The sequence below is a fragment of the Dama dama genome, chromosome X (assembly GCF_033118175.1).
Source record: "Dama dama isolate Ldn47 chromosome X, ASM3311817v1, whole genome shotgun sequence".
In the NCBI taxonomy this organism is placed as follows: domain Eukaryota; kingdom Metazoa; phylum Chordata; class Mammalia; order Artiodactyla; family Cervidae; genus Dama; species Dama dama.
In genome coordinates, this window is record NC_083714.1 from 96,427,163 (window position 1) to 96,571,341 (window position 144,179).

Below are 144,179 nucleotides of genomic sequence, written 5' to 3' on the forward strand. Positions count from 1 at the left end.
TGAGTCATGAGGAGTTGTTATTTAATGAGTGCAGAGTTACAGTTATGCAAGATGAAGAATTCTGGAGATGAATGATGGTGGTACTTGCACAATATGAATGTATGTAATATCACTGTAATATACACTTTAAAATGCTTAAGGTAGTAAGTTTTATGTTACTTGTATCTTGCCATAATAAAAAATAATTTAGCTAAAATATTTAAAACATGAATTAAGTTTTCACTCTGATAAGTGATTTCATATTGAAATTTGGAAATTTGGGGTATTTTGTGATGGGTGTCAAAATCTTATTTAAATTTTTAAAAAATATCTTATTTAAATTCTATGTTTTAGCAAGTATCCTCTGACACTGCTTCAGCTATTGTAAGGTGGCATTGCCTTATTCCTGTTAGGTAAGAATGGAAGTGCAGGTTTTCCACTTCACTTTTGTTGATACCCAGAGTGCAAGAGGGACTTCTTACTATCACTGTGCAGGGTCAGGAGTTCAGGATCCTCCTTAGGCTTCTGCTGATATCACCCTGGCCAGTACAGGCAGAAGTGCCTTTTTAGTGTACCCCATGTGGTCTCTACTGACAGCCTTATTAAGGATAAGGGGTGGTGATAGTCCTGGCTCTCTACAGACCTTCTCTGACACCACCCTACTGGGGATGGAGGAGTGCTTCATTATTTCTGAGTAGGTGTAGAAGTCCAGACTCCACATTGTCTTCATTGACACTGCCAGGTACAAAGGTGGACTCCTTACCCTAGAGGTGGTGAAATTTCTGACTCTCCACTTACGTATTCTCTGACATCACCAGAGTCAGGAAGGAGAAGAACTCATTACAGTTGCACGTGGTCTTGACATCTGAGGTGAGGGGTGAATTAGTTGCCACCCAGAGAGGATGGAAGTCCTAGATCCTCACTCACCTTTCTCTGACACCATCCTGGCAGGGTCAGAGTTTAGAGTGCCTGTTTACACCCATGCAAGGGTAGAAATCTAGACTCTCCATTTGACCTTTACTGGGGGTGAGGATTGGGGCACACTGCAGTATGAACTCATATTTTCAAAAATGAATCTAAAATAGATTAAAATGTGGAGACAAACACATCTCCTATATCTGTCTTCTGAGATGGAATAGTAACAATGGTACCTCAATAGCAGTGAGCACACTTAGAACCCAGGTCTTGGTTTATAAACACCCACTGGAAAAAAAAAAAAAAAGGCAAGAGCTCCATGATGGAATGTATGATGGCTGAGGCCAGAGACATACAAAATGAGTCTGTGTTATGTTGCTGTGCCAAACATAAGAAATGCTCAAAAAAATTATGGGAATGCATCAAATAAACTCAAATGTCAACTAAACGGGGTCCCTACTGATCAAATGTGTAAATATTTGTATATATAAATAAATAATCTTAGTAAAGGATTATACCACATTGGCTAGGATATTAATCAATGAGTCAACACTAATATACATATACACACATACATACATACATTCTTTTTTTAAAAAAAATATTTATTTCTTTTAATTGGAGGCTAATTACTTTACAATATTGTGGTGATTTTTGCCACACATTGACATGAATCAGCCATGGGTGTCCCCCATCCTGAACCCCCTCCTACCTCCCTCCCCATCCCATCTGGATTGTCCCAGTGCACCGGCTTTGAGTGCCATGCATCAAACCATATGCAAGACAGCAAAAGCAACACAGATATAAAGAACAGACTTTTGGACTCTGTGGGAGAAGGAGAGGGTGGGATGATTTGAGAGAATAACATTGAAACATGTATATTAACATATGTGAAATAGATCACCAGCCTAAGTTTGATGCATACATACATTTTTATAACACATGAGAAGGGAAAGAAATTTCTTTATAGAAGAAAATTCAATAGTAGAAATTCAACTTTTAAAAAGTAGAAAAAGTGATGAAAGTAGAAAGTGATTTTTGGACAATAAACATGGTAATAATCAAATGAAGCAAGACTCATCAATGGATACTAAAATTAGTGGGTGAAAAAACTTACATCATGTATAAGGCTTATTAATACCCCAGAAGAGAGTCTAAGCTGCCCAGGCTGGTCCTTGAGGCTTTTCTTCAATATGACCCCAACCTACACTAGTTCCTCTGTTTGCCTTTGGATTGGGACCCTTACTCCAGTCTATCTATATCATTCACTTGCCCTTCTCCATAACAAAGCAAATGACTAAAATCAACTACTTCTGTGTGTGAAATTTTTTTTAGCTCAGTGCTCTGGCAGAGACAGAGAAAGTTGGGGCCTGACCCCGGGTTTAGAGTCTACCTGTCCTTCTATGTTCTCATCCTACTACTACCAGTCCCACCTCCACCTCCACCACAACAGCCAATTACTCATCTAGGGAACCTCCCCCAGGAGTCTGCAGGGCACACTTTATTTCAAAGATAAATGGACTCTTAGGTATTGTCCTGGAAGTGCACATGTTACTTCTATCAACTGACTAGAAATAGTCATATGTTCCCAACAAGATTTGCAAAGGTGGCTGAGAAACATAAGGCTAAGTGGTTTTGGTGTTTTTTATTTTTATTTTTTTATTTTTTGCCAAATACTGAATTTTCCTCATATAGTTCCTCTTTTTAATTAATTTTTATTGAAATACAGTTGACATACAATGTTGTGTTAGTTTATGCTGTACAGCAAAGTGACTCTAGAACTCCATTTCCATATAGGTCATTCAGTTCAGTTCAGTTCAGTTCAGTCGCTCAGTCATTACAGAACACCAAATAGAATTCCCTGTACTATGCAGTAGGTTCTTATTAATCATCTTTTATATATAGTAGTGTGTATATGTCAATCCCAATCTCCCAATTTATTCCCTTTTTCCCCCCCTTGATAACCATAAGTTTATTTTCTATATCTAAGACTCAATTTCTGTTTTGTAAATAAGTTCATTTGTACAATTTTTTTAAGATTCCATAAATAAGTGATATCATATATTTGTATTTCTCTGTCTGACTTACTTTACTTAGTATGGCAAACTCTAGGTTCATCTACATTGCTGTAAATGGTATTATTTCACTCTTTTTTATGGCTGAGTAATATTCCATTGTATATGTGTACCATATATTCTTTATCCATTCCTCTTTTAATGGGCATTTAGGTTACTTCCATTTCTGGGCTATTGTTAATAGTGCTGCAATGAACATTGAGACACATGTATCCTTTCAAAAATTTATTATTTCTCTGGGCATATGCCTGGGAGTGGGATTGCTGGACCATACAGTAACTCTATTTTTAGTTTTTTAAGGAATACACTTTGCCGACAAAGGTCCATATAGTCAAAGATGTGATTTTTGCAAAAGTCATGTATGGATGTGAGAGTTGGACCATAAAGAAGGCTGAGTGCCAAAGAATTGTTGCTTTCAAACTATGGTGCTGAAGAGTCCCTTGGACAGCAAGGGGATCAAGCCAGTCAATCCTAAAGGAAATCAACTTTGAATATTCATTGGAAGGTCTGATGCTGAAGCTGAAGCTCCATACTGTGGCCACCTGATGCAAAGAGCTGACTCATTGGAAAAGATCCTGATGCTGAGAAAGACTGAAGACAGAGGATGAGATGATTGGATTGCATCACTGACTCAATGGACATGAGTTTGAACAAACTCCAGGAAAAAGTGGAGGACAAGGAAGCCTGGCCTGGTGCAGTCCCTGGGATCCCAAAGAGTCAGACATGACAGTGACTGAATGTCCACACTGAGGAACAGAGGAATGTCCACACTGTTCTACATTGTGGCTATACCAATATACATTCCCACCAACATGTAGGAAGGTTCTCTTTTCTCCAAACTCTCTCTAGCACTTATTGATTGTAAATTTTTTAATAACAGCCATTCTGACCAGTGTAAGGTGATACTTCATTTTAGTTTTGATTTGCAATTCTCTAACAATGAGGATGTTGAGCATATTTTAATGTTCTTCTTGGCCATCTGTATGTCTTCTTTGAAGAAATGTCTATATAGAGCTTCTGTCCACTTTTTTGACTTGTATATATATATATATATATATATATATATATATATATATATATATATTGAGCTACATGAGCTGTTTGTATATTTTGGAGATCAACCCCTTGTTGATGGCTTCATTTTCTCTCATTCTGTGAGTTTTATTTTCATTTTTATTTTCTTTTTTTTCTTTTGATATTCAAAAGCTTTTAAGTTTAATTAGATCCTATTTGTTTACTTTCATTTGTATTTTCATTATTCTCAGAGGTGGATCAGAAAAGATCTTGCTGTGATTAATGTTAAGAATGTTTTGCCTACGGTTTCCTCTAAAAGTTTTATGATATCTGATCTTACATTCAGGTCTTTAATCTATTTTGTGTTTACTTTTGTGTGTGCTGTAAGAGAATGTTCTAATTTTATTCCTTTACATGTAGCTGCCCAGTTTTCCCAGCACCACTTATTGAAGAGACTGTTTTTGTTCCATTATGTGTTCTTGCCTCTTTGTCAGAGATTAGGTGACCAAAGGTGTGTGGGTTTATCTCTGGGCTTTCTATCCTATTCCATTGATCTATATTTTTTCTTTTTGTGCCAGTACCATACTGTCTAGATGACTAGCTTTGTAGTATAGTGTGAAGTTGGGAGCCTGATTCCTCCAGCTCTGTTTCTCTTTCTCAAGATTGCTTTGATTAATTGGGATCTTTTGTATTTCCGTACAAATTATTTTTCTTTTGTTCTAATTCTGTGAAAAAATGTCATTGGTAATTTGATAGGGATTGCATTGAATCTGTAGATTACTTTGGATAGTATAGTTATTTTCACAATATTAATTCTTCCAATCCAAGAACATGGTATATCTCTCCATCTGTTTGTGCCATCTTTGATTTCTCTCATTGTTATCTTATAGTTTTCTGAGTACAGGTCTTTGGCCTCCTTTAGGTAGGTTTATTCCTTGGTATTTTATTCTTTTTATATGATGATAAATGTGATTACTTCCTTAATTTCTATTTCTGATTTTTCATTGTTGCATATAAATGAAAGAAATTTGTGTACATTAATTTTGTATCCTGCAACATTGTCAAATTCATTGATGAGCTCTGGTGTTTTCTGGTAGGATCTTTAGAATTTTCTACATGTGGTATCCTGTCAGTGACAGTTTTATTTCTTCTTTTCCAGCCTGGATTCCTTTCATTTCTTTTTCTTCTCTGATTGCTGTGGCTAAGAGCCCCAAAACTATGTTGAATAAAACTGGTGAGAGTGATTCTCAATCTCATTCTACAAGGCCAACATCACCCTGATAACAAATCAGAAAAAGATGCCCCCAAAACCCAGAAAATTACAGGCCAACATCACTGATGAACATAGATGCAAAAATCCTCAACAAAATTCCAGCCAACAGAATCCAACAACACAATAAAAGGATCATCCACCATGATCAAGTGGGGTTTATCCTGAGGATGCAAGGATTCTTCAATATATGAAAATCAATCAATATGATACATCATATTAACAAATTTAAATATAAAAACCATATGATCACTTCAAAGATTCAGAGAAAGCTTTCGACAAAATTCAATACCCATTTATGATAAAAATCTCTCTATAAAGTAGGCATAGAAGGAATCTACCTCAACACAATAAAGGCCATACATGACAAATACCCAACAAACATTATTCTCAATGGAGAAAAACTGAAAGCATTTCCTCTAAGATCAGGAACAAGACAACGGTGCCCACTCTCACTACTATTCAACATAGTTTTGGAAGTCCTAGCCACAGCAATTAGAGAAGAAAAAAGAAATGAAATGAATTCAGATTGGAAAAGAAGTAAAACTCTCACTGTTTGCAGATGACATGGTACTATACATAGAAAACCCTAAAGATGCCACAGAAAATTACTAGAGCTAATCAATGAATATAGTAATGTCACAGAATATAAAATTAATACAGAGAAATCCCTCGCATTCCTATACACTAACAATGAAAAAAAATCAGAGAAATTAAGGAAACAACCCCATTCACCATTGCAACAGAGAAATTAAGGAAACAACGCCATTCACCATTGCAACAAAGAGAATAGATACCTAGGAATAAACCTACCTAAAGTGGCAAAAGACCTGTATACAGAAAACCATAAGAAACTGATGAAAGAAATCAAAGATGACACAAAGAAATGAAGAGATAATATTCTTGGACTGGAAGAATCAATACTGTGAAAATGACTACACTACACAGGGCAAAGGCTAACAGAGTTTTGCCAAGAGAACCCACTGGTAATAGCAAACACCTTCTTCCAACAAGATAAGAGATGACTCTATGCATGGATATCACCAAATGGTCAATATTGAAATCACACTGATTACATTCTTTGCAGCCGAAGATGGAGAAGCTCTTTATAGACAGCAAAAACAAGACCAGGGGCTGACTGTGGCTCAGATAATGACATCTTTGTTGCAAAATTAAGACTTAAATTGAAGAAAGTAGGGAAAAACACTAGGTGATTCAGGTACAATCAAAATCAAATCCCTTACGATTATACAGTGGAAGTGACAAATAGATTCAAGGGATTAGATCTGATAGAGTCATTTAAGAGCTATGGATGGAGGCTTGTAACATTGTACAAGAGGTGGTAATCAAAACCATCCCCAAGGAAAAAAAAAGTACAAGAAGGCAAATGGTTGTCTGAGGAAACCTTACAAAATAGCTGAGAAAAGAAGAGAAGCAAAAGGCAAAGAAAAAAGGAAAGATATACACTTCTGAATGCAGAGTTCCAAAGAATAGCAAGGAGAGATAAGAAAGCCTACTTAAGTGAACAATGCAGAAATAGAGGAAGACAATAGAATGGGAAAGACTAGAGATTGCTTTAAGAAAATTAAGAGATGCCAAGGGAACATTTCATGCAAAGATGGGCAAAATAAAGGACAGAAATAGTATGGACCTAACAGAAGCAGAAGATATTAAGAAGAGGTGACAAGAATACACAGAAGAACTGTACCAAAAAAGATCTTAATAACCCAGATAACCATGATGATCTGATCACTCACCTAGAGTCAGATATCCTGGAATGTGAAGTCAAGTGGGCCTTAGGAAGCATCACTATGAACAAACCTAGTGGAGGTGATAGGATTCCAGTTGAGCTATTTCAAATGCTAAAAGGTGATGCTGTCAAAGTGCTCTACTCAATACACCAGCACATTTAGAAAACTCAGCAGTGGCCACAGGACTCAAAAAGATCACTTTTCATTCCAGTCTCCAAGAAAAGCAATACCAAAGAACGTTCAAACTACCATACAATTGCACTGATTTCACATGCTAGCAAAGTAATGCTCAAAATTCTCCAAGCCAGTCTTCAACAATACATAAACTGTGAATTCCCAGACATTCAAGCTGGATTTAGAAAAGGCAGAGGAACCAGAGATCAAATTGCCAACAGCCATTGGATCATTGAAAAAGCAAGAGAATTTCAGAAAAAAAAAAATCTCCTTCTGCTTCATTGACTAAGCTGAAGCCTTTGACTGTATGGATCACAACAAACTGTGGAAAATTCTTAAAGAGATGGAAATACCAGACGACCTTACCTGCCTCCTGAAAAACCTGTATGCAGGTCAAGAAGCAACAGTTAGAATCAGACATGGAAGAATGGACTGGTTCCAAATCAGGAAAGGAGTACATCAATGCTGTATATTGTCACCTTGCTTATTTAACTTATATGCAGAGTATATCATGGAAAATACTGTGCTGGATGAAGCACAAGCTGGAATCAAGATTGCTGGGAGAAATGTCAAAAATCTCAGATATGCAAATGACATCAACCTTATGGCAGAAAGTGAAGAGGAACTCAAGAGCCTCCTGATGAATTTGAAAAGGAGAGTGAAAAAAACTGGCTTAAAACTCAACATTAAAAAACTAAGATCATGAATATAGTAAAGTTGCAGGATATAAAATTAACACACAGAAATCCCTTGCATTCCTATATACTAACAATGAAAAAACAGAAAGAGAAATTAAGGAAACAATACCATTCACCATTGCAACAAAAAGAATAAGATACTTAGGAGTATATCTACCTAAAGAAACAAAAGACCTATACATAGAAAACTATAAAACACTGATGAAAGAAATCAAAGAGGACACAAACAGATGGAGAAACATACCATGCTCATGGATTGGAAGAATCAATATTGTCAAAATGGCTATTCTACCCCAAAGCAATCTATAGATTCAATGCAATCCCTATCAAGCTACCAACGGTATTTTTCACAGAACTAGAACAAATAATTTCACAATTTGTATGGAAATACAAAAATCCTCGAATAGCCAAAGCAATCTTGAGAAAGAAGAATGGAACTGGAGGAATCAACCTGCCTGACTTCAGACTATACTACAAAGCCACAGTCATCAAGACAGTATGGTACTGGCACAAAGACAGAAATATAGATCAATGGAACGGAATAGAAAGCCCAGAGATAAATCCACGAACTTAATGACACCTTATCTTTGACAAAGGAGGCAAGGATATACAATGGAAAAAAGACAACCTCTTTAACAAGTGGTGCTGGGAAACCTGGTCAACCACTTGTAAAAGAATGAAACTAGAACACTTTCTAACACCATACACAAAAATAAACTCAAAATGGATTAAAGATCTAAATGTAAGACCAGAAACTATAAAATTCCTAGAGGAGAACATAGGCAAAACACTCTCTGACATAAACCACAGCAAGATCCTCTATGACCCACCTCCCAGAATATTGGAAATAAAAGCAAAAATAAACAAATGGGACCTAATGAAACTTAAAAGCTTTTGCACAACAAAGGAAACTATAAGCAAGCTGAAAAGACAGCCCTCAGATTGGGAGAAAATAATAGCAAATGAAGCAACAGACAAAGGATTAATCTCAAAAATATACAAGCAACTCCTGCAGCTCAATTCCAGAAAAATAAATGACCCAATCAAAAAATGGGCCAAACAACTAAACAGACATTTCTCCAAAGAAGACATACAGATGGCTAACAAACACATGAAAAGATGCTCAACATCACTCATTATCAGAGAATTGCAAATCAAAACCACAATGAGGTACCATTACACGCTAGTCAGGATGGCTGCTATCCAAAAGTCTACAAGCAATAAATGCTGGAGAGGATGTGGAGAAAAGGGAACCCTCTTACACTGTTGGTGGGAATGCAAACTAGTACAGCCGCTATGGAAAACAGTGTGGAGATTTCTTAAAAAACTGGAAATAGAACTGCCATATGACCCAGCAATCCCACTTCTGGGCATACACACTGAGGAAACCAGATCTGAAAGAGACACGTGCACCCCAATGTTCATCGCAGCACTGTTTATAATAGCCAGGACATGGAAGCAACCTAGATGCCCATCAGCCGATGAATGGATAAGGAAGCTGTGGTACATATACACCATGGAATATTACTCAGCCGTTAAAAAGAATTCATTTGAACCAGTCCTAATGAGATGGATGAAGCTGGAGCCCCTTATACAGAGTGAAGTAAGCCAGAAAGATAAAGAACATTACAGCATACTAACACATATATATGGAATTTAGAAAGATGGTAACGACAACCCTATATGCAAAACAGAAAAAGAGACACAGAAGTACAGAACAGACTTTTGAACTCTGTGGGAGAAGGTGAGGGTGGGATGTTTTGAAAGAACAGCATGTATATTATCTATGGTGAAACAGATCACCAGCCCAGGTGGGATGCATGAGACAAGTGCTCGGGCCTGGTGCACTGGGAAGACCCGGAGGGATCGGGTGAAGAGGGAGGTGGGAGGGGGGATCAGGATGGGGAATACGTGTAAATTAAAAAAAAAAAAAAAAAAAACTAAGATCATTGCATCTGATCCCATAACTTCATGGGAAATAGATGGGGAAACAATGGAAACCATGACAGACTTTATTTTCTTGGGCTCCAAAATCACTGCAGATTTTGGCTGCAGCCATGAAATTAAAAGATGCTTGTTCCTTAGAAGAAAAGCTTGATCAACATAGACAGCATATTAAAAAGCAGAGACATTACTTTGCCAACAAAGTTTCGCCTAGTCAAAGCTATGGTTTTTCCAGTAGTCATGTATGGATGTTAGAGTTGGACCATAAAGAAGCTGAGTGCTAAAGAATTGATGCTTTTGAACTGTGGTTTTGGAGAAGACTCTTGAGAATTCCTTGGACGGCAAGAAAATCAAACCAGTCAATCCTAAAGGAAATCAATCCTAAGTATTCATTGGACGGACGGATGCTGAAGCTCCAAAACTTTGGCCACATGATGCAAAGAGCCAACTCATTAGAAAAGACCCTGATGCTGGGAAAGATTGTAGGCAGGAGGCAAAGGGATGACATGAATGAGATTTTTGGATGGCATCACTGACTCAATGGACATGAGTTTGAGCAAGCTCCGGGAGATGGTAAAGGACAAGGAAGCCTGGTGTCCATGAGGTTGCAAAGAGTCAGACACAACTGAGCAACTGAACAACAACCCAAAGGAACCTGTGCTTCTCTAGTGACTCAGATGGTAAAGAATCTGCTTGTAATGGGGAAAACCCAAGTTCAATCCCTGGGTCGGGAAGATCCCCTGGTTAAGGGAATTCTTACCCACTCCAGTATTCTTGCTTTGAGAATTCCAATGACAGAGGAGCCTGGCAGGCTACAGTCTTTGAGTTCCAAAGAGTCGGACATGACTGAATGACTAACATACACACACACCCAAAGCAATCTACAGATTCAATGCAATCCCTACCAAAATACCAATAGGATTTTTCACAGAACTAGGGCAAAAAATTTAACAATTTGTATGGAAACACAAAAGACCTTGAATAGCCAAAGTAATCTTGAAAAAGAGAAACAGAACTGGAAGAATTAACCTTCAGGACTTCAGACTATACTACAAAGCTACAGTCATCAAAACAGTGTAGGACTGGCACAAAAACAGAAATATAGACCAATTGAACAAGATAGAAAGTCCAGAGATAAACCGATGCACCTATGGGAATCTTATCTTTGACAAAGTAGGCAAGAATATACAGTGGGAAAAGACAACCTCTTCAATAACTGGTACTGGGAAAATTGGACAGCTACATGTAAAGGAATGAAACTAGAACACTTCCTAACACCATACACGAAAAGAACTCAAATGGTTTAAAGATGTAAAGCCAGAAACTATAAAGTTCTTAGAGGAAAATCATAGACAGTACACTCTTTGACATAAATGACAGCAAGATACTCTTTGAGTAATCTCCTAGGGTAGTGGAAATAAAAATAAAGAAATGGGACCTAAAAACTTAAAAGCTTTTGCACAGCAAAGGAAACAGTAAACAAGATTAAAAGACAGCCTTCAGAATGGGAGAAAATAATTGCATCTGAAACAACTGACAAAGAATTAATCTCTAAAATATGTAAGCAGCTGATATAGGTCAATATCAGAAAAACAAACAGCCTAATCAAAAAATGGGCAGAAGGCCTAAACAGATCTTTCTCCAAAGCAGATATACAGATGGCTAATAAACACATGAAAAGGTGCTCAATATCACTAATTATTAGAGAAATGCTAATCAACACTGGTCAGAATGGCCATCATCAAAAAGTCTACAAACACTAAATGGTAGAGAGAATGTGGAGAAAAGAGAGCCTTCTTGCACTGTTGGTGGGAATGTAAATTGATACAGTCATTATGGAGAACAGTATGGAGACTCCTTACGAAACTAGGAATAAAACTCCCATATGACACAGCAATCTCACTACTGGGCATATACCCTGAGAAAACCATAATTGAAAAAGACACATGCACCCCAATGTTTATAGCAGCACTATTTTCAACAGCTAGGCCATGGAAGCAACCTAAATGTCCATTGACAAATGAATAGATAGAGAAACTGTGGTACATATTACAATGGAATGTTACTCAGCCACAAAAAAAAAGAATAAATTTGTGTCAGTTCTAGTGAGGTGGATGAACCTAGAGCCTTTTATACAGAATGAAGTGAGTAGAAAGAGAAAAATAAATATAGTACGTTAACACATATATATGGGATCTAAAAATATGGTATTGATGAACCTATTTGCCAGGAAGGAATTGACAGGCAGATATAGAGAAGGGACTTCTGGACACAGTGAGAGAAGGAGAGAGTGGGATGAATGGAGAAAGTAGCATCGACATATATACACTACCATGTGTGAAACAGAGAGATGGTGAGAAGTGGCTGTTTAACACGGGGAGCCCAAGCATAATCTCTGTCATGATCTACAGGGATAGGAATGGGGAGCAGAAGGAGGCTCAAGAGAGAGGTGATAAATGTATAATTATGGCTAATTTGCAGTGTCTTACAGGCTTCCCTGATAGCTCAGTTGCTAAAGAATCTGCCTGCAATGTGTGAGACCTGGATTTAATCCCTGGGTTGGGAAGATCCCGTGGAGAAGGGAAAGGCTACCCACTCCAGTATTCTGGCCTAGAGAATTCCAAGGACTGTATAGTCCATGAGGTTGCAAAAAGTTGGACATGACTGAGTGACTTTCACTTCACTTTCACAGCAGAAACTATCACATTATTATAAAGCAATTTTCTTCTGATCAAAAAATAAATTTTAAAAAAAGAAAAGAAAGCAAAGAAACAAATAATAAGTGGCAAAAGTGTACATCCTTGTCTGATTCCTGACCTTAGAGGAAGTACTTTCATTTTTTCACCATTGAGAATGATGTTTGCTGTGGGTTTGCCATAGATGGCCTTTCTCATATACTTTCATAGATGACTAAACTAAAACACAGAAAGGAGAAAACACTTGCCTCAAATCACACCATTGGTGGAAGCAGAATTAGAGGCTAGGGCTCTCTGACGGCAAAATCTAAGTTCTTTCTACAACATCTTACTATCTCTGCCCTCCTAAAGCTCACACTATCCCAGCCCTTTTCCATGCACTCACACATTTCACCATCTAAGATTTTTATTATAAGCATGGTATGCTGGTAATAGTTAACAACTGGTTCTCAAAATGAAACAAAAAAATATCCCTGATTGGTAGTCCTTGCCACTTTTCAGAGAGTACATAATCCCACCATAACCAATTTCAAGTTACCAGTTTCACTGAATGTAAAGACAGGATGAAGTACACACAGAGGAAAGCTGGCCCCAGCACATTATTGGTCATAAGCAATAGGAAGTTGACTTTATTAGAAAGATGCTAGAGACTCACAGAACTGGAGGAAGATTGGAAAAAGGAATCTGAGAACTGGATGGGGAGCACAAAGCAGAAAAACAGGAATAGTCTGATCAGGATGCTGCTCTGGGGATAAAAATCACATAAACCATTTTTTCACTCTTGTGTCAAGTTAAGCTTCAAGGTCCAAGGGAAAGACATGTGATTGAGCAGAGTACGTTGCATGCCTGCCCCTTTACAATAGCAGGACAGGGAGGGGAAGAATTTGGCTTATGACATTTCAATAGGATGAGGCACATATCTGAACATGTCATCCCACAAAGACTATGTATGTTTTCTATTAATGAAAAACAACTGACTACAATTTGAGTTGAAAATAACATCCATTTATTATCTCATAGTAATTGTAGGTCAGAAGTCCAGGCACAACTTGACTGGGTTCTCTGTTCAGGTAAGTCTGAAATCAAAGTATTAGTAGGCCCACATTCCTTTATGGTGCCTCGAGGGGAAGAATCCAATTCCATGTACATTCAGACTATTGGCAGAACTCCTGTCCTTGTAGTTGTTGGTCTGCGGTCCTTGTTTCTTTCCTGACTATCAGCTGAAGGCTTCATTTGTTCATAGAGGCCACCCATGTTCTTTGCCATATAGCCCCTCAATTTTCAAATCCAGGAATGGATAAATTCCATGCACTAAATCCTTCTCACTCTTCAAATATCTTTTAACAGGAAGAGTACAGGTTCCCCTAAGACCTCATCTGATTAGGGCAGGCCCACTCAGGATGATCTTCCCAATTTAAGATCAACTGATTAGGGACCTTGATTACATGCGGAAAATCTCTTCACATCAGTGTCTAGATAGGTGCTTTATTGAATAACTGGGAGAAGCTGTATGTATACCAGAGGTGGGGATCTTGTGATTCATCCTAGAATCCTAACTACCATAGTTTTGTCTGCTACAAAAATGGAAGAACTATAATATTCTAAAAGGAAATTGAGTGCCATTAGGAAGATGAATGGATACCAACAAGACAGATATTCCTTACATTCCATTTGTCCAATATCTATCTACACATACTTTTGCCATCTCATACTTTGGGAAAATGACAACATGAAACTATTCTTCATACAAGCAGAAATGTATTCACTCATCCCCAAAGGGAGCCAAACCTGAGGTATTACCAATCATAGTATCCAGGTCCAAGTTCAGGATCTTCAGATGGCATCAATTCTTCTTCTGGTTCAATACAAATATTGAATCAATATTCTGTAATAATATGGATAAATAAAAAATAAATCTACCACTAACTCATCATATATAAGTGTTAGTCACTCAGCCGTGCCCGACTCTTTGTGACCCCATGGACTGCAGCCCACTAGGCTCCTCTGTCCATGGAATTCCCCAGGTAAGAATACTGGAGTGAGTTAGCATTTCCTTCTCCAGGGGATCTTCCTGAACCGGGATTGAACCTGGATCTCCTGCATTGCAGAAAGATTCTTTATCATCTGAGTCACCAGGGAAACCCTCATCATATATAAAATAGTAGCTAAAAAGAGAATGATAAAGGGGCACGCTAAGAATATATACTTATATGTATATTGTTGTAAAGAATCAAATATGGTTAACTATTGCAGTCTTCATTTCTAAAACTGGTTGCAAGGTCAAAGTTGATATAAACTTTCTTTCTTTACTCTTTATGTCCTATTTCCTCTTATCCAGTGAGCATTTCAGTTGGATGGTTTCTAGATCTAGAAGAATAATTCAAACATTTATTTATGTGGAGTTGGAGAGATTGGTAGCCTTGTCTCTATGGGGCTGCTGTAGTTGTGTAATAACTTTAGCCATGTTGGGACATGATAAGTTACCCTAGAAGGTCTCCTAGTCTCCAGACACACTTCTTTCTGCCTCCATTATGTAGGATCAACCTTACTTCCCCTTGAAGATTGAAATCAGTCATCTTAGCACTTGACAACACCATTTGTCACTAATTTTATCCAGTAATTGGGGTGATAATATAGGTTAGCTAAATGATTTTATATAGAGGGAAAACAAATTTCTAATCTCTTTATGACTGAAGGTAGCTGTACAGCTTGGATCCAGGTGCCCACAGATGTTAGACTCCTACCCCTACTTCCCAGAAAATGGGAGTTAGGGGTGCTATCTGCCTTGACATTTTAAAGAGATGGGTTCTAGTCTTTGAGAAAGGCATTTCTGGGTTGTAAAGCTGACAAAAGTCCTATCTACTTTTTGAAATGATTTGTCTACATTTCAAAGAAATGTAAAGAACTTACTAACAACTTTAAGCTTTCTAAAGCACATGAAAAAAGAAAGGAGGGAAATCTTTTCCTTTACTTTCTACAGGGAACTCTAAACCTCTTATTTTACATAAAATCCTAACACTCTGAAAAGAAAAAGAAAAGAAATCAATCGTCTAGCCAATTCAAAAGACCCAATTTTTGCCTATTTGTCTACTGGCTCTGAGATTCCAAAATCACCAGGTGGCCATCTAAACTTCCAAATCTTTATGGAGACATTGTTGAATAATCTGATAGGACTATGCCTTCCTTAGATACTAAAAACTTCTAACCCAGTAGAGTCCAAAGTTTCAGGGAACAAAAACATTTTGTGAATAGGTCTTTAGGAGCAACTCTAACTTCCATTCTTCCATTCTTAGACATAGGAAATCTGGTCGTTGATTGCATTCATGCATGCTCAGTCCAGTCCGACTCTTTGCTACCCCATGGAGTGTAGCCCACCTGGCTCCTCTGTCCATGGGATTCTCCAGGCAAGAGTACTGGAGTGGGTTGCCATTGCCTTCTCTGACTGAGCCACTAGATGACCTCATATATATTTGTGGCTACTTCAAGACATATAGCATATATTGTAGGGCAGCACCTCTAACACACAAGGTGTTGTCTCTCAACTAGTGGCATAACTGTCTTCAATACAGTCATTATTCCATTGGATAAGGACAACTTTTTAATTTCTGAGTGATGGAGTGCATGACAAAAGCAGTGAATTCCACAGGTATAAACCAATCACCACACTCTGGATTTAAAATAATCCCTTGATCAGAAGCAATTCTTCATGAAATTTCACATGGATGAAATTTCTGTAATATGGATGAAATGTTCTGTAAAATCACAGATGGTGGTATTGACAGAAGTACTGCAGGCAGTGAAGGTAAGTCCATGTCTAGAATACTCACTTATTCCAGAGAAATTACAAAGCTAACTAACTCTTCCATGATATAATGAGTTCAAATTAATTAACGTATGCCCTCGGTACCTGACTGACTGGTCCCCTTGAGATTAGTATGTACTAGGAATTCAGTATAGTGTTGACAAGTTGGGTATCAGCCTTTGAGCAGGGAAATCATGTTCCTGAGACCATATATAACTGCAAAGAGTGCAGTGGCAAGAAGTGTGTGTAGATGTTGGATAAGAGACCTTGAGTAATATTTGTTAAAAATAAAAATAACTTTTAAATTTTTATTTTAAATAATTTAAGACTTACAAAAAAGTTGCAAGAATAATAAAAAGAATTACCATATATATTTAGCCTACCTCCTCCAATGTTAATATTTTACTATATTTGTATTATCCTCCCTCTATCTCTCACTCTCTACACACACACACACACACATGAAGACACAAATTTTAAAATATTTTGAGAGTAAGTTGCAGACATTCTCTTACAGAAAACAGTACAATAATCAAACCCAGACCAGTAACATTGATATTAATAGACCTTATTTGGATTTTGTCAGCTGTCCAAATTGCACCAGAATTTTGTGAGCAGAGAAGGGAAAGTATCGAATCTCTTCTGATGTGTGAATAGGGCAGATGGTACACTAAAGCCAGGACTAAGGTGAAATCCACAGAGATGAAGCCAAAAGGGCTTCCACAGGCATTGGGCCTCCTCTGCCAGCTCCAGGACCCAATGGCACCACCTTCCTCTTACTTCAGGCTCCCAAGAACTACCTTGTGGCCTTCCACACCTATGATCCTGCAGTAATAACACTGTTTTGTTTAGTCGTTAAGTCATGTCCTACTCATTTGACCCCATGAACTGCAGCAAACCAGGTTTCCCTGTCCTTTGCTATCTCCAGCAGTTTGCTCAAACTCATGTCACTGAGTCGGTGAGCCCAGCCAACCATCTCATCCTCTGTCACCCCCTTCTCTTCTTGCTCTCCATCTTTCCTGACATCAGGGGCTTTTTCTATGAGTCAGTTCTTCACATCATGTGGGCAAAGTATTAGACCTTCAGTCTCAGTATCAGTCCTTCCAATGAATACTCAGGGTGGATTTCCTTTAGAATTGACAGGTTTGACCTCCTTGCTATCCAAGGAACTGTCAAGAGTCTTCTCCAGTATCACAGTTTGAAAGCATCAATTTTTGGGTCCTCAGCCCTCTTTATTGTCCAACTCTCACATCTATGCATGACTACCAGAAAAACCATAGCTTTGACTATACAGGCCTTTGTTGGCAAAGTGATGTCTCTGCTTTTTAATACACTCTCTAGGTTTGCCATAGCTCTTTCTCCAAGGAGCAAACATCTTTTAATTTCTTGGCTGCAGTCATCATCCACAGTGATTTTAGAACCCAAGAATATAAAACTTGTCACTGTTTCCAATTACCTCCCTCCCCTTCTATTTGCCAAGTAGTGTTGGAACAAGATACCAAGACTTCGTTTTTTGAGGGGACTGGGTGCTACAATGCTCCTTTTTCACCCTCATTCTGAGTCTCTTTACTTCTTCTTTGCTGTCTGCCACTAGAGTGGTATCATGTGCATATCTCAGGTTCTTGAGATTTCTCCTGGCAGTCTTGATTCCAGGTTGTCATCCACCCAGCTTGGCATTTTGCACCATGTACTCTGCATATAACTCAAATAAGCAGGGTGAAAATATATAGCCTTGATATACTCCTGTCCCAACTTTGAACCAGTCTGTTGCTCCATGTCCTATTCTAACAGTTGCTTCATTGACCTGCATACAGGTTTCTCAGGCAGTAGGTAAGGGGGTCTGGTATTCCCATCTTTTTAAGAATTTTCCAGTTTGTTGTGATGAGAAATCTGTATGCATGTCAAGAAGCAACAGTAGGAACCAGACATGGAACAATGGACAAGTTTCAAATTGGGAAAGGAATACGTCAACACTGTATCCTGCTTATTTAGCTTATATGCAGAGTACCTCATGTGAAATGCTGGGCTGGATGAAGCACAAGCTGGAATCAAGATTGCAGAGGGAAATATCAAGAACCTCAGATATGCAGATGACACCACCCTTATGGCAGAAAGTGAAGAGGCACTAAAGAGCCTCTTGATGAAACTGAAAGAGGAAGTGAAAAAGTTGGCTTAAAACTCAACATTCAAAAAACTAAGATCATGGCATCCGGTGTCATTCAGTTCAATTCATTCAGTCGTGCCTTGACTCTTTGCGACCCCATGAACCGCAGCACGCAAGGCCTCACTATCCATCACCAACTGCCAGAGTATGCGCAAGCCTATGTCCATTGAGTTGGTGATGTCATCAAACCATCTCATCCTCTGTTTTCCCTTTCTCCTCCTCCCCTCAATCTTTCATAGCATCAGGGTCTTTTCAAATAAGTCAGCTCTTCCCATCAGGTGGCCAAAGTACTGGAGTTTCGGCTTCAACATCAGTTCTTCCAATGAACATTCAGGACTGATCTCCCTTAGGATGGACTGTTTGGATCTCCTTGCAGTCCAAGTGACTCTCAAGAGTCTTCTCCAACACCACAGTTCAAAAGCATCGATTCTTTGGTGCTCAAATTTCCTTATAGTCCAACTCTCACATCCATACATGATCACTGGAAAAACCACAGCCTTGACTAGACAGACCCTTGTTGACAAAGTAATGTCTCTGCCTTTTAATATGCTATGTAGGTTGGTCATAGCTTTCCTTTCAAGGAGTAAGCGTCTTTTAATTTCACGACTGCAATCACCATCTGCAGTGATTTTGGAGACCCCCAAAATAAAGTCAGCCACTGTTTCCACTGTTTCCCCATCTAGTTGCCATGAAGTGATTGGACTGGATGCCATGATCTTAGTTTTCTGAGTGTTGAGCTTTAAGCCAACTTCTTTACTCTCCTCTTTCACTTTCATCAAGAGGCTCTTTAGTTCTTCTTCACTTTCTGCCTTGAGGGTGGTGTCATCTACATATCTGAGGTTATTGATATTTCTCATGGCAATCTTGATTCCAGCTTGTGTTTCCTCCAGCCCAGCATTTCGCATGATGTACTCTGCATATAAGTTAAATAAGCAGGGTGACAATATACAAATAAGCAGGGTGACATACTCCTTTTCCTATTTGGAACCAGTCTATTGTTCCATATCCAGTTCTAACTGTTGCTTCCTGACCTGCATACAGGTTTCTCAAGAGGCAGATCAGGTGGTCTGGTATTCCCATCTCCTTCAGAATTTTCCACAGTTTATTGTGATCCACACAGTCAAAGGTTTGGCATAGTCAATAAGGCAGAAGTAGATGATTTTCTGGAACTCTCTTGCTTTTTCGATGATCCAGCAGATGTTGGCAATTTTATCTCTGGTTCCTCTGCCTTTTCTAAAACCAGCTTGAATATCTGGAAGTTCATGGTTCATGTATTGCCGAAGCCTGGTTTGCAGAATTTTGACCATTACTTTACTAGCATGTGAGATGAGTGCAATTGTGTGGTTGTTTGAGCATTCTTTGGCATTGTCTTTATTTGGGATTGGAATGAAAACTGACCCATTACTTCATGGAAAATAGATGGGGAAACAATGAAAACAGTGAAAGACTTTATTTTGGGGTGCTCCAAAATCACTGCAGATGGTGACTACAGCCATTAAATTAAAAGGTGCTTGCTCCTTGGAAGAAAAGCTATGACCAACCTAGACAGCATATTAAAAAGCAGAGACATTACCTTGTCAACAAAGGTCCATCTAGTCAAGGCTATGGTTTTTCTGGTAGTGATGTATGGAGATTTGGGCCATAAAGAAAGCTGAATGCTGAAGAATTGATGCTTTTGAACTGTGGTGTTGGAGAAGACTCTTGAGAGTCTCTTGGACTGCAAGGAGATCAATCCAGTCAATCCAAAGGGAAATCAGTCCTGGATATTCACTGGAAGGGCTGATGCTGAAGCTGAAGCTCTTGCACTTTGACCAACTCATGGGAAGGGCTGACTCATTGGAAAAGACCCTGATGCTGGGAAAGATTGAAGGGGAGAGGAGAAGGGGACAACAGAGGATGAGATGGTTGGATGGCATCACTGCCTCAATGGACATGAGTTTGAGCAAGCTCCAGGAGTTGGTGATGGGCAGGGAAGCCTGTTGTGCTGCAGTCCATGGGGTCACAAAGAGTTGGACATCACTGAGTGACTGAACTGAACTGACACAGTCACAGGCTTTAGCATAGTCAGTGAAGCAGAAGTTTTTTAGAATTCCCTTGCTTTTTATATGATCCAGGGGATGTTGGCAATTTGATCTCTGGTCTCTGCATTTTCTAAATCCAGCTTGTACATCTGAAAGTTTTCAGTTCAAATACTGCTGAAGCCTAGCTTGAAGGATTTTGAACATAATCTTGCAAGCATGTGAAATTAGTGCAATGTATGGTAGTTTGCACAATCTTTACATTGTCTTTCTTTGGGATTGGAATGAAAACTGACCTTTTCCAGTCCTGTGCCCACTGCTGAGTTTTCCAAATTTGCTGGCATATTGAGTGCAACACTTTAACAGTATCATCCTTTAGGATTTGAAATAGCTCAGCTGAGATTCCATCACCTCCACTAGTTTTGTTCATAGTGATGCTTCTTAGGGCCACTTGACTTCACACTCCAGGATGTCTGGTTCTAGGTGAGTGATCATAGCATAGTGGTTATCTGGGTCATTAAGATCTTTTTTCCATAGTTCTTCTGTGTATTCTTACCACCTCTTCTCAATCTCTTCTGCTTCTGTTAGATCCTTGTCATTTCTGTGCTTTATTGCGCCCATCTTTGCATGAAATGTTCCCTTAGTATCTCCAATGTTCCTGAAGAGATCTCTAGTCTTTCCCATTCTATTGTTTTCCTCTATGTCTTTGCATTATTCACTTAAGAAGGCTTTCTCATCTCTTCTTGCTAGTCTTTGGAACTCTGCATTTGGTTGGGTATATCTTTCCCTTTCTGCTTTGCCTTTCACTTCTCTTCTTTTCTCAGCTATTTGTAATACCTCCTTAGACAACCACTTTTCCTTCTTGTGTTTCTGTTTTCTTGGAGATGATTTTGGTCACTGCCTCCTGTACAATGTTAGGACCTCCATCCATAGTTATTCAGGCACTTTGTTTACCAGATCAATCCCTTGAATCTATTCATCACTTTCACTGTATAATCATAAGGGAAATGATTTAGGTCATACCTGCATGACCTAGTGGTTTTCCCTACTTTCTTCAGTTTGAGCCTGAGTTTTGCAATAAGGAGCTGATGCTCTTTGCCCCAGTTAGCTCCAAGTCTTGTTTTTGCTGACTGTATAGAGCTTCTCTATCTTTGGCTGCAAAGAACATAATCGGTGTGATTTCAGTATTCACCATTTGGTAATGTCCTTGTGTAGAGTCATTTCTTGGGTTGTGGGAACAGGGTGTTTGCTATGACCAGTGTGTTCTCTTGGCAAAACTCTGTTAGCCTTTGCCCTGCTTCATTTTGTACTCCAAGGCCAAACTTGCCTGTTTCTCCAGGTATCTATTGACTTCCTACTTTGCATTCCAGTCCCCTCTGATGAAAAGGACATCTTTTTTGAGTGTTAGTTCTAGAGAAGATCTTGCAGGTCTTGATAGAATTGTTCAACTTTGGCTTCTTCGCCATTAGTGGTTGTGGCAGTCTTGGATTACTCTGATGTTGAATGGTTTGCCTTGGAAACAAACCAAGATCATTCTGTCATTTTTGAGATTGCACCCAAGTACTACATTTCAAACTCTTTTGTTGACTTTGACAGCTACTCCATTTCTTCTAAGGCATTCTTGCCCCCACAAAATGGTCATCTGAATTAAATTCACCAATTCCTGTCCGTTTTAGTTCATTGATTCCTAAAATGTTGATGTTCACTCTTGCAAAAAAAAAATTGCTTGACCACTTCCAATTTACCTCGATACATGGACCTAACATTCCAGGTTCCTATACAATGAGAACCTGTTTACAGCACTGGACTTTACTTTCACCACCAGACACATTTATAACTGAGCCAATTTTCCTCTTTGGCCCAGCCTCTTCATTTTTTATGAAGTTGTTTCTTTGCTCTTCCCCAGTAGCATATTGGAGGCCTACTGACCTGGGGGGCTCATCTTCTAGTGTCGTTCTTTCTGTCTTTTCATTGAGTTAATGGGGTTCTGAAGGCAAGAATACTGAAGTGGTTTGCCATTTCCTTCTTCAGTGGACCATGTTTTTTGTCAGGCTCTGTCTAGCAGAGACATGCCCTTCAGCTGCTCCACATATCTGGATGACATGTATGGTGCCCTGGTTGTCTCACTGCTGGTCCTCACTGACCATGTAAACCTACACCAGCCACCAGGTGTTGGTCAGCATGCCACCTGGGGGCCTGGGCAGAGGCCCTGCTGGAGTCACTGGGAGGTCTGGAGAAGGCTGGAGTCAAGGTTGGAGGACATTCAGACCTTACTGCTGCTTCTGGCTGCCCCAGGGCCAACCTGCTGCCTGCATGGTCTGCCACCAGACAAGCTCTTTGCCTCTATATTACGGGTAGGAAAACTGACTCGAGACTGAATATCTTGACCAGTATTGCACTAAGAATAAGTGAAGGCTGGATTCAAATTCAGATCTCACACTAAAGCCAGTTATCTCTCTGCTGCACATTTAAACATATTTATTTTCCAAAGGAGAGTGTGGGAGGGGTAAGAGAAGAATGAAAAGTTCCCCAAGTGTCCTCAGAGGTGGAGAAAGTTCAGAGCCATCTGCACACTGCTGCTCTTCTTGCTGCAGTAATCACATAGTTCTCGAAATATAATTTACCTGGAATTAGTTGTCCAAAGGTAGTGACCCCAAGACTCTTCCAGCACTTCAGCACCTAACACAACTGGGAGGATCCACAGAGCTCCATCCTTATTACACAGATTAGGTTTCTGTCTCACAGACAAGAGCTGGGGATGGGGGAAGAGATAATCTCTTCTCATCTCTCATTTCCATTGACAACTGGGCAAGGGAGGCTCAAAGAACTCTAAGACTATTAGGGGGAGATCCTGCCTCTTAGGCCTGGTGTCATCCTCAGACATCACACAGCTGGTCTAAAGACAAGTTTTATAGCATTGCCAAAAAGCCCAACAGCTCCCCTCCCTAAAGGTCAGCTATAATCTGCACACAAATTGGAGCTGGAGGTGTGGGTGTTGATGGGGAGAGGGAATGACAGCTCAGGGGAGACCTGTGCTTACCCAGGTGGCTTATGGATGGACACGTTGTTCTTTTCTGAGGCTGCAAAGTAGAGTCCATCTACCTGAACGTGGATGCTGTATACACGCATCAGGATAAGCCTGGGGTAGGTGAGGGACTCTGTGGCCGAAGCTGGGATGTGGTGAAAGCACCCTCCCCTGCAGAAAGGCAGCCCCAGTCCAACAGAGCTTGGGTGTTTCCACCAACACGTAGAATAACCAGCACCCAAAAATGTAAGGACATCAATCCAGACCCAAGGTACCATAAGATGCAGGGCTAGAGTAACCCTGCCTGAAAGGCCTCTGGGTGAGGTTTCTGTTGTGGCAGTCCTAAAAGAGGTTGGAAAAGAATTTCCAGATATAGAATACTGCAGATAGGAGTTAGTTTATCAAGAACAAATAGCAGAGATAAAGTGAGCACTGCGAGCACAGCAGGCTGACAACTCCTGACAGACCAGGGACAGTTTTTGTGAGTTAATAGCCAATTTTTATAGCCTCAAGACAAAGAAAATTTCTACTGAAAGGTTGGCAGTAGGTGATCAGTTGGGGTGCTATAGGATGTTTACTGGAGTGGGTATCTTTGCCTACTTTGGAGTCAGGAAGTTTGTAGGTGAGGATCGGCAGCTTTTGGCAATGTTACAGAGGGGCTCAGTTAGCTTTGGAGGTGTCCTTGGTTCTGGGCTCTGCTTCTGTGGCCTTGGTACAAGGCTTCACACCTGTGGCCTTGGGCAAGACTCTACATTCTCCTCTCTTCTTATCAATGTGCCAAATCTTTGGCCCCTTAACACATGCACATGTCTACCTGCTTATCCTCATCTTAGATCAAGAGGACCCAGGTCATTGGGAAAGGGGCAGAGACCACTCTGGCTTCTTCCTTCTGGAGAGAGGCATTGTGGGGTCCTGCGTCCCAGTGCCCGCTCTCTGCCAGGGTGCATTTGCAGAGGGAGATGAGAGTCTGCGGAATGAAAAAGTGACTTGTTCCACTGCAGTCTGTGTACTAACTGGCTGCTATCCTTGTTGTAGCAACAACTGGAGGTTTATTTATCACATTCTAGATGAAACAAACTCAACAAGAAGGCTAGAGATACATGGCCCAAAGATTAACAGAAGCATTTTCTGTTAAGCTGCCATGGGGCCTAGAAAAGAGGCCAGTCAGGAGAGTCAGGACCAGACATTGGCCCGTGATGTAAGTGTTTCTCTGGGTATGAGGAAGATGCAAGAATTGGGGCTCATGAAAACCTTTACTTGAAAATATCTATCTGAAGGCCTGTCCTGCCAGTTTTTCCCAGAGCACAGGCTGCCTCATTCCTGAGTTATACCATGAACTCTTTTCAGGGAATGTTCAAAGTCAGCAGTTGCAGCAGCTCCTATTTTAATCTTTGCAGAGGTAGATAGCAAGTGCCAATTTCCAGTTGGCAGGACCTCTTCATGGTCATTAATTTGACCATGATCTGGGGGTATTTTATGACCATTTTGTCCTATAGTGCTGTGAACACTCATTCCCAGGGCTGGTGAAGATTTTTCTGAAAGGTCACTCAATATGTTGTTACTGGACTAGGCCATGAAAGTAGCAAAAGTCCTGGGTCATATCTGTCTAACTAGTAGTCTCATAGTCCAGAAAAGTATTCCCTCTTGTTGCTTCCCATATATAGAGTTACATTATTACAATCATTGATCTCATATGGAACTATATGTCATCATTTCATTAGAAACTCAGTCACACATTTAGTAATGTGAGAGACAACAATTCTGTAAAACAGGGAATATAGAAAACAATATAGTTAGCACTTATAGAAAGGTCATAAGTAAGAATTTAAGAACTTTCCTTAGGTGCAGCCTTGGAAACAAACAGAGATCATTCTATCATTTTTGAGATAGCACCCCAGTATTGCATTTCAGAATCTTTTGTTGACTATGAAGGCTACTCCATTTCTTCCAAGGGATTCTTGCCCACAGTAGTAGATATAATGGTCATCTGAATTAAATTCACCCATTCCAGTCCATTTTAGTTCACTGATTCCTAAAATGTTGATATTCACATCTCCTGTTTGACCACTTCTAATTTACCTTGAATCATGGACCTAGCATTCCAAGTTCCTATGCAATACTGTTCTTTACAGCATTGGATTTTACTTCCATCACCAGTCACATCCACAACTGGGAGCTATTTTTGCTTTGGCTCTGTCTCTTCATTCTTTCTGGAGTTATTTCTCCACTCTTCTCCTGTAGTATATTTGGCACCTACTGATCTGGGGAGTTTATCTTGCAGTGTCATATCTTTTTGCCTTTTCATACTGTTCATGGGGTTCTCAACGCAATACTGAAGTGGTTTGCCATTCCCTTCTCCAGTGGACAAAGTTTTGTCATAACTCCCCACCATGACCTGTCCGTCTTGGGTGGCTCTACATGGCATGGCTCATAGTTTCATTGAGTTAAACAAGGCTGTGGTCCATGTGATCAGTTTGATTAGTTTTCTGTGATTGTGGTTTTCATTCTGTCTGCCCTCTGACAGATAAGGATAAGTGGCTTATGGAAGCTTCCTGATGTGTGAGAGTGACTGTGGAGGAAACTGGGTCTTGTTTTCATGGGCAGGGCCATGCTCAGCAAATCTTTAATCCAATTTTCTGTTGATGAGCAGGGCTGTTGCTTGACCTGAGACCAAACTATGGTTGAGGTAATGAAGATAATGGCAACCTCCTTCAAAGGTCACATGCACACACTGCCACACTCAGTGCCCCTGACCCTGAAGCAGGCCACCGCCAACCCACACCTCCACCGGAGACTCCTGGACACTCACTGGCAAGTCTGGGTCAGTCTCTTGTGGGGTCACTGCTCCTTTCTGCTGGGTCCCGGTGTGTACAAGGTTTTGTTTGTGTCCTCCAAGAGTCTGTTTCCCCAGTCCTGTGTAAGTTCTGTAATCAAATCCAACTGGCCTCCAAAGTCAAATTACCTGGGGGTTCTCAGTCCGTTTGCCAGATCCCCAGGTTGGGAAATCTGCTGTGGGTCCTAGAACTTTCTTAACTGTATGAGAAGTTATTTGGTATAATAGTTCTGCGGTTTGTGGGTCATCTGCTCAGTGGCTCTATGGTGGTTTAATGGTGACCTCCTCCAAGAGGGCATATGGCACAAGCTGTGTGATACAGGTCTGCTGCACACAGAGTCCCTGCCCCTGTGGCAGGCCACTGATGACCCGTACCTCCACAGGAGACACTCAAACACTCAAACGCAGGTCTGGCTCAGTCTCTTTGGGGTCTCTGGGTCCTGGTGCACACAAGGTTTTGTTTGAGCCCTCAAGCATCTTTAGTGGGGATGGGGCTTCATTCAAAATGTGATTTTGGCCCCTCCAACAGTCTTTTTTTTTTTTTTTTGCTGAGCATCACTCAATGCCCAGAACAGCCTCTCATGAAGAATTATTCAGTTGAATATGCAAATAAGAGTGCTAAGGGTAAGAACATTTACCCTCCAACAGTCTTGCTGGGGCTTCTCCTTTGCTCTTAGACATGGGGTATTGTTTTTTGGTGGAATACAACGTTCTCCTATTGATGGTTGTACAGCAGTGAGTTGTAATTTTGGAGTTCAAACAGGAGAAGATGACCGCACATCCTACTACTCTGCCATCTTGATTATATTTACTACTGTGGGAAATAATCCCTTAGAGTATCCCTCATAGTCAACAAAAGAGTCCTAAAGGCAGTACTTTGGTGCATTCTCAAATATGAAGAATGATCTTTGTTTATTTCCAAAGCAAACCACTCAATAACAGAGTAATCCAAGTCTATGCCCTGACCAGTAACGCTGAAGAAGCTGAAGTGGAACGGTTCTATGAAGACCTACAAGATCTTCTAGAACTAACACCAAAAATGAAGTCCTTTTCATCATAGGGGACTAGAATGCAAAGTAGGAAGTCAAGAGATACATGGAGTAACAGGCAAGTTTGGTCTTGGAGTGCAAAACGAAGCAGGACAAAGGCTAATAGAGTTTTGCCAAGAGAATGCACTGGTCATAGGAAACACCCTCGTCCAACAACACAAGAGAAGACTCTACACATGGACATCACCAGATGGTCAACACCGAAATCAGATTGATTATATTCTTTGCAGCCAAAGATGGAGAAGCTCTATACAGTCAGCAAAAACAAGACCAGGAGCTGACTGTGGCTCACATCATGAACTCCTATTTGCCAAATGCAGACTTAAATTGAAGAAAGTGGGGAAGACCACTAGACCATTCAAGTATGACCTAAATCAAATCCCTTATGACTATACAGTGGAAGTGAGAAATAGATTTAAGGGACTAGATCTGACAGACAGAGAGCCTGATGAACTATGGACGGAGGTTCGTGATTGTACAGGAGACAGGGATCAAGAGCATCCCCAAGAAAAAGAAATGCAAAAAAGCAAAATGGCTGTCTGAGGAGGCCTTACAAATAGCTGTGAAAAGAAGAGAAGTGAAAAGAAAGGAGAAAAGCAAAGATAACCCATTTGAATGCAAAGCTCCAAAGAATAGAAAGGAGAGATCAAAAAAAAAAAAAAAAAGTCTTCTTCAGTGATCAATGAAAAGAAATAGAGGGAAAAAATAGAATGGGAAAGACTAGAGATCTCTTCAAGAATATTAGACATACCGAGGGAATACTTCATGTAAACATGGGCACAATAAAGGACAGAAATGGTACGGAGCTAACAGAAGCAGAAGATATTAAGAAGAGGTGGTAAGAATACACAGAAAAACTGTACAAAAAAGATCTTCATGACCCAGATAACCAAAATGGTGTGATCACTCACCTAGAGCCAGACATCCTGGAATGTGAAGTCAAGTGGGCCTTAGGAAGCATCACTACGAAGAAAGCTAGTGGAGGTGATGGAATTCCAGTTGAGCTATTTCAAATCCTAAAAGACAATGCTGTGAAAGTGCTGCAGTCAATATGTCAGCAAACTTGGAAAATTCAGCAGTGGCCACAGGACTGGAAAAAGTCAGTTTTAATTACAATCCCAAGGAAAGACAATGCCAAAGAATGGTCAAACTACCACACAATTGCACTCATCTCACATGCTAGCAAAGCAATGCTCAAAATTCTCCAAGCTAGGCTTCAATATTACGTGAACCATGAACTTCCAGACGTTCAAGTTGGATTTAGAAAGTGCAAAGACCAGAGATCAAATTGGCAACATCTGTTGGATAATAGAAAAATCAAGAGAATTCCAGAAAAACATCTACTTCTGCTTTGTTGACTATGCCAAAGCCTTTGACTATGTGGATCACAACAAACTGTGGAAAATTCTTTAAAAGATGGGAATACCAGACCACCTGATCTGCCTCCTGAGAAACCTGTATGCAGGTCAGGAAGCAACAGTTAGAACCAGATATGGAATAACAGACTGGTTCCAAATTGGGAAAGGAATATGTCAATGCTGTATATTGTCACCCTGCTTATTTAAATTATATGCATAGTATATCATGTGAAATGCTGGACTGGATGAAGCACAAGCTAGAATCAAGATTTCTGAGAGAAATATCAATAACCTCAGATATGCAGATGACACCACCCTTATGGGAGAAAGCAAAGAACTAAAGAGCCTCTTGATGGAAGTGAAAGAGGAGAGAGAAAAAGTTGGCTTAAAACTCAACATTCAGAAAACTAAGATCATGGCATCCAGTCCCATTACTTCATGGCAAATAGATCAGCAAACAGTGGAAACAGTGCCAGACTTTATTTTGGGGGGGCTCCAAAATCACTGCAGATGGTGACTGTAGCCATGAAGTTAAAAGACTCTTGCTCCTTGGAAGAAAAGCTATGAGCAACCTAGACAGCATATTAAAAAGAGACAGTACTTTGCCAACAAAGGTCCATCTAGTCAAAGCTATGCTTTTTCCAGTAGTCATGTATGGATGTGAGAGCTGGACTATAAAGAAAGCTGAGCACTGAAGAATCGATGCTTTTGAACTGTGGTGTTGGAGAAGACTCTTGAGAGTCCCTTGGACTGCAAGGAGAACCAACCAGTCAATTCTAAAGGAAATCAGTCCTGAATATTCATTTGAAGGACTGATGCTGAAGCTGAAACTCCAATAATTTGGCTACCTGATGCGAAGAACTGACTCATTGGAAAAGACCCTAATGCTGGGAAAGATTGAAGGCAGGAGGAGAAGGGGACGACAGAGGATGAAATGATTGGATGGCATCACTGACTCAATGGACATGAGTTTGAACAAGGTCCATGAGTTGGTGATAGACAGGGAAGCCTGGCATGCTGCAGTCCATGGGGGTCACAAATATCTGGACACGACTAAGCAACTGAACTGAACTGATTAGGTGCAGCCCAGTATATCCCAGATCATCTCATTTAGTTTGTTAAATGACTGTAGCCTGGTGTGACTCTCCTTGTTGTAGATCATGGAGCATCTGATCCTTATCCAAAGACTGATTATGAAGTTAGGCTTCAGAAACAAACTTTGAAGGTCCTCTTATTAATTCAGTTAAATCTTGTAACCGTATAACATAACAGCAAGGAACTAACTGGGAAGTGAGTCTTGATAAATGTAGACCTTAATTAACAAAACTAGAATTTAACATTTAGTGAAACATAATTTTTTGACATTACCCCCATTTTTATTAAACACAGCAAAGACCAATTTGTTTTTAAAATAAGTTGGGTCCATTGACTATAGATACCATAGACCTGACATCAGATTTTGCCTTAGTGTGTATTTCCTTCTTCTAGAGGTCCTCATAATAATTTGAGATTCCTGTACATGTCAGGATACAGTCTTTTATTTACCTGATAAGGCTGTTCAGAATGCACGTGTCTCCAATTTCTGGAGGACCTAGGCAGAGAGAAAGGAAAAAGGTTTTAAATTTATCCACATGTGTAAATTACAAAGTTGCTTTGAACCATAAATAGCTTGAGGAGAAGAGCTTCTTTATATCTGAAAACAAAGACTGGAGGCTAGTAATACTCAGACAAAAAGTTATGAAAGTTATATCCATATTTAGCAGTTTATTTAATTTCGTGTAATTAAGCTTTGTCCTGTTGTTCTTGCCTGATGATTGAGGATGAAAGTGACAGTGATAGTTTTAAGAAGTTTGAAAAGATTTTGTTAAGGCATGTATGATTTGTCAAAGTAAAGTGGGTACCTTGATCACTGGGGATTGTAGAACCTACACCTAAGTGGAAGACACACTTTTAACCATTTTTCTCCATTGTGAGAGCATCAACCCTGTAGCCAGGGTTTATCCCATCAAATACAAGTGAAGTTTGTCAGGGAGCCAGGAAAAGTCAAGTGGCCATCTTATATTTTCCATAGCCCTGACTGATTTATAGCCATTGTTTACCCATTTTAAATTTCTTGATTTAGGAGTAGATGAGGGGTTAATTTTTGTAGAAGCAGAATGAACTTTGTCTACGTGTGCCTCGGTTTCCATAGATCATTGTGAAATAATATTTACTTTATCATAGTAACACTAAGTTTTAAAAACAAATATAGATCTTAAAGGTGAAGAAATCTACATAGTCTTTTTTCAAAAGCTACATTCCAAGAAAACCCTGTTCTTTTAACAGGGAGAAGAAACCAAATTCCAGTTTGGTACCAGCTTACATTTACTGTGAAACCAAAGTTATTTGCTTAGCCAAAGTAACAGGAAAAGATTTCAAATGCAATTTAATTTCTTAAGAAACTTGTACCACAAACAAAGCTCTCTTCTCAGGGTCCAGTTCCCACAAACCTTTTTTCACTTTCTGTATTCATCACTTATTTGCCCATTCAGAGAACAACCACCTGTAAAATCAGACTTACTGCCTTTTCACTTAATAAAGTGTAATTCCATTCCCTGTTCAGTTCAGTTCAGTCACTCAGTCGTGTCTGACTCTTCGCGACCCCATGAACCACAGCATGCCAGGCCTCCCTGCCCATCACCAACTCCTGGAGTCCACACAAACCCATGTCCATTGAGTCGGTGATGCCATCCAGCCATCTTATCCTCTGTCGTCTCCTTCTCCTCCTGCCCTTAATCCTTCCCAGCATCAGGGTCTTTTCAAATGAGTCAGCTTTCCCATCAGGTGGCCAAAGTATTGGAGTTTCAGCTTCAACATCAATCCTTCCAATGAACACCCAGGACTGATCTCCTTTAGGATGGACTGCTTGGATCTCCTTGCAGTCCAAGGGACTCTCAAGAGTCTTCTCCAACACCACAGTTCAAAAACATCAATTCTTCAGTGCTCAGCTTTCTTTATAGTCCAAATCTCACATCCATACATGACTACTGGAAAAAACATAGCCTTGACTAGAAGGACTTTTGTTGACAAAGTAATGTCTCTGCTTTTTAATATGCTGTCTAGGTTGGTCATAACTTTCCTTCCAAGGAGTAAGTGTCTTTTAATTTCATGACTGCAATACCATCTGCAGTGATTTTGGAGACCCCCAAAATAAAGTCTGGCACTGTTTCCACTGTTTCCCCATCTAGTTGCCATGAAGTGATGGGACTGGATGCCATGATCTTAGTTTTCTGAATGTTAAGCTTTAAGCCAACTTTTTCACTCTCCTCTTTCAGGTTCATCAAGAGGCTCTTTAGTTGTTCTTCACTTTCTGCCTTAAGGGTGGTGTCATCTACATATCTGAGGTTATTGATATTTCTCATGGCAATCTTGATTCCAGCTTGTGCTTCCTCCGGCCCATCGTTTCTCATGATGTACTCTGCATATAATTTAAATAAGCAGGGTGACAATATACAGCCTTGGCGTATTCCTTTTCCTAGTTGGAACCAGTCTGTTGTTCCATGTCCAGTTCTAACTGTTGCTTCCTGACCTGCATACAGGTTTCTCAAGAGGCAGGTCAGATGGTCTGGTATGCCCATTCCTTTCAGAATTTTCCACAGTTTATTGTGATCCACAGAGTCAGAGGCTTTGGCATAGCATAGTCAAAAAAGCAAAAATAAATGTTTTTCTGGAACTCTTGCTTTTTCGATGATCCAGCAGATGTTGGCAATTTGATCTCTGTATCCTCTGCCTTTTTTAAAACCAGCTTGAACATCTGGAAGTTCAGGGTTCACATATTGCTGAAGCCTGGTTTGGAGAATTTTGAGCATTACTTTACTAGTGTGTGAGATGAGTGCAATTGTGGGGTAGTTTGACCGTTCTTTGGCATTGCCTTTCTTTGGGATTGGAATGAAAAGTGACCTTTTCCAGTCCTGTGGCCACTGCTGAGTTTTCCAAGTTTGCTGACATATTGACTGCAGCACTTTCACAGCACCGTATTTAAGGATTTGAAATAGCTCAACTGGAATTCCATCACCTCCACTAGCTTTCTTCGTAGTGATGCTTCCTAAAGCCCACTTGACTTCACATTCCAGGATGTCTGGCTCTAGGTAAGTGATAACACCACTGTGGTTATCTGGGTCATGAAGATCCTTTTTGTACAGTTCTTCTGTGTATTCTTGCCACCTCTTTTTAATGTCTTCTGCTTTTGTTAGCTCTGTACCATTTCTGTCCTTTATTGAGCCCATCTTTGCATGAAATGTTTCCTTGGTCCCTTTAATTTCCTTGAAGAGATCTCTAGTCTTTCCCATTCTATTTTCCTCTATTTCTTTGTATTGATCACTGAAGAAGACTTTTTTTTTTTAATCTCTCCTTGCTATTCTTTGGAGCTTTCCACTCAAATGGGTTATCTTTCCTTTTCTCCTTTGCTTTTCACTTCTCTTCTTTTCATCGCTATTTTTAAGGCCTCCTCAGACAGCCATTTTGCTTTTTTGCATTTCTTTTTCTTGGGGATGCTCTTGATCCCTGTCTCCTGTACAATGTCACGAACCTCTGTCCATAGTTCATCAGGCACTCTATCAGATCTAGTACCTTAAATCTATTTCTTACTTCCACTGTATAGTCATAAGGGATTTGATTTAGGTCATACCTGAATGGTCTAGTGGTTTTCCCCACTTTCTTCAATTTAAGTCTGAATTTGGCAAATAGGAGTTCATGATATGAGCCACAGTCAGCTCCTGGTCTTGTTTTTGCTGACTGTATAGAGCTTCTCCATCTTTGGATGCAAAGAATATAATCAATCTGATTTCGGTGTTGACCATCTGGTGATGTCCATGTGTAGAGTCTTCTCTTGTGTTGTTGGAAGAGGGTGTTTCCTATGACCAGTGCGTTCTCTTGGCAAAACTCTATTAGCCTTTGCCCCGCTTCATTCTGTTCTCCAAGACCAAATTTGCCTTTTACTCCAGGTGTTTCTTGACTTCCTACTTTTTCATTCAAGTCCCCTATAATGAAAAGGACATCTTTTTTGGGTGTTAGTTCTCGAAGGTCTTGTAGGTCTTCATAGAACCGTTCCACTTCAGCTTCTTCAGCGTTACTGGTCAGGGCATAGACTTGGATTACTCTGTTATTGAGTGGTTTGCCTTGGAAATAAACAGAGGTCATTCTGTCGTTTTTGAGATTGCATCCAAGTACTGAATTTCGGACCCTTTTGTTGACCGTGATGGCTACTCCATTTCTTCTAAGGGATTCCTGCCCACAGTAGTAGATATAATGGTCATCTGAGTAAAATTCACCCATTCCAGTCCATCTTAGTTCGCTGATTTCTAGAATGTTGATGTTCACTCTTGCCATCTCCTGTTTGACCACTTACAATTTGCCTTGATTCATGGACCTAACATTCCAGGTTCCCATGCAATATTGCTCTTTACAGCATCAGACCTTGCTTCTATCACCAGTCACATCCACAACTGAGTGTTGTTTTTGCTTTGGCTCCATCCGTTCATTCCCATTCCCTGTAACTTTTTAAAAAAACAAACATACATTTTACTTTACTTCAGCAACCATGAACTGTCCTTTATATCAGCATTCTGTAGATTGGTAAACATAAACCACCAAAGCTCTTATCTCATTTGCATTTTCTTTCTTAAAAGTTTCTTTACAGTGTCTATGTTAATTAGATTAATAAACATTAATATCAGGTATTAGTTTAATAGTAAATATTCTCCAGTTCATGTGAATCTGAAATTCATTTATTTTAATTTCTTTTGAATTTAGGGTCATTTGGTTTGTAAGCACTTACTTTTCTTTAGGCCAATTAAGTTAGAGCTCATCTGCAAATTAACCTCAGCAATATTACCCAAAGACAAAGACACACAGTGAGACATACCTATATATCAAGACAGAAAGAGATCTCACAGTTTTCAGCTTGAGATTTAAAGTCAGTTTGTCTTTTTTGTTGTTGTTGGCTTGAAGCTATACTAATTTGCCCAAGTGCTGAATTTTCAAGCAGAGTCGGTTGCATATCTGAAGGACATTGTAAGAGTTAACTTAAGGCTTTTACCCAGGCGTGTTTCTGTTATATTAGGATCAGAGCTCCAAAAAAGTATTTTAACAAGCCAGCTTTTTTAATTGCATATGTGAAAAGAACCAGTTTTGCAGTTTCAAAAAAAATTCATTTTAATCAGTTTTTTCTAGAGTCTAACAATATCCTGGCTATGTTGTCTTTTTCTTTTCTGTGGTCATGGTCTCATAGCTAAAAATTTTAAACCAGAGAGTGTTCAGATTGACTCTGATGACAGAGGCAGACTGACTGATAAGATGTTGTCCCAGCAAGTACTGTTTATCTGGGGAGGTGGGGTGTTAGTTTGATAAGAAGAATCTGAAGGAGTAAGGTAACTTGCAGGAGTAGGGGAAGTTTGGTTCTTTTCCCATTTTCTTCTCCTCCCCCCACCCTCCACTGCCCCAAGAGATAGGAGGAGTTAGAAGGGGATTCTGTAGAATGTTAGAAGAATTTTTCCCAGCCTTTTGATTATAGGAGAAAGTCCTGGGTTAAGAGATCTTATGGAAAGGGAGTGACAGAGGGAGTTGAGGAGATGGGGTGGTAACAGCAAGACATATGTGGCATGAGTCCCTCAAGTCCAGATTCTGACTAAATGCCATTAAGGTTTCAGCACAAGAAATGGCAAAAGAAATCAAGTTGGGGATCGTGTTATAATTTAATGTGCCATTAAGAGGCCATTCTTCTTGGTTCTCCAATTTGTACCAGATCCAAGTTTTTCAAGATTTTCAGGGTCAAATTTTTCCAGTTACTGAGAATATAGCCTAGAGGTGAGTCTAGGGAAGGTTCTCAAGATGTACCTGGGTCCATTCTTAGAATGGGAGTGCTGAGAGCTCGCCAGCCACAAAAGGCATCCCAACTTTCCCAGTGAATCCTCCACGTGTGACAAGGCACCACATGTGACTAATGGCACAAATGGACAACTGTCCCAACAACCGCATCTGACAGTGAGAAGTGACCCCGAGTGTCTGACAGAGAGTGGCACAAAACCATGCAGTTAGGCCCAAGCCTAGGCACAAACTGTGAAAATGCACCTTGTGGCTAAGGCCAGTAACAACAGAAAGGAGTCTCCTGGAACCAGCTGTGAATGCTTTTTGACGATTCCCTGAAATGTGGAAGGCACTCTTTGGGATGACTCAGAGGCTGCTTTTAGGCTCCTGTAAATTAATCTGGACAGATGGACAAAAAGTGAAAGTAGCAGAGAAGACAGGCTGAGGAATCTGCCTTGTAGCCCTGCTGGGAAGGAGGCGACCTGGGGAGTGGGCTCAGTTTTGCTTGAAGCAGTATGTGCCTGAGAGAGTGCACAAAGTAGACTTGCTGGGGGTAGATGCTCTGATAGCCTGGTCTGTTCTGTGATTTCCCCTTATCCTGTCATGGGAGTCTTCAAGCAGCCAGTGCCCTAATGGTTTTTAAGTGCCTGACCCACGCCCACACAATTTTAATTGGCCTGGTCCTCAGCTTAAAGGAGAAGGAGGAGAAAGAGAAAACGAGAGCCCTCATCCACTTGCAGAGAAGGCAATGGCAACCCACTCTAGTACTCTCGCCTGGAAAATCCCGTGGACGGAGGAGCCTGGTAGGCTGCAGCCCATGGGGTTGTGAAGAGTCAGACACGACTGAACGACTTCACTTTCACTTTTCACTTTCATGCACTGGAGAAGGAAATGGCAACCCACTCTAGTGTTTTTGCCTGGAGAATCCCAGGGACAGGGGAGCCTGGTGGGCTGCCATCTATGGGGTCGCATAGAGTCGGACATGACAAGAGACTTAGCAGCAGCATCCACTTGGGTGGCAGATACTGGGGCACAGTGGGCAGTGGAGCCTTTGGAACATGCCAGAGAGTAACCCTGGCCAGAGTTCCTCAATTGCTTCCACGGCCACTTGTCTGTTCACAGAGGGTTTGAGAAAAAAATAAGAGAGGAAAGGAGAGTGCGGTAGCGCTCCCTGAGAGTAGTCCCTGTACAGGCCACCAAATGTTAGGCCAGTCTGACCATGAGTTGGAAAAGAATTTCCGAATACAGAGTACCACAGATAGGAGTAAGTTTATCAAGAACAAAGATGAGAGATAAAGTGGGCACTGCAAGTGCAGCAGGCTGACAACTCCTGACAAGCCAGGGAGAGTCAACAGTTATCATGAGTTAATAGCCAATTTTTATAGCCTCAAGTCAAAGAAAAATCCTGCTGGAAGGTTGGCATTAGGTGATTGGTTGGGGTGCTAATAAGTGTTTACTGGAGTGGGCATCTTTGGATAAGTTGGAGTCAGGAAGCTTGTTAATGATGATCAGGGGCTTTTGGCAACATTACAAAGGGGTTCAGTTAGCTTTGGAAGTGTCCTTGGTTCTCGGCTCTGCTTCTATGGCCTTGGTAAAAGGGGACTGGGGCAGGATTCAACAGTTCCCCCAGGCTTGCCTAAGAAAATGGTCAGGACCCAGGCCTGGCTGAAAGAGGGAAGCCTGGCAGTGAGGACAAAAGTTAGGGAGGGGTGGGGGCTCCAGACTACTGGCTCCTTCCTACTAACACTGGATTCTTCCTCTCAGAATGTGGACATTACCCAGGAACCTGAAAGAAGCCTTGGACACTGTCCTTGCCCACTGCTGAGCCCTTCCCAGGAGGCTAAACTCTTTGCTCTTGCTTTCTTCAGCCCCAAGAGCTCCTACATCTGCCCTTGCCCATATGCTTAGGCACCACTAAGCCTTTGAGGAAGTTATGACCTCAACCTAACTTGATCCTCAGCAAGAGAACTCTGCTTCCAGCAAGACCTCAGCAATTCAAGCCACTCCCATTCAACAGCCAAAAGGCTGACTGGCTCTGTGTGGAACTTCACTTACTTTCTCAATTCTTGTTCCCTAAGCAATAAAGGGGGCTTCCCAGGTGGTGCTAGTGGTAAAGAACCCACCAGCCAATGCAGGAGATATGAGACCAGGGTTGAATCCCTGGTTGGGAAGACCCCCTGGAGGAGGGCATTGCAACCCACTCCAGTATTCTTGCCTGAAGAATTCCTTGGACAGAGGAGCCTGGCAGACTAGTCTGTAGGGTCGGAGTCAGACACAACTTAAGTGACTTAGCATGCACGCATAAACAATAATTTCCTTTTTCTCCCTGCAGGAGGGGAGGAGCCATTGTGAGGCCTCCTTCACTATGCATAAAATGTTGTCTCTGTGATGAGAGCCTGTTCCTGTGGGGGTGGGGAATTGCAAAGGCTTTCTAGAGGCATATTCCTGGGCAGCATTTCCAGAGATAGCAGTGGGGGTTGGGGTGGGGGTGGGGGTCAGTGGGCCCACTCCTTTACAGGCAATGTGATTAGGTATGAGACTTTTCTTCTCACACAGGAAACTTTGGCACCTGGTTCATCATGTTCTCTGCTCCTATTCTTGCCCCGATCATGGAGTTATTTCACTTTCCACATGGATAATATAACCAACATCCTTGAGTCCACAGAACATTATCTCCAGGAACAGCTATATTCCCTTCCCTTCAACCACCCACTCTCTGAATTATTATTACCTGGAGTTCTACCTCCTCTGTCTTCTTAAATGCAACTGTCTGACCACCTACACCCTCTCTCATTATTTCATCTTTCAATGTCACTCCAAAACACCTAGCAGCATATCACATGATTCACTTAAGTGATATTTAATACCATACCTATTTTTAGACCTCTTTAACATTCATGTTCATCAATCACTCTTTTGTTTCCCTATCCATTAGCTAGGGAACTGATCTGCCCTTCAGGCTAGTACTGAGGTCCCATCTCTCCCATACAAACATGGTGATTTCTCATTAAACACAGAAAAAACAGGGAACACATCTAACTTACTTTGCAGTTTCAACGTTTATTTCTGATACCAAAACTTGACAGCACACAAGGGAGGGGGTAAGCAATAGACAAGGAACAGCAAATAAATTTTTTCCTGCATGCCACTTTCAGTCAACAGGATGTGGCTCTCTAGATAGCTGCGTTTAGAAGGATTCTGAGGCTTCATCCTCACTCAGGGGAAAGACAATTGCAACGGATTAGCAGTATCTATAAACATAAAAAAGAAAAAAGATTAAAAATCAATGCATATACCAAGTAGTAAGGAATATAAATAACAAATACTGCTTCCCCATACTTCCTTCATCTCATCACCATGGGTTTCTTAGAACTCCCAGCTAGAGCACATAAATACATTCCCATGGACTCTATAACTCCCAGTGACCCTAAGTGCCCAATCCAAAGTGATATACCTACCCAAAATCTCACTCAACCCAGAAGAAACCGATGGCACCAAAGTTGGCAGCAAAGTTGGCACTGGCTGTACCACCAGGGCCAATAATGGGGCCGGCAAAGGTCTGAGGAAATCTGGAGCGAGCATTCTGGTGGTATCTGGCCCAGAAGGTAAATGGGATTCTGGACCAGGGATCTCCAAAATCTCCTTCCTCATCCCACGTCAGCAGCTCAAACTCAATGTCATCCCAGCTCCAGGGCCCAGATACGGCCTCATCTCCAATCCCCATGCGGGTTCTCGCCTCAGCCCGTGCCTCAGCCTCGGCTGCAGCAGCATCCAAAGCATCCAAGGCCTCATCTGCGGCCTCCATGAACTGTGCAGTCCAGTCACGAGGGTCTCTCTTCTGAACCTGAGATGAGGAGTAGAAAATAAAGCCCATGATAGTATTAGTTAATATTTATGAAGCACCCACTATACATTTAGCACCCTACTTTGTGCTACTGTTTACATAGTAACAACAAGAAATGCCACCAATAATGTGGCACCTACCATGTGCAATACCTAAGGAAGATCTCATTCCTGCTCTGGACTTTTCCCAGCCAGTCATACTTCATCCCTTAACCTATCAAGTCTAGAGCTGTTCCTCTATTACCTCTGCAATGAATCGCAGCACTTTCATCTTGCTAGTCTCATGGTAGGATCGGAGGCCCCAGAGGAACTCATACTCAGGAGGGTTGCTGTTGGGTACTCGTCTGTAGTCTAGGTACCTTAGAAAAAGGAGAAAGGCCTTTGTTTCTACCCAGCCAAAATGAGAGTCCATCAATGCATAATAATCCGAGATTCTGACACCTCAGATTTCAGGTAGCAACTCTCTCCAGTCTCATTCCTAAACACCGATTATTTACCCTCTAATAATCAGGCCTTCGAATTCTTGTGCTTCTATACCAAACTGTCACCTAGGACTGGAGGATGACTTATGTAGAGTCATAGAAAGGACAACACTTTTTCACCCCCTCTGCCACAGTTCTAACTCCAGGTTCTTACAATCTTGTTACTGAACCACAGATAGGCCCATTGCAAAGCCTCTGCTAAGCCCAGCCTTGGGAATATCTACTGGGGGTGTGGTGGACAAGCTCCACTTGCAAGATAACTATACTGCAGGAAAATTCAGCCACAAGGAATATACTCAGTAAATACTCCTGTGTATATATGTGTGCATATGCATAGGTATAGTTAATATAAGAAATAAGCAGCATGGGAAGGGCTTTCTGAGGCTGACCAGCACACAGAATACACAAGGACAAAGACAAAGCCGCTTAGGCATCACTTACTTTTGTTTTACAAATTCGTAAGTGAGAAGTTTCCTCAGATCTCCAAGGAGGGGATGTCTTACCCTGAAAGCAAAAAAAAAAAAAAAAACCAAAAAAACAAGAAGATCCATAATTAGAGACTATGACGTTGCCCAAAGGAAAGAAAAGAGTTTTCCAGCACAGAAGTCAGAGATAAGAGAAGAGGCAGAGATCAGGACTATTTCCCCATCCACCCAGGTCATATCCTTGGGCTCTGTACCTCCCCAAGCCAATTCCCTTAGACTACCAAGTTGATGCAATCCTGGAACCATCCTCTGTTGCCAAAGGATCATATAACAGGCAAGAGATGAGAGAGCCCAATCATACCCAGGACGCAGTCCCATCTTGCGTAGTGCCTCCCAGAGGACAGCTGCAATGGGAGGCAAGGGGAGACAAGGGATGGAAAATGAGCATGGAAATCAGGTGGTAGCCAACCCCCAGCTGTTGGCCCGGCCACTCACCTTCACTGGCACGGTTGCCATTCATGAAGATGACACCCAAAATCACTAAAAGGAGACCCAGTTTCGGTGTGTCTTTGGTCCTAAAGAAGTAAAAAATATATATATATATATATATATTTTCAGCAGTCATTTACACAGGCACCCCAGGCAGTTTACCCATCCAGCTTCCCTAGTATTCTCAGCTAGGAGACAACTCTACCCCAACTCTGCCCATGACCTGCTATGTGACCCTGAATCCTGAACCATGATCTACTTGAAACTCTCAGGAATAAACCACCAGAGAATGGCAATGTTTCCCTTCCTTTCCCATCTTACGTTCCCAGTATGCCAGCCAGGGACTCAGGGGTGCTGATGAGAATATACAGGTGTTCTTCCTTGTCAATTTCTTTCAGTTGAATTCCAAATTTCTACAGGGGCAAGAAAACAACTATGAAATTACAGAATCTAGCATAAGCATACCCATATTCACTCCCTGTGATCTGCACCAAACTCGCAATAGGAATCCCATGAATCTTTTAAATCAAGACTTTCTCATAATATCTATCAAAGCCCCTCCCCGCAAACCTTTCCCCATCATTCTGTCCTTCAGGGTTGCCTTCTCACCTTTTCCAGGACAAAGCACGCACGTTCAATGATTTCTGGATACACATCAGTGTATTCACGGATGATATCCCTCAGCATTTCTGCAGGTGAGAGGAGGGAGCATCTGAGCTGAGCAGGGGCCACAGAGCTGTGACATCTTTGCCACCCCTACCCAGCAGAGCACAGTAAGTGAAAAAAGAAGACTCAACCATGGAAGGAGAGGATTGAAGGGGAGGGAACATAGAAGCACAGAAATATCCACAGAGAATGGGGTGAGGGGAAGGGCAGATCTCTGGAAGAGGTTACTGGATGCCTACCTGAGCGCTTGATGGGCACCTTTGTGTAATCTTTAAGCATCAGGTACTTGACCAACTTATTTGCCTGAGAGAGAAAAAGGAAATCATTAAAGTTATAAGATACTGACAGAACACTTGGTTGAATTATAGATGGAAGTACAACAAAAAAAAGAAGCGAGGGTGGGTAGGGAGAAACAACTGGGGAGTTACAGTTCTTACTCTTTCCTGAAGAAGGGCCACATCTCGGGGCTGTGAGGCACCCAGGTTCTGTGAGGCACGCGAATTAGGAGAGGGGCGCAGGTTCGGTGAGGGGCGCAGGTTTTGCCAGTCTGGTGGAACTGGCCAATCAGTGGGGATCCAGTCAGGTGGGAGCGGCCAGTCAGTGGGGAGCGGCCAGTCAGGTGGCAGTGGCCAGTCAGGGGGTAGTGGCCAGTCGGGAGGGCCTTGCCAATCTGGAGGACCTTGCCAGCCTGGTGGAGTCTGCCATCCAGGTGGGGTCTGCCACCCAGGTGGATTCTGCCAGGCCAGTGGGTTTGGCCAGACAACCGGACCAGGCCAGACAATGGGGTTCGGCCAGATCACTGGGTTCTGCCAGATCACTGGGTTTGGCCAGATCACGGGGTTCTGCCAAGCAACTGGGTTTTGCCAGGCTGGTGGGGTCTGCCTAGCTGGGGGGCTCTGACGTGCTGGTGGGGTCTGCCTGGTTGGCTGATTTTGCCAGCCTGATGGATTCTGCCAGGCCAATGGGGTCTGCCAGAGCACATTGGGGGGTGCGCCAGGTGGGCTCTGAGTGGTAACTGGAACTGGTGCAGACCTCCAGGTCCCTGGAGCCAGTGGGGCCCGCCTCTGATCCCCACTGCTACTCTCTTCCACATTCAAGTTATTAATCTGCATCATCAAAGAAAAGGAAGGTCAGGGTTACCAAGTGTTTCTATATCCTTACCATATCTATTTCAGGAAGGCCCCCTAAAACCCTCACCTGTAGTGACAGCCTGACCTACTAGCCAATGGTCACCCTGAGTCCTGGGCTTGTCTTTCACTGTCTTCCAGGCAGGAGTTTCATCTCTGAACCAGGCCAGGAGCAACCCAAGGGTGGGGCCTGAGGCTTCTCCTCTTCCTATGTCCATCACTGGCTCTGCTTGAACCACCCTGGACAAATCACTCAAGTCACTTCACCTCTCTGGGACTTAGTTTCCTTCTCTATAAAACTGAAACTATGACCCCTAGCTGGTATGAGGTACCTTGAAGATTTATTGAGTGAGATAACCTGTGTGAATGTGCCTAGGCCAAGATCTAACACATGGCTACTTTTAAAACGAAACTGAATTACATACGGACTGTATATATTACGTGTCTCATCTCCCCATTAGTCTGTGGACTAACAAGAATCATCATATTTACCTTATCATCCCCTACAACGTAGGTGAATACAGACAATTATATATATTTAGTTTTGTCTTGTTTAGAACAAATGAACCACCTCAGAGAAGAAAGGAGAGAGCCCAAAGCAAAGTAGAACTAGCAGGGATCTCACCTTACGGGTCCTCTTGCCCCGAATTATAGTCCTGGACTCCAGATTCTGAGCCTGGGAACCATCTGCAGATGTCTGTGCAGCTGCACCATCAGATTCACAGATACCTGGGCTTGGGTCAGCCTCTATGTCAGCGTGGGAAGTGGCCATCTTGGCTTGGTTAACATTCTGGGTCTGGGTATCAGGAGTTGGGGCCGTAGTGGTGTCATTCCAAGCCTTGAAGGCTGTCTTGGGCTGAGTGTTGACCATCTCACTGGCGTTGAGAGACTGAGAGAAATTGTAGGCCGCATTTGGGACCACTTTAGTAGTGCTATTCTGGGCCTTAAAGGCCATCTCTGACTTGTTGGGAGTTAACTCACTGGTAGGGGCTGCCTGGGAAAAATCATAGGCAGTATTTGGGCCCTTTGGGGGGGCATTCTGGGACTTAAAGGGTGCTGTAGGCAGCATGTTGGAAGTCTCCTTGGCATTAAATGCCTGGGAGAAATCATAGGCAGCATTTGGGCCTTTTGTGGTGGCATTCTGGACCTTAAAGGCTGTCTTAGGCTTAGCGGCAGTTGCTAAAGCCTGCGTATCAGCCGTCTCACTGACTGCTGGGGGCTGTGAACTCTGAGGACTAGCATTCGGTGCACTGGCAGCTGCTGTGGCCTGGTTGGTAGGCGGAGCCTCCGAGATCTGGATGGCCTCCATCAGGGTCTGCATAAGCAAGGTGCTGTCTTCTACGGAGGCCTCAGCCTGCAAATAAGGGGTAAAAATTAAATCTCTGGGCTTCCAAAGTGGGGTTGGCAGGGTGAGGCGGGGGGCAGGATGTGTACAGGAGGTGAGGCTGGTTGGTGCAAAAAGAGAAGGTTGAGTAAGACATCTAGAGGCCTGAGTGGCGTGAAGGGGAAACAAAACATCTGATAGGGGTTGAGTGAAGCAGGGGCTAAACAAGGAGTGGGGCCAAATGAAGAGAGGGGACAAGTGTGGAGGGGGGCTGCTGATCTAGGAGTGAAGTTAGAGCAGAGCAATGCAGCCTGGAGTAGGAGCCGGAACAAGAGTGCCGCCTTGAGGAGTTGAGGAAAATAAGGGGGTCGCAGGGGGTGGGGAATGCAGGAGAAAGGGAAGGTGGAGGCAGGAGGTTGGGGGAGGGGGTGGCAAAGAGCTCCAGAAGCGTCAGGACTATGGGGGGCGGGGGGAAGGTTCCTTACTCAATCGGCATTCTCTGGGCAGATTGCCCTTACTATTAACAGGGTCTCCCCTTTATCTGAAGGGGAACTGATGGCTGAAAAGGGATGACACCACCCCCCGCCCCACACACACACCTTAAACCATGGGAATTTGAAAAATGACGGAATCTAGGCATCAAGAAGGCAACATCAGATCCAAGCGTCTGGACAGCCAAAGGCGCCCCGGGGGAACTGTCGGCTAGGGAAACGGTGGGGTGGGGAGTGGAAATCTCACCTGGAAGCCGAGGAGGCCCGCACCACAGTCCATTTTCTGAGACATGATTCTTGTCCCTCTGGCAAGAGCAGAGCCTGGGGGGTGTGGAGGAGGAGTTGGGCGTTATACTAGAGGGCAAACGGGAAGGAACGAATTTGGGGAAATGGTGGTGTTTGAGGTTTGATTGTGGGGGCGGATGAGGGGGCTGAATATGAGAGGAATGGGCCAGATTGGAGTGGGAAAAGTGAATGGGTGTCCGGATGGAGGTTCTGAATCCTGAGAAGCTACGAAGAGAAGCTTCAAATCGGGATTCAGATGAGAATTCTGAATCCAGGCAGATTGAGTTGGGATTCGCATTTGGGAAATTGAATGGAGTTTTTGAATAAGGAGAATCGTATAACAGTACAGACCGAAGTCGAGAAATCTGCGGAGGTTTTGAACGATGGGAGGGGTTTAGAGAGCGAACAGGGATTCTGAATAAGGGAGAATCGGGTGAGGGGTGTAAATCGGGGCTTGGGGAGTGGAAGAGGGATAAGAATCCGGGATAAAGGGATCGGGATGAAAAATAGGGGGCCCGCACCAGGGGGCAAGATGCCCTATCTGGGGGCTAAATCTCACCTTGCCTCAGGCCCCAACCCCAACCCCCTCGTAGCCTCCCTTCTTCACGACTCAGAGGATCGGGATTGCAGTTTTCGGCTCTCAGCAGCCGCACCCTCTCCTTGTCCAGGAGAAAATGCCAGCGCGGCAGCTAAGACGACCCCGCCTCTTCTCCTAATATACCACCCACCACCTCAGATAGTTGTACGCATGCGCAAGAACTGATCGACCAAATAAGAGTCCCGCCCGCTTCCCCAACAAAAGCTTCGCCCTGAAGGCTATGCTGAGCATGTGCAGTGGGAGGCAGTCCCGCCCCTTTGCCAACACACCATCCCATCACCAACCAGGTTGACAGTATGCTGCGGCCCCTCCCCCAAACAGATGCGCTGTGCCTCTAGATCCCACCCCTCGCCCCACGCATCGGCCCCCCTACCTTTTCCGCAATGCGTCTCTGTTCTTTCCCTCCCCTCTCGTGGCCCCTCCTGTCAGTCAGCATACATCAACCACCCGCTTGTCTAGCAGCATTTAGGTCACTATTAAAGAGGTCTCTGTGTAGGGTCTCAAATTGCAACAAGTGCCAGGCTCCTGCTAAAAATAATCTTATCCATTTAGGGACCTAGGAAAATGGCCAGAGAGGGATACATTAATGGAGGTAGAAAAAGTCTGTGCCTGCCACGTGACCCTACAAGATCTCCTCCCCACTCAACAGCTTCCAGACTCAAACATTAGCTACTTTCCTGCCCTTTGTGCAGCTCCAGCTGTTTATTTTGTGTGGGGAGGTGGGGAGGGATGGGCACAGCTTGTACTTCACAGCAGGATCTCTGCTGGGGCTTGTTTTCCTCTCACAGAAGCCCTGAGAAGTGGATATCAGCATCTCCATTTTACAGATTAAGATAATGAGGTACAGACACATTGCATGAGCTAGACAAGGACAGTCAGTAAACGGAAAATGAAAAATGTGGGCCTGGTTTTCCAGACCCTAAAACCCAATTTGCACCATTGCTGGCTCAGGGACTGAGGCACCCTCACTTCTTCAGTTTGAGCAAAGATTCACCCAACCTCCCCTGCTCTGTCAACATCTGTCCCAAACTTGAGCTCATGCTCTGCATCCTGGAGAACACAGGTGGGGCCCCAGCACCCCCTCCCCGCCCCTGCCTGCTCTATGTGGTCCACCCAGGTGAGCGAATTGCTCTTTGGGGTCCACTCTCTGATCCGACTGTCAAGCATCTTTTGCTCTGAGTGGCACAAATGTCCCTGAGGCCTTCTTGGTGCCCTCCAGAGCGGCCAGGACACTCAGGTACTTGTGTGTCTGAATCATGGCAAGCCTTGACTGAGAGTAAAATGTTTGCCCTGGTTCCTTCCGGGGCTGGGCCTCAGTTCCTGGGATGGAGTGTTGGGCCAGTTTGTCACTAGCTGTGTGAGCCCACTCAAGCCACTGGAATTATCTGAGTCTGGCTTCTCAACATGCAAAATGGGAAAGACAATTAGCACTTACTGGGGTCCTATGCAACGACACAAACTGTGCTTCAAGAATAGAGAGGCTCAAAAAGGCAGAAAATGTTATATAGATGTGAAATGACTCAAACTGAACTGATACTTTCCAAAAATCCAAGGTACATCTTTGTACCTTTCACATTTATTCTGGCATCAGCTCCTGCCAGGAGCCAACATACAAAAGGAAGCTAATGATGGGAAGTACTGCAGCATTTGGTCCCCAGGGGCCAACATCAATTCTGCCTGGCTGGGTAACTTTCCCCATCTGTTGCATAGCAACCTCCTCTGTCAGCTGCCTGTTTTTTCTCAGCACTTCCTCTGAAAAGTGTCTGCAGTGGGACGTGATCAGACTCAGGAAAGGAGGCCTAAAACACCATTTTATATGCTTTCTGTTCCCATATCTATTATCTCCAATCTTGACTTCTGAATTCTAAATCTGTAATCTGACAACCTACCCCACTCTTGGCAATTGTCTCTGTATTTTCACAATTAACAGGTCCCATATATCCTCCTCCTCACCAACACTGTGTTTGTCCTGTCATGCCCTTCTCTCTCCATTAGAATCCTTTTAGGGAGATGGATTTTTGTTTTATTCATTGCTGTATCCTTAGAACTTAAAATGATGCCTAGTGTATTTTATATGCTCAAAAAATACTTGTTTAATGAATGAATGAATACCACCATCCATTCTGTTGTTTATACAAGAAACCTCAGAGGCATTCTTGTTTCTTTCCCGTAATGAATTCACTTACTTTTCCTCATTACACAAATGTATATCTGTCATTAAAAATTCAAACATTACCTTAGTATTTCAGAAATTAAATAGCCATCACTCCAGATTTCACCACTTTGAGGTAACTGTTAAGGTTTTGTTGCTAATTTCTCATACAACACTTTATGTACATATATTCTTACATAAATGGGATTACATTATATATGCCATACTTTGAATTGCATTCTTTTATTAATACTTATTGCCTCCTACTTTCTTTTACCTCTACCCTCATCTGAGACATGCATTTTAAAAACCATTTTTTATATTCTATCATGTTCAAAAAGTCCTTTTTTATTGTTTTACAAAAATGAAGATCATATTATATATATTTTAATCTATCTTATTTATCTCAGTTAATGTTAATCCACTTCTGATTCATTCTTTTGCATTGCTGCATACTATTCCATGATAGGGATGGACCACAATATATTAAATCATTTCCTCATTGATGGTAATTCATTTTGGTTTCAGGTGTTTTGGTGTGTGGAGGGAGCACATACTGACAACATTGCAATAAAATACTTTTACATATATCCTTACGTTTAATGCTTAATATCTATTCCTGAGACATCAGATGCCCAGGAGTAAGATCAATACACTCTACAGTGTTTGGTATCATAAGCCTTTTCCAATTTTTTTCCCAACCTGATGTGTGTTTTATTGGTATCTCCTTGTGGTTTTAATTTACATTTCTGTTAAGTAATGGAATACATATTCATATGTCAATGGACCTACTGGATTTCTTTTGTAAAGTGCTTGTGCAAGTCTTTTGCCTATTTTTCTTGTGTTGTCTTTGTCTTAATTATCTTGGAGATTTCTTTGAACAGTCTTACAGATGCTAATTGAAATCCCGTAGGACTAGATATATTGCAAATATATTTTTCACATTTTGGTAAGGTAATACAGTGTGTATACTCATATTATGTAACAGTTCCAACTGCAAGAGCCACCTTAGCAGCTACAAAACTGTGACCTAGGATTTATCAGTGGTAGGGTCCTGAAAACCACCCTTGTGTTCAATGATTCACTAGAAGCACTCACAGAACTCAGGATAGGTGTTACATTCAAGGCTATAGTTTATTACAATGCAAGGATACCAATTTAAATCCACAAAGCTACAAGGTGCCTAACTCACATGTCCAGGAGAGAACAGGGGTGAGCTTCCATTTGTTCCCTTTCAGTGGAATTGTATGGCCAGTGCTTAATTCTCCCAGCAAGATGTGTGACAAACCTGATCCCTTGTGCCTGGGATTTACTGGAGTTTAGTCACGTAGGCATGGAACACCTGGGTGGCTAACCTTAGCTACTCAGTCGCCAGCCTGTGCCGAGGTCAAACTAATGCCACAAGGCTCAAGGCCCTACTATAAATCACACTCTTAACATAAACCATCTGTTGACCCAAAGCCCCGGCTGAACAAAAAGATTCTAATCAGGCATAATATGCCAAAGGTTTAGAGGTTATCTCCCAGGAGCTTTTCAAGAGCTGGATCTTTCTTTGGAATGTGCAGACATTTTTTTTGGAATGCTCAGGGTCTGAACACCTCAGACCTGCCGAGTCAAGTCTTCTATTGCACAAACAGTCATAATTCCAACCTAACATTTGAACCTAAAAGGAGGGATTCAAAGATGGAATTCAATGCCATATCCATGATGCTGGGAGCAGGAACTGCAAGAAAATCCAGTTTCTAGGTGCACCATTAGGTAGCAGGGCCAAGGCAGCACCCAAAATCCCGTGTTGAGTGGTGGTAGTAATGGTATCCAAACAGCTAAATTTTTATGGCATGATTTTTGAAATACAGCTGGGCCAGCTGCTTTTAGCAAATTACTTTATTTAATTCTATTATTTTAACATATTTAAGAATTTTTAAAAATTAAAATTAATTACAGATATGCAGAAAATTGCAAAGATAGTCGAGAGAGGCCTTTTGCACCCTTCAGCTGCTTCCCCCAGTGGGCACATCTATAATACAGTGGGCACATCTATAATACAGTATCAAAACCAGGAAACTGACATTGGTGTCACGTGTGTATCACTCTATGTTACTTTATCACATGTGGAGGTTTCCACAGTAATCACCATAACCATCAAGATACAGAACTATTCTGTCACCACAAAGATTTCCCTGTACTCTATCCCTTTATAGTCACACTTAACCCCATTTCCTCCACTATCCCTAACCCTTGGAAGACATTAACATGTTCTTTCTCCATTTCTATAATTTTACCGTTTTAGGGAGGTTATAAAATTGAAATCATACGTATCACATTTTGAGTGACTTCTTTGACTCAGCGTAATGCCTGTGAGATATATTCAAGTTGTGTGTCTTTTCCTTTTTATTAGTGAGTACTATTTGGTGGGGCTTCCCAGGTGGCACTAGTGGTAAAGAACCTGCCTGCCAATACAGAAGACATAAGAGATCCAGGTTTGATCCCTGGGCTGGGAAGACACCCTGGAGGAGGGCATGGCAACCCACACCAGTATTCTTGCCTGGAGAATCCTCATGGACAGAGGAGCCTAGAGAACTACAGTTCATAGGGTCGAAAAGAATCAGACACGACTGAAGCTACTTAGCATGCATACATGCACTATTCAATGGTATAGATGTGCTACAGTTGGTTTAACCATTCACCCACTTAAGTACATCTAGGTGGTTTCCAGTGTGGGCTATTAGAATAAAGCTGCTGTAAACATTTGTGTACAATTTCTTCTGTGAACATAAGTTCTTATTTCTCTGGGATAAATGCCCAAGAGGGCAATTGTTGGATTGTGTAATGAGAGCATGTTAGGTTTATAAGAATCTTGCCAAACTTTCCCAGTGACTGTATCATTTTACATTCCCAGCATCAATGTGTGAGTGGATCTATTTTCTCCAAATCCTTGCCAGCACCCATTGTATTTTTTTAGGCATTCTGATAGATGTGAAATAATAACTCATTGTGGTTATAACTTACATTTTCCTAATGGTTAATGATGTTGAATATTTTTAACATGCCTATTTTCCATTGATATATCCTTTTTGGTGCAATGTTTCTTCATGTCTTTTACCCAGTTTTCTAATTTAATTGCTTGTGGTTTTTTTTTTAAGTGTTGAGCCTTGAGAATTTATATATTTTATGTATAAGTCCCCTGTCAGATACATGGTTTGCAAACTGGTTTCTCCCAGTTTGTAACTTTTGTCTTCATCCTCTTTAAGAGAGTCACATGGCACATTTTTTAGAAAGTCCAGTTTATTGATTTTTTTCTCTTCTAAAGATCTGTGTCATTTCTAAGAACTCTTGAACAAGCCCTAAAGATCTGGAGATTTTATCCTGTATTATATTCCAGAAGTCTTGTGGTTTTAACTTTTGTATGGAAGTCTATCTTCCATTTGGATTTAAATTTTGAATGAGATGTGAGGTCTAGGTTGAGTTTTATTTGGGGGGATGGGAGAGGAGGAGCTATAAAAATCCATCTTATCATTCCAGCACAATTTGTTGAAAAGATAATCCTCCCATTGAGTAATTTTTGCACCTTTGTAAAAGCTCAGTTGACCATACTTGTGTAAGGCTATTTCTCAAGTTCTCTATCCTGTTCCATTGGTCTATGTGTCTACTCCTCCATCAATACCGCAATGGTTTTGATTACTGTGGCTATACAATAGTCCTGAAGTTGAACAGAATTTTGTTCTTTTTCAGAATTATTTTATCTGTTATTCTAGTTCTTCTGCTTTCCCATACTTTTTGGAATAATTTATATCTACAAAGTATCTTGGGTTCAATCCTTGGGTTGGAAAGATCCCCTGGAGAAGGAAATTTCAACTCGCTCCAGTATTCTTGCCTGTGAAATCCCATGCACAGAGGAGCCTGGTGGGCTACAGTCCATGGGGGTCACAAAGAGTAGGACATGACAGGGCACGCACACACAAAGCATCTTACTGTAATTTTGATAGCAACTGCATTCAACCTGTGGGCATTCTCTCCTTTTATTTTGATTCTCTTTCATTTCTTCATCAGAGTTTTTTTGTTATTCTGCCATTGTTGGGGGGAGTGTTCTATAAATATCGATTAGATCCTGTTGGTTGATGATGTTGGGTCTATCCAATTATGCTTTTTCCCAAACATGGGAAGTTTTCAGACATTTTTCAGCCCCTCCTCCTCTCTTTCTGTGACTATGATGACACCTATGTTAGATCTTTTGCAGTAGTCCAACAAATACTTGAAGCTCTGTTTATTTTTTGTTTTCAGTCTATTTTTCCCTGTCAGATATGATACTTTCTGTCATTCCACCTTAAGTTCACTAATTCATTTTTTTATTTATTCTACTTCTGAGTTCATTTATTATTAGTTAAGTTCATTTATTGGACTTTGGATTTTTCAGTTCCTAAATTTCTTTTTGATTGCTCCTTATACCTTCTATTTCTTTTGGAGATTTTCTACTTCTTTGCTAAGACTTTCTGTATTGTATGAACAGTTGCTCATTGAAACATCTTTATAATGGCTGTTTAAAAACCCTTGGAGATGATTCTAGTATCTGTATCATCTTGATGTTGGTGTGTATTGACTGTCTTCTCTCATTCAAGGTGTGATTATCATATTTCTTGATATGACAAGTGATTTTCAATTGTATCCAAGATATTTTGCATCTTATAAGGATCTGAATCTTATTTAATCTTCTGGCTTATCACATGTGAGCAGAAATTCATGTTCCCACTCAGCCTCCACTGACACCTGGGAGAGAGGGGCTCCTTGTTACTGAGGGATAAATGAGAGTTCCAGCTCCATATTAAGCTTGTAGGCATACTGCCCTGACTGGAAGAGACCTGGGCTCCTAATTACATAGCCAGAGAACTCACACCATGCCATTGTTTGGGATCTAAGCTCCCTAGAAAGCACACCATCTTATCTTCTACTTTCAGGGTGATTTCATGTTTAGATTATATAGAATGCACCCAGGGACAAACATGGAAGAGTACATCTACACCATTTATTCCTTCTTGCTGGAAGTCTAAGTCCCCAATTCAAGTATTTTTTTAAAAATTATAACTATTGAGATCTCTAATGCAAAACCATACTATAAAAATAATTTGATCACTTAATTTACATTAAAAATTACACTACATTTTCTGTAAAGGAAATCAGTCCTGAATATTCACTGGAAGGACTGATGTTGAAGCTGAAACTCCAATACTTTGGCCACCTGATGCGAATAACTGACTCATTTGAAAAGACCCTGATGCTGGGAAAGACTGAAGGCGGGAGGAGAAGGGGATGACAGAGGATGAAATGGCTGGATGGCATCACCAACTCAATGGACATGAGTTTGAGTAAACTCTGGGAGTTGGTGATGGACAGGGAGGCCTGGCATGCTGCAGTCCATGGGGTCACAAAGAGTCAGACATGACTGAGTGACTGAACTGAACTGAATTTACATTATATATTACAGTTATTTTGATGACTTGGTGAAACATCAAAAAAGATATTAAGTAATAATCTCAGTAAGTAATATCCCTTTCTTTTTCTTGAAATGATTTTACCATTTCACTATTTAGAATGTTTGTTGCTTTTTAATAAGTAGTTTTTAAACATCATATTTAGTAGTTTATTCCTCTTATTTTACTTATAGTTTTTCATGTTTCTTTCTGCCTTGTTCCCAAATCCTATTCCTGTTGATTGTACCATTTTAAGTACACCTTGGTTCCATTCTATTCTCTTACTTTTTATCACCTTGTTGTTAGAAGCATGAAGAGAGGGAGGAATGAAGACAGAGAAGTTGAAAAGAGAGGGTATAAGAGAAAGAAAAGGAAGGAAGGAAAAAAGAAAAAGGAAAACTAATAAAGAATTAATGACAATAGCAACTGCAAGTAAATGGAATTATTAAGATAATGAGAAATAAGAGAATGGAGAAACAATGGATACTAAGTTGAAATGGAAAAAGCAGGAAGAGAATAAGGAAGTAGAATGCAGAAGGGAGAAGGGACGTAGGATGGAAGAGTGTGTAAAAGAAATGGAAGGAGATAAAACAGGTTAGGGGTAAATGAAAAAGAAAGGAAAATAAACAAGAGGAAAGAAGAAAAAGAAGAAGAATGTAGAGAAAATAACTAGGGAGAAAAGAGAAGTGTCTGAAGTAAGAGGGAAAAGGTGGAGGAGGAGGAGTGATGTGGAATCACACTTCATTAATGGCAGCTTTCACTCTGCAGAAAGAAGAATGCTTAATATTAGAAGTTCTTTCTTTTTGCTCCTCAAATACCTAGTTCCCTTTATATTTGGTACTCATCAAAGTATCAGGGGTCATTTCTCACATGATGTCACTCTTGCCTGGAGGTAAGACCACTGTGGTTTTCAATCAATAAGAGCCACGTGGCCCATGTTTTGAATAGCATAAATTTGTCTGTGATACTCAGCATATATAGGGCTTCCCAGCTGGTGCTAGTAGTAAAGTAACCTCCTGCCAATGCAGGAGACATAGAGAGATATGGGTTTGATCCCTGGGTCAGGAAGATCCCCTGGAGGAGGGCATGGCAACAAAATCCAGTATTCTTGCCTGGAGAATGCGTTGGATAGAGGAGCCTGACAGGCTATATAGTCCATAGGATCACAAAGAATTGGACACAACTGAAGTGACTTAGCATGCACACACTCAGCATTTATCACATACTTTCTGCTGCTGGTTCTTCATCAGGTATGGATATCATCTGACAAATCAGGTATGCAAGAAATGCAAGTTTTTTCTCTGCAATTTAGCTTGAATTCTGTCAAGTTCCCAATCTACTGAGTGACTGAAACTCAACTCCAGCAATGTGAAGTTCTCCTCACCTCATTTATTGGGGTTGTGTCTAAATTATGGTATCTCAGTGTCAAAACATCAGGATGGGCAATATATGTTGGGTATCATATACACATGCCGGCATGATATGATGTCCTATTTGGTTTGCCATTGTTTGTCCAAGCAGGTAGCTGTTGAGTTGAGCCTCAGTTTCTACCACAAAGCCCTGATGGGGTCTCACTCTCTCTGAGGGTGTCATATTCCGCTCATATACATGGGAAATACCCTGCTACTCCTATCATATGCTCAGGATTTTTCATCTCTGTGAGGCTGTCTTTGATGAACATACTCTTCTTATACTTCCATGATATCCTGAGCTGAGAGAAACTATGTGAGGAGACCCAAAGCTCAGAATGCCTACAGACACCACACAACCATTTCTATTTTGTAGTCTTGTTCTCATCCTCTTCCTGGCCTTTCCCAGGAAGTGAGACACAAGGCCACACTGCTAGAGGATCTCACAAACCTATCTGGGGTTTCTTCCCATCGCTAGAATACAGGGTCTAGAGTTCTCCTTTTTTTTCCAGGAACCCACAATATCAACTGACTCTTTATTTGCATTTCTTCACAAAACAATGATTGTGAGGCTAGAGACAGTCCTGAAAATAAGTGCGAACAACAAAAAAGCTAAACAAACTAACAGTCAATGACTTTTCTTGTACTCAACAGAAAAATGAGGTTTCAGAGCAAATCACCATCCTGAAATACTGAAGAACAGGCAAATCAAGGGTCACAAATAAGATCTGCTTACCTAAGGCAGAAGACACTAGAGCCATAAACTTGTAGGAACTCGTAAATGAAAATGTGACAAACTCCGAGTGGCTGAATGTGGACTAAAACGAGAGTGAGAAACTCTTGGGAGTGGTAGTCCTGTTGGGGAAGCACACTTTCATGGGCTTTATTTCAGGAATCTCACCAGGTTCTCATAGTCAAGATCTGAGAAAGATCCCCCCGCTATGGCCCCAGCAGAAGCAGGGGAAGAGTCTTTGTGATTATACTTGTGAAATATGCACAGATCCTTCTCCGTAACAAAGTCCTACTTTTCAAGAGGAAAAACTACCAGAGCCTTGTTCCAGCCCCTCTCTACCTTTCTTGTCTCACCTAAGGTGTGTGTGTGGCAAAGAAGGGGTGGTAGGGGTGGGGGCAGGGGAGGACTAAACAAATAGAAATACTTATAAAGGCCATAGGCCAGAGTCACAGGCCCACTAAAACGCTGAAATATAATTGGAATATTACAAAACACTCCCTTTCCCCCATACCATACCATACCTTGGGCTTCACAGGTGGCTCAGTAGTAAAGAATCCACCTGCCAATGCAGGAGATTTAAAAGATGTGGGTTTGATCCCTGGGTTGGGAAGATCCCCTGGAGTAGGAAATGGCACCCCACTCCAGTATTCTTGCCTGGAAAATTCCATGGGCAGAGGACCCTGCCGGGCTACAGTTCATGGGACTGTAAAGAGTTGGACACAACTGTGCAAGAGAGCACCTACCACCATACCAACAGGGCTCAAGTATATTATAATGGATTATATCTGAATGAGCTGCAAGCAGAGACTTTATAAGGAGCCCAAAGTCAAGACAGGAGACAAAATCAAGGACACAAAAGGAATATGAAGCCTCTGCCACCTATTGCTAAACAAACAAAGCCCAACTCCTAGTAAGAGGAACATGAATCTTCACAATAGAGGCCCCCTTCTCTAAGTTACTATTACTTGTCCAGCTTTCAACAAAAATTACAAGGCACACCAAAAGGCAAGAAGAAAAAGTTTGAAGAGACAAAGCAAGCATCAGACTCAAATATGATAGAACTATTGGAATTACTAGGGAATTTAATACATTATAATTAATATGTCAAAGGAATATCAGTAACCTCAGATATGCAGATGATACCACCCTTATGGCAGAAAGTGAAGAAGAACTAAAGAGCCTCTTGATGAAAGTGAAAGAGGAAAGTGAAAATGTTGGCTTAAAACTCAACATTCAGAAAGCTAAGATCATGGCATCCGGTCCAATCATTTCATGGCAAATGGATGGGGAAACAATGTACACAGTGAGAAACTATTTTTGGGGGCTCCAAAAATCACTGCAGATAGTGACTGCAGCCATGAAATTAAAAGACGCTTGCTCCTTGGATGGAAAGCTATGATCAACCTAGACAGCATATTAAAAAGCAGAAACATTACTTGACCAACAAAGGTCCATCTAGTCAAAGCTATTGTTTTTCCAGTAGTCATGTATGGATGTGAAAGTTGGACTATAAAGTAAGCTGAGTGCCAAAGAATTGATGCTTTTAAACTATGGTGTTGCAGACGACTCTTGAGAGTCCCTTGGACTGCAAGGAGATCCAACCAGTCTATCCTAAAGGAAATCAGTCCTGAATATTCATTGGAAGTACTGATACTGAAGCTGAAACTCCAATACTTTGGCCACCTGATACGAAGAACTGACTCATTAGAAAAGACCCTGATGCTGGGAAAGACTGAAGGCAGGGGAAGGGGACGATAGAGGATGAGGTGGTTGGATGGCATCACTGACTCGATGGACATGAGTTTGAGTAATCTCCAGGAGTTGGTGATGGACAGGGAAGCCTGGCATGCTGCAGTCCATGGGTTTGCAAAGAGTCAGACACGACTGAGCAACTGAACTGAACTGATGGCTAGCGATGCTGAGTAATATCTGAACTCTGGGCAAAAGATCAGCCATGATCACTACATTCATAAGGTTTATTTCTGCTGATGAATTTTCTGGTGTTAGCAATATCTGAGGTCTGGTTAAAGGCTCTTCAATGCTATTTGCACATGTTTTCTCACCATCATGACCTTCTTGGTAACTTATGATCTCCGCAGTTGGACTGAAGCTATAATCATGTGACCCACATCATGGACTCTCTGTCTTATGTATGGATTTATCCTAATGTAAGACAGTGTCTGAGATTAGAGCACAGTTACTCTAACACTTACTATAGTCTTGGAAGCTCTCTGGTTGGGAGCCAATTCTGTATCTATTCCAAGGCTTAAACATCTATCCTTTGACAGGAGGTTAATCTGCCTCTTTAACCTGTCTTTACACTCAGAAGCTCCTTAAATTCAGAGTCATGAAGAGTGACCCTTGAAATGTGTGGTCACATTCCCTATGATCCAAAATCTTCCTCCAATCCTTGATTTCGAATAAAGTTCTTTTTCTTGATCAGGCTCTTTCTCTTTATCTGATAACACAAATTTTAAAGTACAGCCATCACTTATATCTGATACATAGCAGCAGCGAAGAAATCAACCAGCTTAAAGGAGAAGAGCAGAAGAATAATGAAGAAGAGCAAAAGGAAATGGAAACAAAAATGGAAAGAAAGTAAAGAATTCTTTAACAAGTCTCCTCCACATAGCTTCCTGGGAGGCAAGCTGGAGACTCGATTTACACTCCAACCTGACAAAAACACTTAAAAAGACAGGACCAAAAATGTGAAATATATATATTTTTTAAGACACTAGACAGCGGGAAGTGAAAAACAGTGATCCCTAAGAGATAAAGGAAAATGAGGTAAACCTTTACAATTTGGGGGAGTTTCCAGTTTGTGGTACAATGAGGGAGAATGCAGTCAAGCCTCAGAGGATTCTATTAGGTGACAAGGATAAGACCAGAAAAGACCAAGGTGGTTGGAGTTCAGAGAATACTAAAAAGGAGAAAGCTGCACTTAGGGAGCACTCAAAAAACCTTTAAAGGATTGCCATAAAATATTCAGGAGAGTACTGATTAGTGAATGCACTTAAAGAAATCATACAAGGCTAGGAGAAGAACCACCTGAAAGTATTAGAGGGAACAAGTGTCAGAAGCTCAAACAGGTCTGTGGATCATACCTGTTCCCACCATTCAGAGCAAAAAAACTCATAATTCCTGAGGCATGGGTTATTCAAACGGGTCTTGCTTCAGTACACTGGGATAATTCAGCAAACACTGTCGTGGTCCTGCCTAATCAATCTTAAAAGCATGGCTTGAAAAAGATTTAACTGCTTCGAAGTAACTGCTTCTTGTAATAAAGCTCAAGAAGATGTGTAATAATACAAAAATAGCACCCAAAGATAAACATTTATAGCAAAATTTTATCAAAAAGTGGAGTTCATTATGTCTGGCATCCAATTAAAAAAAAATCCAGGCATATGAAGAAACAAAAAACATGATCCATCATGAGGAGAAAAAAAAAATCAATCCAAACTGACGCAGAACTTATATAGATGCTATATTTAGCAGATAACATATATTTTTTCCATATGACCAAAAGGCTAGAGCAAACAATGGTCATGTTAAGTAGAGAAATGATATATAATTAATAAGATGCATATCACAGGTTTAGTGGTTAAAACCATAATAACTGAAATTTTAAAATATACTGGATGATTCATTTCAATGTATGGCAAAAACCACTACAATATTGTAAAGTAATTAGCCTCCAACTAATAAAAATAAATGGAAAAAAAAAACACTGGATGGAATTAACTAGAAAAAGATTAGTGAACTTGAAGACATAACAATAGCAAAATTCTAAATTAAAGTTAATTTTTTTTTAAAAAACAGTGCACAAATGCCCTTGTTTATCTTGTTTCCTCTTTTGGGAACACTTTTCCCCCATCCCAACGATCCATCATCTTTCATCCAGTTAACTCTGACTCTGCCTTCAGATCTCGGCTCAATCATCACTTCCTCTGTCTTTGACCTCCCTGAGTATATCAGCCTCTCTTTAAACCCATTCAGAGAACCATGTACTTCCCCTCCACAGGAGTATCAACTTCACAAAATTTTGGTTTGTGATTAATGTGTCTGCCTTCTTCACAAGATAGTAAAATTCAATGATGATAGAGAAAATATGTTTATTTTTGCCTACCACAACATTATCCCAAGCATCTCAAATTATGCCAATTATATAGTACCCTGAATCCTGCATCTCTCACATCTGATATTTTAGTCTATTAATTATACCTTCTCTTCTATATCTTCAACCTCTCTTTGTCTACCGGCTGTATCCTACCCAACATCTTTTCTTATTTAGATAAAACTTTTTTTATTATGGGTGATAATGTTCCCAATGCTAAACTTATATTTCCCAGACAACCTTGCAGATACTGTTGGTCATGTGTCACAGATCTGTCCACTGGACACTGGATGTAGGTGGAAATTGTTGGGTAGGATTTGGGGGAAAGCTTTGTATAAAGGAGAATAACTCTACTGACAAGATGTTTTGCCTTCTCCTCTTCCTCATCTTCCTACCTGGAACATACAGTTGCAGCAGTCATTGGGCAACTATGATGGGAACAACATGCTAAGTAAAGGTCATGGAACAACAAACAATAAAATATGTGGTAGCTAAGATATTGATGAAAATCATGGAAATCTTGGACTTTATACCATTGGATTTGTTTTGGGTAAGATAAAGCTATCCCCTATAAGCAACTTATTTTTCAGATCACTGTTACTCATACCCAAATGCAGTTTCAAATGTCTATCACAAAACATTAAATCTCTCTCTGACAAACATACACAGTCTTTAACATACTATCTCATTCATACATTATTCCTTCTATGACTTATATGATAATTACTGTAATTTATGATCTCCATATACTATCCCAATTCTCTAAACTCTCATACTAACACACAACTGTCATTACTACTCCCATTTCTGCACATACATTGTTCTGTCCTGTATTATCATACACACAAGAGTCCATACAGTATCACAATACCCACTGTCAAATACGACTACCTCTAATCAACTTACATTATCACACACACCATCTCCATCACTCACAGTCACATCTACCATTACTCAATCCCTACACTATCACACAGTGCCTATCCACACCTACTATCACACATACAGTCCACATCCCCACTATAAAACCTCCATCATCCTCCAAAACTCCTTTCCCACATGCTCATGTCATCTCCATATCATACACACTCACAATGAATATCCACATCACCTCCGTCCTCACACACATACTTGTGCCATTCCTCACTGACAGTCAGAAACTGCATTTTCCCAACATACACTTTATTCAACAACCCCACTCAGACACTCATGATTTCCATGCTCCAAATGATCATGTTATCATTCTCTGCTGTCAGGCATGCTCACTATCTGCCCCCACAAATTGGTAACACTTCTCACTGCCCCCAGCATCACATACAAGCATACAAATGCCCTAACCGTATCATTTCCACCATGTACCTATCTTCTACCATCACACTACATTTTCCCCATTCCATCCACTGTCTACATCCTCTTATTATTGCTTGAAATGCCCCATCCACATTTTCAAACACACAAAGGTCTCAATGTCTCATTAACTTCATGTCCTTTCTCACTGTTGTCTCTCCTACCCTACTCTTTCACACATCCATTCACATGCACAATTCTCATCTTCCACAATATGACATACACTGTGTCCCTAACTATCATTATCACATACATTCTGATCTTGTCCTGTCACTATCATTCACATTGCCCAACTTCATTTCCAGTGATTTCATACCATCCTCCACTATTCACATTGTCCCCACTGCCACCATGATCACACAAACCCTGGCACTGCACCACCACACTATCCCACTGTCACTCAATACTTTTCCCATTTCTGCATCAAATACATAGCTCAGATCATCCACAATTTTATACATGGTGCCAATCCACTGCAAACTTTCTCATTTCTTCTTTCTTCCCCTTCCTTTCTCTTCTCTCCTACCCCCATACCACAACTCTCCCAATATGAGGATATTACATGAAGGCAAATATAATAGGGAAATTTCTTACTTGAAGCCTCATTTCAGAGCTTTAGTAACCAGAAGAACATATCTTGCTCAAAAGTTAAAATATTTAGAGTTCCCACTTGATAGTTAGTTGCGAATGGATTTCTTTCAGTACATTTGCCTTTAAGAAGCATTTCTTCATGTTTTGTTACTGCATTTAGATGAAGTTTTGAAATGTTCCATTGACATGACTTTAATATGATACTATGCAATTATTTGCACTATACTTTAGTCTTCCCAAAATAGCCCAATAGCTTTTTTTGTGTGAACCTAAAAGCAAAATTGTGATATTTTTGGTACTGAAGAGGATAGACAGTTTCAAGTAAATGGCAATACTGAATATATCACTGAGCTATGTTAGATGGGACACTTAACCTTTACTTCTCATGTTTCCATGTGGAAGAACTTCAACTAGACTAACACTCCTGCTTTTCTGCCCATGGGAGAAGAAATGAGTTATATGTCTAGTGTGTTGAGGAGAAATATCTGGACCACTGGAAAAAACATAGCCTTGACTAGACACACCTTTGTTGGCAAAGTGATGTCTCTGCTTTTTAATATGCTGTCTAGGTTGATCATAACTTTCCTTCCAAGGAGTAAGCATCTTTCAATTTCATGGCTGCAGTCACCACCTGCAGTGATTTTGGAGCCCCAAAAAAATAAAGTCTGTCACTGTTTCTCCATCTATTTGCCACAAAGTGATGGGACTGGATGTCATGTACTGATCCCTTACAATTCCTACATGATGCAGACCACTGAAATCACATAAATTCTTTACTGGCTTTATCCATCTTTTAACATGAACAAGTTTCTAGGTGCAGTTTGTTTTTGATTAGCACTTAAGACAAATACTTGGCAGCAATTAAAGGTCTGTCTAGTCAAGAGAATGCAAGGAGATCCAACCAGTCCATCCTAAAGGAGATCAGTCCTGGGTGTTCATTGGAAGGATTGATGTTGAAGCTGAAACTCCAATACTTTGGCCACCTGATGCGAAGAGCTGACTCATTTGAAAAGACCCTGATGCTGGGAAGGATTAAGGGCAGGAGGAGAAGGGGACGACAGAGGATGAGATGGCTGGATGGCATCACCAACTCAATGGACATGGGTTTGTGTGGACTCCGGGAGTTGGTGATGGGCAGGGAGGCCTGGAGTGCTGCGTTCATGGGGTTGCAAAGAGTCGGACACGACTGAGCTACTGAACTGAACTGAACTGAAGATTAAATCTAAACATGAAACTTTACGTCCACCGCCACTAGACTTCCAATTGCCCTGGACTAGGGAGTTCAAATTCTTAAGGGATAGAGATACTATAGTACAGTAGGTGTTACTTAATTAATCAGGATGGTGGGAGCTAAGCACCAACTGGATCTATGTTCCTTGGCCACACTGATAAAGTCTTACTAGAGCATAACCAAAATAACTCTTTCCTGGGATAGGATGACAAACCTGTATGTGAGATATTAGCAAGTTAATATTCATCTAAATGTATGGAAGCCTTGTTAAAGTAAGACAGATTGTACATCAGTGAATCATTTCTTAAGGCGTAAAAAAACCTTTTAATAAACAACTAGAATTTACTCTGATAGGATGTTCTTGTTAACAAGTTCTCTGGAAATTCAGACCTAACAGTCATTTTGGCTATTTTTTCCCCTTTTGCTAGCTAGCTTTGTGTTAGCTTTCAAGCCCTTGCATACAAACTTAAATACTGTGCTTGTCTTCTATTACTGAAACAACACCATTTCAGAGTACAATTTGTGTCCAAGGTAAGTAGGGCCAAATGATGGAATTTTCAGTTTTTGCCCTAGGACAATTTGTGTTGTAAAGAACTGTTCTCTGGAAATAAAGCAGACTGGACTTTACATGTGATCTTTTTTGCATAGAAACATTTTTCATACTTGTACATAGCTGGGTGTTCTAGTGGTACTGACCTAAATATACCCTCTACAGCCTACATTGGCGCCAATAGTGATCATAAAAACAAATACACATATAAAACATGTCTCAGTAAACAAAGAAAAATAAAACAAAACTGCTGAACAAGATATGTGAAACCTAACTGAAGAGTAATAAGAATACCTAAGGAAAGTCAAGCACAGCACATATACCAAAACCTTTCTGAAGCCCAAAGCTTAAAAAAATTCCAATTATATAATAAAATGACAGTCATTGATGAGCCCTGAAATGAGTAAAATACTTAGGAATAAACATAACTATGAAAGTGAAAGACCTATACTCTAAACTATAAAGCACTATGGCTTTGAGATGGTGGAGTAGAAGGATGTGTGCTTATCTTCTGTGAAAGCACCAAAATCTCAACTAGCTGTTGAACTATCATTGATGAGAAGACAATGGAATCCACCAAAAAGATACCCCACGTCCAAAGACAAAGAAAAAGCCTCAACAAGATGGTTGGAGGGGCACAATCATGATATAATAAAATTCTGTACCTACCAGGTGGCAACCCACAAACTGGAGAATAATAATACCAAAGTAGTTCTCCCATTGTTGTGAAAGTTCTGAGCCCCAAGTCAGGCTTCCCAGACTGGAGATCCAGAAAAGGGGCTGGGAATTCCCAGGGAATCTGACTTTGAAGGCCAGTGGGATTTGATTACAGGACTTCCACAGGATTGGGAGAACAAAAGACTCCACTCTTAGAGGGCACAAACAAAATCTTGTATGCACTAAGACCCAAGGGAAAGGAGCAATGATCCCACAGGGGACTGAACCAGACTTACCTGCTAGTGTTGGAGGGTCTTCTGTGGAAGCATAGGTCAGTAGTGTCTCACTGTGGGGATGGGAAAACTGGCAGCAGCAGTCCTAGAAGGTGTCCCTTGGTGTAATCCCTCTTGGATGTCACCATGAACCCAACCATAGAGCCCTGGACCCAGGGCTGGGTCACCTCAAGCCAAACAACTAACAGGGAGGGAACACAATTCAATCCATAATCAAATAATTGGATTAAAGTTTTACTGAGCATGCCATCAGAGCAAGACCCAGTTTTTTCCACTGCCAGTCCCTCCCATTAAGAAGCTTACATAAGAATCTTAGCCTCATCCACCAGAAGGCAGACAGAAGAAGCAAGAACTATATTCCTGCAGCTGTTAGAATTAAAACCACATCAAAGAAAGCTAATCAGAATGAAAAAGCAGAGGGTTATGTCCCAGCTCAAGGGACAAAAGATAAAGTCCCAGAAAAACAACTAAAAAAGTGGAGAGAGGCAACCTTCCAGAAAAATGATTCAAAGTAATGATAGTGAAGATGATCCAGGATCTTGGAAAAAGAATGGAGAGAGTGCAAGAAACGTTTATCAAAGACCTAGAAGAACTAAAGAACAAGCAAACAGATGAGCAACACGCCAGAAGGAATCAACAGCAGAATAACTGAGGCAGAAGAATGGATAAGTGACCTGGAAGACGGAATGGTGGAAATCACAGCCTGGAAGACATAATGGTAGAAATCACTGCTGAAGAACAGAATACAGCAAAAAGAATGAAAGAAAATGAAGACAGCCTAAGAGACCTCTGGTACAACATTATTACACCAACAATACATTTTAGGGGTCCCAGAAGGAGAAGAAAGAAAGAAAGGACTCAAGAACATATTTGAAGAGATAATAGCTGAAAACTTGCCTAACATGGGAAGAAATGGTCAACGAAGTCCAGGAGGCACAGAGTCCCAGACAGGATAAATCCAAGGAGGAACACACCAAGACACGTAGTAATCAAACTAATGAAAAGTAAAGACAAAAATTAAACACTAAAAGCAACAAGGGAAAAACAACAAATAACCTACAAGGGAACTTCCATAAGGTTATCAGCTGATTTCTCAACAGAAACTATACAGAAGGGAATGGCATGATATATTTCAAGTGATGAAAGAGAAGAACCTACAACCAAGAATACTCTACCCAGCAAGACTCTCCTTCAGATTTGACAGAGAAATCAAAAGCTTTCCAGACAAGCAAAAGTTAAGAGAATTCAGCATCATCAAACCAGCTTTACAACAAATGCTAAAGGAACTTCTCTAGGCAGGCAACACAAGAGAAGGAAAAGACCAACAGGAAATAAACCCAAAATAATAAAGTGGTAATAGGATCATGCATATATAAAATTACCTTAAATGTGCATGGATTAAATGCATCAACCAAAAGACAAAGACAGGCTGAGTAGATGAAAACAGGCGCATGTATGTACTTCCACTCATCACATCACTTAACCCACCAAACTGTATATAATTATTTTATATTCATGCATGCTAAGTTGCTTCAGTCTTGACTCTGTGTGACCCTATGGACTGTAGCCTGCCAGGCTCCTCTGTCCACGGGATGTTAGTTTAATCATATCTCCATTATGACTTGCAATTATAATTATCTTTTATTTTTTGTCTGGCTATTGAATGTGAAAATTGATAAACATCTTTTACTATTGTAATTATGTAAGTATTATTTGCTAAATACCATTGTATCAAGATTGATCAACAGAAAATAATGTAATTCTATATCATTTAAACCACCATTTAATAGAAAAGCCCATAATCACTTTTTAAATTCCAGACGTATATCAAAATTATCTTGGAAATTTCTGAAAAACACAAATGCCCAGGTATTGCTTTTTTCTCCAAAGCTCCAAATGTGTTTTTAATGAGCAGCCATGTTTAAAAACAATTAGTCTATATGATGATCTTTTACTTCGAATTTTTAAACTTTTTCTATTTCTTATTCAGTGCTCCCATTTCACCTAGTTTATGTTTTCCAGTTTCTCCATCTTTGTTGTTGTTCTTTCTCAAGCCCTTCTTTAAAAAAATTATTTATTTTAATTGGAGTATAATTACTTTACAGTATTGAATATTGTAGTGGTTTTTGCCATACAATGACATGAATCAGCCCTGGGTTTACATGTGTTCCCCATCCTGAACCCCTCTCCCACCTCCCTCCCCATCCCATCCCTCAGGGTCATCCCAGTGCACCAGCCCTGAGGACCCTGTCTCATGCATCAAACCTGGACTGGTGATCTATTTCATATATGATAATATACATGTTTCAATGCTATTCTCCCAAATCATCCCACCCTCGCATTCTCCCACAGAGTCCAAAAGTCTGTTCTTTACATCTGTGTCTCTTTTGCTGTCTTGCTTACAGGGTCATCATGACCATCTTTCTAAATTCCATACATATGCGTTAATATACCGTGTTGGTGTTTTTCTTTCTGACTTACTTCACTCTGTACAATAGGCTCCAGTTTCATCCACCTCATCAGAACTGATTCAAATGCATTCTTTTTAATAGCTGAGTAATATCCTATTGTGTATATGTACCACAGCTTTCTTATGCATTCGTCTGCCTATGGACATCTAGGTTGCTTCCATGTCCTGGCTATTATAAATAGTGCTGCGATGAACATTGGGGTACATGTGTCTCTCTCAATTCTGGTTTCCTCGGTGTGTATTCCCAGCTGTAGGATTGCTGAGTCGTATGGCAGCTCTATTTCCAGTTTTCTAAGGAATCTCCACACTTTTCTCCATTGTGGCTGTACTAGTTTGCATTCCCACCAACAGTGTAAGAGGGTTCCCTTTTCTCCACACCCTCTCCAGCATTTATTGTTTGTAGACTTTTTGATTACAGCCATTCTGACTGGCATGTGATGGTATCTCATTGTGGTTTTGATTTGCATTTCTCTGATAATGAGTGATGTTGAGCATCTTTTCATGTGTTTGTTAGCCATCTATGTATGTCTTCTTTGAAGAAATGTCTGTTTAGTTGTTTGGCCCATTTTTTGATTGGGTCGTTTATTTTTCTGGGATTGAGCTACAGAAGCTGCTGCTCAAGCCCTTTTTAAGCATAGTAGAAAAGCTTTTGTATACACACACACACACACACACACACACACACACACACATATATATATATAGCATGTATAATATATATTTTAGAAAACTCATTAATTTTTGCCTAGCTAAAAAGTTTATGACATCTTGATTCCACTTGTTTGAATTAATATGAATAGAATGCTAAATCTGTAATTTATATTCACTCAAAACTTTGATATAGTACCATGTACTTTGGCATCTAGTATTACAGCTAAATGTCTAGAAAGTTTATTACCTTAGTGATTAAAAAAATTTGTTAATGAGGCTTGAAATTTCTAATTCAATTCTGAGAATATAAATAAATACTATATTGTTTTAAAAAAACAGAAAATTAACATGTGATACCATATTATTAACTAAAGTGCAGATTTTGTTCAAACTTCACAAAATTTTATGCTAGTGTCCACTATTTTCTTTCATACCTCATTCCAGATACCACATTGTATTTAGTTGCATTGAGCAACTTCAGCTGCCTGCAACAAATTCTGGTAAATTCTCTCTTCATTTTTATTCTGTTACAAGTATTTTCTAATTTCCCTTGTTATGGCTTCTTCACACCCATCATTTAAAAGTGGACAGTTAATTTCAAAATACATGAGGTTTTAAAAAAATCTCTGATATTAATTTCTCATTTCCTCTTTGCAATCACCCTCTGTGTGTTTTCAGTCTTCTAATTTTATTGAGGCTTTCAGTGGCTAAGTCAAAGATCTCTCTTGGTAAATGTCACATTGCACTTGAAAATATGTGGGCTATTTCCAAATATCTTTTGATATTGGTTTCTAAAATAATTCCACAGTGATAAAGGCACAGACTCTGTAGGACTTCAACACATTTAGACCATGCAACTTTTGCAGCTTGTTTTATGTCCCTGGATATGTTCCAGTGTCTCCTAACTTATAGTCTATGGGAACTTGAAAAGAATTTGTATTCTACTGTTGTGTGAAAATTGTATAAATATTAATTATGTAAAAAAATGAAAACTATGAAACACTGATGAAAGAAATTGGAGATGATACCAAAAAAGGGAAAGATATTCCCTGCTTTTGGATTAGAAGAATTAATCTGTTGAAATGGTTGTTCTATCCAAAGCAATTTATAGATTTAATGCAATTCCTATCAAAATACCCATGACATATTTCATACTACTGGAATAAATAATCCTAAATTTTACATGGAACCACAAAAGACCCCAAACTGTCAAACAAATCTTGAGAAAAAAAGAGTATTGCAAGTATCATCCTCTAAGACTTCAGACTATACTACAAATCTATAGTAATCAAAACAGTATGGTAGTGGCATGGATCAATGGAACAGATAGAAAGCCCAGACACAAACCCAAGCATCTATCTTCAATTATTCTATGACAAAAGAGACCAGAATATACACTGGAGAATAGATAGTCTCATCAACAAAAGTAGTAGTGGGAACACTAGACACCTACATGTAAAATAATGAGATCAGAACGTTTTCTCACACCATAGACAAAAGTAAACTCAAAATGGATTAAAAACCTAAAGGTAAGACCTGAAACCAAAAGACTCCTGGAAGAGAACATAGAACATTCTTTGATATAAATCATAAATAATGTTTTCTTGGATCTGTCTCCTAAAGAAAAAAGAAAAAGCAAAAATAAACAAATGGGACCTAATTAACTTAAAAGCTTTTGCACAGCAAAGGAAACCATAAATGAAACCAAAAGAAAACCTACAGAACCAGAGAAAATATTTGCAAATGACTCAACCAACAAGGGGTTAATATCCAAACTATAAAAAGCTCGTACAACTCAGTATCAAAAACAAACAACTCAACAAAAAACAGGCTGAAGACCTGAACAGGCATTCTTCTGACGAAGACATACAGGTGGCCAACAGGCACATGAAAATATGTTCAGCACTGCTAATCACCAGAGAAATGCAAATCAAAACTACAATGAGATATCACAATGAGGTCTATCACCTCACACCTGTCAGAACAGCTATCATGAAAAAGAATACAAGTAAAAAATGTAGGTGAGGATGTAGAGAAAAGGGAAGCTTCTCACACTGTTGGTGGAAATGTATATTGGTGCAGTCACTATGGAAAACACTATGGAAGCTCCTCAAAAAAACCTAAACCTAAGAACTACCATGTGATTCAGCAACTCTATTCCTGTGTACATATCCAAAGAAAATGGAAACATTCATTCAAAAAGGTACATGGACCTCAATGTTCATAGCAGCATTATTTATTTTTATTAATTTTTTCAATTTATTTTTATTGAAGTATAGTTAATTTACAATGTTAATTTCTGCTGTAAAAAAAGTGATTCAGTTATACAAATATAAACCTTCTTTTAAAAATATTTTCTTCCATTATGGTTTATCACAAGATATTGAACATAGTTCCCTGTGCTATACAGTAGGACCTTGTTGCTATTCATTCTATATATAATAGTTTTTATCCATAGCAGTATTATTTACAATTACCAAAATATAGAAGCAACCAAAGTGTCCATCAGCAAAGAAGTTTTATATATATATATACATACACACATATATATACACACACACATATATATATAAATATTCATATATATATATATATATACACACATATATTCAACAGAATACTACTCAGTCAAAGAAAAGCATGAAACCTTGCCATTTGCAGCAACATGGATAGACTTGGAGTATACTGTGCTAAGTGAAGTTAGAAAGACAAATACTCTATGATATCACTTATACATGGAATCTAAAAGATAAAACAAACTTGTGACTGTAGCAAAAAAGAAACAAACTCACAGATATAGAGAACAAACCAGTGATTACTGGTGGGGAGAGGGAAAGGGGAGGGGCAAGATAGAGGTAGGGATTTAAGAGGTTGAAACTAACCCTAAAGTGAATAAGCTACAAGGATATATTGTAAAACACAGGGAATATAGCAAAGGGTAACAGAGTTTTGTCAAGAGAATATGCTGGTCACAGCAAAGACTTTTCCAACAACACTTTTCCAACTTTTCCAAAAGATGACTCTATACATGGATGGTCAATACTGAAATCAGATTGATTATGTTCTTTTCAGTTGAAAATGGACAAGCTCTGTACAGTCAGCAAAAACAAGACCTGAAGTGACTGTGGCTCAGTTCATGAGTTCCTTATTATTCAGGCTTAAATTGAAGAATTTAGGGAATACCATTAGGCCATTCAGGTATGACCTAAATCAAATGCAGAAGAGATTAAGAAGAGGTGGCAAGAATACACAGAAGAACTATACAAGAAAAGTCTTAACGACCTGGATAACCACAATAGTGTGGTCACTCACCTAGAGCTGGACAGTAGACATCCTGGAGTGTGAAGTGGGCCTTAGGAAGCATTACTACAAACAAAGCTAGTCGAGTTGACAGCTGAGCTATTTCCTAAAAGATGATGCTGTTAAAAGTGCTACTCTCAATATGTCAATAAATTTGGAAAACTCAGCAGTGGCCACAGGACTGGAAAAAGTCAGTTTTCATTCCAATCCCAAAAAAGGACAATGCCAAAAAATGTTCAAACTACTGTACAATTGCACTCATTTCACATGTTAGCAAGTTATGCTCAAAATACTTCAAGATAGGCTTCAGCAGTACGTGAACCAAGAACTTCCAGATTTACAAGCTGGGTTTTGAAGAGGCAGAGGAAACAAAGATCAATTGCCAACATTTGTTGGATCACGGAGAAAGCAAAGGAGTTCCAGAAAAACAGAAAGCAAAGGAGTTCCAGAAAAACATTTACTTCTGCTTCATTGACTACTTGAAAGCCTTTGATGGTGTGGATCACAACAAACCGTGGAAAATTCTTAAACAGATAGGCGTACCAGACTACCTTTCCTGTCTCTTGAGAAACCTGTACGTGGGCCAAGCAGCAAAAGTTAGAACCGGACACGGAACAATGGACTGGTTCCAAATTGGGAAAGGAGTACGTCAAGGCTGTATACTGTCACCCTGCTTATTTAACTTCTATACAGAGTACATCATGGGAAATGCCAGGCTGGATGAATCACAAGGTGAACCACCACACGACTTGGTAGCCCCAGTCACAGATAGAGTGGAGCTGGAAATTACTGGTCCAAAACAGTCAGGGACAGAGGAGACTGAAGACAGGAGAGGGGAAATTTATTCTGAGAGAGAAACTCATACCGCCACAAGAGGGCACAACAAGAATGCAGTATTTCCCCTGGTTCCCCGCCATCTTTCCTGCTGCTCATCTTTTTTGCCCCCATCCTTCACCCTCACATGTGTGTATTTCTGAGATTCTGTCCTGCTCCCCCTTCTCACTCCACATATTCTCCTGGGGCAGTCTCACTCATGCCTTAATTAAAACCACCACCTCTGCACTTGATGACCTCCAAAACTATCTAACCCTACTTTCTTCACAGCAGCAGAATAAAATTGCTGGTTGCTTATGGAGTAATTCCTCTTGGACAGTCCAAAGGTGCTTCAGATTTCAACTGTTCAAAATCGAACTCATCATTTTCCCCCTCAAACCTGTTCCTCATTCTGAGTTCCCCAGCTCAGGGAATGGCTTTTAAATCTCAACCACCCAAGGCAGTAAGAAAACTGAGGATCATCCTAGATTCCTTCTTCTCATCAGCCTTCATATATCCTTCAGTCAGGCACCAAGTTCTTAATTCCTTATATACATGTATTCTAATTTCATTCCCACTGCCTTAACTCAGGCATCAACATCTCTCCTCTTTTGTAATAGCCTCTGAAATGGTTTCCCTGTACCCAGTTCTGTCTTCTTCAGAGTATCCATCGCAATCTCATCCACTGGATATTTCTAAATTGCAAATCCTATCCTGTTAATTCTTTGACTGAAATCCCCAAATATCTTCCCACTGTTCTTAGCATAGCATTCAAGGTTCTCTATGATCCAGCCACTATCTCCTTCTCATTAAATACCCTCTCACTCTCTATGTTCCAAGTATACTAATGATCTTGAACATATCATAAATATACTGTAAACACTGAATTATTTCATATAATGTGTCTTTGCTCATACCACCACTGCTTGAAATGACTCTATTTCTCAGATCCAACAGTTAAAACTGACAACACACCTTTCAAGATGTATGCATAAATTTTTTTCTGGAACCCTCTCCCACCCAGCAGAATTAACTATTTCTTCCTTTGTGTCTCTAATGTATTCTATATAGACTTTTTATCAAGCATCTGTGATGTGTTGCTGTGTAGATTTGTTTACATGTCTCTTTTTATTAATATCAGTTTCTCTATGACCAGGAACATATCTTTTTCTTATCTCTATCAAACTATGTATCAGAGTGCCTGGTATAGAGAAGAAACTTAAAATATTTCTTTAAAAAATCATCATCAGGATGTAGTATATGAGGCCAGCCTGATGCCAGTCTCCAATCTCTGGCAAATATCAGTAATCTACCAAACAACTGCCCCCTTGCACCTCAGAATCACTGTCAAGACAGCATAGTATGAAAATTTATTTCAATCAGTTGGAATAGGCACAAGACATTTATTTCTTATCTTGGAATGTAGGCTGTCACAATGGAGTGCCTAAGCAATAAGTGGAGTTGATCTAAGAGAACTAACATGGGAGAAGTAACATAAATAATGGCAGAGTATCTCCTAAATACTCTTTCAACAGTATGTTGTAGCAAAAATTGGCATTGGGAGGTCAATTCTGTCCATATGCATCCAGCACTGCCCACTGAAGAAACAGAAACATCTTGTCATCAGAAGAAACAAAACCCCATATATTGGTATTCTGATTTATACTTCAATTTTGTCTCAACTCATTCAGAAAATATTCCTCTCTGACTAAAGGACCAGAAATCTGACAAGCAAAGTGCTGCACCTGAGCTAACAGGCATATCACACCTGGAAAAACAATGGATCGACATATCTTCATTCCTTCTGCATCCAGGACCTCTGGGAAAAGTACAGAAAAGGGTAAAAGCTCTTTTCTTAAACAGAACAACAATTTATCGGAGCACTGTTTCCAAATCTTAAGACCATAACACATATATAAAATGATGACATGTATAGACACAGGGCTATATTGGACAAGACTTTTCATGGCCAGAAGTAACTGGCCTGGAACCTCCAGGTAAACTGGGCTACCTGTACAGTGTATTAGTTTCCTATCGTCAGTACAAATTACCACAAACTTAGTGGCTTAAAGCAGCATTACATTTATTCTTTTATAATTCTAGAAGTTGAAAGTCTAAAATGAGTTCACAAGGTTGCATTCCTTCTGGAAGTTCTAGGGGAGAATCCATTTTCTTGCTTTTTCCAGCTTCCAGAGAGTCTATACATTTCTTAGTTCATGACCCTTTTATTCATTATCAAAGACAGCAACTTAGTATCTTCTTTCCTCCCTGCAGCCCATGGGGTCGCGGAGTCAGACATGACTTAGCGACTGAAAAACAACAACAAAACTTTGCCAATTTCAGAGTCTACACCATGAGAAGTGGTTATGGAGAACATCTGAGAAGAGAATCAGGCTATTAATGAAATCTTTCAAAATTGGAGGTGATCCCTATTCAAACAAGTTATAGGATAAACTCTTTATAACCTTTACTCCATTTTTTGGAGCCCAATGTGCAGTTTCTAGGAGTATTTACCAGATCCCAAAATCGACTGAATGCTACAAAAACTCACTGCACTGAAGAATGAATTGTGATTTCTGGAATGAATCCCATAATGATAAATAAAGGCTAACACATCTCTGAAGATTTGCACATTGCCATTATAAACTGAGAAGAATTAAACTCTCTGGGATTCAAATCCTAGCTCTTCCAGTGATAGCTCTGTGACCTTGGGGAAATTCTTTCATCTCTTTTTCTCAGTTTCTTCATGTGCAAAAAAAGAATCAGAGTTCCTCTATTATGACTGCTGCAAGAATTAAATGATTAAACAAACTATGTAAAGTTCTTATAGTGCTTAGCACATGACTGTTGTTCAGTTGCTAAGTTATATCCAACTCTTTATGACCTCATGTCATAAAGCCTGGCAGCAAGCCAGGCTTCCCTGTACTTGACCATCTCCCAGAGTTTCTCAAACTCATGTCCATTGAGTCAGTGATACCATCCAACCATCTCATCCTCTGTTGCACCCTTTTCCTCCGCCTTCAATCTTTCCCAGCATCAGGGTCTTTTCCAAAGAGTTGGCTCTTCGCATAAGGTGGCCAAATTACTGGAGCTTCAGCTTCAGCATCAGTCCTTCCAATGAATATTCAGGGTTTATATCCTTTAGGATTGACTGGTTTGATCTCCCTGCAGTCCAAGGGATTCTCAAGAGTCTTCTCCAGCACCACAATTCGAAAGTATCAATTCTTTGGCGCTCAGTCTGCTTTACATGGTCCAACTCTCACACGTGGTAGGTACATAATTATATGCAATAAGTGGAAACTATTTTAATTAACTTTTATTATAAACCTTCTTTTCATTTCTACAAAAATTTGATTTTTCTCACAAAGACCTTTCCACAACATTACATTAATACGATTCCTGTGTTGTCTAATGCTGAGTAAAATTACACTTCAAACTGAAGGCCTTTCTACATTTACTGCAATGTGAACTCACTGATATCAAATAAGGCTAAATCCTGCTGAAAGCATACTTATAATTTTTATTTACACAGAGGGTCTTGCCTTTATGTATCATTTAATGATAGATAAGACAGCCTCTAATTTAAGCCTTCTTCATTCTAGTAGTTTCTTTTCACCATGAATTTGCCGATGATAAAGAAGGATCTCTTTCCATCTCCACTATGAATTTTCTGATGTTCTATAGGGCTGATATCAGCAAAATCTCTTTTCCACATTCATTACATGCATGAGGTTTCTTTGCACCATGAATTCTTCCATGCTTAGTAAGGTCTGAACTGGATCTGAAAAGCTTTCCACACAGGCATTACAAGCATGGAGGATTTTTTTTTTCCCATCGGATTTTCTCTTCTCTCTCTCATGTTTCAAAAGAAAATCTCTGAGCTTGTCCTAAAGTCTTTTCCAGTTAATACATTCACAGGGTTTCTTTTCACTATGCTTCTTCATATGCTGGAAAAAGCTTGATTATTCACTGCAATTTCTTTCACATTGGGAATGTTTCCCCATCCTATGAAATTTCTGGTGTTGAAAGAGAATTGAGCTCTGCCTGAAGGCCTTCCCACATTTTTACAGTCATATGAATGAATAAGTTCTCAGGAGTGAATCCTCAGATGTCAAATAAAACCAACCTCGATGACTAAAAGTTACTTTATATTCATTACCTTCATAGGATTTCTCTCTACTAGAGTATTCTGAGGCATCAACCATGAACACTAATAACAACATCAAAAAGCTTTCAGACACTAATCATAAACGTAGGATTTCTGTGCATCAAAATTTCTCAATGTCTCACACATTCTAAAAATTTTGCAGAGTGATAGTCCTAGGAACTGTAACTCTATGCTCTTTCTTCTAGACGTTTTCCTCATATAGCAGACATCTAGCTCAGCCTATTCTCAGCCATCGCACTCTCAGCCTTTCTCTTCAGTAGGATTATCTTTATAAGTGGCAGGCAGTGTTGTGCCTGCAACAGACCTCCCTGGAAAAGGGAACATGTTAGATTCTTTCCTACCAAGCTTTCTTGAAGCTTATGTCATCACATGCTAGTTTTCTCCACAAAAGAGACTCTGACCAATTGGTCTTGGATTCTGGATCCATACTATTCTCTGAAATTTGGCTTTTTCTGAAATTTCCCTCTTTCGAGTAGATCATACTCTTAGTTATAAATGATAGATCCTCAAACATAAATGGGTAAAAAATATGTGTAAACCAGTCACAAAAAGGAAATACAGATAATAAACACATGATATATTTCACCTTAATAGTCATCAATAACTAAATTGAAACAACCATGTGAAGTTAACTGTTCTTCTTTCACTCTCACCAAGCAGTTTATATGAGTGCATGTTTGACTGTTGTCTTTGCTGGTATGAATGTAAACTGGTCCCAATTTCTAGAAAACAACTTCCCAGTGTGTAATTATGAGTCAGAAAGTAGTTGTACCTTTTGAGCCACTCTTTAGAAAATCTATCCAACAGAATGGTCAGATATGCAAATAAAAATTCACGTACAAAATGACTCATTGAAGCATTAATATTAGTGAAAAAAATGGGAACACAAAATATCCAAAAACATGGAAACTGCAGTATATTCAACAAATTGCAGTATACTCTTCTGATGGGATATTATGCAGACATCAAAAATGTTGCCAAAAATTGTTACTGACAAGGGAGATTCTCATGAGATAATTTTTAAAGAAAGCAGGTTTTAGAGGACAAAGCATGAGCTGATTGCATCCCTTCAAAATTCTCATGTTGAAGTCCTAACTTCCAATACCTCAGAATGTGACTATCTGGATATAGGGCCTTTAAAGAGGTAATTTAGTTAAAATGAGGTCATTAGGGCAGGCCTTTATCCAATATGACTGGTGTCCTTACAAGAATAAGTTAGAACACAGAGACACATAGCAGGAAGAACATGTAAAGACATGACACAGAGGAAAAGATAGCTATCTACAAGTCAAGGATAGAGGACTGAGAAGAAACCAACCCTATCAATACCCTGTATTTCATTACGGCAGTACTGGCAAACTAATACAGCAGGATACAAAACTGTATATACTGAAAGAAAATATATCAATTAGTTAATAGGATTTATAGCTGGGTAATGAAATGAACAAGTTTATTTCCTTCCTTATAAAGTTTTATTAGTCTCCAAAACTCCTCATGATGAGCATATCTCTACCTTAATAATACAAAATATGTTAAAAAGGTAAAGATATCCATAAGCAAATAATTAAAAAAGAACAGACAGGAAAAATCATATAACTTTTACTTGATGAAGCTGCCAAAATGAAGTAGAAAGAAAATTGGTCAGAAAAGTAAGACCAAGGAACTTCTTGCCTTTGTCTCATTTTTAGGTGGCTGCTCAACTCAGGAAGGCTTGGAGAAGCAAAGTAATGTCAGGATGACTGGTTTGTTTGGAAGGTAGTGGCAGAGACAGTGAAGGAGATTCAACTGAGTAGAGAAATAAGATGACCTGAACAAAGGAGGTGCTAAGAGTGAAAAGCAAGGATTTGGAAGAAGGGAGACAGCAAGAGATTCATTTTCAGGGTACTGAAAAAGGGGAAGCAATAGAGAAGTAAGAAGTAACTGGGCATGCTAACAAAAAGGTAGCCACAAAGAAAATAAGAAAAGATTCTCCTTTGCCTGGTCTTGTGGCAACCACCAGATGGAGAGTTTGAGAGGGGTGCAGGGGTTCAGAATGTCACCCCAAAATATGCCATGTTGGCATACTGATTATTTTGAATTATTTTGAATTAAAGGTACATGAGAAACAGCTGGTACAAGAATACTCTGGACCTCCTTTGTCTCCCTGAAAGCAAGAGAAAAGTTTCTCAAGGGAAAGGTATCTTCCCTGTACCAGAAGGGAAGAAGGCGTCGTTATCACAAGAGACAGGTAATTTAGAGCTCAAGAAGGCTGGACAAAAAAACCTTATTAATTCTTCACTATTTACTACTTCTAGCCCCAAACCCTCTATGCCTTGTTGATACTTCATAAATTTATTGGGTTTTGTTTTGTCTAAAAGGTGTAACAGCTCTGCTCTGGTCACTTGAGTTTCACACTTTTGTAGGATTCCTGTATATACAAAATTAAATTAGCTTTTCTGATTTGAGAGAATAGCACTGAAACATGTACATCACCATATGTAAAACACATGACCAGTGCAAATTCGGTGCATGAAGCAGGGTGCTCAAAGCTGGTGCTCTGGGACAACCCAGAGGGACAGGGTGGGGGGAAGGTAGGAGGGGGATTCAGGATGGGGGAACACATGTGTATCTGTGGCTGATTCATATTGATATATGGCAAAAACATCACAATATGTGAAGTAATCATCCTCCAATTAAAATAAATTAATTAAAAAAATTAAACTAGTTTTTCTCCTGTTAATCTGTCACATGTCAATTATTAGATCAGTCAAAGAACCTAGAAAGGAAGAAGGAAAAAATCTCCCCCCCACAGTTGCAACAATAAACATAACAAAACCACAAGCACTTCACTGAAAGGCTGTACTTCACATGGAAAACCTTGAGAGATAGATATTAGTATTTCAAATGTATAGATGAAGAAACTGATGGTCAGAGAGGGGAACTGACTTCAGTATTTTAGAATTAGTAAGTATGGGAACTGACAGCCAATTCAAGTATGCCAGGCTCTTAACCTGTGTTTTCCCACCATGCCAAGGGGCCTGTGGGCATTCACCAATCAAAATTCCAAAACTACCCTAACACTATCTAATAAAGGTATAAGTTCACAAGCCCCTTCCTGCCTCAGTTTCCTTTCTGTGCTCACCTAAGAGGACTTCTTTCTGGGTTTCTTTGTCCTCAGCTCTTTCCTAGCTCCTTTCTCAGCTCTTTCCAAATTCAGCTGGGAATTTATTTTGGTCTTTTGATGTGGAAAATCCTGCAGTTGAAAAGTAAACAAAACTTCGTGGTTAGAACTGGGGTACTTCATGTCCCTAAATTCAGTTCTGAAAGGTATAGGGAGGGCGGTGGAAGGGGGTTTCTTACTCAGGAGGTTTCAGAGCCAGGCAAAGGTCTTACGAAAGAGGCATAGAAATGGCTGTGTTTCCAAGGGCCAGGGAGAGGGTACTGACCTTGATCGATTAAAAACCTGATAAAAAAAAAATGTCATTTACTCTTCATGGATTTGTTCCATAATCCACAAACAAAAAACATTGGAATCCAAAGGTTAGAGTGCACTGAACTGGTTAAGCACACAGTCTTCAGGGTTAAACAGAGCAAGGCTAAAATCCCAATGTTGTTTCTTCCTTGCTATTGGACCTTGGGCAAGTATCTTTACTTTTTTGAGCACTGGATGTGTGGAAACAGAATGTTGCCAGCCATTCCAGTAAACAACAAATGCTGCCCACCATCAAGTCAACAACCACTGGAGCCGCCCCCCGCCCCCTCCAGGTGGTTCATTCTGAAGGGAATTCACTAGAGAAAAACAGGAAGCATTCTATGCTGGGGATACTTGCTCTAGATAGTCATAAGATGCATATGTAAGAAATAAATTGATCCCAGACTCTTGCATCTTCCCAAACATAAACACTAAAATCATTAACTAGAGATGTATATCTTTGTGATCAGCATTAATATTTTGATGTTAGAGTACATTTTTTTCCTAGAAAAAAAAAAAAAAACCTCCTGTCTCCTCCCTCAGTAAGGTTCCCGAATCAAACTTAACTCCCAACTTTTAGGTTGCACATTTTAATTCAGCCAACAGATCTTTCCTTTCTAAAATGAAGAAAATAAAACCCAAAAGGTAATGAAACATCCTGAGCCTAAATCTTATCTCAAAAAAAGAAAGGTAGGAAAGAGTTCAAGGAAAATTTTCCAGTTCTGGTAATTGCCCCCCAGCTTGTTTGGACAAATTCTCATAATAAGACAACTGAAAAAAATCTTGGTAAAAAAGAAGTAACAACTACCTGAAAACAACAAAAACGGCAATAAAAATATGGCAACAGAGCAACACCATGAGAAAAGGGGAACCTAGAGAAGTAAATATAAGCAGAGGCAATTTCTGCCCTGAGGGCAATCCCCACAAATTTAACTTCTATTTCAGCTGTCTTGAAAGGCAAAGGAAACAGATTAAAGCCCACAACTACTCAGAGTAGGAAAACTATCAGGAGACCCTCCCTACAACCAGCTGGATAGATGAGAAGGAGGTCATCTTGCAGATCAAGTTGAACTACAGGACTTGCCCTGGGATCCATGAACCTTGAATTAGACAAAGAAGCAAATCAACAGGATCAGCTGATAACAGAAAAGATTTCAAACACTGGGATTAGTGAACACAAGCCATAAAATAAGTATTTTTCACAGATAAATAACAAACTTAAAGATATTTCCAAGCAACAGGAAATTACAACTAGTATATCATAATTAAACCTAATCAAACTTAAAAAAAAATACAATACCCCAAATGAAAAGCTCAAGGAATAGCTTCAGTCGGGAGACTAGGAAAATAATTTGTGAAAATTTAAGTCAGAGGAAATTAATAAGAGTCAAAAGGTGGAAAGAAGAACGTAAGTATAGGTGTGTGCACACTAAATCGCTTCACTCATGTCTGATTCTGTACAACTCTATGGACTGTGGCCTGCCAGGCTCCTTTGTCCATGTAACTTTCCAGCAAGAATACTGGAGTAGGTTGCTATTTCCCCCTCCAGGGGATCTTCCTGACCCAGGGATTGAACCTGCGTTTCTTACAACTCCTATATTATTGGCAGGAGGGTTCTTTACCACTAGTGCCAGAAGACTGTAAAAGACTCAAATTGCTCTTACTCACCAAGCAGGTATAAGAACTTTGCAAAAGTGATCACACTAAATCTTAACAACTACTTGATGACACAAAATAAATCTTAACAACTATTTTATGAGACACAAAATACAGAATTTCATTGATAATAAATAAAATCCTTTTCATATCTTTTCTCCATTTCTAAAAGCAAAATTGGGTTCCAGACCTGCTTTTTCTTTAAAATATAGCTAGTAAAAGTCCAGAACCTAATTTTACAAATGCAAATGTTCACAATCAACAAAAGGAAACTCAAAAAGAGATGTGGGCTCTGTACTCACTCCCCTACAGCCTTGGAGGGGTGGAAATCATTTTGCTTCACAATTATTTCAAATATTCTAAATTTGAAAGGTGTTAAATTGAGAATTTTAATAAGATGTCAATCTTGTGCTCTTTTACAATACGAAGACTTATGAATATTCATAACTTCTACCAACTAATTCTATTCTCTGTTAATACAAATCTTTCCTTAAAAGTATTAAAGAAAGGGATAAGACTTCTACAACTTTAGAAATTGATGTTTTGTTCTATGAAAATAACCCACAAAAGACATGTATAATTCTTACTTGGTAATTCATTAACCTGGTATGGTAGACAGAATAATGGCCTTCCCAAGATGTCCACATCCTGATCCTGTGAATTTGTCACCTTACATAGCAAATGGAACTTTGCATTTGTGATTAAGGATCTTGAGATGAAGAGATTATCCTGAATTATCCTGGTGGACTCAATGTAATTACAAGAGTCTTTATAAGGAAGCAGGAGGATCAGAGTCAGAGAAGGAACTATGAACATGAAAGTAGAAGGTCAGAGTCAGAGAGATGAAGATGATATACAGGTAGATCTGAAGATGGAGAAAAAGACTATGAACCAAGGGAATGCTGGCAGCCTCTAAGAAGCTGGAAAAAGCAAGGAAAAAGATTTCCGCTCAGAACCTTGGGCGGGAGCTCAACTCTGATAATACATTGATTTTAGGACTGCTGACCTCTAGAACTGCAAGACAGTAAATTTATGCTTATTAAATTTGTGTTTATTATCTATGCCACAATTTTTTTTACAGCAGCGATAGGTAACTAATACATCTGGTGATAAAGTTGAAATTGCCATCTCTCCATTTAAAAACAGATTAATACTTCTAAGATCATTCTGACAATTTGGGTATGGATCATTGGCACTTTCTTCTCTACCCATAGGCATCAGTAAACAAACATAAAGCCATGATTCTAGTGGACTCACTATGTAAGAAATACTTTGAGAGGATATATTTGTAATGATTTCTATTTCATCAGTGAGAAAAATGAAACATCTAAGGTCAGTACACAAAGAGCTAGGATTCAAATCCTTATCTACTGGCTACAAAGTCCAATATTTTTTCACTACATCTTGCTGCCTCTCAAACTACTTGGGACGTGATGAAGAGAGGGTAGAACATCTAAATGTATTCCTCGGACAAACCACAGCTGCAGAAAAAACTCCATGTTTGTGAGATACTCTATTTTCTTTAATTCCATGCTTATAATGAGCAACATGATGTTTTCTTAGTTTGACTTTCCAAGTACCCCAAATGACATGCCCTAGAGAGAGGACCTGAGTATTCTGGCTATCAGAAAGAAAATATTAGTGTAAGACGTGTGCTTTTCTCTCTGTATCTATCTTAGTCTCAGTAAATTAATTTGTATTTGTTTATCACCAAGTTTCTTTTTTTTTCACTTTAGCAAGACCAAATCCTGGATGTGCGTGTGTGCTGTCACTTCAGTCGTGTCTGACTCCACAACTCCATGGACTGTAGCCCGCCAGGCTCCTCTGTTCATGGGATTCTCCAGGCAAGAATACTGGAGTGGGTTGCCATGCCCTCCCTCCAGGGGATCTTCCTGACCCAAGGATGGAACCCAGGTCTCTTACATCTCCTGCATTGGCAGGTGGGTTCTTTACCACTAGCACCACCCAGATAGTAGTCACTTAACTGAAATACTACCACCTGGTGGCTCAGTGGTAAAGAATTTACCTGCAATGTGGGAGATGTGGTTTGATTCCTGGGTTGAGAAGATATCCTGGAGAAGGAAATGGCAACTCGCTCCAGTATTCTTGCCTGGGAAATCCCATGGTCAGAAGAGCCTGGCAGGCTACAGCCCATGGGGTCGCAGAGTCAGACACAACTTAGCAACTAAACAACAACAGGGTTTTTTTTTATTTAGTACTGGTAAAATTTCCAAATAAAGGTAATTTCCTTTCTTTGATGAATTTTGCAGTATTTACACATCAAACACAGCTCGTTAGAGCAGGAAGCCTCAGAGATGCTCAAGTGAAACTGTTTCACAAAAGAATTAATTTAAAAAAAAGAATTCTACTTTACTTTATCTACAATGACATCAACTTACAGAGGTATAAGGACTGAATGGGAAAAACAATTGCAGTTATTCACAAATTACATTAACAAACCAAAAACACTTTGTAATGATTGAAATGTATAATTCATGTATAAAACACACTTCTAAGTATGTTTTATATAAATGTTATGTAAAAACTCAATAAAATTTGCAAATCAACAATTGGGCCTGGAGAAAGGTTAGTAAGGTGAATGGATCTAAAAACCATACACTAGAAACAAGCATTTCCATACTCTAGTCACAACAAATTACAAAGTATAATTTAAAAATATTAACTACAGCAACAAAAACTATCAGTGCAAAGAAACAAAACAGGTATGAGACCCTTACAGAGAAAATTATAAAACTTTTTTCAAAGACATTAAAATACCTAGATAAAAGAGATAAACTACATTCTTTGTTATAAAGATGCCATTTCTGTATCTATAATCTATAACCAAAATGTAGTTCGAATCAAAATTTCGGTTTCTTAGAGACCATATTAACCTTATCTCAAAATTCACATGAAAAGGTAAACAGCAAAGAACATACTTATGAGGGAGAGGAATAAGGAAGGGGTCTTTCCCTATCAAATATCAGATACATTATATAACTACAGTAATTAACAGTGTAATACCAGTATAGAAGAGACAAATAGGCCAGTAGAACAGAACAGAAAATCTAAAAACAGATACATAAATATATACATACATAACAACTTGGTATATTATAGAGATAGCATTATAAATCTGTGGAGAAAGAACAGACAACACAGTAAACAGTCCTTGAACTACTGCTTAATCATTCAGAAAAAATTTAAGATCTCTACATAATACAATACATAAAAATGAATTCAAAGTGAGTCATAAATCTAATTCTGAAGATTACAAAAATTTTATAGGAAGATATACTAGAACACCTTTATGAGATCAAGATGAGGGCATATAGAGAAACTGATAATTTCATAGGGAAATGGAAGTGGCTGCTCTTCCATGAAGGCTGAGGTGATCAATCAGTTCAGTTCAGTTGCTTAGTCGTGTCCTCTTTGCAACCCCATGAACCACAGCACACCAGGCCTCCCTATCCATCACCAACTGCCAGAGTCTACCCAAACCTATGTCCATTGAGTCAGTGATGCCATCCAACCATCTTATCCTCTGTTGTCCCCTTCTCCTCCTGCCCTCAATCTTTTCAAATAAGTCAGCTCTTCGAATCAAGTGGCCAAAGTACTGGAGTTTCAGCTTCAACATCAGTCCTTCCAAGGAACACCCAGGACTGATCTCCTTTAGGATGGACTAGTTGGATCTCCTTGAAGTCCAAGGGACTCTCAAGAGTCTTCTCCAACACCACAGTTCAAAAGCATCAATTCTTTGGCGCTCAGCTTTCTTTATAGTCCAACTCTCACATCCATACATGACTACTGGAAAAACCATAGCCTTGACTAGACGGACCTTTGTTGACAAAGTAATGTCTCTGCTTTTTAAGGTGATCAATGTAACATAAATTAAACCATTTATGAAACTATTTCTATTTGCCCCGCTTTTCTAGTTCTTCTAGACTAGAGTGGCCTCCAACTCTTCATTTCTTCAGGTAGTTGCCAAGCTCAAGACTAGATGACCTACATGGTCTAGATGACCACCTGCTTTCTGGTCCCAACACCCAGAGGATTCTCATCCACTGCCAGGTTAACTGCTACTTCTATAGAAAATTAAGTTCTTCCCATGGGCCGTTCCAGGAGGTCTTCTCTGAGCCTTGCCCCAGGATGGGTTAGAGATACCCTCCTCTGTATTGCTACTGAAAGTATCACACCCTGGTCTCACCATCAGAATATTCCCTGTTGCAATGTCTGTGTCTATCTCACCCACCAGACTCAGTAGAAAATACATCTAATTCAACTACACCTGCTTATTTGGCAGCAAAGAGTCTATTTATATCACTACATTTTTACTTATTTTCTTTATTGATTAATTAACAGTTTCTAGCTAACTTTTCTAAGGTTTGCAATCAACTGATCTTCTCCACCGGTATCCGAGCACTTCTGACATTCTCAGACTATGTATGCTTTCCTCTCTCACCTACTATGACTTCCCCCTATGTTCACTCACATTTTTTGTCTACCAGGACCTTGGGAAAATATTTTTCTAATAACCAAGAAAACAAATAGAGGTAATGAAAAGTAGAAAGGCATGCTCATTGCCACCTGAAGTTACCTGTTGACTATTTTCCTTCCCACATAGAATCTCTCCTTTGTGACCTCCAGGATCCCCTCCTCCTTGAAAAATAAGTTCAAAACACCCTTCATCTCCAAGCCATAAATGGAGCCTGAGCCCGCTGGATCTCCCACATCCCTGGTCACAAAATTCCGAACTGGTAAACCACGCACACTGGTATGTGAAACCTCTGCATAACATACTACTCAAGCAATATCTGTCAGATGGACATTCTCAGGTGGCTTGCCCTGTGATATAGAGCAAAGCCCAATGTGTTGTACTGTAGGACTACACTATAGTGTACAACTGGTAATAAATAGGATGTTTTCTAGATAACAGAATAATAAAAGTTATTCTAGAATACCTTTTCCATGTGAGTATGTATGAAAATGCAGCCAGAGCATTAAACAGACTGACACAAATAGAAGCCAAAGGATGAAAGGACATCAAGTGGAGAACCACAATAAATATGCCACTGCTTTCAATATCTTGAAAATTCTAATTCTCAACATGCATAGAGAAAACAAATAATAACAATAGTAAAAAGTAAAGAAACAGTGAACTAAAATATGAAATAAGCACCTCCTAATTTTAAATATTCTCTCAGGATCTTCCCGACCCAGGGATTGAACCTGTGTCTCTTACATCTCCTACACTGTCAAGTGAGTTCTTTACCACTAGTGGAACCTGGGAAGCCCAATTTTAAATATGCTGTAATATTAGTGAAATAACTTATATATAGTCAGATCCAAGAAGTATATTAAATAGTAATTTTAATTAAGGTTTAGAACTACTTATTATTCTATTATTGGTTTTAAGATTAAAAAAATCAATAATACAGGTGCATAATATTTCACATCTTCATATAAAACATTTTGTCAATTTTCTGAAAGTTGATAAACTCAAACAATTTTTGACCACTATAAGTGTATCTCCACTAAATTCAGGTAATTAAAGGTGTGCCATAAACAAACAAGCATAAAAAATGAGACTCTGGACAGGAGGACCTGACCAGTGGAAAAGAATATATAGAGCCATGCAAAACTCAGTAGAACAAAGAAACTAGGGGGAAAAATAGGAGTATTAGTAGCAGTGGACCTACCCTCGGTGGGTGGGGGAACTGAAGCAGGGATCTGATCCCCACAGTGAAACAACTGTCTGAGTCAGAGGGAAAACATTTAAGGCTGAGAGTGAAACAGCTGATTTGTGGCAGCCTAAATGGAATGAGAATCAGACAGTCCTTGCCTCAGCCATACATATGCTGGGCAGGAATGCGGGTCTCCTGGAATTGGCAGCAGCTGGGAGCTGGAGTTTAGGGATTGTGGAGCAATCCCAGGGCGAGGGCTGCTGTTGACTGCAGCAAGACAGATCAAGGGGATGTGAGGGTGGAGATCATGGTGGGAAATGCCTGTGGAGGAAAGCCAGGCAGCCATTGAAGCAAGGTGATACTGCTGAGTCACGAGTAGCCTCTCTGTCTCCACACACCAGCATCAGCAGCTGAATAAGAGAGAGGCTGGCCGATCAAACGCTTGACACACTGAACTAGAGTAGGACCCCAGCCAGAGTGATCCTTTAAGTGACTGATGTGCTGAACTACAGAGTAGGACCCCAGTCAGGGGGGCCCCTCTATGTGCCTGATGTGCTGAACAACAAAGAAGGACCCCAGACAAGGGATCCCTTTAAGTGCCTGAACAGGTAGAACTACTGAGAAAGACTGGCCAAAGAGGCCTTCTGATTGCCAGCTACAAGAGGCTCGAAAAAAGACTCTGACAGGGCCATAACTCCTGCTGTGGAGACAATTTGTGTCCCTGAACACTTGGCTCCGCCAGAGTCCCTGCAAGCCAAGCAGCTGTACCACCCTCATGCTCAACTCTCACTGGGGCAGAGCTGCCACTGGCAAAAAAAAAAAAAAAAAAAAATCTTGTGTTTAGGTGCTCAGGGTCGCTTCGGTCTTGTCTGACTCTTTGTGACTCTGTAGACTGTGGCCTGCCAGGCTTCTCTATCAGAGAAGGGGTTCTCCAGGCAAGAATACTGGAGCGTTTTGGCAAACACTGGGTGTCATACTCTTCTTGAGCATGGTATTTCCTGCTGCCCTAGCTGCCAACGCCCCTGAGTACCTGGTGCTGCCAGAGCCCCTGTGACCCAAGCAGCTGCACCACTTCCACACCTGGCCCTGCAAGGGACAAACTCAAGCCCTTTAGGGCAGCCTCAGGAGCTAAACCCCAGTGGACAACCCACATGTAGAAATGGAAATAAAACTACAATTGAAACGCAGGGGCAGTGTGGCTAAGGAGGAAGACCCAAAAGTTTTCCACCAGCTATGCAAGCTGCAGATTAAATCCACATGATCAACTAAGCAGACTCTGTGTCTATGGAATATATAAAAGGCCATTGAGAGCTCCCACAAAAGAAAACGCACCAGCTCTGATAGCTGTGGACGTTGGAGGCAAGAACATACAGGAGTAGGACCAGATTAGAATCTGAACATTCTCGACAGCAGGTCCAGAGATCAGTACACAATTGGAGGGCATCCTAGGGAGGTAAAGTGGATGGTGATTCCCAGTGCAGGAAAGGACTCTGACAGTAAAGACTCAAAACAACATTTGTTATTCTTATTTTTTGACTTGTTCTGTAGATTCTTTTGGAATAAGCATACAGAGACAAACAAAACAGAACTACTGAAATTAAAAATACTCTAGAAGGAATCAATAGCAGAATATGTGAAGCAAAAGAACAAATCAGTGAGCTGGAAGATAAAATGGTGGAAATAACTTCTGAAGAGCAGAATAAAGTAAAAAGAATGAAAAGAGCTAAGGAAAGTCTCAGAGACCTCTGGAACCATATCAAATGCACCAACATATGAGTTATACAAGTCCCAGAAGAAGAGAAAAAGAAAAGAAAAAAATGAGAAAAAAATTTTTTTCATTTATTTTTATTAGTTGGAGGCTAATTACTTCACAACATTGCAGTGGGTTTTGTGAGAAAATTTTTGAAGAGATTATACTTGAAAATTGCCCCAATATGGAAAAGGAAAGAGTCAATCAAGTCCAAGAGGCACAAAGAGTCCCATACAGGATAAACCCAAGGAGAAACAGGCCAAGACACATACTAATCAAACTAACAAAGACTAAACACAAAGAAAGAGTATTAAAAACAGCAAGGGAGAAGCAACAAGTAACATACAAGAGAAACCCCATATGCTTAACAGCTGATTTTTCAGCAGAAACTCTGCAGGCCAGAAGAGAATGGCAGGATATATTTAAAGTATTGAAACGGAAAAATCTACGACCAAGATTACTGTACCCAGCAAGGATCTCATTCAAAATTGATGGAGAAATAAAAAGCTTTTCAGACAAGCAAAAGTTAAGACAATTCAGTACCACCAAACTGGCTTCACAACAAATGTTAAACGGACTTATATAGTCAAGAAATACAACAGAAGAAAAAAGATCTACAAAATCAACCCCAAACAATTAGAAAATGGCAACAGGAACATATACGTCAATAATTACTTTAAATGTAAATGGATTAAATGCTCTGACTAAAAGACACAGACTTGCTGAATGGATACAAAAACAAGACCCAATACATGCTGTCTACAAGAAACCCACTTCAGACCACAAGACACATATAGACTGAAAGTGAGAGGATGGAAAAGTAGATTTCATGCAAATGGGAAGCAAAAGAAAGCTGGAGCAGCAATCCTCATATCAGACAAAATAGGCCTTAAAATAAAGATTACAAGAATAAGGAAGGACACTACATAATGATCAAGGGATCAATCCAAGAGGAAGACATAACAATTGTAAATATCTATGCACCCAACATAAGAGCACCTCAATACCTAAGACAAACACTAAAAGACACAAAAGGAGAAATTGACAGTAACACAATAAAAATAGGACACTTTAACACCCCACTCACACCAATGGACAGATCATCAAAACAGAAAATTAATAAGGAAACAAAAGTCTTAAATGATACATTAGATGAGATGGATCTCATGGATATCTTCAGGACATTCCATCCAAATGCAGAAGAATACACCTTCTTCTCAAGGGCACATGGAACATTCTCTAGGAGAGACTACATCTTGGCTCACAAATCATAAGTGAAGTGAAGTGAAGTCGCTCAGTCATGTCCAACTCTTTGCAACCCCATGGACTGTAGCCTACCAGGATCCTCAGTCCATGGGATTTTCCAGGCAAGAATACTGGAGTGGGTTGCCATTTCCTTCTCCAGAGGATCTTCCTGACCCAGGGATCGAACCCAGGTCTCTGGCATTGTATGCAGACACTTTACCATCTGAGCTACCAGGGAAGCCCCAAATCAAAGCTCAGTAAGTTTAAGAAAACTGAAATTGTATCAAGCATTTTCTCCGACCACAGTGCTATGAAACTAGATATCAATTACAAGACAAAAACTGTAAGAAACCCAAACACGTGGAGATTAAACAACACATTTCTAAATAACCAATAGGTTACTGAAGAAATCGAAATGGAAATCAAAAAATTTCTAGAAACAAATGACAATGAATACATGACAACTCAAAACCAATGGGATGCAGCAAAAGCAGTTCTAACAGGGAAGTTTATAGCAATACAATCCTACCTCAAGAAACAAGAAACACATTGAATAGACAACCTAACTTTACACCTAAAGCAACTGGAAAAAGAATAAGAAAAAGCCCCAAAATTAGTAGAAGGAAAGAAATCATAAAGATCTGAGCAGAAATAAAAGAAAAAGAAATGAAAGAAAAAATAGTAAAAATTAATAAAACTAAAAGCTGGCTCTTTGAGAAAATTAACAAACCCTTAGCCAGACTCATCAAGAAAGAAAGAGAGAAAATCAAATCAACAAAATTAGAAATGAAAAAGCAACAATGCAGAAACACAAAGGACTAAAAGAGACTATTATGAACAACTATATGGCAATAAAATGGATAACCTGGAAGAAATAGAAATTATGAACAATCCAATAACAAGCACTGAAATTGAGGCTGTGATCCAAAATCTCCCAAAAATCAAAAGCCCAGGACCAGATGGCTTCACAGGAGAATTCTATCAAACATTTACAGAAGAGCTAATGCCTATCCTTCTAAAACTCTTTCAAAAAATGGCAGAGGAAAGATCACTTCCAAATTCATTCTACGAGGCCACCATCACCCTGATACCAAAACCAGACAAAGACAACACAGAAAAAGAAAACTAAAGGCCAATATCACTGATGAACATAGATGCAAAAATCCTGAACAAAATTTCAGCAAACAGAATTCAGCAACACATCAAAAAGCTCACACACCATGATCAAGTTGGGTTTATTCCAGGGATGCAAGGATTCTTCAATATATGGAAATCAATCAATGTGATACACCATATTAAAAAATTGAAAGATAAAAACCATATGATCATCTCAATAGATGCAGAAGAAGTCTTTGACAAAATTCAGCACCCATTTATGATTAAAACTCTTCAAAAATGAGCGTAGAAGGAACCTAACTCAACATAGTGAAGACCATATATGATAAGCCTACAGCAAACATTATTCTCAATAGTGAAAAACTGAAAGCATTCCCCCTAAGATCAGGAACAAGACAAGGGTGTCCACTTTCGCCACTATTATTCAACATAGTTTTGGAAGTCCTAGTTTCAGCAATCAGAGAAGAAAAGGAAATAAAAGGAATCCATATCAGAAAAGAAGTAAAGCTCTCACTGTTTGCAGATGACATCACTTGCATTTCTATATACTAACAATGAAAAATCAGAAACAGAAATTAAGGAATCAATCCCATTCACTACTGCAAAAAAAAAAAAAAGAATTAAATATCTAAGAATAAACTTACCTAAGGAGACAAAAGAACTGTACACAGAAAATTATAAGACACTAAAGAAAGAAATCAAAGAGGACATAAACAGATGGAGAGAGATTCCATGTTCCTTGGTAGGAAGAATCAATATTGTGAAAATGACTATACTACCAAAAGCAATCTACAGATTTAATGCAATCCCTATCAAATTACCAGTGGCATTTTTCATAGAACTAGAATAAAAAATTTCACAGTTCATATGGAAACACAAAAGATCCCGAATAGCCAAAGCAGTCTTGAGAAAGAAGAATGGAGCCATAAGAATCAAGCTTCCTGACTTCAGGTTATACTACAAAGCTACAGTCATCAAGATAGTATGGCACTGGCACAAATACAGAAATATAGACCAATGGAATAAGATAGAAAGCCCAGAAATAAACCCATACACCTATGGGCACCTTATTTCTGAAAATGGAGGCAAGACTATGCAATGGGGCAAAGACAGTCTCTTCAATAAATGGTGCTGGGAAAAAATGTACAGCTACATGTAAAAGAATGAAATTAGAACACTTCCTAACACCATACACAAAGATAAACTCAAAATGGATTAAAGACCTACATGTAAGATCAGAAACTATAAAACTCTTAGAGGAAAACATAGGCACACCACTCAATGAAATAAATCAAAGCAAGATCCTCTATGACCCACCTCCTAGAGTAATGAAAATAAAAACAAAAGTAAAGAAGTGGGACCTGATTAAACTTAAAAGCATTTACACAGCAAAGGAAACTATAAGCAAGGTGAAAAGACAACCCTCAGAGTGGGAGAAAATATTAGCAAATGAAACAACTGACAAAGGATTCATTTCCAAAATATACAAGCAGCTCATACAACTCAATACCAGGAAAACAAACAACCCAATTAAAAACTGGGGCAAAGACCTAAACACACAATTCTCCAAAGAAGACATACAGATGGCTAACAAAGACATGAAAAAATGCTCAACATCCCTCATAATTAGAGAAATGCAAATCAAAACTACAATGAGATATCACCTCACACCAGTCAGAATGGCCCTCATCAAAAAGTCTACAAACAATAAATGCTGGAAAGGGTGTGGAGAAAAGGGAACACTCTTGCACTCTTGGTGGGAATGTAAACTGATAACAGCCACTATGCAAGACAGTATGGAGATTCCTTTAAAAACTAGGAAGAAAACGACCATATAACCCAGGATCCCACTCCTAGGCATATACCCTGAGGAAACCAAAATTGAAAGACATATGTATCCAATTGTTCATTGCAGCACTATTTACAATAGCTAGAAAATGGAAGCAACCTAGATATACATTGACAGATGAATGGATAAAGAAGTTGTGGTATATATACACAATGGAATATTACTCAGCCATAAAAAATGCATTTTAGTCAGTTCTAATGAGGTGGATGAACCTAGAATCTATTATACAGAGTGAAGTGAGTCAGAAAGAGAAATATACATACCGTACTCTAACACATATATATGGAATCTAAAAAAATGGAACTGAAGAATTTACTTACAGGGCAACAATGGAGAAACAGACAAAGAGAATTGACTTATGGACATGGGGAGAGGGGAGAAGAGGGTGAGATGTATGGAAAGAGTAACATGGAAACTTACATTACCATATGTAAAATAGATAGCCAACAGGGATTTGCTGTATGGCTCAGGAAACTCAAACAGGGGCTCTGTATCAACCTAGAGGGCTGGGATGGGGAGGGTGATGGGAGGGAGCTCCAAAAGGGAAGGGATATATGTATACCTATGGCTGATTCATGTTGAGGTTTGACAGAAGACAGCAAAATTCTGTAAAGCAATTATCCTTCAATAAAAAATAAATTAATTAAAAATGTAATAAGTTTTAAAAATAAATAAAAATTTAAAAGCAACTTTCTAGACCCCGAGACAATTTATAATACAATGCCTTCCCCAGTATTAGAAATGTAAAGTATTTTAAAGCTGAATATGCATCCTCCAGAGAGTTTGGTTTCTGTTGAGCATGACTGTATGAAAAGATCAAGCCCCAAATAAATAAGAGAAAAAACGGAAAAAAAAAAAAAAAAAAATGAGACTCTGGTAAGCAGACATTATAAGCAATCCAAATGCTTACCCAGCCAGCTTCACTTCACACTGGCCACAGAAATAAACCAACCAAGGTTCTCAACAGTTGAGACTTTGGGAAAGAAACAAACAAGCCATGGCCCTCCCTAAGGAAAAGATTCCCTAAGGGATAGACTATGGGAAAGAAAGGAAAAAGCCAGCTCCCTCCTTGAAGTTGCTAAAGATGGTTATTAAAGGATCCTCCAAAGACACAGGGTCATCTAAGTCTTTATATCCTGCTATCCACAGATGCTAATTATCTCTGATCACTTCCTGGTTTCAGTTCTTGAGCCCTGAGTATGAGGAAGAGTTAACTGAGTTACAGTCCACACACAGAACCTCTGGCTAATTGCTAAGATCACTGTTTGAACCATCCAAGAAAGAGGAGCATTGTAGGATGGTAACCCAGGTTATCTTCATTCTCAAATGGCCTCAAAGGCTGAGCAACCACACTGAATTCTAGGGCCCAATTCTTGGGCCTTGAAATTCTGGGAAAGGTAGGACCAAACCAAGGTTCTCTACTGAAGCAGTTAAGGGCAACTGTTCCAGAAGGTGAGACTGTAATCAAGTCCCCCATATTCACAGCAAATCACGAGTCCTTGGCTATCTCTGATCACCTCCAAGCCATAGTATTCTGGCCTCAAAACTAGGGGAGAAAAGAACCAAAGTATGAATCCTCATATACTTTTAGTGGGAGTCAAAACTGGTGCAATCCTTTTGAAAATAAATTTTCCATTATCTTTTAATTATCTGTTAAAGTTATCTTTTAAAGTTAAAAAGCAATGACATCACTTTGCCGACAAAGGTCCATATAGTCAAAATTATGGTTTTTCTAGTAGTCATGTACAGATGTGAGAGTTGGACCATAAAGAAGGCTGAGCACAGAAGAAGTGATGCTTTTGAACTGTGGTATTGGAGAAGACTCTTGAGAGTCCCTCGGACAGCAAGGAGATCAAACCAGTCAATCCTAAAGGAAATCAACCCTGAATATTCATTGGAAGGACTGATGCTGAAGCTGAATTTCCAATACTTTGGCCACCTGATGCAAAGAGCCAACTCATTGGAAAAGACCCTGATGCTGGGAAAGACTGAGGGTAGGAGGAGAAGGGGGAAAAAGATGAGATGGTTAGATAGTATCACCAACTCAATGGACATGAGTTTGAGCAAACTCTGGGAGATAATGAAGGACAGGGAAGCCTGGCTTGCTGCAGTCCATGGGGTTACAAGGAGTCAGACATGACTGAGCAACTGAAGAACAACAACAAAGTAAAGTTGAAAATATGCATAAACTATTACTAGCAAATCCCTCTCCCAGATATGTATCTCAAGCACATGTGGAACAGGAGCAGCACTGTTCACAACAGCCAAAACCTGAAAGCAATCCCAATGTTCATAAGTAGTAGAATGTACAAGTAGGTGTGCATGTGCACATGTGTCTATATACACATATGAAAAAATGATTACCATAAAAGGCAAGTCAGGATAAATGGTTACCTCTGGGAGAGAACCATTACCTCTGGGAGAGAATTGAGGCTTCTAGATAACTTGCAATGTTCTATATTTGGTGTTGGAAGGTTCTTTTATGGGTGTTTACTTTATAATTATTCATTTCAGTGTACTTTTACACTTTATGCAACTTTTGGTATTTTTATTATATTACACAATTTGAAAAACATTAAAAAAAAGAATCCAGGGCCTTCATATGGAACTCCTTTAAAGCATCCCCTAAGAGTATGTGTTCTCAAACTTCTGAGATAAGGGATGATATAAAAAGCATCCACCCCTGTGTGAAAGCTATAAGCACTGGTTATCCACATTCATTTATAATAGGATTCCTGAAACGGGAAGCCCGGGCAGGCTAGGGTCCTACCAGCAGTGCCATTTCCCTGAAAGTTGCTAAGGGTAGTTGTTCAAGTCCCTCCAAGCACAGGATATCAGTGAACAGAATGCTATCTTAGCTTTCCTTCAAGATTTTACCACCAGTTCTTTCCTAGTCCTGGTTTTTGGCCAAAAGAAAAAAAGTTTGTGAAGCAAAGACAAAGTTGAAACAAAGCCAGGACCATCCAAGGGATCTGGTGCAAAGCTGTTTCCATTCCCTAACTCCTCCTCCCTTCTGTAAAAATCTCCATTCCTATCAAAGGATAGGAATGTCCTATCCTTTGTCCAATCAATGTCCAATCCATGTCATATCCAATGTCCAATCAATGTCATACCATGTGCTTCTCAGCCACACTCACCCCTTCTTCTACAAAATAGACCATCTTTCTCACCTTCCTCTCCACTCTTAAACCCTGTATCTTTTCCCATCTTTGATGATCCCTTGGCTAGCTTGTTCATTCCCCAGTTTCACAGTTCCTTGACCTCCTCCACTCCAATTTACCCACCCACAGAACCTTCTCATCATTCAGAACTACTTTTCCTCTGAAATCTTAAACTCCAATATCCTACTATGACCACAATTTCTTATTTGCTGTTCCACCTTTTAAACATCCACTCTTTGAGCTTTGAAGTCGCCATACAGCTTCACCGACAGCCACCCACCTATCTACCCAGCTTCTCTACAGAATCCTACTGAGAATACACTCTTTCCTGATGAGGCTAGACCCCATGGTCTATAACCTAAACAAATCTCATCAGTAACCTCAACAACCCACTTAGCCCTTCAAACTTCCCACCACCCAAAATCATCATCATACATTCACAAGTCTAAAATCAAATCCAATGTCTGCCTTCCTTGCTCCCACTTCTTGGCAACTGAATACACCTGGAAAAAAGGACAAGACTAAAATCACTTTATTTCCAGCTCAGATATGTATTTATTACTTACTGCCCAACAATCTTCTCTCATTCCCCAGAGAAGGGTGCAACCTTACTCCTCCTCCCCCTGGCCCCTGTTCATTCCCTCTCACACTCCAGAAAGCCCTTACTACCTTATCACAGAGAATGTATCAGCGCAAGAAAGCAACACTCTGTCTCTTGCCTCTCCACAACCTCACAAACAAGCCTTTCTGACCCTCTAACTCTGATATTAGAAGTGATGCCCCTTCTCTTTCTTATGGCCAGTTCATCCACATATTCACTATACCACATCTTTTCCACACCTGTTTCTCCAGTTAGCCCATTTCTCTCCTCTATTTTCAACAACCTCTTTGACTTTATTAGCTCATCCACTACAGAACATATAAACATGCTCAAATTTCTCATCCTAAAAATATACATATACCACTTGTTATCTATTCTAGTTTTCACAGACAATAGTCTATATTCATTTCATCAACGCCTTTGCTAACTACATTACTGGTCCTCTGTGCCTTCACCAATACAGATCCATACACACTCACTGCCCTGGCTTCCCCTAAATCCTTAACCTAACAGAACCATCTCAAGTCTGTATCTTATATATCCATGTAGATGAATTTCACATTATATACTTTTAAAAGTTTAAGATAGTAGTTTTAAAAGAGAAGTGCAATACACATTCTTTAGTATACAACAATACCTGGCACAGAGAAACATATAAAAGGAGATAAGCATCTTCAATCATCATTTCACTCTCCCAGAGATAACTGTTAGAGTGACATACTAACCTCTGGGAGAAGCTGAAAAAAAAATGACCTCACTCCCTCCCTCTCCATACCCTTAAATCCCAAAGAGAGGAGGAAGAGGAATTCTCAAGATTACTCAAGGATACACAACTGGGCCTCAGTGCCAACTGGTGGAGCTTTGAAGAGGAAAAGCACAATAAGCCAAAGTTTTGGTGTGGCCTGTTAAATAAAAAATCATTCTGACACTTGTTAAAATGGTAAGAAAGACTTTATTAAAGACTACTGTGATAGATGTCAAGACTACTGCAATACAGGGGAGAGATTGGACTCAACTATGAATACAGTTAAAGACAGCTGGGGATCTACAGGCATGGAGCTATAGAAAATTACTAAATGGAGACATCAAGACTAAGTAGATCCTTGCTAAATTGACTTGGAATTCTCGCTGAAGGCAGACCAAGAGTGCTAAAATATCAAGCAAGGGTGGGGGGGATTCTTGCTAAACTGACTTGGCAGGATTCTTTCTAAAACTGAGCTAAGTAGGCGAAGACAATGCCCAGGGATAAAGTTTAGTTGAAAAAAGGGCTCAAAGGAGCATGACTAAAGTTAGGTCAAGGAGAATCTTTATTGTGGTTTCCCACCCCTCCGCCTTCCTTGGGAAATGTTTCTCCACTGAAATATTCTAAAGTCTAGATCCATGGCAATGAGAGAGTCCCTGGATATACATGCACATACAGAATTATAAACATATAACACTACATCCATGTGTGTATGCCCAGATCTATTTTATATATATATTATTCTATATACATGTGTGGTGTGTGGGACAGTCATGTGTGTGTATGCATATACATTATATATTAAACATTTTATATATACCTGTTGTATATAGTTCTATATGTAATATGTATAATTTATTGTGTGTATATATAATCTATAGTATATATATTATAACCTATTGTAATGTACACACACTTCTCCCACATACTACACACATACCTGAGGTGCACTGTAACATGACATTCTTTCTCTTCTGTTTCTCCTCTTTACTACTCTCCTACTGCCCCATTCCTCCCCACCCAGCCAGTGCATCATCAGTACATCACAGGGGTGATTATATATCTCATCTGCTTAAGACAATTTCATTACTTCTCCTTCATAGCCTTCAGAGTGAAATCTCAGTTCTCTGATCTGACTTTTGGGATTCTCAGCATCTTGGACCCCATCCATGTCTCCAATTTTGTCTCTCCTCCCCTACATAAAACTTATGTTTCAGTTATGACCAACTGTACACATACCTTTCCTTGAATACATCAAGATCCCTCTGCCTCTTTCAGTTTCCTCTGACTGAAACCCTTCATAGCTCCTCTACCTTCATACTTCTTCAGCTCATCCAGTATCAAGCATCATCTCCTCTTTCCAAGGCATTTTCAGATGCCCATTCTGTGCTGCCACAGACTGTCAATCCCACTTGCCTATGCCCACCAGAGTACTGATCATACTCTTTAGTCACTGCTTGTTTATTCATATTACCACTATAATGAAACTTCATCAAGGACAGGAAACTAGTCAGATTTACCTTCACATCTCCTATACCAAACATAACACCATATATATCGTTGTAAGGGAATTTTTGCTGAATGAATGAAAGACTACATAAATAAAGTCATTCAAATGTATTCAAAATAGAGAGGAAAAGAGCACAACAAAAGGTCAGGTAGCATGACAAAAAAAAAATCTCCTGAGCATTCACATATTGTTTTCTTTTTTTTTTTTCACATCTTGTTTTCTAAGTACCAATCCTTACTGAAAGAATACACAATTCCTTGCAAAATGACTGATTCCAGCACTGGGGCAGACAGTGTACATGATGAGCCTAAAATGTATCAGAGAGCAGTGAAGTCAAGATCTAATGAAATCTTGTCAAATGATACAGGAAACAAATGAAAACTACTTCTGATTTCTAAAATGGCACAATTTGAGCATCAAAAAAAACACAAAAAATCACAATACTACAAATAATAGATGCTAGATAGGGTATGGAGAAAAGGGAACCCTCCTACACGATTGGGTGGGAATGTAAACTAGTACAGGAACTATGGAACAGTATGGAGATTTCTTTAAAAGCTATTAATAAAAATAGACTACCCTAAGATTGAGCAATCCCATTCCTGGTCATAGATCTAAAAGACAAAAACTAATTTGAAAAAAATATATGCATCCCAATGTTCATATCAGCACTATTTACAACAGCCAAGACATAGAAGCAACCCAAGTGCCCATCAACAGACTACTGGCTAAAGAGATATGGTATTTATATACAATGGAATAATACTCAGCCATAAAAAATAACGAAGTATTGCCTTTGCAGCAATATGGACTGACCTAGAGAATATTGTGCTTAGTTAAATAAGACAGAGAAAGACAAATACTATCACATATCACTTATATGTGGAATCTAAAAACTAATGCAAATGAACCTATTTACAAAACAGAAACAGACTTACAGATATAGAAAACAAAGGGGGAGTTACCAAAGGGGGAGTATGGGTTTAATGGGGATTATTCAAGACGGTGGAGTTGAAGGACGAAGAACTCCAAAACTTCAACTCATTGCTGAACAACCATTGACAGGAGAATATTGGATCCCACCAAAAAAGATACCCCATGTCCAAGGGCAAAGGAAAAGCCCCAACAAGGCAGTGGGGAGGCAAAATCACGTTTAGAATCACACCCCACATCCGCCAGAGATGCTCAGAGGGATCAAACAAAACCTGTGTGCACCAGGACCCAGAGGCCCCACAGAGACTGAGCCAGACCTGCCTTAGAGTGTTTGAATGTCTCCTGAGGAGGAACGGGTCAGCAGTGGCCTGCCACGGGGCAATAAGCCTCTTATCTTCATTCATCAGAGGGCAGAGAGAATTAAAACCACAATCACAGCAAAGTAAACAAACTGATCACATGGACCACAGCCTTGTCTAACTCAGTGAAACTATGAGCCATGTTGTGTAGGGCCACCCAAGACAGACGGGTCATGGTGGAGAGTTCTGACAAAACATGGTCCACTGAAGAAGGCAATGGCAAACTACTTCAGTATTCCTGCCTTGAGAATCCCATGAACAGTATGAAAAGGCAAAAATATAGGACACTGAAAGATGAACCCCCCAGGTCGGCAGGTGCCCAATATGCTATTGGCGAAGAGTAGAGAAGTAACTCCAGAATGAAGACATGGAGCAAAAGCACAAACAAAGGCCAGGTGTAGAGTTGATTGATGATGGAAATAAAAGTCCAATGTTATAAGAACAATATTGCATAGGAACCTGGAATGTTAGGTCCATGAATCAAGGTAAATGGGAAGTGGTCAAACAGGAGATGGCAACAGTGAACAGCGACATTTTAGGAATCACTGAACTAAAATGGACTGGAATGGGCGAATTTAATTCAGGAGACCATTGTATCTACTACCGTGGGCAAGAATTGCTTAAAAGAAATGGATTAGCCATCATATTCAACAAAGGAGTCCAAAATGCAGTATTTGGGTACAATGTCAAAAATGACAGAGTGATCTCTGTTCGTTTCCAAGGCAAAACATTCAATACCACAGTAATGCAAGTCTATGCCCCAACCACTAATGCCAAATAAGCTGAACAGTTTTATGATGAGCTACATGACCTTCTAGAACTAACACCAAAAAAAAAAGATGTCCTTTTCATCATAGGACTGGAATGCAAAACCAGGAAGTCAAGAGATACCTAGAGTAACAGGCAAGTTTGGCCTTGGAGTACAAAATGAAGCAGGGCAAAGACTAACAGATGTGCAGATGGCACCACCCTTATGGCAGAAAGCAAAGAACTGAAGAAACTCTTGATGAAAGTGAAAGAGGAGAGTGAAAAAGTTGGCTTAAAACTCAACATTCAGAAAACCAAGTTCATGGCATCTGGACTCATTAATTCACTGCAAATAGATGGGGAAACAATGGAAACAGTGAGACACTTTATTTTGGGGGACTCGAAAATCACTGCAGATGCAAACTACACTGCAGACTGCAGCACTGAAATTAAGACACTCGCTGCTTGGAAGAAAAGCTATGACCAACCTAGACAACATATTAAAAAGCAGAGACATTACTTTGCCAACAAAGGTCTGTCTAGTCAAAGCCATGGTTTTTCCAGTAGTCATGTGAGAGTTGGACTATAAAGAAAGCTGAGCACCGAAGAACTGATGCTTTTGAGCTGGGGTGTTAGAGAAGACTCTTGAGAGTCCCTTGGACTGCAAGGAGATCCAACCAGTCCATCCTAAAGGAAATCAGTGCTAAGTATTCATTGGAAGGACTGATGCTGAAGCTACAATATTTTGGCCACCTGATGTGAAGAACTGACTTATTAGAAAAGATCCTGATGCTGGGAAAGATTGAAGGGGACAGGAGAAGGGGATGACAGAGGATGAGATAGTTGGATGGCATCATCAACTTGATGGTCATGAGTTTGAGTAAGCTCCGGGAGTTGGTGATGGACAGGGAGGCCTGGTGTGCTGCAGTCCACGGGGTTGCAGAGAGTCAGACACAACTGAGTGACTGAACTGAACTGAAAGGCTAACAGAATTTTGCCAATGGACGCAGTGGTCATAGCAAACACCCACACCCAACAACACAAGACTCAACTCTACACATGGACATCACCAGATGGTCAATAATGAAATCAGACTGATTATATTATTTGCAACTGAAGATGGAGAAGATGTATACAGTCAGCAAAAACAAGACCTGGCGCTGATTGTGGCTCAGATCATGAACTCCTTATTGGAAAATTCAGACTTAAATTGAAAAAAGTAGGGAAAACCACTAGACCATTCAGGTATGACCTACATCAAATCCATTACGATTATACAGTGGAAATGACAAATAGATTCAAGGCATTAGATCTCATAGACAGAGTGCCTGAAGAACCATGGATAGAGGTTCATGACATTGTACATGAGGCAGTGATCAAGACCATCCCCAAGAAAAAGAAATGCAAAAAGGCAAAATGGTTGTCTGAGGAGGCCTTACAAATAGCTGAGAAAAGAAGAGAAGAGAAAGGCAAAGGAGAAAAGGAAAGTTATACCCATCTGAATACAGAGTTACAAAGAATAGCAAGAAGAGATAAGAAAGTCTTCTTAAGTGATCAATGCAAAGAAATAGAGCAAAGCAATAGAATGTGAAAGACTAGAGATCACTTCAAGAAAATTAGAGATACCAAGGGAAAATTTCATGCAAAGATGGGCACAATTAAGGACAGAAATGGTATGGAGCTAACAGAAGCAGAAGATATTAAGAAGAGGTGGTCAGAATACACAGAAGAACTATGCATAAAAGATATTCATGACCCTGATAACCACGATGGTGTGATCACTCACCTAGAGCCAGACATCCTCGAGTGTGAAGTCAAGTAGGCCTTAGGAAGTATCACTATGAACCAAGCTAGTGGAGGTGATGGAATTCCAGTTGAGTTATTTCAAGTCCTAAAGAAAGATCCTGTTAAAGTGCTGCACTCAAAATACCAACAAATTTGGAAAACTCAACAGTGGCCACAGGACTGAAAAAGGTCAGTTTTCATTCCAATCCCAAAGAAAGGCAATGCCAAAGAATGTTTAAACTTCCGCACAACTACACTCATCTTACATGCTAGCAAAGCAAAGTTCAAAATTCTCCAATCTAGGCTTCAACAATATGTGAACTGTGAAATTCCAGATGTTCAAGCTGGATTTAGAAAAGGCAGAGGAACCAGAGATCAAATTGCCAACATCTGTAGGATCATCGAAAAAGCAAGAGCGTTCCAGAAAAACATCTACTTCTGCTTTATTGACTACGCCAAAGCCTTTGACTGGATGGATCACAACAAACTCTGGAAAATTCCCAAAGAGATGGGAATATCAGACCACCTGACTTGCCTCCTCACAGATCTGTATGCAGGTCAAGAAGCAACAGTTAGAACTGGACATGGAACAACAGACTGGTTCCAAACTGGGAAAGGAAGTAAATCAAGGCTGTATATTTCACTCTGCTTATTTAGTTTATATGCAGAGTACATCATGCAATATGCCGGGCTGGATGATGCACAAGCTGGAATCAAGATTGCCGGGAGAAATATCAATTACCTCAGATATGCAGATGACACCACCCTTATGGCAGAAAGCAAAGAAGAACTGAGGACTCTCTTGATTAAAGTGAAAGAGGAGAGTGAAAAACTTGGCTTAAAACTCAACATTCAGAAAACTAAGATCATGGCATCCGGTCCCATCACTTCATGGCAAATAGATGGGGAAACAATGGAAACAATGACAGACTTTATTTCTGGGGACTCCAAAACCACTGCAGATGGTGATTGCAGCCATGAAGTTAAAAGACCCTTACTCCTTGGAAGGAAAGTTATGACCAACCTAGACAGCATATTAAAAAGCAGAGACATTTCCTTGCCAAGAAAGGTCCGTCTAGTCAAAACTATGGTTTTTCCAGTAGTCACGTATGGATGTGAGAGCTGGACCATAAAGAAGGCTGAGTGCCAAAAATTGATGCTTTTGAACTGTGGTGTTGGAGAAGACTCTTGAGAGTCCCTTGGACTGCAAGGAGATCAAACCAGTGAATCCTAAAGGAAATCAGTCCAGAATATTCATTGGAAGGACTGATGCTGAAGCTGAAGCTCCAATACTTTATTCACCTGATGGGAAGAACTGACTCACTGGAAAAGACCCTGATGCTGCGAAAGACTGAAGGCAGGAGAAGAAGGGGATGACAGAGGATGAGATGTTTGGATGGCATCACCAATTCGAGAGACATGAGTTGCAGCAGGCTCCGGGAGTTGGTGATGTACCAGGAAGCCTGGCGTGCTGCAGTCCATGGCGTCACAAAGTGTCATACATGAATGAGTGACTGAACCGAACTGAATTGATGGGTTTAATAGATACACACTACTATACATATAAAATAGATAAGTAACAAGGATTTACTGTAGAGCATAGGATACTATATTCAATATCTTATAATAACCTCTAATGGGAAATAATCAGAATATATATATGTCTGTAACTGAATCACTTTGTTGTAGACCTGAAACTAAGAAAGCATTGTAAACCAACTATACCTCAGTGAAAAATTTTAATCACCATGGATACACATTAAATACATAAAAATCCATGAATTCTTAATGATATTAAACAATAAAGGTCTCTAGGAAATCAATTCTGAAAACTGATATATGGGGGGAAAAAGCATTTACCCTTTCTGTTTTAAATACAGTTAATTTATAATGTCATGTTAGTTTCAAGTGTATGGTAAAGTGACTCAGTTATACACACATATGTGTATGTATATATAGTTTTTCACATTCTTTTCTATTATAAGTTATTATGAGATATTGAGCACAGTTCCCGGTACTATAAAATAGGGTCTTGCTGTTTATCTGTTTTATAAATAATAGTGTATATTTTAACTCCAAACTTCTAATTTATCTCTCCCTCCCCTAATCCTACTATCCCATTTGGTAAATGCCAGTTTGTTTCCCATGTCTGTGAGTCTTTTTCTGTTCATAAATCCTGAGTTTCAAAACATAAATTAGAACAAAAAACGTAGCTGGCAAGGAAAAGGTCTCCTTTATAAAATAATCCCAGCTAATAAATGCAGAATAACTGGTAGAATTCTACCACTACTTTACAGCCACTATTGAAATACTGAATTTAGACAGTTATCTCCAATGGCTGTGAAAATCAACAGGAGAAAGGTTCAGAGGAAACGCTACAATGGAGGGATCAGGCTGAGATCACCTGAAAACACAAATAAACCCCAGCATCAGTTAAAAAGATAAAACCACCCATGAGGTAATGCAATAAAAAGTACATTACACTGCCTGAGATGATTCTTACCTTTAAAAAGTAATTAAATCGAAGCTAATCAAGCCTGTAGCTCTAAATTCCAGTGAAGAGGAAATATAGGAAGGAGAATACAATAAAAACCATGTCAAAGAAGCAATCATCTAAATCCATTTGTCAATCAGACAAATGACTTAGTTTCTCCAATAAATCAACAGTCTTTAAAATTGGCAGGGCATGGGGGTGGGGGCTTTAGAGGATTTACAGGAAAAGAGGCTCAAGAGAAAAACAGCCAGTAGCAATAAATGGTCTTTCTTTGGATACAGATTTAACAAAGCTACTGTAAATAGACATTTTTCCAACACTCATGGAAATCTGAATATGAACTGAGTATTAGATGATATAAAGAATTACTGTTAATCTTATTAAGTATAATGGCCTGAAGTGAAGTTGCTCAGTCGTGTCCGACTCTTTGCAACCCCGTGGATTGTAGGCTACTAGGCTCTTTCATCCGCGGGATTTTCAAGGCAAGAATGCTGGAGTGGGTTACCATTTCCTTCTCCAGGGGATCTTCTCAACCCAGGGATCGAACCCAGGTCTCATGCATTGTAGGCAGATGCTTTACCGTCTGAGCCACCAGGGAAATGTTCATAATGGCCAAGTGGTTCCTTATTTAACACACCTATGACTTAGGGATCCATTATGAGTTATTTATCTCTGCAATGACACAATGGCTGAGTGCCATTTTCTCAAATGTCCCAGTGAGAAGAATGGGTGAGGAGGAAAAAATCAAACGAAATTGATTAAATGGTATTAATTGTTGAAGCTTGGGAAAGGATTTATGCATGGTTATGTGTGTGTGTGTGTGTTTACTACTTTCTTCTTTAAAACTATTTGAAAATTTCAGGAATAAAAGGAAAAAAACAGAAGCCAATGTGAAGGAGTTTCATATAGCTACTTCCAAACTGGACAGTTTGAGCAACAGAAGTAATGACTTGAAAAGTACTAGATATATAACAAGTTTAATAAAATATAGAAAATAACAATAAAATCTTAAGAAATATAAAAACACATTAGGTTGGATAACAGTTTTAAATAAAAGACTTGTTTGAAAAAAATCTGAAAATGCAGTAGGTAGGTATATGATATTAGGGAATTACTGTTAAGTTTTCTTAGTAAGATAATGGCAATTAAATTATTTACAAAATGCTCCTAATATTAGGAGATGAACACTGAGATATTTATGGGGAAAGTATCAAATTGATCTATTAAAGTGGTATCTGAATCAAAATGTCAAGAAGGATTTTTGTGAAAACTGACAAGCTGATTCTAAAATGTGTGCATGCTCTGGTGTGTCCAACTCTTGGTGACCCTAGAGACCACAGCCCTCCAGTCTCCCCTGTCCATGGGATTCTCCAGGCATGAATACTGAAGTGGGTTGCTATGCCCTCCTCCAGTGGATGTTCCTGATGGATCAAACCCACATCTCTTAAGTCTTCTGCATTGGCAGGTGGGTTCTTTACCACTAGTGCCGCGTGGGAAGCCCTCTAAAAAAATGTATATGGGTGAAAATGAGTATAATACCCATAGCAATCTATAGATTCAGTGCAATCCCTATCAAGCTACCAATGGTATTTCTCACAGAAGTAGAACAAATAATTTCACAATTTGTATGGAAATACAAAAAACCTTGAATAGCCAAAGCAATCTTGAGAAAGAAGAATGGAACTGGAGGAATCAACCTGCCTGAATTCAGACTATACTACAAAGCTACAGTCATCAACACAGTATGGTACTGGCACAAAGACAGAATTATAGATCAATGGAACAAAATAGAAAGCCCAGACACGAATCCACGAACCTATGGGCACCTTATCTTTGACAAAGGAGGCAAAAATACACAATGGAGAAAAGACAATCTCTTTAACAAGTGGTGCTGGGAAAACTGGTCAACCACCTGTAAAAGAATGAAACAGAACACTTTCTAACACCATACACAAAAATAAACTCAAAATGGATTAAAGGTCTCAATGTAAGACCTAAACTATAAAACTCCTAGAGGAAAACATAGGCAAAACATTCTCTGACATAAATCACAGCAGGATCCTCTATGACCCACCTCCTAGAGTAATAGAAATAAAAGCAAAAATAAACAAATGGGACCTAATTAAACTTAAAATCTTTTGCACAATGAAGGAAACTATAAGCAAGGTGAAAAGACAGCCTTCAGAATGGGAGAAAAGAATAGCAAATGAAGCAGTTGACAAACAATTAATCTCAAAAATATACAAGCAGCTCATGCAGCTCAATACCAGAAAAATAAACGACCCATTCAAAAAATGGGCCAAAGAACTAATCAGATATTTCTCCAAAGAAAACACACAGATGGCTAACAAACACATGAAAAGATGCTCAACTTTACTATATTCATTGATTAGCTCTAGTAATTTTCTGGTAGAGTCTTTAGGGTTTTCTATGTAGAGGATCATGTCATCTGCAAACAGCAAGAGTTTCACTTCTTCTTTTCCTATCTGGATTCCTTTTATTTCTTTTTCTGTTCTGACTGCTGTGGCCAAAACTTCCAAAACTAAGTTGAATAGTAGTGGTGAGAGTGGGCACCCTTGTCTTGTTCCTGATTTTAGGGGAAATGCTTTCAATTTTTCACCATTGAGGGTAATGCTTGCTGTGCATTTGTCATATATAGCTTTTATTATGTTGAGGTATGTTCCTTCTATTCCTGCAAACTAAACAGACATTTCTCCAAAGAAGACATACAGATGGCTAACAAACACATGAAAAGATGCTCAACATCACTCATTATCAGAGAATTGCAAATCAAAACCACAATGAGGTACCATTACATGCCAGTCAGGATGGCTGCTATCCAAAAGTCTACAAGCAATAAATGCTGGAGAGGGTGTGGAGAAAAGGGAACCCTCTTACACTGCTGGTGGGAATGCAAACTAGTACAGCCGCTATGGAGAACAGTGTGGAGATTTCTTAAAAAACTGGAAATAGAACGGCCATATGACCCAGCAATCCCACTTCTGGGCATACACACCAAGGAAACCAGATCTGAAAGAGACATGTGCACCCCAATGTTCATCGCAGCACTGTTTATAATAGCCAGGACATGGAAGCAACCTACATGCCCATCAGCAGATGAATGGATAAGGAAGCTGTGGTACATATACACCATGGACTATTACTCAGCCATTAAAAAGAATTAATTTGAACCAGTTCTAATGAGATGGATGAAACTGGAGCCCATTATACAGAGTGAAGTAAGCCAGAAAGATAAAGAATATTACAGCATACTAACACATATATATGGAATTTAGAAAGATGGTAATGATAACCCTATATGCAAAACAGAAAAAGAGACACAGATGTACAGAACAGAATTTTGGACTCTGTGGGAGAAGGCGAGGGTGGGATGTTTCGAGAGAACAGCATCAAAACATGTATATTATCAAGGGTGAAACAGATCACCAGCCCAGGTTGGATGCATGAGACAAGTGCTCGGGCCTGGTGCGCTGGGAAGACCCAGAGGGATCCAGTAGAGAGGGAGGTGGGAGGGGGGATCGGGATGGGGAACACATGTAAATCCATGGCTGATTCATGTCAATGTACGACAAAAACCACTACAATATTGTACAGTAATTAGCCTCCAACTAATAAAAATAAATGGAAAAAAAAAAGATGCTCAACATCACTCATTATCAGGGAAATGCAAATCAAAACCACACTGAGGTACCATCTCATGCCGGTCAGAATGGCTGCTATGAAAAAGTCTACAAACAATGCTGGAGAGGGTGTGGAGAAAAGGGAACCCTCTTACACTGCTGGTGGGAATGCAAACTAGTACAGCCATTATGGAGAACAGTGTGGAGATTCCTTTAAAAACTGGAAATAGAACTGCCATTTGACCTAGCAATCCCACTGCTGGGCATACACACCAAGGAAACCAGAATTGAAGGAGACACGTGTACCCCACTGTTCATGACAGCACTGTTTACTATAGATAGGACATGGAAGCAACCTAGAAGTCCATCGGCAGACGAACGGATAAGAAAGCTGTGGTACATATACACAATGGGCTATTACTCAGTTATTAAAAAGAATGCATTTGAATCAGTTCTAATGAGGTGGATGAAACTGGAGCCTATTATACAGAATGAAGTAAGTCAGAAAGAAAAACACCAATATAGTATATTAATGCATATATATGGAATTTAGAAAGATGGCAACAATGACCCTGTATGTGAGACAGCAAAAGAGACACAGATATAAAGAACAGACTTTTGGACTCGGTGGGAGAAGGTGAGAGTGGGATGATTTTAGAGAATAGCATTGAAACATGTATATTACCATATGTGAAACAGATCACCAGTCCAAGTTCGATGCATGAAGCAGGGCACTCAAAGACAGTGCACTGGGACAACCCAGAGGGCTCTGATGGGGAGGGAGGTGGGAGGGGGTTCGGGATGAAGGACACATGTACACCTGTGGCTGATTCATGTCAATGTATGGCAAAAACCACTACCATATTGCAGAGTAATTAGCCTCCAATTAAAATAATACATTAATTAATTTTTTAAATGTATATGGGAATTCAAAAGGCCAAGAATAACCAAAGCATTATTAAAGAAAAAAGAGCAAAATTGTAGGACTTACTGACCATATATAAGATACATTATAAAGTTACATTAATTATGACAGTGGTACTCATACAAGAATAGAAAAACCAAGATGAAAAGAATCCAGAAACAAACCCACATATATAACCTAATCATCTGATTTATGAAAAAGATGATGACACTAGAGGGAAAGGATGATCTTTCCAATAAATGGTATTGAATTGCTGGATGTCTGTTTCAAAACAACAACAAAACAATGGGCCTTTATCCATATCTCATACTGGCAACATACAATAAAATCAGTATCAAATGAATTGGAAATATAAATGAGATTAAACAATAACATCACATAGAAAAATATCTCCATGACTTTGAGAAAGGCAAAGATTTCTTAACCAGGACAAACAAGCACTACCCATATAGAGGAAAAATTATGAACACAACAATATTAAAATTGAGATACAAGCATATCTTGTTTTACTGTGCTTCACAAATACTGCATTTTTTACAAATAAAAGGTCTGTGGCAACCCTGTGTGATGATGGCTAACACTGGTGCACTGGGAAGACCCAGAGGGATTGGGTAGAGAGGGAGGTGGGAGGGGGGATCGGGATGGGGAATACATGTAAATCCATGGCTGATTCATGTCAATGTATGACAAGACCCACTGCGGTATTGTAAAGTGATTAGCCTCCAACTAATAAAAATAAATGAAAAAAAATAGAAATAAAGTAATTTTTAATTAAGTTATATTCTTTGTTTTTTAGACAGTGTTACTGCACACTTGGGAGTTTCCCAGGTGGCCAATGCAGGAGACACAGGTTTGGGTTGGGAAGATCCCTGGAGAAAGAAACAGCAACCCACTCCAGTAGCTTTGCCTGAAATCTGGCGGATTACAGTCCATGGGGTCGCAAAGAGTTGGACAAGACTTAACGACTGAGCACGCATGCATTGCACACTTACTTGACTACAGCATAGAGCAAAATTAACTTTTAAATGCACTTGAAACCAAAAAATTTGTATGACTTGTTTCATTGTGATATTCACTTTACTGCAATGGTAGAAGCAAACCTGCAATATCTCCAAAATATGGCTGTATTCAGTTCATCAAAAGACACCATTAAGAGTTTGAAAGTGCAAGCAATTGAAATTTGCAATAAACAGATCTAACAAAGTATTCACATCCTTACTAAAGAAAGATCTTCTACAGAACAAAAGGATAGTCCAGGAGAAAAAGTGGTCAAAAGACTTGAACAGGCACCTTGAAAAAAAGATATCCAGGCCAACAAACAGGAAAAGATGCACATTTATCAGCAGAGATATGCAAACTAAAACCACAAGATACCATTAATAGCCACTAGAATGGTTACATATTTTTTCCTTAAAAAGACAACACAGTAAGTGTTGGTAATATTCTAGAACACTGGAACTCTTAAAATTTTCTATTAGGAGTTTCTTTAGTACAACTGCTTTGGAAAACTGGTTGGCAACACTTACTAAAGCTAATTTTATCCATAACCTATGAACTCATCAACTCTATTCTTAGGTATATGTTCAACAGAAATCTGTATACATATCACCAAAAGACATGTTCTAGAATGTTTACAGTACTATTTGCAGACCAAAGATGTAAACAACCAAAATGCCTATCAGTTGTGGCATATTCACACAATGGAATACAGAGCTATAAGAATGAAGGAATTACTACTACACTCGATAACTTGGATCAGTATCAAAAACAAAATCTTAAGCCAAAGTCAACCACACACAAAAACATACTATACTATATTTTTATAAAGTCCCAAAACGGGAAAATTATTATACAGTGATAGAAGCCAAGATGTGGTTAATTTGGGGTTTAGATTGTAACTGGTAGGGAAATATATTCAAGGGATTTCAGATACTGATAATTTTTTTTAATGAAGTATGCTGTTGTTTAGTCATTAAGTCATGTCCCACTCTTTTGCAATCTCCTCTATCCATCCATAGAATTTTCCAGGCAAGAATACTGAAGCGAGGTGCCATTCCCTTCTCCAGGGGATCTTCCAGGACCAAGCATCGAATCTGCGTTTCCTGCACTGGCAGGCAGATTCTTTAACAATGAGCCACCAGGGAAGCCCAACATGAATTTACAGTTGATTTACAATATTATATTAGTTTCAGGTGTATAGCATGGTGACTCAGTGTTTTTACAGATTATATTCCATTAAAAATTATTATAAGATAATGGCTATAAATCCATGTGCTATACAATATATCCTTATTGCTTATCTATTTTATACATAGTAGTTTGTATCTCTTAATCCCATACTACTATTTGCCCCTCTCTCTGCTGGTAACCACTAGTTTGTTTTCTGTATCACCAAGTCTGTTCCTGTTTTGCTATATATATTCATTTGTATTATTTTTTAGATTCCAAATATAAGTGATACCATAAAGTATTTGTATTTCTGTTTCACTAAGCATAATATTCTCTAGGTCCATACAACACTGCTACAAATGGCAGAATTTCCTTCTTTTTTATGGCTGAGTAATTGTGAGGCTTCCTTGCTGGCTCAGTGGTAAAGAATCTGCCTGCCAATGTAGGAGATGCGAGTTGGATCCCTGGGTCAGGAAGATCCCCTTGAGAAGGAAATAGCAACCTACTCCAGTATTCTTGCTGGGAAATTCCACAGACTGAGGAGCCTGGCGAGCTACAGTACAGGGGGTAGCAAAAGAGTCGGACATGACTTAGCGACTAACCAGCAATATTCCATTGTACATATACACCATATCTTTATCCATTCATCTGCTGATGGACACTTGGGTCGTTTCCATATCCTGGCCATTGTAAATAGTGCTGCTAAGAACATTGGAGTGCACACATCTTTTCAAATTAGTGTTTTCACTTTTTCCAGATATATGCCATGAGTGGAATTGCTGGATCATGTGGTAGGTTACACAGTGGTGACAATGCTTTCAGCTGTACCCTTATGAATTCATACCCCAATAAAAATTAAAAAGGAAAAAAAGAAAGTTTGAAAATGGGAAAAAAATCAGGTAAAATGTCATCACACTTTTCAGCTCTTAACATTTATAACTAGGAAGTAAATCAAGTATCTGATATAATCAGACTTGTGAAAGAAAGCTTACAAAATCAAATTTTTATATCCAGACTATGTCTAATAAAATATTGTGCATTTTCTACGTCTCATTAATAAACAGAGACAGAGAGAGAGAAAGAGATGATCAGGCCAGGACTGAGTATCTGACAGACTTGAACTCCTTAACTCCACTACCATTTAGCAAATTACTATCAACCTGAGTCTGGGTTTTATCATCAAGAAAATGACAATGATGATACTGACTTTAAACAGCAGTTCTGAATATTAACTAGGGAGCCAACTACATTAAAAAGGTTGTATATAAAAGACAGGCACTAAATTCATTTCAATTTACCACACCAAACATTTATGGACAACATTATGAACACGCAGTGAAAAGAGTAGTGAGAGAGGAAAGCAAATATGCTGTAGGATAGCATACAATGCACCACAAATAAACACATTGAGGAAGAGGTGAGGATACAGGCAGATGTGTCTTCCCAAGGGGCTGGTAACTGACAATTCACCTAAATGGTAACAAGAAGCTAGCCAGGAAAAAGACAATATGGGGAACTTACATGGACAGATTAGATCATTCCAGTAGGCAGAGTGGTGCATTAATGCTATGCAGGCTAGTGACCACAGGCAGAGGAGAGAAGAGGGAATGTTGGAAGCAAAGTGACCAACAAATGCAAAGCCACTGGCATAAATATATCCCAGCTTCCCACTCATATCTGTATAGTCTGTGCCCTCTTTTCCTTTACATTTCTGCTCAAATGTCACAATACCAGGGAGGTCTTCCTGCCTTTCCTATTTAACACAGTACAACCCTCTCTATCACAACCTATTATATATTTATTATATATTCACTCATTGTCTCTCAACTATACTTAATCATCCCCTATTTTGGCAAGTCTAACACATTACAGAAGAGGGAATAAGTTGCTTGTTCAAGGAGACTGCTAGTTAAATTCCTCTTTATAACCTGAAATACCCCCTCACCCTCATTATAAATTTAATTATCTCTCTCTTGGAATTGAAATAATAAATTGTGATAATTAATGGTCTTGCAAGACAGATTATACATGATAAATGGTGCAAAAACATAATTTCACATTGCAACAAATGAAAAAGACAAAATTCATATTGCACCAAATAGATAATACATGCATAGCTCCAAAAAAAAATCTTTGTCTGAAAAATGTCAACTTGTTCTTCAATGTTGCTACATTAAATAGACAATACATGTATAACTCCTAAAAAAAATCTTTGTCTGAAAAATCTGTCAACTTGCTCTTCAATGTTGCTACTGAACACCAGGTAAAGATTTACATAATAAATCCAATTCATATGAATTAATAAATTTGTGATTGGATGTCATGTCTGTCAACCATTTCTGCCCTGTGAGAAATTCTAAAGGAGATGGGAAAGTTTCCACCCTCTAAAGCTGACACCAAGTTATAAGCAAAAATCACTATGTTTGTCATTCAAAATTTGGAGATTCAGTTGTATACCAAATTTTTTTTATGTCATGGGATGAAACCAGTGCAATATCTGATATGTGATTTCATTTAGGGTAATAAATAAATACAAGTACATAATCTGCACAAGTTCCTACGTCTCTGAGAGCTCTAAAAAACTTCTGCCCCTTTGCTTATTTTTAAAAACAACAAAAACAGCCTGGCCCTTGAAATTGAAGTCACACCTGATTTTATAAAGTATTAATAAATAATTCACTGTCCTCTGCAGAAGTAGGGCCAAAGAGAATCATAAGTCTTCAGAGGGAGTAAAATACTGGGGTCGAAAGGGGAAAAAGGGAAGAATGTAGGCTCAGACTGGGGGAAAGAAAGAAAGAGAAGTCTCTCAGTCGTTTCCAACTCTTTGCGACCCCATGGACTGTAGCCTACCAGGTTCCTCCGTCCATGGCATATTCCAGGCAAGAGTACAGGAGTGGGTTGCCATTTCCTTCTCCAGGGGATCTTCCCGACCTAGGGATCGAACCTAGGTCTCCCGCATTGCAGGTAGACGCTTTACCGTCTAAGCCACCAGGGAAGCCACAGTCGGGGAAGAGGGTAACAAAAGTTCTGAAGCTAAGAGGAGGGCGGGGTGGAAGGTGGGAGTAAGAGGTAGGAAAGAAATCGATGGTACAGGGAATGATCCAAATTCAGAAAGACCGGGAAGAAGATTCGAGATAAAGAGGTGAAGTGAAGAATAATCAGGGATAAAAGGACCATGAGAGTCAGAAGGAGGAGGGGATATCGGCCAGCCATCTCTCGAGGAGTGAGAGAGTGGAGCTAGAGATCAGAACCACAAGCGTCAGAAACATCCTTCAATGCACCCTGGAGATGAATTCTTTCCACCTCGAGGAGAAACAAAGAGGAAAGCGTTCCTGAAGTGTTTGGGGACTCACTTGTGGAAATTATCAGTCCCTTTCCTTTCACTCACCTTGGTGAAGAACGCCGCGACAAGATGAAGGCGTGACCGGAAGTGCCAATTTCTTTTGTTTGGCGGAAGCTTTTGCCCAGGACGCCACACCCTCACCCCCGCCCCCCACTCCCCGCCCCCACCTCCGCCTTCACTCCAGACAACTTCCTGTGCCTCTCTAGCAAGCTTTTGAAATACTGTATCTCAATGGCTCTCTCACCAGATGTGCACCTGGATAGTGACGTAGAATGTCTGGAAGAAGGATCAGTAACTTTTTACAAATCCTACTAGCCCTAGTCATCCCAGGAACTGCAGCATCTCTGCCAAACTCTGTGTATCCTATTTGTCACCTCGCCTTGCTGATTCAGACTTTCAAGTACTGTTACTTCCTTAACTTTCGGATGTCTACAGTAACATATTTACCATACTGATTAACTGCTTTCTGGAATTAAAAAATAAGTTCATTTTAATTACTAGTATAAAAATTTCAAGATCTTTAAAAAGTCTTAAATCAGAATCATTTCTGTCTTGGAATGGTATCCAGAGAGTAACATTCCATACTCAAATTTGCAAATGAAAGTGAACTCATTTAGAAAGCATTCTTGTGTACTTGTATACCCCCACCCAAACGAAGACATGATAATTGACAAAAAGTTTCAATAATAAGAATAAGCCTTACTTTGGTTAAAAGTTCAATATTGAGTTACCTATTGCTATTACCTCCAGAAAACTCCTCTAGGGCCAAAATCTGTACCCCAGTTCTTCTCTTTTGTGGTTATTTTCAGCCAGTTCGCTAGTGTACCAAATACCATGCTAGACCCAGAGACATGGCACTAGAAGCCCACAGTGTAGGGGATAAGGTAACATTTAAACACATAAGAGTCTAGCATAAAATAGGTGATTATAGATGCTTGTGGAGTGAATAAATGACCAAAATGTGGTCAGGGCAATGACAAGGGCTAGCACAAGGTCTTTACTTTTGCTAGTATTTGTACAGTTCATTTCAGCATTTGACTCATGTTTTGTCATTCAACCAACAGATTTTGAACAACCACTCGGTGTAAGGTTCTGTTCCTGATATTATCCATATGAAGAAGATTAAGATATAATCCTGGATTTCAAGACCCTCCAACCAGTGAGGGAAATGAACACATAAACAACTAGTAGCACTATAATGTGACAATAATAATAGGTGAAGAGAAGACAGTGTTGAAACTATGGCTACTCCATCAACTGGTGAATAATTAAAATCTAAAATACTCCTTATATCCTAGAGGGTGCTCAATGAAGGCTTGTTTAATGTTGAATAAATGATGGAATGGGTGAATGGAAAGGAAGAAAGATAGTAGATTTGAAGTACAGTGTGAAAGAAGCAGTGATGAGAGATGAAGGCTGAATGTAAGAGACCAGACAAGGAAGAACCTTGCATGCCATTTTATGGAGTTTGAGCTTAATTATGAGGAAAACAGAAAATCAAAGACAATTTTAAGCAAGAAAAAATGTAGTAATGTTTCAAATCAAAATATAGAAAATGGGTTGTACCAGTGCAACCTTGTTGAAAATTGGGAAAGGAGTACATCAAGGCTGTATATTGTCACCCTGTTTATTTAATTTATATGAAGAGTACATCATGGGAAATGCAAGGCTGGATTAGCTCAAGCTCGAATCACCATTGCCTGGAGAGATATCAATAACCTCAGATAGGCAGATCACACCACCCTAATGGCAGAAAGTGAAGAGGAACTAAAAAGCCTCTTGATGAAGGTGAAAGAGGAGTGTGAAAAAGCTGGCTTAAAACTTTACATTCAAAAAGCTAAGATCATGGCATCTGGTCCCATAACTTCATGGCAAATAGATGGGGAGAAAAATGGAAACACTGACAGACTTTATTTTCTTGCGCTCCAGAATCACTGCAGATGGTGACTGCAGCCATGAAATTAAGACAGTTGCTCCTTGGAAGAAAAGCTATAACTTACCTAGACAGCATGTTAAAAGCAAAGACATCACTTTGCTGACAAAAACATCTGTCTGGTTTTTCCAGTAGTCATATATGGATGGGAGAGTTGAACCATAAAGAAGGTTGAGCACTGAAGAATTGATACTTTCAAGCTTTGGTGCTGGAGAAGACTTTTAAGAGTCCCTTGGACAGCAAAGAGATCAAACCAGTCAATCCTAAGGGACAACCCCAAATATTCATTGGAAGGACTGATGTTGAGGCTGAAGCTCCAATAATTCAGCCACGTGATGCAAAGAGCCGACTCTTTGTTTGGAATTGAGCTGGAAAGAAAAAAAAAACAATGGATTATTATAAATCCAGAGGCAGTGAAACCTGAGCATTTTCCTTGGTGACCTCCACAATCAAAATTTTGATTATTTCATGCAAAAAAAAATATTTACTTAATATGCACCAGGCCCTGATGATAGAACTGTGACTAAAATGGGCAAAGTTTCTGCTCTAACAGAAGTTTCATTCTTGTGTCATGAATAGTAAAATATTTTAGAAAATACATGCTAAAAGGTGACAAGTACTGTATAGAAATAAACCAAGTAAGTGGAATAGTGGGGCTTCCCAGGTGGCTCAGTAGTAAAGAACCCTGCCTGCCAATGCAGGAGATGAGGGTTTGATTCCTGGGTTGGGAAGATCCCCTGAAGAAGGAAATGGCAACCTTCTCCAATATTTTTTCCTGGGAAATCCCATGGACAGAGGAGCCTGGAAGGCTACAGTTCATGGGGGTCACAAAAGAGACAGACACTCAACAACAATAAAGTGAGATAGAAATGTACTATCGGGGTTACATTACATAGTGAAGAGGGAGAAGGTTGCCATTATAGAAGAACTCACTGAACATTTATAGACTTCATCCACTTCTCATTTATCAGGATCACTTAGCTCAGACCTTCCATGTTTCTCCCCCAAATGCTAACCATGATATACAAAAGTCTTGACAAAAAAAAAAAAGAAGTCTTGACAGTCTAACTCTGACTCTCTCTCACTCCATCTCTCATCACACAGCATCTCCCTAAATCCAAGTCTCATGCAGCTGCTTATAATTTGGAAAGTGCACGAAGATCTCAGTTCTCTGTGCTTTCACACTCTGCTAACTCATATTCATCTTTCAAAGGTCAGCTCAAAACCTTGCTGATGCTTTGTTTCACTCCTTAAACAGAACCAGACAACTGCTCCCCTTCTCTGCTTCTGCCATGTATACTATTCTTAGTACTTTCATTCACTCAACAAACATCTGATGGTCAACTTTCGTGTGATTGCCACTGTTCCAGGCAGTAGAGATAAAAGCATAAATAAAGGAGTGGGGCAAAGTCCTTTCACTGTTGTAATTTACATTTTAGTGAGGAGTGCAAGCAATAAACAACATAAGTATGAACTTTATAAAGCAGTAGTTCTCAACTCAGGATGCCCACTAAAATAACTAGGAGAGCTTTCATCTTTCTTCTTTTTTAAATGCCAATCCCTGATCCCCATCCCGGCTAATGTTAATCTGAAGCTTAGGAGTGAGGTCAGGCATTTATGTATATTTTTAAAGCTCCTTAAAGTGTTTCTGATGGACAGAGAAGATAGAAAACTACCGCACTTCAGGATATGGAAAATGATACCAGAAGGACAGTCTAAAAAGCTAAAAGGAATTAAGAGTAAATAACATGATAAACATGTATGTCAATTTAAAAAACATGGTGTGTATTAAAAACATAATCATACTGAGTGGTGGGTTGAAAAAATGGTGGTTCAAAGATTCTAAACAAAAATATACAACTCAGGAAGGGATAGAGATCGGAATAAAATTGCTTGGTAGAGAAGTTAATATATTTTTGAAGTTCAGACATTGTTAAGTTAAACAATTAAGAAATATTCAGAAGTTACCACTGAAATAACAGCACAGTGAGAGTAAAAAGTACAATAAGGAAAAATGCATAAATTTAAATTTGTAGAGGAATAAAATGGAATAGTTAATTCAGTTGCTCAGTCTTTGAGACCCCATGGACTGCAGCATGCCAGGCTTCCCTGTCCTTTACCGTCTCCCAGAGCTTGCTCAAACTCATGTCTGTTGAGTGGGGGATGCCACCCAACCATTTTGTCCTCTGTCACCCCCTTCTTCTCCTGCCTTCAATCTTTCCCAGTATCGGGGTCTTTTCTAATGAGTCAGCTCTTTGCATCAGGTGGCCAAAGTTTTGGAGCTTCAGCATCAGTCCTTCCAATTAATATTTAGGATTGATGGACTGGTTTGATCTCCTTGCAGTCCAAGAGACTCTTTGTCTTCACCAACACCACAGCTCAAAAACATCAATTCTTTGATGCTCAGCCTTCTTTATGGTCCAACTCTCACATCCATACATGACCACTGGAAAAAACCATAGCTTTAACTATCCAGACCTTTATGGGCAAAGTAATGTTTCTGCCTTTTAATACTCTGTCTAGATTTATCATAGCTTTTCTTCCACGGAGTAAGCGTCTTTTAATTTCATGGCTGCAGTCACCATCTGCAGTGATTTTGGAGCCCCAAAAAATAAAGTCTCTTACTGTTTCCATTGTTTCCCCATCTATTTACCATGAAGTGATGGGAACAGATGCCATGATCTTAGCTTTTTGAACGTTGAGTTTTAAGCCAACTTTTTCACTCTCCTCTTTCACCTTCATCAAGAGGCTCTTTAGTTCCTCTTCACTCTCTGCCATAAGAGTGGTGTCATCTGTGTATCTGAGGTTATTGATATTTCTCCCGGCAATCTTGATTCCAGCTTGTGCTTCATCCAGCCTGGCATTTCGCATGATGTACTCTGCATAAAAGTTAAATAAGCAGAGTGACAATATACAGCCTTGACATACTCCTTTCCCAATTTGGAACCAGTCTGTTGTTCCATGTCTGGTTCTAACTGTTGCTTCTTGACCTATATACAGATTTCTCAGGAGGCAGCTAAGGTGGTCTAGTAGTTCCATTTCTTAAAGAATTTTCCACAGTTTGTTGTGATCCACACAGTCAAAGGCTTTAGCCTAGTCCATGAAGCAGAAGTAGATGTTTTTCTGGAATTCTCTTGTTTTTTCGATGCTCCCACGGATGTTGGCAATTTGATTTCTGGTTACTCTGCCTTTTCTAAATCCAGCTTGAACATCTGGAAGTTCTCAGTTCACGTACTGTTGAAGCCTAGCTTGGAGAATTTTAAGCATTACTTTGTTAGTGTGTGAAATGAGTGCAATTGTGTGATAGTTTGAAACATTTTTGGCATTACCTTTCTTTTGGATTGGAATGAAAACTGACCTTTTCCAATCCCGTGGCCACTGCTGAGTTTTCCAAATTTGCTGTCAAATTGAGTGCAACACTTTAACAGCATCATCTTTGAGGATTTGAAATAGCTCATCCGGAATTCCATCACCTCCACTAGCTTTGTTCGTAGTGATGCTTCCTAAGGCCCACTTGACTTCACACTCCAGGATGTCTGGCTGTAGGTGAGTGATCACACCATCGTGGTTATCTGGGTCATTAAGATCTTTTTTGCATAGTTCTTCTGTGTATTCTTGCCACCTTTTCTTAATATCTTCTGCTTCTGTTAGGTCCATACTGTTTTGGTCCTTTATTGTGCCATCTTTGCATGAAATGTTCCCTTGCTGTCTCTAAGTTTCTTGAGATCTCTAGTCTTCCCCATTCTATTGTTTAGAATGAGAACTATATTAGATGCACTATTTTCTATATATCACATATTTTAATAAAGATAAAGAATAATTTTAAATTGCCATAAAAGAGACAAAATGATATATGATTTAAAAAAAAAACTCTCCATCTATTTATTTATTTAAATTTGACTGCACTAGGTCTTCATTGCTGTGCATGGGCTTTCTCTAGTTGTACACAGTGGGCTTCTCATTGTGGTGGCTCCTCTTGTTGTGGAGCATGGGCTTCAGTAGATGCAACACATGGGCTCAGTAGTTGTGGCTTGTGGGTTCTAGTCTTCCAGACTCATGGTTGTGGCAATTGGGCTTTGTTGCCCTGTGGCATGTGGCATCTTCCCAGACCAGGAATCTAACTCATGTCCCCTGTATCAATAGGCTGTTTCTTTACCACTGAACCACCAGGGAAGTCCAACTCTCCATCTTATACCTGGCCCTTAGCTACCTAGTGAATTTCTTAATTATTCTTCCAAAGATATGTTATACATATGCAAATAAACACACACACACGCACACACACACATATATATTTACGTTTTTACCAAACAACACATGTGATACAATGTATTTTGCACCATGATTGTTTCACTTAACTATATTTCATGGGCATTAATTTTACCTTGGTACATAGACAATTGTCATTTTAAAAAATTACATATAGTAGGCTGAGTCCCTTCATTGTTCTGCTGAAACCATCACACCATTGTTTGTTATTCAGCTATACTCCAAAACAAAATTAAAAGGTTTTTTTAATTACATATAGTAAATTACTTTTTATGGTATGTACAGCATAGATCATGTAACCAAATCACAGTCAGGATACAAAATATTCCCGTAACTCCCAAAATTTCCTATGATACCCTAAGTCACACAACCTTCCCACTCCTAATGTTCTCTTTCAATCTAGTTTATTCTTTTCTAAAATATCATCAAAATGGAAGTATAGAATATGTAACCTTTTGAGACAGGCTTTTTTTTTTTACTTCAGATAACACCTTTGAGATTCATCCAAGTGGATGCATATATCAACCATTCGTTAGTCTCTATTTATGAAGGTCATTTCATCATATGGATGTATTGCTAATTGTTTACCTATTCACCAACTGAAAAATATTTGGGTAGTTTCCACTTTTGAAGATGATGAATTAAGCAGCTATAACAGTCATATCAGTCTTTTGGGTGAACATAAATTTTAATTTCTCAAAAAAAATGCCTAGGAATAGGATTGCTTATAAATGGTCATGATGTATAGATGTTTATAAGAAACTGCCAAAATGTTTTCCAAAGTGATTACAATATTTTGTGTTCCCACCAGCAATGTGTGAGAGTTATAATTGCTCTACATCTTTGCCAGCACTTGGTATTGTTTATACTACTTTTATGTTAGCCATTCTAACAGATATGTAGTAGAATCTCTTAGTGATTTTAGTATGCATATCATTTGTTAAAAGGACAATTATTTCTCCATTGAATCTGCATCTTCGCTTTAAAAATCAATTCATTGTATTTGTATTGGTTTATTTCTGAATGCTCTATTCTTTTTCACTGATCTGTGTGTTACTCCTTCACCAGTATCATACTGTCCTGATAACTATGCATGTGTGCTTAGTCACTTAGTTGTGTCCAACTCTTTTCAACCCCATGGACTGTGGCCTGCCAGGCTCCTTTGTCCATGGGATTTTCCAGGCAAGAATACTGGAGTGGATTGCCATTTCCTCCTCCAGGGGATCTTCCTGACCAAGGGATCAAACCCAAGTTTCCTGCATCTTCTGCATTGGTGGGCAGATTCTTTAACACTGAGCCACCTGGGAAGTCCCCCTAATAACTGTAGTTTTAAAGTAAATCTTAATGGTTGATTCATGTCAATGTATGGCAAAAACCACTACAATATTGTAAAGTAATTAGCCTCCAACTAATAAAAATAAATGAAAAAAAATAAAGTAAATCTTAATTTCAAGTAGTGTGATTTCTCCAAATATATTTTTCATTTTCAAAATTGGTTTGATGATTCCAATTGCTTTGACTTTCCCTATAAATTATGGAATCAGCTTTTCTATAACTACCAATAATCCTGTTGTGATTTTGATTGAAGTTATGTTAAATCTATAGATTAACTTGGGATAATTGTTATCTTATTAATAGGACTCTACAAATCTATGAGCACTAGATCATCTCCATTTCTTTATATCTTCTTAGTTTCCTTTAATCAGTGTCCTATAGTTTTCAACTTTCAGATCCAGATTCGGTTTATTTTGTTGTTGTTGTTAAATTCACACCTAACTGTTTTCCTTTTTGAGTTATCATAAATTGTATTGTTTCTTCAATTTTGCTTAAATGTTGGAGCTAGTACAATTTTTAAAAATTTCACTATTTTGTGCTGACCTATATCCTGAGTTTTTGTTAAACTCACTTGATACTTCTAGGGGTTTTGGTTTTGTAGATTCCTGGCAACTTTTCTAGAAAATATGTTTTCTGAAAATAAGGAATCTTTTTATTCCCCTTTCCAATTGATGTAAATTTTATTTCTTTTTCATGCATAATTGCACTGTTTAGGACTTACAATACAATATTGAATAGAAGTGGTGAGAATAGCCTCTTTGCAGAAATTAGGGAGAAAGCATTCAGCTTTTCACTATTAAGTATAAAAGCTGGAGTGGCTACAATAATATTAGAAAAAATAGACTTTAAAACAAAAATGTTTACTATGCATAAAGAAAAACATTTAAAATGAAAAAAGAGTATTTCTGTAAGATATTAAATTTGTAAATATATATGCACCCCAAAGCAGAGCATTAAATGAAAGAAGGAGAAAGTTGTAGAATTGAAGAGAGTTATGGAGAAAGACAGGGAAGCCTGGCATGCTGCAGTCCATGGGATCACAAAGAGTCATACGTGACTGAGTGACTGAACTGAACTGATGGAGAATTCAACAGTAATAACTGAACTGATGGAGAATTCAACACTCTACTTTCAGGATATTCAGAACAATAAAGCAGAAGATCAACAAGGAATTAGAAGACTTGAACAACACTATAAAGAACATAAATTTAATAAACATCTATAGAACACTCCACTTAAAAAGACAGAATAGATATTCTTGACAAGTACACACAGAACATTCTCCAGGTTAGACAATTATGCTAGGCCATAAAACAACAAATTGAAAATCAAGAGAACAACAACAAAAAATCAATTCTCTGAAAAGACCAACAAAATTCATAACTCTTTAGCTAGAAGGACCAAGAGAATAAAGGCAGAAAACTCAAATTACTAAAGTAAGGAATGAGAGAGTAGGTGTTACTACTGACAGTAAAGAAACAAGAAAGTATATGAGAATGCTATGAGCAGCTGTTGCCAATAAATTATAATACTTAGATGAAATGGAAAATTCCTAGAAAGAATCAAACTATTGAAACTAATTCAAGAAGTGAAGAATCAAAATAAACCTATAACAACTATAGAGATTGAATTTTTAATTTAAAAAGCTTCCTACAAGAAAAAGTACACATTCAGATTCACTGACAAATTCTACCAAACTTTTAAATGATTAATTAGAATCAATAATAATTCTTTTCAAACTGTTACAGAAAATAGAAAAAGAGAAATATTTCCCAAATTCTACAAGGCCAATATTTTCCTACTAACAAAAGCAGACAAAGGAATGACAAGAAAAGAAAACTACAGGTTTTTACACAAAAATCTTCAAAAAATATATACTACTACCAAACCAAACCTACCAGCATATATAAGGGATCATATTATGACCAATTAGAATATATCCTATAAATGTAAAATTGGTACAAAATCATAAAATCTATTAAAGTAAGTCACCATATCAATAGGATAAAAGACAAAAACCATGACTTATTTGAATAGACACAGAAAGAGCATTTGACAAAATCCAATCCTCCTTCAAGATTTTTTTTTTAAAAAGGCCAAACTAGAAATTGAGCAGAACTTCCTCAATCATATAAAGGTCTTCTGTGAGAAACGCACAGCTATTATCATACTTAATAATTAAAGAATGCATGCTTTCTCCCTAAGGTAAACAATAAGGCAATGATAGACATGTCCACATTTTTTAAACACTGTACTAGATCATTGTGCTAGAGGTTCTAGAGAGGGCAGTTAGGCAACAAGATTAAAAAAGCAAATCTTGATTGAAAAGAATAGGTAAAACTATCTCTATTTGCAGAAGACATGATCTTATTTAGGGAAAATCCTAAGAAACCCTATTAAATCCAAAAGAAACCCTATTAAAACTAATAAATGAGTTTAATAAATTTGTAAAGTACAAGACCAATATACAAAACTCAAATTATATTTTTATACATTAGCATTAAACAATCCAAAAATGAAATCAAGGAAGTGATTCCAGTTACCATAGAATTAGAAAACATAATTGGGAGTAAATTTAATAAAAGAAGTTTAAAAAATATACTCTTAGGCTAGAAAACATTATTAAAAGTAATTCAAGAAGACCTATATAAAGGGAAAGAAATCACATGTTCATGAATCAGAAGACTTGGTATTGTTTAGATGGAAATGCTCTCCAAATTAATCTACACATTCAATGCAATCCCTTATCAAATCCTACATTTTTTTGGTAGAAATTGGCAAGTTAACCATAAAATTCATAGAACTGATAATGGCTAAAACAATCTTTATTGTCAAAATTGAAGGACACAGACTGCCTGATTTTAAGATTTTCTACAAAGCTAAAGCAATCAAGACATTGTGGTATTGGCATAAAAATAGACACATAGATAAATGGAATAAAACGAAGAGTCCAGAAATAAACTCTTGCAATTGGTCTATAGATTTTCATCATTAGGTCTATTAATTTTCATCATCAATAGACCAAGAGTACAAGACAGTTTATAGTGATAGAATAGTTCTTTCAGTGGTCCTCAGAAACTGAATATCCACATAAAAAAGAATGAATTTGGACCCCTATCTCATGCTAAACACAAAAATTAACAGAAGAAAAATAAGAGGACGAGGAGGAGAAAGAGGAGGAGGGGGGAAGGAGGAGGAGTGGGAGGAGGGAGTGGGGAGGATGAGATTAGGCCTTAGAGGCTTCTGAGGTAATTCTTATGATAAACAAGGTGAGAAAACTTGAGGGGCAAAAGAAACCTCCCTGGGTTCTCTCAAAGGAATTTGGCAAAGACTGAAGTTTCTGAAGACTAGGTGGGAGCAGAATCAAAGAAATATTCCTTATTAGTTATTTAAGTTTTTGGCCATTGTGGCCTGGGAAACATGAAAAACTGGTAATTGGCAGATGAAAAAATAAACTCAGGAAAGAATATCATTGATTTAAAAATAAAGTTTTTGTCTTGCTATCTAGATAGGAAAGATGAAAAATAGGAAGTAAACCACTAGTTTTTCTACAGCATCCTGCCACTTTTCTTGATTGGAGTAATGGTTGTAATTCTATTAGCATCATTCACTTTTGCTAGCACCTATTGATGTTCTACTATGTGAATCATAAATAACTGGTAACAGACTGGGTGTACAAGCAGGATTTAGAAAAGGCAGAGGAACTAGAGATCAAATTGACAACATAGAAAAAGCAAGGGAATTCCAGAAAAAAACATCTACTTCTGCTTCATTGACTATGCTAAAGTCTCTGACTGTGTGAATCACAACAAAATGTAGAAAATTCTTAAAGAGATGTGAATACCAGACTACCTAACCTGCCTCCTGAGAAACCTGAATGCAGGCCAAGAAGTAACAGAACAGGATATGGAACCGCAGACTAGTTCCAGACTGGGAAAGGAGTACATCAAGGCTGTATATTGTCACCCTACTTATTTAACTTATATGCAGGGTTCAGTTCAGTTCAGTTCAGTTCCTCAGTTGTGTCCGACTCTTTGCAACCCCATGAATCGCAGCATGCCAGGCCTCCCTGTCCATCACCAACTCCCAGAGTTTACTCAAACTCATGTCCATCGAGTTGGTGATGCCATCCAACCATCTCATCTTCTGATGTCCCCTTCTCCTCCTGCCCCCAATCCCTCCCAGCATCAGGGTCTTTTCCAATGAGTCAACTCTTCGCATGAGGTTGCCAAAGTATTGGAGTTTCAGCTTCAGCCATCAGTCCTTCCAATGAACACCCAGGACTTATCTCCTTCAGGATGGACTGGTTGGATCTCCTTGTAGTCCAAGGGATTCTCAAGAGTCTTCTCCAACATCACAGTTCAAAAGCATCAATTCTTCCGTGCTCAGCTTTCTTCACCGTCCAACTCTCACATCCATACATGACCACTGGAAAAACCATAGCCTTGACCAGATGGACCTTTGTTGGCAAAGTAATGTCTCTGCTTTTTAATATGCTGCCTAGGTTGGTCATAACTTTCCTTCCAAGGACTAAGTGTCTTTTAATTTCATGGCTGCAACCACCATCTGCAGTGATTTTGGAGCCCAAAAAAATAAAGTCAACCACTGTTTCCGTTGTTTCCCCATCTATTTGCCATGAAGTGATGGGACCAGATGCCAGGATCTTAGTTTCTGACTGTTGAGCTTTAAGCCAACTTTTTCACTCTCTTCTTTCACTTTCATCAAGAGGTTTTTTAGTTCCTCTTCACTTTCTGCCATAAGGGTGGTGTGCAGGGTACATTATGCTAAATGAGAGATAAGAGATGAGAGTTGGGACATAAAGAAGGCTGAGTGCCGAAAAACTGATGCTTTCAAACTGTGGTGCTCGAGAAGACTCTTGAGAGTCCTTTGGACAGCAAGAAGATTAAACCAGTCAATCCTAAATGAAATCAACCCTGAATGTTCACTGGAAGTACTGATGCTGAGGCTGAAGCTCCAATACTTTGGCCACCTGATGTGAAGAGCTAACTCACTGGAAAATTCCCTGATGCTGGAAAAGATTGAGGGCAGAAGGAAAAGGGGCAACAGAGGATGAGATGTTTGGATGGCATCACCGACTCAATGGACATGAGTTTGTGCAAGCTCTAGGAGACAGTGAAGGACAGGGAAGCCTGGCGTGCTGCAGTCCATGGGATTGCAAAGCGTTGGACATGACTTAGCGACTGAACCATAACAATGGATTGGGTGGGTTTAGTGTCAAACTGGGAAAACATGAATACTCAGGCTCAGTACTGTTTGACAAAATGTGCTGGCAAGGATGTAAATGAAAGGGAACTCTTGTGCACTGTTGATGGGAATGTAAATTGGTGCAGCCACAGTCAAAAATAGTATGGAGGATCTTCCAAAACCTAAAAATAGAACTATCATATGATCCAGCAATTCCATTTCTGGAAATTTATCCAAAGAAAACTAAAACACTAATTAGAAAAGATATAAGCATCCCCATGTTCATTGTAGCATTATTTACAATAGCCAAGATATTTGAGAAACCTGATGTTTATCGGTGGATGACTAGATAAAGATGATAATATCTATCAATGGAAGATAATAGATAAATGGACTACTAGTCAGCTACATAAAAAGAAGGCAATCTTGCTATACGCAGCAGCATGGATGAAATTTGGGGTTCTATGCTAAGTGAAATGTCAGACACAGATAAATATCATATGATCTCATTTATATATAAAATTAAAAATAAAGCAAAAACAAACCAAGCTCATAGATACAGAACACAGATTGGTGGCTGCCAGAGGCAGAGGGTAGAGGTGGGCAAAATGGGTGAAGGGGGGTCAAAAGGTATAAACTTTCAATTTTAATATAAATGAATCATTATAATATAAATAAATGAATATAAATGGTGACTATAGTTAGTTAAAAATACTGATTGTATATCTATGGTCAAAAGTCTTCATCATAAGAAAAACATTTTTTGTAACTATATGTGGTGACTATTTTATTATTGTGGTGATAATTTTGTAATATATACAAATATCACCTCATTATTATACACCTGAAACTAATATAGTGTTATATGTCAATTACACTTTAATTTTCCCCCCAAAAGTTTGTTTTCCACTATGTTGGTTGATCAAAAAGTATCCTGTGTTTTTTTTAATTTTTATTACTTTCATTTCCTACTTAGGATTGTCATGTCTTTGAATGTAAATGATCTGTACTTTTTATTTTATATTGATCCATATGTTCTTTAAGAAATCTTTATATTGTCAGTTAACTCTTTAATACTCATGCCTTGTTTGACATTTGAAGGTATTAAATACCTCAGATAATCACTGTGGTGGTTTAGTTGCTAAGTTGTGTGTGACTCTTGAGACCCCATGAACTGTAACCTGCCAGTCTCCACTGACCATGGGATTCTCTAAGCAAGAACACTGGAGTGGGTTGCCATTTCCTTCTCCAGGAGATCTTCCTGACCCAGGAAGACAGATTCTTTACTGACTGAGCTACAAGGGAAGCATAATCACTATCAAATAAACGCTGTGGCAGATACTGTTGCCCTGCCCATATCCTGTCCACACTCATGTCTTTACAATGAAGGTTGCCCTTATTGAACTTCTCAACTTTCTGTCTGAGGGAACTTTTGATTTTGTTTCTTGCTATAGGATAGGAGTATACGTATTTTTCCCCCTACTCTGTGTGGCTTGTGGTATCTTAGTTCACCAGCCAGGGGTTGAACCTGGGCCCTTGGCAATGAAAGCATAGAGACCTAACCACAGGACTGCCAGGGAATTCCTAGAAGTACGCTTATTTTCAGTCAGAGCAAGCCAAAAGTGTTAGAGAGATATTTCCCTTAGAAAAACTAATAAGTGATGGGAATGAGTGGCTAAATACAGTAGTTTCCTATACCTTAATTGATATAACTCTAAGATGCATTTACTATTTCCCAGAGTTGTTCAACTGGGTGAACTCCAATTGTGCACCTATGTTGGCTTCTTTCTGTTCTTTGTTATTCTCTCCCACTACCATATTTACTTCTTTTTAAAATGTTTATTTTTTAAAATTGAACTGGAGATGATTTGCAGTGTTTCAGGTATATAGCAAAGGGATTCAGTTATACATACACATATCTATTGTTTTTCAAATTATTTTGCTTTATAGGTTATTACAAGATATTGAATATAGTTCCCTGTGCTATACCATAGGTCCTTGTCATTTATATATTTTATATATAGTAGTTTGTATTTGTTAATCCCAAATTTAACCCTCCCCGCTTTTCCCTTTGAGAAATCGGTTTGTTTTCAAAGTCTGTGAGCCTATTTCTGTTTTGTAAATTAGCTCATTTGTATTTTTAGATTCCACATATACATAATACCTTATGGTATTTATCTTTCTCTGTCTAGTTTATTTCATTTAGTGTGATAATCTCTAGGTACATCCACTTTGCTGCAAATGGCATTATTTTATTCTTTCTTAGGGCTGAAAATGTTTCATTGTATATAGCTACCAAATTATTTTTATCCGTTCATCTGTAAATGGACACTTAAGTCACTTCCATGTCTTGGCTATTGTAAATAGTGCTGCTATGAACACTGGGGTGCATGTATCTTTTCTAATTAGAAATTTCTTTGGATATATGCCCAGGAGTGGGATTGCTGGATTATATGGTAACTATTTTTAGTTTTTTAAGGAACCCCCATACTATTCTCTGTAGTGGTGATACCAGTTTATACCCCCACCAACAGTGTAGGAGGGTTCCCTTTTCTCCACACCCACACCAGCATTTACTATTTTTAGACTTTTTGGTAACTCATGTGAGGTGTCAGTTACCATACCTCAATATGGTTTTGATTTGCATTTCTCTAATAATTAGTAATGTTGAGCATCTTTTCATGTGCGCATTGGCCATTAGTATGTCTTCTTTGGAAAAATGTCCATCTGGGACTTCTGCCCAGTTTTTCGATTGGTTTTATTTAAATTCAGCTATAAGTGCTATTTGTATATTTTGGAAATTAATCCCTTGTTGGTCACATAATTTGCAACTATTTTCTCCCATTCTGTGTGTTTTTTGTTTTGTTTATGGTTGCCTTTGCTGTGCAAAAAATTTTAAGTTTAATTAGGTACTGGTTGTTTGTTTTTGTTTTTGTTTAATTACTCTAGGAGACTGATCCAAAAAAATACTGCTGCAATTTATGTCAAAAATTGTTCTGCCTATGCTTTCCTCTAGGAGTATCTGGCCTTAGATTTAGATCAGTATCCATTTCAAGTTTATTTCTGTATATGGTGTTAGGGCTAGGGCTAAGGGCTAAATCACTTCAGTTGTGTCCAACTGTTTGCAACTCCATGGACTGTAGCCTGCCAAGTTCCTCTGTACATGGTATTCTCCAGGAAAGAACACTGGAGTTAGCTGCCCTTCCCTCTTCCAGAGAATCTTCCCAACCCAAGGATCAAACCTGTGTCTTTTATGTCTCCTGCATTGTAGGCAGATTCTTTACCACTTGAGCCACCAGGGAAGCCACATGGAGTTAGGGAATGTTCAAATTTCATTCTTTTACATGTAACTGTCCAATTTTTATAACTCAACTTTTAAAAAGTAAAACAAAAAGATCTACTCTGGTCTGTGATAGCTATCTGTAAAAAAAAAAAAAAAGAAGTGATAATACTTCTAGAAGAAAAAAGACAGGGATTGATAGCTGAAGTGTGGCAGCAAAAAGATCACATGGACTTTTCATGGCTGTAGCCTAAGAACAAGGAGACTGGCTTGCAATGAAACAGTAGTGGAGGAGGAATGGGAAATCTAGGAATGCTTAAAAATTTTAATAACTTGATCTGGACAATGATTGCACATTGGTAGGTAATTGAGCTGTACACACCTGAGTAGTGCATATTCAGTCAGTTCAGTCTTGTCTGACTCTGCAACCCCATGGGCTGCAGCACGCCAGGCCTCCCTGTCCATCACCAACTCCCTGAGCTTGCTCAAACTATATCCATCGAGTTGGTGATGCCATTCAATCATCTCATCCTCTGTCATTCCGTTCTCCTCCTACCTTCAATCTTTCCTAGCATCAGGGTCTTTTCCAATGAGTTGACTCTTTGCATCAGGTGGCCAAAGTATTGGAGCTTCAGCATCAGCATCAGTCCTTCCAGTTCAGGACTGATTTCCTTTAGGAATGACTGGTTTGATCTCCTTGCAGTTCAAGGGACTCTCAAGAGTCTCCAACATCACAGTTCAAAAGCATCAGTTCTTCGGTGCTCAGCCTTATTTATGGTCCAACTCTCACATCCATACATGTCTACTGGAAAAACCATAGCTTTGACTAGATGGACCTTTGCCTGGAAAGTAATGTCTCTGCTTTTTAATATGCTGTCTGGGTTGGTCATAGCTTTTCTTCCAAGGAGCATGTGTCTTTTAATTTCATGGCTTCAGTCACCATCTGCAGTGACTTTGGAGCCTCCCCAAATAAAGTCTGTCACTGTTTCCATTGTTTCCCCACCTATTTGCCATGAAGTTATGGGACCAGATGCCATGATCATTGTTTTTTGAATGTTGAGTTTTAAGCCAGCTTTTTCACTCTCCTCTTTCACTTTCATCAAGAGGCTCTTTAGTTTTTCTTCCCTTTCTGTCATAAGGGTGGTGTCATCTGCCTACCTGAGGTAATTGATATTTCTCCCGGCAATCTTGATTCCAGCTTGTGCTTCATCCAGCCCGGCATATCTCATGATGTACTCTGCATTTAAGTTAGATAAGCAGGGTGACAATATACTGCCTTGGCGTACTCCTCTCCCAATCTGAAACCAGTCTGTTCTTCCATGTCCAGTTCTAACTGTTGCTTCTTGACCTGCATACAGATTTCTCAGGAGGCAGGTAAGGTGGTCTGGTATTCCCATCTCTTGAAGAATTTTCCACAGTTTGTTGTGATCCACAAAGTCAAAGGCTTTGGTGTAGTCAATAAAGCAGAAGTAGATAAAGCAGAATAATATGCACTTATTGCCAGTGCATATTATTGCATGTAAAATACTTCAATTTAAATGACAATAAGAAAAATTACATATATCTCTACTTATGGACAATATGGAGTAAAAACCAAAATTTACACTCAAAGCTGAGACAACCAAAAGATGTGTCAAACTATATGAAACATCAGTTTTTAAGACACTGGAGATCCAGAGGTCCAGCAACGGGAACAAGTGTGGTGAACTCAAGGGTTGCCTCAGTTTATTACTTTGAGAGGTTTTCTGGGCTATGGTGCAAGGAGAGAGAATTGAGGATAGAGTGATGGACTTCTTGCACTGAGAACATGAGGCTGAGTGTCCAGAGAGGCCTAGGTGGCTAGAATTTTCAGCAGAGAGTACTATAGAAGAGAAACTGCACAGAAGTCAAACTACAGATATCTACTGAGATTCCCCTTAGCATTCAGCTGAAGACTGATCAGAACATGCATGTGAGGAAAGTATCCAAGGCCAGATAATCACCCAAAAGGATTAGAACTAACAGTATCTGGCAGAGGGAGGCAGGGCCAGAAATAATACCTATTCCCACCAACCACACTAAAAAAACTCCCTCAAAATTCATGGTACACAAGATAGAGTATACAGAATGGTAGCTTCATTAGTGAGGAATCATTGGGCCTAGAATGAGCACTATGGCAGTCCTGTGGTGTAATCACAAATCAAAGTATGACCCAAGAATATCAAACCATTTTCAGGTACCTTAATTATGTCCCAGAACTTTGTCAAGAATATTTATAGGAATACAGACATATTTAGCACTGAAAAAGTTAAAATTGACACTATCAAGGTAGTATTTGGGGCTTCCCTGATGGTTCAGATGGTAAGAATCTGCCTGCAATGCAAGAGACCTGGGTTCAATCCCTGGGTTGGGAAGATCCCCTAGAGCAGGGCATGGCAACCCACTCCAATACTCTTGCCTGGAGAATTTCATGGACAGAGGAACCTGGTGGGCTACTATTCATGAGGTTGCAAAGATTCCGACATGACTGAGCAACTAACACTTTCACTTTTCATTTTCAGGTAGTATTTACTTTAAAATGACAGAGAATGTAAAAAGCATAAAAATATAAACAAAAATTATTGAGGAAAAAATCAAACTAAAAGTTGGAACTGATCAAAAGCTGAAATGTTACATTTAGCAGACACAGTCATTTAAATAGACAATATAATCATGTTCCATATGTTCAAAAAGTTAAGTAGAGACATGGAATATATGAAGAAGACTCAAATAGACATTGTTAAGATGAAAGCTAAAATTTTTAGGATGAAAATAATGATGGATAGAATTAATGGGTGATTACACACTGCATAAGAAATGATTAATGTACTTGATTGTATAACCTATCCAAAATTAAACAGGGAGAATTATAAATGAATTATAAAAAAAATGAACAGAGTATCAGTGAACCATGGGACCAGTAACTAACGAATGGATAATTGGAGTCTCTGAAAGAGAGGAGAGGGAAAGGAGACAGGAAAAATATTGAAGAAAAATGGTTGAAAATTTATAAATTTGATAGAACTATAAACCCACAGAACCAAGAAGATAAATGAATTCCAAGCACAAGAAAAAAGAAGAAAACTACACCTATGCACATTATGATCAAAGTGTTTAAAACCAGTGAAAAACAGAAAATCTTAAAAGCATCCAGAGTAAAAGGCTTGTTATGTACAGAGGGACAAAGGAAATGATGACATCAGATTTCTCCGGGAAATGATGCAAGTAAGAAGACAGTGGAGAAGCATCTTTAACATTCTGAAAGAAAGTAAAATGGTAAAGCAAAATTCTGTATCTGATAAGAATGTCTTTCAAAAGTAAAGCCATTTTTCAGACACACAAAAGCTGAAATAATTTATTACTGGTGACATGTACTATAATAACTAGTAAAAGTGCTTAATGAAGAAGGAAAATGGTACCAGAGGGAAATATTTATCTAAAGAAAACAATGAAGAAGGCCAGAAATAGTGTGATATTGTTATTTATAATAAGAAATATATACTTGGTATTTGGGCACATAGCCCCTAAAATTCTTGTAATTTCCTGTATAAGAGCTATAAGGGTATTTTTGCTATAACATTTAGTCTTTTTCCTCAGTTCCTGAAATAGGTTCAAGGCATAAAGGTGAAATGGATGTCTTGTTATTCATAATAAATCTCTGTCAATCACATTTAAGATTATGTTAATGAGGTGACTTTTGGAAAGCTCCTAAGGATAGAAGCTAGTAGCCAGGAGAAACAACTTTGATTTGAAATTTTCAGCCTTAACCACCCCCGCCCCACACACATAGCAGTGAAAGAAGAGGGGCTGAAGATTGAGTTCAGTCACTGCCGGGGTCCGGCCCCAGCAGGATCCAGGGGAACCCTCAGGATGAACGGCATCAGCGAATGAGAGAGAGAGAGAGAGAGAGAGAAAGAGAGAGACAGACCAGACCGGGATGTGCAGCACAGTCTGGCAGTTGCTTTATTTTTCACTATAGCCTTTATACCCTAAGTTGGTACATTTCTTTCTTTTTTTTTTTTTTTTTAGAATTTTTTTTTTAATTAGTTGGAGGCTAATTACTTCACAACATTTCAGTGGGTTTTGTCATACATTGATATGAATCAGCCATAGATTTGCACGTATTCCCCATCCCGATCCCCCCTCCCACCTCCCTCTCCACCCGATTCCTCTGGGTCTTCCCAGTACACCAGGCCCGAGCACTTGTCTCATGCATCCCACCTGGGCTGGTGATCTGTTTCACCATAGATAGTATACATGCTGTTCTTTTGAAACATCCCACCCTCACCTTCTCCCACAGAGTTCAAAAGTCTGTTCTGTATTTCTGTGTCTCTTTTTCTGTTTTGCATATAGGGTTATCGTTACCATCTTTCTAAATTCCATATATATGTGTTAGTATGCTGTAATGTTCTTTATCTTTCTGGCTTACTTCACTCTGTATAAGGGGCTCCAGTTTCATCCATCTCATTAGGACTGATTCAAATGAATTCTTTTTAACGGCTGAGTAATATTCCATTTCTAAGGGGGAGATATCACACAGACTTAGTTTAACATTATATCAGCTTGTCCTTCACGAAACCAGGTATTCTCTGTATATTTTTTATTTATGAGAGTCTTTTCCCATAGATTTTTTGTACATTATCTTCTGGCCTTGAGCTTAGCAGAAAACGGAAAAGTGGCAGTCTCATGGTACAGCAGGTTGTAACATAGTAGAAATACAATCCTGTTAACACAAAGGTCAGTCTTTTTGCAGAAATTCTCAGCTAAATTTATCTAAAAAGTTTAACACACAAAGACTCTGTGGCTCCGATGAGGCAACCCCTGTTTAGCACTCCTGGTTAAAATTAACAATTATCTTATTGTTTTTACACTAGGGCTAAACTCTTATTTTTCTAGATCTCCAACTATATTAACAATAGTTTCCACTGCACAACCTCAGTACATTAACATCAATCAAACGTTGATCCAATAACCACTTTTAAAACAATATTTTTTGTGTTCTCTAATAGGGCTTCCTTGCCCCCCAAAGGGCTCTGTGCCTATTAGGGCCTTTTTTTTTATTAGGGCCTTTTTTATGGTTAATCTCTATGTATAATATCTTTTGGCTTTCAGGCCTGTTGACAATTTATGGCTTGCACCTGGTGTAACTTTAAGCAACTTCAGTAGCCGACCCTGTCTTTTTTGTGGTTAATCTATTTTCTTTCTATTAGGCGTCATCTCTATGGGAACTAGATAGGATTACATTATTATGGAACAGAAATGCAAAGGATTGCAAAAACAGCAGATATAGCACAAAACAGGCTCTTAGTCTAAAAGTTAACTACCTGCAAGAAGTCACCAGCTAACCTCTTGCAATGGGAGCACACATTTATCAAACAATCCAGAATGCCAGGAAAAGGGTTTGAATTGAAGCATTTCTTTCATCCCTGGCCCCTTCATAGGGTACCAGCATCTAGGAGATTTATTAATTAGGATTTTAAGTTGGTCTTTATTCAATGAAAGAGGAGCAGGAGAGCTCTCAGCAGGCAACACAAGAATCTGCAGCAGGGCAAACAAGAACAACAGCAGAATAAGGGGGGAGGATACAGGGTGGGGTAGAGGCCGAGGTCAACCTGGAGGGTCCCTTGTATCCTGAACTGCCTTGCATGTCAGGTCTTTTCCTCATGACCTCGTCATGGGTGGGATCTCCCACAATGGCTCCTGGCAAGTCACCAAAGGCCAAAGATTTATTTCACCATGCCTATGTAATAAAGCCTCCACAAAAACCCAAATGAACAGATTCAGAGAGATCCCAGGTTGCTGAATATCCCAAGATGCAGGAAAAGTGGTATGTCCAGAGAGAGCATGGAAAATCTGTGCCCCTTCCCACATCCCTTGCTTTATGCATGTCTTTCATTGGACTGTTCTGAGTTATATCCTTTTATAATAAACCATTAATCTAGTAAATAAATTTTCTCCTGTAGTCTTTGAGCTGCTCTAGAAAATTAATTGAATCTAAGGAGGGAGTCATGGAAACCTCCAATTTATAGTCAGCAGGTCAGAAGTAAAGGTAACAACTTGGACTTGCAATTGACATCTGAAGTGAGAGGGACAGTCTTGTGGGACTGAGTCCTTAACCTCTGGCATATGATGCTATCTCCAGGTAGACAATATGAGAGTTGTAGAACACCCAGCCGGTATAGAATTGTTTGGTGGGGGGACACCCCCAACACATCTCATGTCAGAAGTGAAGAAGTGTTATTAGAAAACTGAGAATGGAGGAGACACACAGTAACGTGTTTTTCCTCTGGAAATCGTATACAAAAGAATAATATATTAAATATACTAAAATAAATCTATTACATAATTATATAACATAATATGATATAATATAATATATATATAATTACGTATAAGGCACGAAAAGAATTATATATGATTCTTATATTGCTATTGCTGTTGTTCAGTCACTAAGTCATGTCTGAGTCATTGTGACCCCATGGACTTCAGCACACCAACCTACATAATAATAAATTATATAAAAATAATATATAATATCTACAATAGTATGTAACATATTAGAATATACATAATAGCTATGTTAATATGTTGTTGTTGATGTTCAGTCTTTCAGTCATGTCCGACTCTGTGACCCCATGAGCTGCAGGCACCAGGCTTCCCTGTCCTTCACCGTCTCCCAGAGCTTGCTCAAACTCATATCCATTGAGTCAGTGATGCCATCCAACAATTACATCCTCTGTCTTCCTCTTCTCCTCCTGCCTTCAATCTTTCCCAGCATCAGGGTCTCTTCTAATGAGTCGGCACTTTGCAACAGGTGGCCAAAGCATTGGAGCTTCAGCTTCAACATCAGCCCTTCTAATGAATATTCATGAATGATTTCCTTCAGCATTGACTGGTTTGTTCTCCTTGCAGTCCAAGGGACTCTCAAGAGTCTTCTCCAACACTGCAGTTCAAAAGGATCAATTCTTCAACACTCAGCTTTCTTTATGGTCCAACACTCACATCCACACACGACTACTGAGAAAACCATAGCTTTGACAAGACGGACCTTTGTTGGCAAAGTAATGTCTTCACTTTTTCTTATGCTGTCTGTCATAGCTTTTCTTCCAAGCGTCTTTTAATTTCATGGCTGCAGTCACCATCTGCAGTGATTTTTGAGCCCAAGAAAATAAAGTCTGTCACAGTTTCCATTGTTTCCCCATCTATTTGCCATGAAGTGATGGGATCAGATGCCATGATCTTTGTTGTTTTCTTTAATTAATTTTTTAATTGAAGGATAATTACAGAATTTACATAATTTTGCTGTTTTCTGTCAAACCTCAACATGAAAAGGAGAAACATAGACCAACTGAACAAGATAGAAAGCCCAGAAATAAACCCACACACCTATGGGTACCTTATTTTTGACAAGGTAAGTAAGAATATATACAATGGGGCAAAGACAGCCTCTTCAATAAGTGGTGTTGGGAAAACTGGATAGCTACATGTAAAAGAATGAAAATAGAACACTTCCTAACACCATATACAAAGATAAACTCAAAATGGCTTAAAGACCTAAATATAAGACCAGAAACTATAAAACTCTTAGAGGAAAAACATAGGCAGAACACTTGATGACACAAACCTTCATTTTTTGAATGTTGAGTTTTAAGCCAGCTTTTTCACTCTCCTCTTTCACCTTCATCAAGAGGCTCTTGAGTTCCTCTTCACTTTCTGCCATAAGGGCTGTGTCATCTGCATATCTGAGGTTACTGATATTTCTGCCGGCAATCTTGATTCCAGCTTGTGCTTCATCCAGCCTGGCATTTCGCATGATGTGGTCTGTATATAAGTTAAAAAAGCAGGGTGACAACATACAGTCTTGACATACACCTTTCCCAATTTTGAACCAGCTCATTGTTCCATGTCCATTTCTTCTTGACCTGCATACAGGTTTCTCAGGAGTCAGGTAAGGTGGTCTGGTATTCCCAACTCTAAGAATTTTCCACAGTTTGCTGTGATCCACATAGTCAAAGGCTTTAGCGTAGTCAGTAAAGCAGAAGTAGATGTTTTTCTGGAATTCTCTTGCTTTTCTGTGATCCAACAGATGTTGGCAATATGCTAATATGTAATATACCATATAATAATGAGACATATGTGAATAAATAATATATATGCTTTGTATATTATATATGTACATACATATACATTATATTTCATACCTATACATGCATATGGATATAATACATATATATTAATATTAATATCAATATATAGTAACTTGTTATATAATATATATAATAATAAGGTACCATAAGAGATATATATGTGATTATATATTATTATATATGTGATTATGTGATATATGTTATATTTATCATGCATGATATATATTATGAATATATATTTTACTTATATAATGTATTAATATACATAATGAACATACATTATATCTGTATATAATATCCATAATATATTCTATATATAATATATAAAGATATAAAGAGCTTGTATATAGTATGCATTATGTATATAGTATATTACAAATAATATATATTACAATATGTGTATACAATATATACAATGCATATGAAATATGAAGTATATCAGTCCTGGTGTCTGAGTGATTCCCTGCACCTATCAAAAGAACCAAAATTCCACAGCCTTGAAGACAAGTGCTAACACTCCAAAATATGGACTAATTTTCCATTCTACCTTCATTGGCTGAGCAGCTGCCAAGAACAAAGGCTGCATCTCCCAATACCTGGTGAACAAATCCAGTATTGCCTCATGAACTGATCGGTTCTCTGAATTACCCACCTGTATATTTGGAGAGACACTTCAAGGACAAGATGTGGAGCAGCTGTCCTTCTATGAGACTGGAGAGATTCCATGAAAAAATTTGGATGTCATGAAGGAGGCAATAGTTCAGGCAGAGGAAGTGGCTGTTGAGATTTCTAGGAAGCTGGAGAAACAGGAGAAGAAACACTTGAAGAAGGAAAAGAAAAGGCTAGCTGCAGTTGTCCTGGCCTGAAGGACTGGAAGGAGACAAGTGAAAGACCCAAAAAGAAGAAAAAGCAAAAGCCCTAGGAGGCTCCTCAGGAGAATGGAATGGAAGTCCCATCTTTCTCCTATACAAAAAAGATCTTCATGACCCAGATAACCACAATGGTGTGATCACTCACCTAGAGCCAGACATCCTGGAATGTGAAGTCAAGTGGGCCTTAGGAAGTATCACTATGAACAAAGCTAGTGGAAGTGATGGAATTCCAGTTGAGCTGTTTCAAATCCTGAAAGATGATCCTGAGAAAGTGCTGCATTCAATATGCCAGCAAGTTTGGAAACTCAGCAGTGGTCACAGGACTGGAAAAGTTCAGTTTTCATTACAATCCCAAAGAAGAGAAGAGAAGAGAGAGAAGTCACTCAGTCGTATCCGACTCTTTGTGACCCCACGGACTGTAGCCTACCAGACTCCTCTGTCCATGGGATTTTCCAGGCAAGAATACTGGAGTGGGTTGCCATTTCCTTCTCCAGGGGATCTTCCTGAGCCAGGGATCGAACCCAGGTCTCTCACATTGTAGGCAGATGCTTTTACCGTCTGAGCCACCAGGGAAGCACTCATCTCACATGCTAGCAAAGTAATGCTCAAAATTCTCCAAGCTAGGCTTCAATAGTACATGAACTGAGAACTTCCAGATGTTCAAGCTGGTTTTAGAAAAGGCAGAGTAACCAGAGATCAAATTGCCAACATCCACTGGATCATTGAAAAAGCAAGAGAATCCCAGAAAAACATCTACTTCTGGTTTATTGACTATGCCAAAGTCTCTGACTGTGTGGATCACAACAAACTGTGGAAAATTCTTTAAGAGATGGGAATACCAAACCACCTGACCTGCCTCCTGACAAATCTGTATGCAGGTCAAAAAGCAACAGTTAGAACTGGACATGGAAGAACAGACTGGTTCCAAATCGGGAAAGGAGTATGTCAAAGTTGTATATTGTCATCCTGTTTATTTAACTTATATGGCAGAGTACATCATGAGAAATGCCAGGCTGGATGAAGCACAGCTAGAATCAAGATTGTTGGGAGAAATATCAATTACCTCAGATAGGCAGATGACACCACCCTTATGGCAGAAAGGGAAGGAGAACTAAAGAGCCTCTTGATGAAAGTAAGAGGAGAGTGAAAAAAGTTGGCTTAAAGCTCAACATTCAGAAAACCAAGATCATGGCATCCAGTCCCATCACTTCATGGCAAATAGATGGGGAAACAATGGAAACAGTGACAGACTTTATTTTGGGAGGCTCCAAAGTCACTGCAGATGGTGACTGCAGCCATGAAATTAAAAGACACTACTTGGAAGATAAGTTATGACCAACTTAGACAGCATATTAAAAAGCAGAGACATTACTTTGCCAACAAAGGTCTCTCTAGTCAAAGCTATGGTTTTCCAGTAGACATGCATGGATGTGAGAGTTGGACCATAAAGAAGGCTGAGTGCTGAAGAATTGATGCTTTTGAACTGTGGTGTTGGAGAAGACTCTTGAGAGTCTCTAGGATGGAAGGAGATCAAACCAGTCCATTCTAAAGGAAATCAGTCCTGAATATTCATTGGAAGAACTGATGCTGTACCTGAAGCTCCAATACTTTGGCCACCTGATGTGAAGAACTGATTCATTCGAAAAGACTTGATGCTGGGAAGGATTGAAGGCAGGAGGTGAAGGGGACGACAGAGGGTGAAATGGTTGGATGGCATCACTGACTCGATGGACATGAGTTTGAGTAAGCTCCAGGAGTTGGTGATAGACAGGGAATCCTGGTGTGTACTGCAGTCCATGGGGTCACAAAGAGTCAGACATGACTGAGCAACTGAACTGAACTGATCTGAGACAGAATGGGACAGCCAGATATTTCATCCTGTTACCCAGAAGGGTGCACAATGTAAAACTTATGAATTGTTTATTTCTTGAATTTTCCATTTAGTATAACAGTTTTGGACTTCAGTTGACCATCAATAACTGAAACCACAGAAAGCAAAACCTCAAATAAGGGGGAATAATGTAGTCAGTTCTTGTTTCTCACTGTAATTTCTGCTATCTTCATGAGCAATTTCAACATTTATTTGGATTATCCATCCAAATTTAGCCTTAAAGCTCCTTGATGTCCACATCTCCAACAGCCATTAATTCTATCCTCCTCAAGTTCTAAACTCTATGACCTTTACTATGCATCCAATTTAATGTAATTTGTCTCTCAATATTCACCAATGATGACATTTTGAAAATTTGATAACCTTTCTATCTCTTGCTTCTACTATTTGGTACTGTTGGCCTATGTCCCTTTTTTCTTGACATCCTCCCAGGAGCATCATACTTTAAGTACATATTCTACTTCGAGGACAACTGCAGTTGATTGATACTGATGACTTGAGGCAATATGTCAAGAAAATTTCAAGGCCATATCTGAGATCAAGTAGTGTCTGCCCACAGATATAGGAAGGGTGTGGCACATCCCTGCCCTCCTAGATTTAATTCTGTATATCCAAACCTCGGTGTTAATAAAATCACACATGTAACAATTGGGTACAAATTCTGACATCATCTGACATATTCCAAAACTTTGGATTCTCACAGCATTTTGGCAATCCCAACTCTTATGGCATATATCTTATCATAGCTTTTATAGTAGCTGTTTTTGTACCCACTTTATCCTTCTTACTTTTTGACAGGCTCCGTGAAGACAAGAATAATGGCTTACTACTGTTTCCCTTGCATTGCTTGGGATGATACAAAAAAATGACAATAGGAACTACATTTATTGGGTATTAGGCATTGTGATAAAGCATCTTAACTAACAAAATGATCTAATTTAGCTGCTACAACCATCCTGTTAAATAGGCATCTGCTTAAAATTCTCCAAGCCAGGCTTCAGCAATACATGAACCATGAACTTCCAGATGTTCAAGCTGGTTTTAGAAAAGGCAGAGGAACCAGAGATCAAATTGCTGGATCATTGAAAAAGCAAGAGAGTTCCAGAAAAACATCTACTTCTGCTTTGTTGACTATGCCAAAGTCTTTGACGGTGTGGATCACAATAAACTGTGGAAAATTCTGAAGGAGATGGGAATACCAGACCATCTGACCTGCCTCTTGAGAAACCTGTATGCCGGTCAGGAAGCAAGAGTTAGAACTGGACATGGAACAACAGACTGGTTCCAAATTGAAAAAGGAGTACGTCAAGGCTGTATATTGTCACCCTGCTTATTTAACTTATATGCAGAGTACATCATGAGAAACGCTGGGCTGGAGGAAGCACAAGCTGGCATCAAGATTGCCGGGAGAAATATCAATAACCTCAGATATGTAGATGACACCACCCTTATGGCAGAAAGTGAAGAGGAACTAAAGAGCCTCTTGATGAAAGTGAAAGAGGAGAGTGAAAAAGTTGGCTTAAGGCTCAACATTCAGAAAACTAAGATCATGGCATCTGGTCCCATCACTTCATGGCAAATAGATGGGGATACAGTGGAAACAGTGCCTGACTTTATTTTTCTGGGCTCCAAAACCACTGCAGATGGTGATTGCAGCCATTAAAAGACGCTTACTACTTGGAAGGAAAGTTATGACCAACCATATTAAAAAGCAGAGACATTACTTTGTCAACAGAAGTCCTTCTAGTCAAGGCTATGGTTTTTCCAGTGGTCATGTATGGATGTAAGAGTTGGACTATAAAGAAGGCTGAGCGCAGAAGAATTGATGCTTTTGACCTGTGGTGTTAGAGAAGACTCTTGAGAGTCCCTTGGACTGCAAGGAGATCCAATCAGTCCATCCTAAAGGAGATCAGTCTTGGGTGTTCATCGGAAGGACTGATGCTGAAGCTGAAACTCCAATACTTTGGCCACCTGATGCAAAGAGCTGACTCATTTGAAAAGACCCTGATGCTGGGAAAGATTGAGGGCAGGAGGAGAAGGGGACAACAGAGGATGAGATAGTTGGATGGCATCACCGACTCGATGGACATGGGTTTGGGTGAACTCGGGGAGTTGCTGATGAACAGGGAGGCCTGGCGTGCTGCAGTTCATGGGGTCGCAAAGAGTTGGACACGAATGAGCGACTGAACTGAACTGAACTATCCCAGTTTTACAGATGAGGAAACTGAGTCTCAAAGAGGTCAAAGTACTTGCATAGGTCATTTAATATAGTAGTAGTAAATAGTAAAGTTTGGATCAACTATTATGTCTCTTACTCTGTACTCAAAATTTTCAGAATCATAATAATGATTCAAAGAACACAAAGCATTAGCATTAGTATAGTTTAATTTATTAGGCAGGATGGTGTGGGCATGGGCCTAAACTGTACAATTTTATATACCTTTTTAAATGTCTTTAACCTGTTACGATATTTTAAACTTAGTGATCCTAAGAACTTTAGATAATCGAGTTCTCTCTTTCTCTAAACTTATGAAGTCATTTTATCATGCCACTAAAATGTATTAACTTTACTTTAAAATTTTATCATGTATTATATTATTCAGATACCAAAATGCTCTTAAATAATGTATCATGGACTACCATGTATGCTTTATTTGCAACCATGTTTACAAAATTGTCTGAAGTAATTTAGCAATACCTAAGTAAGTGTTAGTCGCTCAGTCATGCCCGACTCTGCAACCCATGGACTGCAGCCCACCAGGCTCCTCTGTCCATGAGATTTTCCA

At 39.4% G+C, this 144,179-nt stretch overlaps 1 protein-coding gene across 2 annotated transcripts; it reads right to left on the minus strand.

Moving 5' to 3' along the window:
• Positions 1-38,648: 38,648 nt before the first annotated feature.
• On the minus strand, positions 38,649-114,538 carry MAGED1 (MAGE family member D1). Of its 2 annotated transcripts, none has more exons than XM_061136145.1 (13): positions 114,489-114,538; positions 44,703-44,776; positions 43,266-43,994; positions 41,951-42,619; positions 41,753-41,816; positions 41,457-41,536; positions 41,169-41,260; positions 40,854-40,933; positions 40,720-40,762; positions 40,375-40,437; positions 39,696-39,810; positions 39,067-39,452; positions 38,649-38,859 (listed from the first exon to the last, which is right to left on the minus strand). In XM_061136145.1, the coding sequence occupies exons 2-12, from the start codon at positions 44,745-44,747 to the stop codon at positions 39,075-39,077; spliced, it is 2,358 nt and encodes a 785-aa protein (XP_060992128.1). In that variant the 5' UTR covers positions 44,748-44,776; positions 114,489-114,538; the 3' UTR covers positions 38,649-38,859; positions 39,067-39,074. The 2 variants fall into 2 exon arrangements, with proteins under 2 accessions (XP_060992128.1, XP_060992127.1); XM_061136144.1 differs by lacking the exon at positions 114,489-114,538 and adding an exon at positions 45,300-45,453.
• Between the last annotated feature and the right edge of the window lie 29,641 nt (positions 114,539-144,179).

Excerpts from the sequence above, each read along its gene's own strand:
- MAGED1 (XM_061136145.1), bottom strand. The coding sequence starts at position 44,747 with ATGTCTCAGAAAATGGACTGTGGTGCGGGCCTCCTCGGCTTCCAG. Across the intron at positions 43,995-44,702 it reads CGGGCCTCCTCGGCTTCCAG|GCTGAGGCCTCCGTAGAAGA; the intron begins GTGAGATTTCCA and ends CCTTATTTGCAG. Across the intron at positions 40,763-40,853 it reads TGGCAACCGTGCCAGTGAAG|CTGTCCTCTGGGAGGCACTA; the intron begins GTGAGTGGCCGG and ends CTCCCATTGCAG.